This window comes from Eucalyptus grandis, chromosome 8, assembly GCF_016545825.1.
Source record: "Eucalyptus grandis isolate ANBG69807.140 chromosome 8, ASM1654582v1, whole genome shotgun sequence".
NCBI classification, from domain to species: Eukaryota; Viridiplantae; Streptophyta; class Magnoliopsida; order Myrtales; family Myrtaceae; genus Eucalyptus; species Eucalyptus grandis.
Genome location: NC_052619.1, coordinates 62,467,884 through 62,590,125, shown reverse-complemented (window position 1 = coordinate 62,590,125; position 122,242 = coordinate 62,467,884). Strand labels below are relative to the sequence as shown.

The window sequence follows — 122,242 nt, the reverse complement described above, 5'->3', positions numbered from 1 at the left end:
CAGGCAATGTTGATTAATTTTAACTTAAGCTACTAACATGCAAATGGTGGTCATGCGGGTGCACAATCAATAAAGTAACATTCAATAAAAATGCTAATAAAAATGTATGCCCTAAACATGATTTCTAAATGACAAGACACCTAATTTTATTATTATGCAATCTTAATCTAACTTAATATACATGAATTTATTTTAATGACATGCGAGATGCAATTCATATTGTATGACTTAAACTTATCACTGTATGTATGCAATCTAATTTATATAATCCTAAATATGCATATGCGACATGATATGGGATGAATGACATGGTATTTCTACATGCATGCTCTTTTATGATTTTTTTATGATGATTCATTTTTTAATGCATATATGCAACCTATGCTAAATAATGATGATATGAGATTAATTAATTAACCTATTAACTAACCAAGGAAATGACTTTTGTGTTTTCTTCTTCTTTTTAATATGACTTAATAATTCTTATTTTAAAAAAAATAACATGACGATGGAATACTAATCTTTGTTTTTTTATTATTAAAAAAACTACATGATGGGAATATTAAAACATTAATCTATGACCTACTAACTAGAGTGCAACATGTGGTGTGATTTATATGACCTAAATAACATTTTTATTCTTTTTTTTTATTAAAGGAGAGTTAACCTAATCTTATATGAATCTAAAAAAATCAAAATGCGTTGCTTTAAACATGAGATATGTATGGACTTAAATACCTAAGTTCTATAATGCATGATATATAATGAACAAATAACAATGACATGCCAAAAAAATCCATCGATGTAAATCAATGGCATATTATTTTAATGTGAATCAATGATGCAAAGCAGTTCATGAATTTACCATGAAAAGTCAAAAAAATCAAAAATCTAAATTGACGTCTCGCGGCTCAATATTTTTGATTATTATGACTTAATATGACAAATTTCATAATTGGATAATGATAAAAACAAAACAAATCAAGTCATTCCACAAGCTAAAAATCCAAATAATGGCTGAATTTAACCTAAAATTTTACCTAGCTTGGAAAATTATCTCCAAGATGGAAACCAGCAAGGAACAATTCCAAATTCACCCTTCTCAAGCTTCAAATGACCTGCACAAGGAAAATAGTACCAACGGTACTGAACTTGCTGGACAACTTCGGATGAAGGATGGTCAGCGTCGGAGCGGGCGAGGGAGACAACCGGCGTCGGAGCTCCGGTGAGGACTAGGCGGCAGCAGCAGCAGCAGGGAGGCGCGGCGTCGATGACCGGCGAACAGCAGGATCGCGGGTCGCAGCAATGGTGGCTCGGGCTGAGGCGCAATGGCGGAGGCGGTAGCTGCAGCAGCAAAAGGGGCTGTACAGGCGGTGCAGGGTTCCGGCGAAAGGCAGCTGACGCGCGGGCTACTGGCGCGGGCGTCGGGGGTGGAGCGGCGAGGCGTCCGGCGGCTGGGTCGGCGAGGAGGGCTCACGGGCTGGTGCGTCGGAGGCGTCCAGTAGGGCAGATTGAGTGGCACTCCGGCGCGGTGAGCAGAGGCGTCAGGGGTGAGTCCAACGGCGTCGTGGCTGTGGCACGCAGAGATGGCTTTGCGGGCTACAGGCGAGGCTCGGCGTCGTGGTGGCACGGGTCGTCGGGGCTCGCGAGCGGAGACCGGCGGCTACGTCGGCGCGGGGAAGGCGTCGCGAGGGGGTTTCACCGGCGGCGAGCTGAGATGCAGATCATGGGTTGAGTGCGCGGACGGCCGGTGGTGTCTTGACGGGGAGCGGTGGTGGTGCTGGTGCTCGGACTAGGATGGCGTCGGCAGCAGGGCGGCTGGCTGATGAGCGGCGACGCAAGGGGTGGCCTGGTGTGAGAGACCGGCAGAGCAGGAGCCCGGTCTGGGCAGCAGCGAACAGAGGGGTATTGGGTAGCTTCCACGAAGGAGACGATGAACAGTCCCCTTTTCTCTTTCTCTTTCTTCTCTGCCGAACCCTCACACGTCTCCCTCACTCTCACTTTTCTGCTTTGCCTCACGTCATCTCACTCTGTACTTTCTCTTCTCTCCACCTTTTTTCCTTTGACTTTTCTCCTTCGACAAAACTTTATTTTCTTTTGTTAACTTTCAAAAACCGAATGAAGAAGCCCCCCGAACGACAGAATTTTTGCTCTGAATTTTTTCGAATTCCTCCCCCCGTCAACCGAAGCCTCGGCTTCTCTATTTATAGAGGAAAAAAAAACTCCCGTTCATTTTTGCAGGTGAAGATTTCCCAATATACTTGCACATATTTACTCAATCACTCAACAAGAAAATGGCTCCAAAATCATACGATTGTTGAGTTTTTTAAAATTCAAAATGAGGAGATTTGTTCAACAATCAAATGTTTTATTATTCAAAAGAATATTCAAAATTTCCCTCCAAAACCAAATGCTCTATTTTTTTAATTTCTAAAAAAATAAATTAGGTGTCAACAATATAGATCAGAAAAAAAGAAAATGAAACTTATTTATAGCTCATGAACTTGCTATGAAAGAAAAAAAGGAACATGTTGGAGGTTGAACCTGAGGTTCCACACTGAATTTTACAACCTGACATTTTTCCAATCCTTAAAACAATCGATTGTACATGTAAAGTTTGAAACTCCTACATAACTCGACAAACACTTCACGCTATATTTGTTTTGTGGTTATTCATATTTCACACTTACACTAGCTTTCATACCAGAACAGAGGAACAGTTAACAACTAACAAACAAGAAAAGAACAGGCATGCGTGCACAAGTTCAGATCGAGACGCTGTTGGGAATTCCCTTGGCAGTCACTCCGCCTTCGCTGGTAGGGTAAAGCAGCATATAGGGCACCTCGACTGGCCCGACCCGGTTCCTCCACCTCTTGTCCCCATTCATCCTCATAATCCTTTCCTCGACTTCTCCCAACTTCTTCCCGAACCTCTCGAACGCCTCCAAAGGCTCAGCATCTGCTGTCCACTCCGGAGTGTCTCTCTGCCCAAGATACACCTCATCGGTAGAATGCGTCGAAAGGATCTCTATAAGCGAAATTCCTAGAAGTGTCTGAAGCTGGGCTGTTATAGTTTTCAGGAAAGCCTTGTCAGGATTTTGCTTGAGCTCTTCAAATTCAGGAGTACCTTCCTCGGGCATATAGCGACGGCTGAGGGTGGGGCGGTTCGGGAGGTACCCTGCATAAGGGTATTGCCCGAAGTTCACAGCCGCATGGAGAGCAGACGCGATCCAGATGGTGATCGTACATATCTCTGTTAGGTCCTTCACAGTCTGCATTTTAGGCCACCAGGGCTCACCCTTCTTGTCGCCGTGTCCCTCCTCCACGAGTTCCCTCCACCAGGATTGGAGTTCCTCATCCTCCTGTACCGTCTCATCGCTCTTGTAATAAAAGGAGCAGTAGTCCTCAACCCACGTCTTGATCGCGGACCAGATCTCGAGCCCATCTACCGCATAGGGGTAGTCCTCGATCAATAGGCGGAGGCCATGCGGGGAGTTCACATCTTCTACAGCGACTCCCCTGAAGACAAGAAAAGGTAGAATTTTTTCGTCACTCAGTCTATCAGAATAATTCAAGTAAAACAAACGATAGCTGTATTGATATGTATCTCGGCACGGGCCTCAGCTATTCCAAGTTCATTTGCGCAATCTTCATTGGCCTTGATTTTTCTTTCTTTTTGAAGCAATTTTAAATAGAAGTCTTATGGATGATTTATATGTATAGAACAGTGAATTTACCGCTTGATGAGGTCAGTAGGAAGCGCTTGCTCGGGGAAAATCCAGTCCTTGTAGATGGCTGAAGACATCTCCATGGAATACTTTGCTGGGAATACAGTCGTCTCCAGTATTCCACCCGCATTGATCACAATCTGCCTGGCAATTGCATTTATCTCCATCGTGTCGCGGAAATGGGGATGCAAAAGCTTGTAGATTGGGTGAAGCACACTCAATTGTCTATTTGTTGCAATCACAAATGGTTCAATCGCCGCGTGAGTATTCAACCTGCGGTAAGAATAAAGAAAATTATCAATATGCAGGAAATAAATAAATAAAAATTTCCCTTATTTATATAGGTGAATGCTCCTCTGAGATCCTTACCAGTGGCTGCTGAGTTGGTGATAGCCTGCGTCATTAACTGCCACATAAGCTTTAGCCAGTTGCCAGATGGAACCTTCGACGCCTTGATCGGCCGGCGTGTACACCTTGCTTATCGCACCAAACTCGTCTCCCTCAGGATGCGGCAAGCTAAGCTCTATTGCCAGTGGCTTCAAGGTACCGTCATCCTTCAAGAAAAGGAGTGTTCGAGTAGCATATGTTTTAGTGGTAGTTGTGTTTATCCGCCTCAGATATGGCATGATCGAATCATGCTGATCCAATATGAACAATTTGTTCATCTTGATAGCCTGCATTTGTCATGCATCGTTTCAATTTGGATAATATAACTTAAATGAGCTCGCCATCATCTTATAAGCAAGTACATGGACGCTCTTAGTGATGTGAGATGTAATGAAAGGTACCTGTTCGACAGTTAATCCATTCAGTTGCTCCTGAATGAGCTCTTCCCTTATTGAACTGCTCTGGTTGCCATATATATTAGGGTCTAGCTTGCTTGCCGGAGGGAATTCCTGATTTCAACAAAAAATGTTCAATCAACTAGAAAACCGGTGGAACTCCATTCCGCACCTCATTTTAATATTAACTGAATTTGTTCGAGCTGTAACGTGAAAGATATTGTTATTTACCTGGAGACAGCGAATCACGACAGGGTTGACTCCAGCGAGCATTTCTCTACCGAATTCTACATCTGTCCTCCAGGCAGTCTTATCCTCTGCGCAGGATGATTGCTAAACGTTAGGAAAACAGCCTCGAACTAATCAGATGAAAAAGGTCCCATAGATATATGTATCCATTACCTTTGATCACCTGAGGCATGGGGTACTCGAGAAGCCCTTCCCCGTCCGTCCGAAAGAGTATCTTAAGCATCTCCAGGGGAATGTTCTCCTTCAGACTCTCCAGCAAAGGGCAATTGGGAAGCTTAATACCACCCTCATAGAGATTGAGCACATCCTGGAAGGAGTCGAACTCAATGGGCGTGCTGTCGAATATACTCTCTAGCTCGGGCTTCAGAAATTGACCCACGGCTTTTAGAGCATAAGCAAGGAAGTCAGACATCTTTAAGTGGCCAAACCGTTCGTCCCTTGGAACGTATGTGTTTAGGCTCATGAGCAGAGGCAGCCTGCTCTCAGTATTTGGATCTGTCGATAACATAATGAAAATTCAGTAAAATATACTTACAAATGAAGCATCTTTGTCAAAAAAAAAAAAAAAAATGAAGCCATAATAATCTCACATCAAGTTGGAGATTCATGATATGAGTGCATTATCTAACCTGTCTCAGTCGGAGGTCGACCGGTCCTTCCTCTGCGAGGATAGGGGTATTCAGAAGATCCTCCTAGAACAGGGCGGGCATACTTCGAGCCCTTGTCTGGATCGCCCAAATCATTGTAGTAAGCATAGTCGTACACCCTGTCCCACTCCTGAAGCTCTCCCGTTCCGTCTCCTCTCAAGTTAACTAACTCTTCCTCTCGGTACTTCACTAGAGGCGCTGGAGTTTGGCTTGGAAGATACGTCTGCAATAACGTGCTATCTTATTAGAGACAACCTAAGGAACCCCGTCCAATCAAATTGCTATTTCATGTGACAGAATAGAACAGAGTCCGAAACTGAAATGCGTTCAGCCAATATTAAGTGCAATTCCTAAGTGAAATGCCGCACTTCAGCGAAATCGGAAAGCTTACAAGATGCTGAAACTGGCTAAAAGTAGAGCTTAACCTGGAAAATTCCTAGGAGTGAGATTCTACTACCCAAATTATGTTTTCAGGAAGCTAGGACCGCTTGAAAAGTCACTCCTTTCTGACCAATCGGCTAATCCTTTAGGACAACTCTATGTAAAACAAGATTTAAGTCTTCATATCGGAGGCAATGTCTTTTATTTTGTCCTATTGAGACTCTGGAAGCAAATCATACATTGCGGCTATAGCTTAGCTTCATCAATAAAATTATTGTGGTCGAACCTTGTTAGAGAAGAAGACCCGGTCCTTCTTGTACTGGTTGGCAGGGTAGACCCACGAGTTGCAGACGAAGTGGACTCGACCCTCACCGGGCACATCTTCGAGAGTGATCGTCTTGAGGTAAAACTGACTGTGATGGTTGTTTTGTACGATGATCGCCCCAGGAACTCCCACCTCCTTGTCCCAATTGAAAGTGACCTTGAACGCCGAGTCCCCTGCCGTTAAGGGAGTGATGGTAGTGATCCATCCTTCCAGATGTGCAGGCTTTCCCAATTTCCCCCGCAAATAGTTTTCTGCAAAGCACGAAAAAGAAATTAAAGGTTTCAAAGCTTTCGAACTTTTTGTCCCAGCGAATGAGAATGACGTTCATCTTTAACATGGCAAAGGGTCTGGATCTGATCAATGATCCCCGCAAAGTCATTTGCATTTTGTTTCCAATTTTAATTCATTCCCACTGATATTATGTTATCCATAATCTTCTTGCTGTCGCAAGAATGGATCCGTTTCAACAAACAAGAACCTGATCTTGTGCTGAAAACCAAAAGGAAAGAACTAGGACCCGAACTTGTCCTCAATGAAGTGATTTAGAAAGCACATCCTTGCGGAATGCGGCACAAATTTCCAATCATAAGTGACCAATGACAGCTTATGTAATTATATTATTGGCCAAAAACAGAAATTAACTACAATAATTGCTAATGCCATGCACCATTGGTTAATTGGGTGGTGTGGTCCTAGGACATGACGTGAGGAAAATCACCTCGTGTTTTACGATGATGTCTTTTCTCGTTGCAGTGCACGCTAGGCGAAGAGCCATTCTATGGATCACATGGACGATCTGAAAGAGAACTCTTTCAACTAATTTTCTTTTCCGTTTTAACAGTATCTGAGCACTCTTGCATCGTCCTTGATGGCAATGGTCCATCATATTCAATTCATGCTTGATGCAAATGCAAACCTCACCTCTCGATCGAAACCCTTATTAAACCATCCATAAACGAATGCCAAATTTACCCACAGCGAGGTTGTAGCTCCGTTACGTAGTCAAGAAACATAGTCATGCAGGAAAAAAAAAAACACTTTGAATTCAAGAAATGTGTTCGGTCAATAATAGGAAATTCGTTTGGTCAGAAACGATTAAAAAGAAAAAAGAAGACAGAGAACTTGAGCTTTGGATGATATCCTCTCCCGATCTAGGTCTTGGAGTTTAATAAGAGTTTTCGTGTCTCGTTGAATTACGAAGATTTGCTCCTCCACATGTTATACTTGTGTTTGTTTAACCTGTTCTAGTTGTTTCCGTGAGATGATGGGGTAAAGAAAGCCGAACCTAGGTGCACACTTCCAATTAGCAACATCGTAATTAATGGAGAAGAAATTTGCGGCACCAATTTTGTTTGACAAATCCGTTTTTGTGGGACAAGTTTGTGCTTGATTTTTGCTGGTGCTTCATTAATCCTCCTTATTTTTCTGGATTTAGCTTTGTTTTTAAGATTCATGCTATCTTTCGCTTTACTTTATCATGAAAGCTATGTACTTCTCTATCATTTTGGGTAATAAATATAATTTTCTTTCAAAAAAAAAACTTAGAAAGAACTTGAGATTGGGCTATTGACTAGAGGAAACCTTTGATTGATTGTTTAAAATACCCTATTTGTTTTGTGAAAATATAATATTTCTAGAAAATATTTTTCAGGAAATCATTTTCTTGAAAAAATTACAATATTTTTTAATATTTGGCTATAATTTGAAAATTAACTGAAAAATATTTTCCTTCGTTTATTATAGAAATTTTGATTTGATTTTCCTAATTAAATATATATAATTCAAGCACTTGTAACTTGACTGTGGATAGCTAGGAAATTGAGTATGAGCTCTAGAGTCTGGTTCGGCCTGAATGGACCTCGACCTAAGCTCCAAGGATCGGGCATAAGCAAGAGCACCTTGGTCTTGGGCCCAAACTTGAAGGATCGGCATGCAAGCACTCACGTACCAACTCTAGGCTAGATGGACCCAAGCACGAGCACCAAGGTCTTGGGCCTTGGCCTTACGAGCACCAAGGGTCGAGCTTCGAGGACTTAGGATGGTTGAGGACTAGAGCTCGAGCATCGAGAACCTGAGCATGAGCTCCAAGGTCCCGAGCACAGGCACAAGACATGAGCCCGACCTCAATAAAACTAGGCTCGGGCATCGGAAACTTGGTCCCGGATGCTATGGATCTAAGGACGAGCATTGGAGTTTCATGCTCTAACACAGTTTCAAGTCCAAACGCCAACACCTAGTCATATATTTGGAAAATGATTTTGATTTTTGAAAAATAAAATCATTTTCCTGAATTTTAGCATAAATTTTCCGTTAATCGGGAAAATAATTTTTGTTGACTCATTTTCTTAAGCAAACCAAAAGCTGGAAAATGAGGAAAATATTTTCCTAAAAAAAAAAATTTGCGAAATAAAAGGAGCCTAAACGATAAAGAATAAATATATGGCTACGGGATGGGATATCAACCGGAGAGAGAACCGGAAATTGATTTGATCTTTTTCTTAATTAAAAAGTAAATTTAAATAGAATAAAATAAAGCGTGAGTGGAAAATCCAAAACACTCCAAAACAAATAGGAAGACTTTACTTTTGCCTATTTAAAAATTTGGACTGGATTGAGGAAAACCATTGGTGATTCTGATTTATGCTTTGATCATTTCGTGGAAAATCTTTTTCGAATTTTTTTTTCCTAATTTTGCTGCATACAGTTTGCTTAAGAAAATGAGTCAACAAAAAATATTTTCCTAATCAATAAAAAAAAAACTAGGCTTTAATTTAGAAAAATAATTTCCTCTTAGAAAAAGTTAGATAATATTTTCCAAAATATGATTAAGTATCGCGCTTGGACCCAAACTCTACATTTAAACATAGAAACCCAACGCTAGTTCCCAAGTCTCCAATACCCGGGCTAGGTCCATCAAAGCCGAGCATGTGTCCATCGAGGCAAGGACCAAGTCTCTAATGCTTGAGCACGAGTCCATTGAGACTGGACCAATGTCCATTGAGGCTAGGTTCAAGACCCTGTTCCTAGGCCCAGGCCCCTAGCACTCGAGCCCAAACCCCTGTTCTCATGCCTTGTTCCCCGGCACCCGACCCTACATCCATAATGGTCATTCTCGGCCCTCAACGCTTGAGCTCTAGTCCCTACCACTCAAGCTTGGCTCCACAAAGGCCGTGCGTGAGTTGTTGGCGTTCAAGCTTGGGTTCTTGATTAATGAAACGTTCATTCTTATAAAAATATTTTTCTATAATCGAATTGTATATTATTTTAATTTTAAAAATTTTGAATATATAATTTTTTTTTATTTTTCTTTTCTTTTCTTTCCTTGTCTTATTGCTTCTTCCTCAACTGGCCATGACGACGGCTAGCAACCAATCATAAGTGAGGAACAAGCTCGCTGGAGGGCCACGAGCAATATGGCAAGGCCAACCTCAATCCTTGTCGATCGGCAAGACTTGAACTCGGAAACAGTAAGGCTCGAGTTCGACTAAGGCCAATTGTCGTGGCCAACAATTGGCCAAAGAAGAAGGAAAAGAATAAAATAAAAATAATTTTTATTTTTATTTTTCACAGAAGGAAAGAAAAAATATATATATTATTAAAAAGAGTGCAATCCATACCAAACAGTAGAAAATATTTTCTAGCACATTTTCAAGTTTCAACCGAACACTAAAAAATATAATCATTTCAGGGAAATAAACGAAACCTTAATTTCATCCACTTCTACCAAAACATGAAAAAAAAAATACATATTTACTCAAGGTTACAAATGCTGCTATATATATAATTATATGTGTGTGGAGTGTATATTAAGAGAGAAAAAGTAAAAGCGCCCGACGCGGGTGCTAAACTATGACCTAATTAACTTGGGCCCAAATGGTCAACTTTAAAAGTAAGTCAAAATAATTAACCGAGTTTAAACGTTTAAGTTTTTCAATTGGCTTTCGGCTTGAGATTTTCAGAATTAATATAACTTTTTCATTTAAATTATAAGTTTGGTTTAGAAAGTCTCTCATTTATAAGAGAATCCTAATTATAGTGCAAATACCGAAATGTACTCAAATTTCTGTCACGTGAAACTGCAAGATTTAATGATTACTCTAAACTTACTATGATCCATCTATTTAAACTTGAAAAATTGTCGAAAAATATGTGGGTACATACTGTTTATCTATGTCTATAAACGTGTGCATAATAGAGTCGTCCGATCAACAAACATGCGGTAACTAAGTTTGACCCATCATAATTTAGGAAAAAATATATACATTTTTTTTCTAAGTCCATCAAGATTACACATGTTCTCTAAAGTTGCACAGAAAAGATCAAACTTCAGAAGATAAATTCAGTAGGGAATGTGATAGATCAGGTTGACTGTATCGCATGCATGGCCAATTTCCGAATCTTGAATCCAACGCAAGAGTACCGTGCAACAGAACCAAAAAGCTTAAAACACAAATTGCACAACCATACTCTTGTCAATAACACACTGCAAGTAAAGCGAAGATGCATATGTTACACTTTCTTGAAAATCTAAGCAAAAAGTTGAGATATGCAAGTTGTGTGAAATACTTATTATTTCCTATTCTTTGTGGGGAAGAAGATCGCTTGTCATGATGACAACCAGTTTAATTTGTTGTCATTCATCAGATTTTGTCAACAGAAATGTACAGCACAGTCTAGTACTAAGAAAAGCCATTGAAAGAACTTGTTCCAGAAATGAACGACAAGAAGATAGCGTGGAGGAGGGTCATGACTCACCGGGATCACCGTGGACGGCGCTCACGAGTCGCAGAGAGACCTTCTTACCCAACAGCTCGTCGACGTTGTCAAGGACCGACGCGTTGAAGTCGTTGAAGTCCAAGACGTACTTCTTCATCAGCACCACGGTCCCCTTGACCTTCTTGGACCTGCCCGCCTTGCGCCGGTGGCCTGCCTTGTCACCACGGCCGAAGGCGTGCAGCATCCCATGAAACAGCTTATCCATTCCGGAGAATTGATTGAAACCTTTGTTGCGAAAAGAATGAAGAAGCGTATGCGTTGCGATGGAGGGTATTTATAAGGAAAAGTCCGACGCTACGGCATCACCGAGAAGCTTCCCTTCTTTATGGGAGACCTGGAATTTCTTTCCTTTCTCCTCTTTTCCTTTCCCTCGATCTCAACGACGTATTTTCATGTATACTCAATAGGAAATATTTGATCTATAAAGCAAAAGAAAATAGCCTACATTTGGTAGTTGGGATAGGATATATCATATACCAGGTTCAGTTTTTTTTTTTTTTTTTTTGGTAAGATGAGATGTATATTGACTTTTAACCAACGGAACTATACAAAAAGTAATTCTCGGCACCTAAAAACTTGCATTCTCAATGTTGTTGTAGTCCATTTACATTTCTTGTCACTGTTAAACATGTGGCTCTAGAATGCTGCAATGAGCTCTTTTCTTTGTTTAAGATGTAGATCATAATGTAGATGATACAGTAATTATGAATTGATTGATAAAGGTCATCTCCGTTTTTGCACTTGTGATTTCTTTAGTAGTGACTCATGAGAAATTCTTACTATTTTCATTTGTACATTTTCAAATTCATTTATATCGATATGTTGCTCATATCAAACAATGGACAAAATAGGATATAAAAATATCTGGATTTATTACTGCAACTCACTAAACGGTAGATAAAATATAGCAAAATCCCTAAATTATATTGTATTCTATCAAGTCCTATCTTGATAAAATTTTAGACGACCAAATGTAGCCTTATAATTTTGAAAACCTAAGTTTTCTCATCTAATTGAATGATTAGTATCTTAGGCACTCGTTAAATAATACTTTTTTTTATAGATTTTTTACCTTCTTCTTTTCTTAAATGAGGAGAGAAATTGAGTTGGTTTTGGTTGAATTGATAGACCAAATCTTGTGGAGGTGGTGCGTTCATTTACGCGCTGATTCAACGATGGTTATCCAAGACCCATTTAGGGAAGACGACCCGCGAAGATTTGGTGATGATTAAGGGATTAATGAAGTGATTTGCACGCGGCTTGCTTTGAATCTAGGGGCGTTGCCTTAATCCTCGGGCTATCTTGCCTCAATTATTTTCGTTCTTGACACGTCGAGATTATCCGATATGACAAAAGGCTTGAAAGCTTGACAAATGATACCAATGCTCACCTTTGGTAAAAGGTCATCTTATCTTCCGTCTCGAGTTGTCTCTTCTGTCCAGATGTATCCATTTGAACGATAGCCGATTAGACAATTCGTTGATCACATAACGTGATATCATACATCGAGCGACCTCTCGCAAAATTCTTACATTTAACTTACTTTTTTTAGGAAGAGGGATAGAATGCCAAATCATCTATTCCATGTGTTCCTCTCATCTATGTAATTATTTCTTCTTCTTTTTCTTTTCCTAAATACATGCATGCACACAATCTCTAGCACATGCACAGCCAATCTCATGTATTTAATGGATCCATTATGATTCCTTTTTCTCTTCTTTTTTTTTTTTTTTTGGGGTAAGATTTAGATATTATACGATGCCTTGATCAAATGGTTAGACTGGGATCTGACCGGGGTTGAAGGGCGAGAAAATATCATTGTAAGGTAAAGAAAGATTTCATTATCTAATATCATAATGAACTTTTCAACAAATCAAAGTTTTAAGGGAAAATCTCAAAAATGGACTCCAAGTGTTCTCATTTTCTTAAATAAGTGCCCGAAATGGACCTTATTTTAAATAAGGACATGAAGTGTCATCACTTTCTTAAATAAGTGCCTGGAGTGGATCTTGTATCAAATTAGGACCTAAAACGATTATGTCTATTTTAAATAAGGGCATGAAGTAGCTATGTCCATTTCAAATAAGCACTTGAATTTTCGGCAATGAGGAGCATTTTCGTTATTTGCTATTTTCCTTTTTTTATTTCCTTTTTAATTTTTGTTCTTCTTCACCCCCTTTGCCACTAGCCAATCGGCCACCCACTGGCGATGCCCACAGAGGGTTGGGCAAGGGTCGTCCTCGCTGGCAAGGACAGCCCACAGCGGCTACAAGTGAGGGACGGCCTCCCTTGGTCAAGGTGACCCTCACCCTAGGGCCATCTACGAGGTTAGCCCTTGGTAGCCCCAAGTGAGGCCAACCCTCTCCAGATCTGGCAAAGGTGGCCTCGCCCGCAATAAGCAAGGGCTAGGCAACCTCATCGTTCGTCGCCCACTAGCGAGGGTGGTCGTGCCCTCGCCTAGGGCAGGCGAGGTCAACCCTCACCAGATCTCGTGAGGATGGCTTCGCCTACCACCAACAAGGGCTTGTAGGTCCTCGTCGACCGCTGGTCTAGAAAGGATTAGCCTCACCTACCCCAGGTGAGAGCTTGCAGGTCCTCGTTGGCCCTTACCACCAGCTAGCGAAGTTGCCCAACCCTCGCCGACCACAGGTGAGGCCACCCTCACAGATCTAGCGAGGGTTGGTCTCGCTTGGGGCCGCCAAGGGCCGACCTTGCAGATGGCCCTAGGGCGAGGGTTGCCTCGCCCAAGCAAAGCTGTCCCTTGCCTGTGGCCGGCATGGATGGCCTTTGCCAGCGAGGGCAACGTTCGCCCAACCCTTTGTGGGCATCACCAATGGCTAGCTAGCTGCTGGTGAAGAGGAAGAAAAAGAAGAAGAAGAACTAGAAGAAAAAAAAAGTAAAAAAAAAAAAAAAAAAAAAAGGAGAAAGTGAAAAATGACGAAATTACCTTTCACCGTTCGGAAAACTTAGTTGGTTGGCAACCGGCAAGATGATGTCCTTATTTGAAACAACTAAAGTTACTCTATGCTCTTATTTGAAACAACTAATGTCACTTCAAGTCATTATGTGAAATAATATTCACTTCGGGTTCTTATTTGAGAAAATAATGGCACTTCAGGTCTTTTTTTGAAATGTTTCCAAGTTTCAATGCAAGAGTTATATCTCTCGTCTTGTCTTTTTTATCCACATACACAAGTATATATGTATATGTATGAGAAAAAAATCTAATCAAATCTATAAAAGAAAGATAAAAACATCACAGCTAAATCTATTTTAAAATTTAAGGGTAGGTATTTTTTTTTTCTAGAGTCACAATGACAAAAAAAAACAATGAATTATGTTTAGTTTATGATTAAACGTAACGTATATAAGTTAGACAAGTCATGTCGAATTTCTCCACAAATAAGGATCAATAAACGATGCACACGTGCATGCTATTTGTTGACCACGTGATTCGTGACCCTCTACTAATTTAGTTCGCACACCAATCAAATCAATTAATATAGCGTACACGAAACAATAAAGAAAGGAATTCCTTGCAAACATTCTAATTTAATTTTCGGGCAACAAAACATTCTAACCAATCGAATTAGCCCCATATGATTTGAATAAACATATTTTATATAACAACTTTGACCAACGAAGGCGCAATTTAGTCGGTAATCAAAATAGATAATACCAAGTGCAAGGTATCTCATTAGGACAGCTACAGAACTGTACAATAGATTTTTTTTTTTTTGGGTGGGGGCCATTTATGTACTATACATAGATTAAGTTAAATTAAATATTTTTTCAATCAATTTGACTTTAGGTACCATGAAAAATTGATGGTAGCAATAATCTAATGCTGAGCCCCAGAATCGATCGCTTCCTTGGCGTCTCCCACGAGTAGGCATTGTACCAAAGCATCTTCTTTTGTCAGTGCAAGAAAATCGAACTACCAGATTTAATATGAATACATCCGATTCACCCCGCAAAAAAGTAAAAAAAAAAAAAAAAGATAGCAATCTCGCGGATCACACGCATGACCTAAGCTTTTGGGGGACGTTTGAGCTAACTAGCATTTTTTTCAAATTCTTTAGAGGTTTCACCAAAATGTGGATTCCGTAACCTCGACACAAAGCGGGTCGAACTCGAGACTACATCGACACGTGCAACGACTTGATTTGGGGTGTGTTAAATTAATATCTCGAGTTTGGATTCGGATAACGTTTTATTAAACCGAATTTATCAATAAAGTTTTTTCCAAGTGGATTATAAATCGGATGAAAAAGGAAGAAACAATTTCCTTCTTGGATTCTCCATTTCGGATGTGCAAACAAGACTTTGTGCACACTTTATATATATATATATTAAAGGAAATAAGGAGTCTGCACGTAGAGTTTAAAAAGGAATCTGAGGGCCTGAGTCAAAGTGTTGACTCTGGGCGCGCGCGCACACAGACTCCACGTCGAAGAAAGAAGCAGCATCTCTCTCCCACGTGAAGCTAATTTGAGGTGGGCCACAGGTCAAATTTGACCTTTAGGGCACACGTATAAAAAGAAAATATTTGCAGGTCTTCTTTTCTTGCCGTTCAAAGTCCGCCGAAGCCATGGAATGGAGAATAGATTATCCAAATGCTGAAGTTATAGCCTTACCAGCTATTAGCTATGATCATAGTCCGCTCATCTTGTCAACTATACCCACTACAACACATAAACACCGAGAGTTCAAATATGAGCCATTTTTGGCGGAAGACGAAGATCGTAGGAGAATAGTCAAGCAAACATGGGAGGATTCCTATCTGAAAAATTTGGTTGAAAAATTGAAAACTATGGCTACTAAACTAGCGGCGTGGAGTAAAAAACGATTCCCCAACTCATATAAGAAAATCAAAGGGCTGAAAAATGAGTTTCAGTTTCGGATGAACAACCCCACCTTGCAGTATGATCATTACAGGATTCAAAATATCCACAAAGAAATCGAATCCCTATGGCGACAAGAATAAATGTTTTTGGGTATAAGATCGAGAATTAAGTGGCTCAAATGGGGAGACAAGAATACAAAAAATTTTCATGCCACCACTATACAACGAAGAAATAGGAACCGTATTACCATGCTAATGAATGCCGAAGGCAACTGGGTGAGGAATAATGAATCTCTCAAGATCATGCGATGGACTTTTACCAAGCAAGTGGATTAGGTCAGGTTTGGATCAATTCAAAAATAGTTCAACCCAAATTGACCCTTTTTATATACAATACAAATCTAGCAACACATATCCAACCTGATCGGTCCCCATACATGACCCTATCCATATTGTTAAAAATTCAGTAGAACTCATAATTAAATTGAGGTGAGAACATGGAGTGACCGAGTGCAAGATTAAGTAGAGATCAAAGAAAGTGAAGATAGAGCCATAAATGGGGTTGATCTAAGTAATTTATGAACCCATTTAACATCCATATTATTTTGGGTTGTACCATTTTTAACTCATTTATTGAAATAACTAACCCAATACAACTACTGATCCCATCAAACATGAGTTACAAAAAATGAGTTAATGAACCATTTTGACAAGTCTAATACTACATAGACACAAAGGATGCATGTGAGAAAAAAAAAAAAATCTATGTAATGCAAAATTCACCGTCCGCAACTATCACAATCCTTTTTAACGAAAGAAGAGATGCCAAGTTATTAGTAAATTAGAAACAAAAAGAAGTAAATATTAAATCACAGTTACAAAACATTGAACATGTTTTTTACCTCCAACTTGATAATCATTGTTTCTAATAAGTTTTACTTTTTCTTTCATTTTACACAAAAAAAAAAAAAAAGGGCGTCTAGCATCGGCAAACTATAAATGACCCACAGAAGAATGTTTAGTTTAATGCTCCGAATTTAGCGTGCGCACCCCTCTCCACTAGGTGAGCTCCTTATCCGTGCCCCCATTACAATGCATGTGGAAAATTAAAGACCGACGATACGTCTAATTCCAATTGCTGTGCTGTACAGACTAATCAGGGTTAATTACTTGATAGACTTTTCCATGGTTTTCGATTGTGTGCGCTTTTTTCACTAGCCAACTATAGAAGCAACTCCAGCTTGTTCATGCAAGTGACCTAATTTTGACTTCCATTCCCATAAATGGCCAAGATACACCCGGGCATCACGCACTCGCACATGCTCTTGTTGCCATTATAATGAAAATCAGTCTGATCCCACGAGATAAGTTCAAAAAAGAGTTAATAAGCGACCCGTCAAAATGTCGATTCTCCCAATTTTCGTGTTTAAATTATCAAACCCATGGTATGGACCAAGTCAATTTTTTGTTAGGAGCTGGAACCTGAGATCATCTCTTTGAATTTAAAACCTGAATTCATGGACATTTTGGTGGGAACCTCAGTGATTGGGGGGAGTCGAGACGACCTTTTCTTCCCCTTGAATAGAGGGCTTCTTCAGAAGGGGCTGCTAATTGCCAAGGTCTACAAAAATGGAAAAAAGAAAAGGAAAAAGGAAAAGACAACGGGGGAACCCATGAATAAATAAATGAAGATCTTACGTATGTGCATGGTCCTGTCGACGTCTTCGTGTATGCGTGCATATTATACTAAGTGCGTGAAAATTAGATTATTATTATTATTATAATGGAGAGAATAGGTATACCGAATAATAAGTGCTTTGATTCTTCTTCCTACAGAAGCCAAATGTGAGGTGCTGCTATGGGCACCTCGGCGGCCGTTCCTTGAGGTGAGATCATCGACTTGCCGCCGCCACGCGGTTGGTTCATTTACCTTGTGGGGATGGTAACGGGGGAATTTGTCGTTAGCCGATCGAAATCTTTCGAGATAAGATGCACAGACTTTGATTTCCATGTCGTTACCCAGCTTGATACGGCATGTGCATCAAATGTTGACACTTCAAACGAACAGATATGATATCACACTCGGATTCTCCGCCAATGTACAGGAGATTTTTTTTTTTTTAAACAAAGGTCTCAAACCTTATATTTAGATGCCAATTCAATCAAAAATTTTCAATTTGCTACTTTTGTTCTAAACTTTTTGAAAATTTGCCAATGTAGTCCTTCCGGCCAGTTTTGGCTAACAACCACCACTTAGGTGTAGGTGATGTGTGTGCACATGCATGAGAGAGAGAGAGAGAGAATGTTGATTTGTACAATTTTGATTTTGCCTGTTCAATATGACTATTAACGTGACATCACGTAAAGAGATCATATCAGACGCCAATGTGGGAGTTAAAGGCTTTATCGGTGTTAGTATCCATTTTTGCATTTTTTTTTTCTCTACAATTTTAACTATGGTTTCACATTGATCCACATTTGAGAACTTGAGGTACTCGACCGAACAAAAAAGAAGATTTGGATACTCGATTATAAAACAAGCCAAAGTTAAGATGCTCGTGGTATTATTGCCTCTTGACAAAATAATACTAATAATAGTGATAAAGGACACAAATTCCACATCCCACGAAGTAAGGTTTTTGGTTTTTACAATGCCTTCCGTACTAACGTCTTTAATTTGTATCAACATATATATTTGTCCTAAGTAATAACAGACTGTAACTTTGAGATTACATATACATATAGGTGATCACACCATTACTTTCGCAAATGCATTAATTTGGAAATACTAGTCAAAGTAACATTAGCAAACTTCTCCAAAAAGTTTGATTTATTTGTCGCCGCAATGATTCATTGATATATGTATTCAAAGTTTGGTAGTAGCTTATAGGTTTGTGTATCTTTACGGGTTCAACAGGTCACCTCGAGCTAGCATCATTAAAATCGATCCTACGCCAATGAAACATAATTGATCAAAATCAGACATTAAAGACTACGCATGGATTTGGGAGTCTGGTAATCGCGGGCCGGTGAGATTCTGCCTCGACGAAGCTCGTCTGAATTTCGAAAGTCAAGTCAATGAAACTAATTTAACGCCGCGTTTATTGAGTATTCCAAGAACTCCAAACCAAGCAAAGAAGAACAAAGTCCTTCACTAAACGACCAACAAGTGCCTGGCTACAATTATTCTGAATGTCTCTTTTTTTTCGTTTATATTTAAATATCAAATATTAAAAATAAAATATATATTCATATGTTGTTGTCTTGAGAATTTGATTGCGTGGTGATCATTTTGGTGATGTCAAGATACTTGCATTATTTATAGTGTGTTTCTATTATTGATAAAAAGTTATATCTTGGACATAAGGAGGAAGATGGAAAAAAAAATTAAAGCAAAGGGAAGCGAGGTGATTAACCATAAAATATCCACCTGTCAACTCTCCATAAGTCGCTCTATGGAGCACCAAAATAATATAACAATAACAATTGAATTTAGTAATTCAATCCTCTCTGATTGTCGGAGTTGGGGTTTCTCAAGCCTAACAACTAAAAACCCGAGGGTGGTCACCGGTGACTTCGACGTGGGAGGAAAGCCATGTACTCGAGCATGGCCTCCGAAGATCGGAGTATGACCATAGGGATCTCGGACCTCAAGAACCGAGGCCTTGCCTCTATCGACACTCGACACAACTCGAGCCTTGATGGGCTTGTGCCCAGATGCCAATGACTTGACTATGAAAGCTAGGTACCTAAGCATAGCCGGCTATAACCTAGGCATGGACTAGGGTCGCAAGTCCGACCACAAGGAACTCATGCTCAGGCTCTATGAACCTTTGCCAAGTCCTTAAGGATTTGGGCATAGACGTCGGTCCCTGCTCTCAACCACCAAGGTCTAATTATATCTCGAAAAATAATTTCTAATTTTTAAAACATAAAATTATTTTTTTGAATTTGAGTATAGAATTTAGTCAAAGACTTTCTATTAGACTTTTTTCTTAGGCATCCAAAGTCAAAAAATGAAAAAAAAAAATTCGTTAGTAGATTTTTCTGGAAATAAATGGATATGTACCATTTTCTAAGAAGCTTTGGTGGCTTTAATGAAGAAAAACGGGAATAGAAGGGATGTCTTTCCTTTTTACCCATAGTGTAAAAGTTGTTTTTCCCCTAATCAGGAGTTAACACGAGGCATTAAAATTCAAATCGTTGCTTGTTAATTTCTTCACTTAGGGTGTTTTTATTTCCCTAATGATTTGAAAAATATTTTCTTAAAATGATCATGTGTATCATTTATAAAAATGAATGAACGAGAAATATTTTCATTGTTTATAAAAATGTTTAGATATATATAGTTGTCGTCATTGACTAATTATTTCAAGCAACATAATGGGAATATTGAGAAATAATATCATCTTTCATGAAAACAGTTAGACACAAAGAGTTATTGATGATGAAAACATATGTCATCAACTAATTATTTAAACAATACAAGTAAAAGCAATTATTTTTAGAAAAATATTTACAAGTCAATCATTTCCGCAAAACCAATGTAGCATTATTTTTGCTTAAAGTTACATGGTCAAGGATTTGAGATGTTGCATAACTTATTTGGCCTCGCTAAGCCAAAACTCACATTACATGGGAAATTACCGATGCCAATTTAGTCTTAAATATTTTAATTATGCCAATTGAGTCCACTTCAACATATTCTAATCAAAATTGATCGGATGGACTCAATTGGCAAAATATGAAAAGGTTTAACACTTAATTTGCACAATTAAAATGTTTATGACTCAATTAATCAAAGTGCAATAAATTTATGATTTTTTTGGTAATTTTCCCCATATTACATACAGCACAAAAGGCTTTTCATTCACCATAATGTTCCAAAACTTAGGTCTGCTTCGAAGATTGGAAACAAAGGCCGAATTCGACGATTAAAGGGTTCTAGGAGAGGGAGATGACTATAACGATCATCACTTAAATTGTTGTGCCTGCAAAAACCATCAGATTGAGCATATAGCCCAGATGGTTAAGTTATGTGATCGATATAGATCAGAAAAAAGAAGATAAAACTCATTTATAGCTGATGATCTTGCAATTGAAGTAGAAAAGGAACATGTTGAAGGTTGAACCTGGGGTTCCATACTGAATTTTACAACCTGACATTTTTCCAATCCATAAAACAATCGTTTGTACATGTAAAGTTTGAAACTCCTACATAACTCGACAAACACTTCATGCTATATTTGTTTTGTCGTTATTCACATTTCACACGTACACTAGCTTTCGTACGAGAACAGAGGAACAATTAACAACGAACAAACAAGAAAAGAACAGGCATGCGTGCACAAGTTCAGATCGAGACGCTGTTGGGAATTCCCTTGGCAGTCACTCCGCCTTCGCTGGTAGGGTAAAGCAGCATATAGGGCACCTCGACTGGCCCGACCCGGTTCCTCCACCTCTTGTCCCTATTCATCCTCATAATCCTTTCCTCGACTTCTCCCAACTTCTTCCCGAACCTCTCGAACGCCTTCAGTGGCTCAGCATCTGCCGTCCACTCAGGAGTGTCTCTCTTGCCGAGATACACCTCATCGGTAGAATGCATTGACAGGATCTCTATAAGCGAAATTCCTAGAAGTGTCTGAAGCTGGGCTGTTATGGTTTTCAGGAAAGCCTTGTCAGGATTTTGCTTGAGCTCTTCAAATTCGGGAGTACCTTCCTCGGGCATATAGCGACGGCTGAGGGTGGGGCGGTTCGGGAGGTACCCTGCATAAGGGTATTGCCCGAAGTTCACAGCCGCATGGAGAGCAGACGCGATCCAGATGGTGATCGTACATGTCTCTGTTAGGTCCTTCACAGTCTGCATTTTAGGCCACCAGGGCTCACCCTTCTTGTCGCCGTGTCCCTCCTCCACGAGTTCCTTCCACCAGGATTGGAGCTCCTTGTCATTCTGTACCGTCTGGTCGCTCTTGTAATAAAAGGAGCAGTAGTCCTCAACCCACATCTTGATCGCGGACCAGATCTCAAGCCCATCTACCGCGTAGGGGTAGTCCTCAATCAATAGGCGGAGGCCATGCGGGGAGTTTGCATCTTCTACAGCGACTCCCCTGAAGACAAGAAAAGGTAGAATTTTTTTGTCACACTCAGTCTATCAGAATAATTCGAGTAAAACAAACGAGAGCTATATTGATATGTATCTCGGCACGAGCCTCAGCTATTCCAAGTACATTTGCGCTGTCTTCATCAGCCTTTATTCGTCTTGCTTTTTGAAGGAATTTTAAAGAAAGTCTTATGGATGATTTATTTGTACAGAACAGAAAATTTACCGCTTGATGAGGTCAGCAGGAAGCGCTTGCTCGGGGAAAATCCAGTTCTTGTAGATGGCGGAAGACATCTCCATGGAATACTTTGCCGGGAATACAGTCATCTCCAGGATTCCACCTGCATTGATCACAATCTGCCTGGCGATTGCATTTATCTCCATTGTGTCGCGGAAATGGGGATGCAAAAGCTTGTGGATCGGGTGAAGCACACTCAGTTGTCTATTTGTTGCAATCACAAATGGTTCAATCGCCGCGTGAGTATTCAACCTGCAGTAAGAATCAGGAAAATTATCAATATGCAGGAAATAAATAGACTTTCTTCCCCTTCTGTATATAGTTGAATGCTCCTTAGAAATCTTTACCAGTGGCTGATGAGTTGATGATAGCCTGAGTCGTTAACTGCAGCATAAGCTTTAGCCAGCTGCCAAATGGAACCTCTGACGCCTTGATCGGCCGGCGTGTACACCTTGCTTATTGCGCCAAACTCGTCTCCCTCAGGATGCGGCAAGCTAAGCTCTATTGCCAACGGCTTCAGGGTACCATCATCCTTCAAGAAGAGGAGTGTTCGAGTAGCATACGTTTTGGTGGTGGTGGTCGTGTTTATCCGCCTCAAATACGGCATGATGGCGTCATGGTGATCTAATATGAACAATTTTTTCATCTTGATAGCCTGCATTTGTTATGCATCGTTTCAATTTGGATGTTATAACTTAAATGAGCTCTCCATCATCTTTTAAGCAAGTATATGGACGCTCTTAGTGATGTGAGATGCAACGAAGGTACCTGTTCGACAGTTAATCCATTCAGTTGCTCCTGAATGAGCTCTTCCCTTATTGAACTGCTCTGGTTGCCATATATTTTAGGGTCTAGCTTGCTTGCCGGAGGGAATTCCTGAAATCAACAAAAAAGGTTTAATCAACTAGACAACCGGTGGAACTCCATTCCGCACCTCATTTTAATATTAACTGAATTTGTTTGAGCTTTAACATGAAAGATATTGTTATTTACCTGGAGAGAGCGAACCACGACAGGGTTGACTCCAGCGAGCATTTCTCTACCGAATTCTACATCGGTCCTCCAGGCAGTCTTATCCTCTGCACAGGATGATTGCTAAACGTTAGGAAAACAGCCTCGAACTAATCAGATGAAAAAGGTCCCATAGATATATGTATCCATTACCTTTGATCACCTGAGGCATGGGGTACTCGAGAAGCCCTTCCCCATCGGTCCGAAAGAGTATCTTAAGCATCTCGAGGGGAATGTGCTCCTTCAGACTCTCCAGCAAAGGGCCATTGGGAAGCTTAATACCGCCCTCATAGAGATTGAGCACATCCTGGAAGGAGTCAAACTCATTGGGCGTGCTGTCGAATATACTCTCTAGCTCGGGCTTCAGAAATTGACCCACAGCTTTTAGAGCATAAGCAAGGAAGTCAGACATCTTTAAGTGGCCAAACCGTTCGTCCCTTGGAACGTTTGTGTTTAGGCTCATGAGCAGAGGCAGCCTGCTCTCAGTATTCGGATCTGTCGATAACAACGTGAAAATTCAGTAAAATATACTTACAAATGAAGCATCACTGTCAAAAAAAGAAGAAGCTATAATAATCTCACATCGAATTGGAGATTCATGATATGAGTGCATTATCTAACCTGTCTCAGTCGGAGGTCGACCGGTCCTTCCTCTGCGAGGATAGGGATATTCAGAAGATCCTCCTAGAACAGGGCGGGCATACTTCGTGCCCTTGTCTGGATCGCCCAAATCATTGTAGTAAGCATAGTCGTACACCCTGTCCCACTCCTGAAGCTCTCCCGTTCCGTCTCCTCTCAAGTTAACTAACTCTTCCTCTCGGTACCTTACTAGAGGCGCTGGAGTTTGGCTCGGAAGATACGTCTGCAATAACGTGCTATCTTATTAGAGGCAACCTAAGGAACCCTGTCCAATCATATTGCAATTTCATCTGACAGAATAGAATAGAGTCCGAAACTGAATTGCCTTCAGCCAATATAAAGTGCAAATCCTAAGCGAAATGCCCCACTTCAGTGAAATCGGAAAGCTTACAAGATGCTGAAACTGGCTAAAAGTAGGGTATACCCAGAGAATTCCTAGAAGTGAGATTCTAATACGCAAATTAGGTTTTCGGGAAGCTAAGACCGTTTGAAAAGTCACTCCTTTCTGACCAATTTTCTGCATCAGCTTTTTTTTAGAACAACTATATGCAAAACAAGATTTAAGTCTTCATACTCGGAGGCTATGTCTTTTATTTTGTCCTATTGATTTGAGACTCGAGAAGCAAATCATAAATTGCGGCTATAGCTTAGCTTCATCAAAGTATTGTGATCGAACCTTGTTAGAGAAGAAGACCCGGTCCTTCTTGTACCGGTCGGCAGGGTAGACCCACGAGTTGCAGATGAAGTGGACTCGGCCCTCGCCAGGCACATCTTCGAGTGTGATCGTCTTGAGGTAAAACTGACTGTGATGGTTGTTTTGTACGATGATTGCCCCCGGAACTCCCACCTTCTTGTCCCAATTGAAAGTGACCTCGAACGCCGAGTCCCCTGCCGTTAGGGAGTGATGGTAGTGATCCATTTTTCAAGATATGCAGGCTTTCCCAATTTCCCCTGCAAACCGTTCTCTGCAAAGGGCGAAAAAGAAATAAAATGTTTCAAAGCTTTTTATCTTTTCGCCCTGCTGAAAGAGAATGAGTTCATCTTTAATATGGCAAAGGGTCTGAATCTGTTCAATGATTCGCGCAAAGTCATTCGCATTTTGTTTCCACTTTTCAGTTCGTTCCCGCTGAATCACTGATATTATGTTATCTATAATCTTCTTGCCGTCGCAAGCATGGTGCCGTTTCAACAGACAAGGAACCCAGCTTGTGCTCAATGAAGTGATTTAGAAAACACATCCTTGCAGTACGCGGCACAAATTTCCCATCGAAAGTGACAAATGAAAGCTTATATAATTATATTATTGGCCAATAACCCTAAAGTTAACTACAATAATTGCTAATGCCATGCACCATTGGTTGATTAGGCGGTGTGGCACTAGGACGTCACATGAGGAAAATCACCACATGTTTTACGATGAAGTCTTTTGTTGTTGCAGCGCACGCCATGGGTAATTGGTTTTAAAATGCAAATTCCAAAACCAAAACCAAAACCTTGAACCTACCCTGTTATAATCGATTTCTAGTTTTTGGACACTGGAACCTATTCTATTTTGTTGAAAACATCTAGAACCTATCATGTTTTTCTGGTACAATTCCAGGGTCTACCAAGAACTTTTTTTTTTCTTTTTTTTTGTTCTTTTTTTATAGCAAAATCATATGAAGGTTATGAGTAACAAAAAGTTTCAAAGTAAATATGAACAACAAAAATCTATATTTACCAAAAAAAAAAATTAATAAGATGAATATATAGTCATGTACAATTATAAATAATAAAAAGTTCAAACACATAACATAAAACATAAATTATAAAACTCCATTCCCCACTTGTCTATAAAAATTTAAGAGAAGAGGAAAATTGGCGAGAAGTTCAAAGGTAAGACAAATGATGAAAGAGTGTTGAGGTTAAAATTTAGAGAAAAAAGAAATTAGAGTTTTGGGTTTTTAACTATTAAACTAATGCCTACGTAGGTATTCACTCAAAACATTTTCTAGGATTGGTTCCAGTGAAACCTATTCCTACACCAAATTTTTGGGCGGTCCGATCTAATTGTCAGGAAGAACCAATTTAATTGCACATCTCTAGTGCACACAAGGCAAAGAGCCATTCTATGGATAACATGGACGATCGGAAAGAGACAACTCTTTCAGCCAATTCTCTTATATATTATTTTGGAGTGAAAAGACGGTAAGATCTGAGCACTCTTGCGTCGTCCTTCATGGCGATGGCCCATCATATTCAATTCATGCATCATCTTCATGATGTCAATGCAAACCTTAACCACGGTGAGATCTTAGCTCTGTTGCCGGCATGCGTAGAGGAAAATCCATTCGTAGTCAAGAAACATAGTCATGCAGAAAAGAAACTTTAAATTCAAGAAATATGTTCGGTCAATAATGGGAAATTCGTTTGGTCAGAAACGATTAAAAAGAAAAAAGAATATAGAGAACTTGACATTGGGCTATTGGCCGGAGGATATCGTTGACTGTTTGTTTATAATGGTCCGTTTACTTTGCGAAAAATATAATTTTTCTAGAAAATTATTTTTCAAAAATTATTTTCATGAAAAATGACAATGTTTTTTATATTTGGCTGAAATGTGAAAATGAGCTGAAAATATTTTCCAATATTTGATATGAAAATTTTAATTTGATTTTCCTAAATATATATACATTATTTGGGCATGGGCAAAGCCAATTACCCATAGATAGCTGGAGAACCAAGTATGGGCACTAGAGTCCCGATCTAGCCTCAATCAAGTACCTTGGTCTCAAGCCCACAAGAAAGGGTGTGTAAAATAATTAGAAATCGCCCCGACCACCCATAACCAGGCCAAAACCAACAATTGTTATGAGTACTAGTCATGTTCACGGTTCCAAATTGCCCATTGGACCGAACTAGTGTGTATATTAAATTTCATCTCTCTATTTTCTCTATCTTCAATTGGCACAACTCTCTCTCTCTCTCTCCTTTATGCCTTTCAAAACAAAAACAAAAACCTTGTATCAATCGCCAACTCCCCACTTTTCTCTCTCTCCTCATTCAAACTCCTACATTCTCTCTCTTCAATTAATACTACACAATCTCTCTTATTTCTTCCACATCCCTTGCATGATCAACAACATCTCTAGAGTGAGCTACGTTCATGGTAGTTTCTTCACTCTCGCTGAGTTGGGTTTCAAGAACCTTCAAAGAAAGGTATGTCATTACTCTTTGTACTCTGGTCTTGATCTCTGAACTCCATTATCTTTCACAACATTGTTGGATCGATCACTCCATTATCTTTCATTGTTTGTGTCCATTCTCTCTCTAGAGATATGTAGATCTTCTCTCCACCACCTTCACTCCCTCAACCCACCTCTCGCTCCCCTACTCTCCCACTCCACCTCATCATCACCCCCTCGTCTCGCCCTCTCCCATCTCTACTCCACTCCACCTACAACCTGTGCCCGTCCTTTCCTTACTTCTCCACCCCTCCCTACCCCTTCTCCACCTCCCTTGGCTGATTCCATGGACCAACCAAGAAACTAAGGGCCTGTTTGGCAATGTGCCAAATACCAGAATCGGTTTCTAATTTTTGTTCGAGAACAAATTTGTTTATGGGAACAATTTTGACAAGATTTGGAATTCCATTGATTTTGGAACCAACCCTCCGCCGCCGGTGAGGCAATTCTCGATTCGGCGGTTGGGCGAGGTGAGAATCGCGAGCCTCGCCCAGATCATGCTCACCCCTAGGCGAGGCCGGCTTGGCCACCGGCCTAGCCTCTATAGAGGCTCCTAACACAAGCATCGTGGTCATTTCAAGCCTGGCCCGGCGACCGACCGATGATGAAGAAGAAGAATAGGAAAAAGGGGAAAAAAAGAAAAAAAAGGAAAAAAGTAAAGTAAAAAAGTAAAAAGAATTATTTAAAAATTAAAAGAAATTAATTTGGAACATAATCAATTAACACGGTATCAAACGCAATTCTATGGCACTAAAAAATAATAGGGTCTTTAATCTTGAACTTCAAAAATAATCATTGGCTTAGGCACCAAGGACCAGAATCGCTCAAATTGCCCTCGGGGAACCAATAGTCTAATTTCGAGTGGTTTGATTTTCTAGAACCAACCCCTCAATGGACTCAATAGCAAGCATCGGGGATCTAGGCATGGGTAGCCTCAATAGGTCGGCACAAGCATAGGCATTTCGAGCCCGGCCTCAAGACACAAACCCGACCTCGTATCCGAGCCCGGGCACCAAAGACCTAGTCCTCGATGCCAAGGACTCAGGAGCCAGCATTGGGGTTCATGGCTTAGCATAAAGTTTTGAGTCCAAGCACCAAAACTGGTCATATTTTGGAAAATCATCTTTTATTTTTTAAAGAGGAAATCATTATTCTGAATTTTAGCATAGGTTTTTAATAACCAGAAAAATATTTTCCATTAATTCATTTTCTTAAGCAAATCAAACATCAAAAAATGAATAAAATAATTTTTCGAAAAAAAAATTTCCGTGAAGCAAAAAGAGCATAGAAGATAAAGACTAAATCCACGTCTATGGGACAGGATGTGGACTGGAGTGAGAACCCAGAAAAATGATTTGAGCTTTTTCATAATTAAAAAGTAAAAAAATAAATTAAATATAGCGTGAGTGGAAAATTCTAAACAGTCCAAAACAAATATTGCATAAATATTTGTCGATTTTAAAATTTAGACTCGATTGAGGAAAACAATTCATAATTCTGATTTAGTTTCATCCACTTCTTCCAAAACAAGAAAAAAGATGGGACACATGTTTACACATACACAAACATATATGCATGTATTGTATCTAAAAGAGAGAAAAAGTAAAAGCGCCTGACGCGGGTGCTAAAATATGACCTAACTAACTTTAGCCCAAATGGTCAACATTAAAATCAAGTCAAAATACTTAACCTAGTTTGAACGTTTGAGCTTTTCAATTGGCTTTCTTTTTTCTTTCTTTCTTCTTCTTCTTCTTTTTTTTTTTTTTTTTTTTTGCCTCGGCTTGAGGTTTCAGAATTAACATAATTTTTTCCTTTAAATTATAAGTTGGTTTAGAAAGACTCTCATATATAAGAGAATCCTACCCATAGGGCAAACACCTAAATGTACCCAAATTTTCTGTCACACGAAACTGCAATATTTAATGATTATTCTAAATCTACCATGGTCTATCTATTTAAATATGAGAAATTGTCAAAAAATATGTGGGTATGTTCTGTTTATCTATGTCTATAAATGTGTGCAAGGTAGAGTCATCCTATCAACAAAAATGCGGTAACTAAGTTTGATCAATCATAATTCAAAAAAGAGAAAATCTAACTTTCTTCTAAGTCCATCAAGATTACACATGTTCTCTAAGGCAAAGTTAACAGCAAAGCTTCAAACATTGCAAAAGCTGCCAATTATTAATGTGATCTAATGGGTTGATGTGCCTGTATCCCATACATGGGCAATTCACGAATCTTGTACGCAACGCAAGAGTATCGTGCCACAGAACCAAAAAACTTAAAACACAAATTGCACAACTGTACTCTCGTCAATAACGCGCTAAATTAAAGCGAAGATGCACATGTTATGCTTTCTTGAAATCTGAGCAAGAAGTAGTTTGTTTTCTGATAATGGAACATCGAACGCGAGTGATCCACTTCAGACATATGCAAGTCACATGAAATACTTATAATTATTATCTTTTCTTTGTGAGGAAGAAGTCCATGTTACGCTTTCTCGAAATCTAAGCAAGAAATTGCTTTCTTTTTAATTATAGAGCATCGAAACTCCAGCGGTCCACTTCGACATGCGGTGAAATAATTATCATTATTGTCTTTTCTTCGTGGGGAAGAAGATCGCTGGTCATGATGACGAATAGTTTAATTCGTTGCCATTCATCATTTCGCCAACAGAAATGTACAGCACAGTGTAGAACCAAGAAAAGCCATTGAAAGAACTTGTTCCAGAAATGAACGACAAGAAGATAGCGAGGAAGAGGGTCATGACTCACCGGGATCACCGTGGACGGCGCTCACGAGCCGCAGAGAGACCTTCTTACCCAACAGCTCGTGGATGTCGTCGAGGACCGACGCGTTGAAGTCATTGAAGTCCAAGACGTACTTCTTCATCAGTACCACAGTCCCCTTGACCTTTTTCGACCCGCCCGCCTCGCACCGGCGGCATGCCTTGTCGCCGCAGTTGAAGGCGTGCAGCATCCCATGAAACAGCTTATCCATTCCGGAGAATGTGTGGAACCTTTTTGCGAAGTCGATGGAATGAAAGGAAGAGAAGGATGGGTATTGAAATGAATGAAGAAGGGTAAGCGTTGCGATGGAGGGCATTTATAAGGGAAAGTTCGACGCTACGGTATCGCCAAGAAGCTCCAGTTGTTTACGGGAGACTTGGAATTTCTTCCTTTTTCCTCTTTCCGCGGTCTTAAGGACGTATTTGCATGTATACTCAATAGGATGTATTTTACAAAAGAAGTTTTGTTACGTTTCATAGTCAAGATAGGATCTTATATTTTCTCGAGTTTGATTCTTATTCAAAATAAAATAAATTCAGATATAAGGAGAATATAGCATGGATAAAGATATTGTATGAAAGATATGTGATAAAGGTAGATAGAATTTATTATATTCATGGCTTAAGAGGTATTTTTCTCGACTAACAAACTTCTTAAATTTAAAATACATATATTGATTAAAATCAAAATATTTGATTCTAATATAAAAAGAAAAGTCAAGATTAAAAAAAAATAATGGACAATTTTCTTTTTATTTATTCCTATATATATTTGAATTTTTTCTAAACTATAACATTATATATGTGTGAGTATGTATATTTAGTAGTATTTATATTCATTACACATTTTAGGTAATATTAGTAGTTCTTATTATTTAAGAAAATTTATATTAAGGAATGATTGACGAGAATAAACATGAAATAGAAAAAAAAAAAAAAAAAAAAAAAAAGAGAGGAAAATTTATTAACAAATAAATAAATAAAAACGAAGTAGAAGAACCTTGATTTTAAATGAATAAATTCAAAGTTGAGGCGGATCTTTCCAATTCACTTTGCCTCCTTCTTTGTATTTCTAATTCATGTTAAAACTTTACTACTTCTCCGTAGTTTTTAATTCACATTAAAGTTCCGCGAAAATGACGAAAGAGTTGAAACTCTTTTGTTCCAAAACTTTCTAGTTCATGTCAAAAGTTCACAAAAGAAACAAATTCAGTCGAAACTCCTATTTTCTGTTGTTCTTTGATTCATGTTGAAATTTCACGAAAAGTGACAAGATAGGCCAAGCACTATATTTTTCCAAATCAAGAAGACAAAATAATTTTTGTCTCTTTTATTATATTTGACTTTTGTTGGCTGATCTACCTACTCCATGTTGCCGTAGTCCATTTACATTTATTGTCATTATTGAACATTGGTTGAACAGCTTTGTTCCTGTTTAAGATGGCTTGAATTGATTGACAAAGGATATCTTCATTGGTGCATTTGTAATTTCTTTAGCAATAAATCATGATTCCATTTGTACATTTTCATATTTTGTTCATATCTGTCGCGACCAAATTTTTCGGGGTTGAACCACCTAGGGTTTGGCTAATGGATTGTTAAGCCTAAACTTAACTCGGGCTCTCCCAAGCCCATACCAATTCGCGACTTAGGTTCGAATTCTTAACATGCAAATTGATTTTATTTAGGAGTCGCCACTAATCGGTTTATGGTAGGTCGATTAGATACCTAAGTAAAATAATGGGAGAATTACCTTACTCCTACGAACCAGAGACTAAGGGTACGGGGACTTGATTACATTAGATTTCTCTAATGCCCTTTCGGTACCATTCTTTTTATTTTCAAAAATGTTTGGCAATTGAATTAATTTTAAATAAACTTCCTAACATGTGAGGTGATCATACATGTGCGCATACCACCAATTTAACACTCAAGAAAGCAAATGAATAAATGATGCGGAACTTACCTTAAAGCAACGAAAGCATACGCAATGTTAATTTAGAATTCACATCAGCAGTCCTAAATATGATTTCTAATTAACACGCAATTTTTGTCTTGTTTTCACTTAATTAATGAAAATCATGCAATATGCGATGCATGCCACTAATTTAACATGAAATGATATGACATTGCAACATGACTTAGCTATATGACCTAAGCAATATGACATAACTAAGCATGTAATCTATCCTAAGCATGAGATGATTTATTCTAAATAATTTTTTTGTATTTTCTATGAGATTCGAAATTTAAGAAATGCAACATTTAAATATGCAATCTAAATTAATCTAATAACCTAATTCTAATGACGGGCAATTTCTAATTAAATGCACCTAACAAAAATCACTAAATGACGTGCATTGTATGAAACTAATTCTATATGACGTGCACATGATTTTTATTTTCCTAATAAGCATGCAATCTATTTAGGAGAAATTATCTAAACAATAATATGCAATCTTAGTATGCAATGACGTGCAAAGAATGCCCTAATTCTACATGACATATGCATATGACATTTTTTATTAAAAAATGCAATCTATCCTAGAAATTGCAACTAATTTATCCTAAGACAAATTTTATGAAATTTCAAATGATCTAGCTAAATTAAGATTCTATCTAATTTAAACTAGGGATTAAGTCATATTAAATCCTAATTAAAACTAAGACATTATCTAAATCTAAAATGCCATTTATCTTAAAAAAGATGATCTAAATTTAAAATGAAGCATGCAATTCTAATCTAATATGCACAATGATTTTTTATGTGTTTTTTAATTAATTTCGAAATTAAAGTTTTCACATAATTAACATGCAATTCAAATAAAAAACTAACAACCTAAATGATTGCACTTTCTTTTTTGGATTTTTTTATTTAAAAATTCATAATAAGATTGCAATCCTAAATATGCAAGATGACAACAAACCTAATCCTAATTAAGATTTTTTTGATTTTTTATTTTTACGAAAATAAGATTTGACTCAACCAACTTGACGATAGCAAATCAAATAAAAGATAAGATTGATATCCAAAAATTGGCGAACCATATCTCATGAGATCGGGTAGACCAATTTTAATTTTAAATCGCGAATCAAATCTCGGGCTTTGAGATTGGATTGTCGATTTTTATAAGGTATTGCGAGTCGGATTTCGGGCGCGAAAATCGGACTGTCAACCCCTAGCTTGATAGACTATTTCATATTGAGATATCAATAATATATCAAGGAACAATTCCACTAAAACAGAATATTAAAAAAAAAGGTAAAATAAAAGAAAAGAAAAACCACCTAATCAGATTTTCTTTTTCTTTTTCTGTTTTTCTTCTTTTCTTTCAAACTTCACGTCCGTGCGGCTGGCCACCGGCTCCGGTAAGGGCGTCGCGGTCGGGTCTCCGGCGAAGGTCCGGCGAGGGGCAGCAGCGTTGCAGAGGGTCTCCGTGGGTGTTGATCGCGGTGGTCGTCGGGCTGCGGCGTCGATTGGCGGGGCCGCGGGAGCAGACGGTCGCGGCGTCGATTGGGCGTGAAGAAGCTCGGCGTCCAAGGGCGTCGCGGGTCAGTCAGCAGATCGGGCAGTGGCGGAGACGCGGCAGAGGCTCGGTGAGCGTGGCGGACGGACCCTGGCGCTGAACTCGGGCGTCGTGGGCAGAGGTCTCGAGGCCAGCAGACGCAGCAAGTCGCGGCCGATCGCGAATCAAGCAGGAGTAACGACGTCTGGTTGCAGCAGTGGAGCTTCGGGCTGAAGGCAGAGCAGAAACGGCGTCGCGGGCGTCGGTGGTGAACTCGCGGGTGCAGAGACGCAGCGGCGTCAGTTGCTGCAGGGACGGAGTCGCGCTGGCTGAGGCGCGACGAGTGCCGGGCAGTCTGAGACCCGGTTGTTGCGGATCGAGCAGGACCAGCGTTGGGCTCTCGGAACAGCTACACGGGTGCGGTGAACGGCGGTAGTCGCTTGGTGAGGCGGAGTAGCTCCGGGTGGTCACAGATGGAGCAGCAACGCGGGGGCAGCAAACTTAGAGAGATGATGAACAGTAGGGGTCAAATCACTCCCTTTTTCTGCTTTTCCGCTTCTCCTCTGTCTCTTCCTGTCACTCTCCCTCTCTCACGGCAATGCTCTCTCTAACTTTTCCTTTTCCCTGCAGTTTTGTCAGGAAAAGAGAAAAGAGAAAGAAACCCTCTTTTTGCTGAAGATGGACGAGGAAGAAAAACCTTTCTCTCTCGTTTACTTGACTTTTTTTTTTTTACCGAAGAGAAGCCCCCCTGGTGTCATCGTACACGGTTGCTTTTATAGGGGGAAGAGATAAGCTTTCAATTTCCCTTTCAAATCTACATCCGCGATACATTTTCACCAACCGATCACTATTGATAAAGATTTAAGATTATGATGAATATTTTCTCGAAATCCAAATCTCGCAAAGATAAATCGCAATATTTTTTTTCACCCATGTGCTCTTATCCAAAATATTCATATCCCAGAAAAATTTCAAAATATTATATTCTATGAGATAATTTTTAATTATTAAAAACGCGGGCTTGGGCCCTGCGTCGACTTCGTGGAAACTTGATTCATCTAATTCGAATTCATCCGTGGTCAATTGATAAAATGCAAATAACAAAATAAATGGAAATATAAATCTATATGCTATGCAATTAATAAAATTAACCCTAATTTCCTATGTAATAAATAAATAAACTAAATCGTCAAAATTTAGGTGTCAACAATATCAAACAAGGGATTTTATAAGATATAAAAGTATCCAATTTTATTACTATTGTTCACTAAACAATGATAGAATATAATAAAATTCATAAAATACATATTCTATTTTATTAAATTATATCTTGATTAGAAATCTAAACTACCAAACGTAATCTTATAATCTTGAAAACCTAAGTTTTCTCATTTAAATGCTTGATTAGTATCTATGGCACTCGTTAAATAATACTTTTTAATAGATTTTTCCCCTTCTTCTTCTTTTTCAAAATGAGGAGACATTAGGTTGGCTTTGGTTGAATTTATAGACCTAATCCCGGGGCGATGGCACGTTCTTCCACGCGCTGATTCAATGATGGCTACCGAAGACCCATTTAGGGAAAGCCACGAAGACTTGGTGATGATTAAGGAATTGACGAAGTGATTAGCACGCGGCTTTGAATTTACTGGCATATGCCTTAATCCTTGGTTTGTCTGGCGTCAATTATATTCATTCGACACGCGTTGAGATTATCTGAAATGACCAAGCGAGACCCGAACCTACGTTGCTTTGAAGACCGTCCGATGGGGAGTTGAGCATTGGATTGAGAGAGATGGGGGGACGACAAAAGGCTTGAAACTTGACAAATCATACCAATGTTCACTTTTGATAAATCATACTTGGGCATCGCCTCCTGGACCGAGTATGAGCTCCGGGATCTTGAGTTTGGCCTCAGGGAACCTAGATCTAGCCTCTGTGGACCCAACTCCAGTCTCGATGGACCTAGGCCCAGATGCTAGTGACTTGACCGTGGGACCCAGGTCCCCAGACATGGTTGTCGATAACCTAAGCATGGGCACTAGAGTCCCAAGTCCAACCTCAAAGGACTCAAGCTCAGCTTCTATAAAACCTGGACCAAGCCACAAAGGATTTGGGCACATATGTCAAGGTTTAATTGTATTTTGAAATTTAATTTCTGATTTTTGAAAGACAAAATATTTTTTTCAAATTTAAGCATAGGTTTTGGTTGGCCATGACTTTTCGTTAGACCCTTTATCTTCAGCATCAAAAGTCAAAAAATGAATATATATATATATATATATATATATATATATATATATATATATATATTTCGATAGAAAATTTCCGCCAAACAAATGAATTTTTAATGTTTTTTAATGGAGGAAATCAATAACAGAAGGGATGGCTTTCTTCATAACCCATAGCGTAGAAATTGCTTTATTCTTAACCAAGGGTTAACACAAGTCGTTATAATTCGAATCTTTGCTCGTTAAAATTCAATGGTTAAATTGCAGTAGTCATCAGCACCAATCTTCACTTAGGATTGATTTCACGAAAAATGAATAATATATAAAACATTTTCCTAAAATGATTATTTATATTACTTACAAAATGAACAAACGTGAAATATTTTCATTGGTATAAAAATGTCTAGACATAGATAATTGTCGATAATGAAAAATCTATCATCAACTAATTAAATCAAGCGACACATGATTAATTTAAAAAAAATGAGAAATATTTTCATCATTCTCGAAAATATTTAAACACGGAGAATTGTCAATAATTAAAATATATGTCATTGAGTAATTAGTTCAAGTAATAGAAACGATCATTTAAAAAAAAAAATCATTCCTTTTATGCGAGATAAACAGAACCTTATCCTTGCATTAAAATTACATCATCTAGAATTTGAGATGCCGCAAAACTTACTAGGCCCCGTCAAGGTCAATACTCATATTACACACCAGCATGGAAGGCTTTTCTTTCATCTTAATGTACCGAAACTTAAAGGTCTCCTTCGAAGAATGGAAGCGTAGCCAAATTCGACTATTTAAAGGTTCTAGGAGAAAGAGACGAGCAGAACGATCATCAGCTTAATCGTTGAGCCTGCGTAATCAAATCATCAGATCGAGCAGGAAGCCTAGATGATTGAGTTATGTGATTGACGCATATCAGGAAAAATAAAAATTAAAATTAAACTTACTTGTAGTTCATGAACTTGCAATGGAAGAAGAAAAAGGCCAAGTTGATGGGTTAAACCTGGGGTTTCAGGCTGACATTCACAACCGGGCATTTTTCCAATCCTTCAACAATCGATTTTGTCTGTAAAGTTTGAAACTTGTAGATAATGTCTGATTCTTGTAAAAGCAAAGCTCCAGAACAATTAGTTAGCCTAGCAGGTAGATAATTAGCAGACTGAGTCCCAAAACTTGACAAACACTTATTTCATATTTCATATTTACAATAGCTTTCATCCTAGAATAAAAGGAAAGTTAACAACGAACAAACAAGAAAAGAACAGTTGTGCATGCAAAAGTTTAGATCGAGACGCTGTTGGGAATTCCCTTGGCAGTCACTCCGCCTTCGCTGGTCGGGTAAAGCAGCATATAGGGCACCTCAACTGGCCCGACCCGGTTCCTCCACCTCTTGTCCCCATTCATCCTCATAATCCTTTCCTCGACTTCTCCCAACTTCTTCCCGAACCTCTCGAACGCCTCCAAAGGCTCAGCATCTGCTGTCCACTCCGGAGTGTCTCTCTGCCCAAGATACACCTCATCGGTAGAATGCGTCGAAAGGATCTCTATAAGCGAAATTCCTAGAAGCGTCTGAAGCTGGGCTGTTATAGTTTTCAGGAAAGCCTTGTCAGGATTTTGCTTGAGCTCTTCGAATTCGGGAGTACCTTCCTCGGGCATATAGCGACGGCTGAGGGTGGGGCGGTTCGGGAGGTACCCTGCATAAGGGTATTGCCCGAAGTTCACAGCCGCATGGAGAGCAGACGCGATCCAGATGGTGATCGTACATATCTCTGTTAGGTCCTTCACCGTCTGCATTTTAGGCCACCAGGGCTCACCCTTCTTGTCGCCGTGTCCCTCCTCCACGAGTTCCCTCCACCAGGATTGGAGTTCCTCATCCTCCTGTACCGTCTCATCGCTCTTGTAATAAAAGGAGCAGTAGTCCTCAACCCACGTCTTGATCGCGGACCAGATCTCGAGCCCATCTACCGCATAGGGGTAGTCCTCGATCAATAGGCGGAGGCCATGCGGGGAGTTCGCATCTTCTACAGCGACTCCCCTGAAGACAAGAAAAGGTAGAACTTTTTCGTCACTCAGTCTATCAGAATAATTCAAGTAAAACAAACGATAGCTATATTGACATGTATCTCGGCACGGGCCTCGGCTATTCCAAGTACATTTGCGCAATCTTCATCAGCCTTGACTTTTCTTTCTTTTTGAAGCAATTTTAAATAGAAGTCTTATGGATGATTTATATGTATAGAACAGTGAATTTACCGCTTGATGAGGTCAGTAGGAAGCGCTTGCTCCGGGAAAATCCAGTCCTTGTAGATGGCTGAAGACATCTCCATGGAATACTTTGCTGGGAATACAGTCGTCTCCAGTATTCCACCCGCATTGATCACAATCTGCCTGGCAATTGCATTTATCTCCATTGTGTCGCGGAAATGGGGATGCAAAAGCTTGTAGATTGGGTGAAGCACACTCAATTGTCTATTTGCTGCAATCACAAATGGTTCAATCGCCGCGTGAGTATTCAACCTGCGGTAAGAATCAAGAAAATTATCAATATGCAGGAAATAAATAAATAAAAATTTCCCTTCTTTATATAGGTGAATGCTCCTCTGAGATCTTTACCAGTGGCTGCTGAGTTGATGATAGCCTGCGTCGTTAACTGCCACATAAGCTTTAGCCAGTTGCCAGATGGAACCTTCCACGCCTTGATCGGCCGGCATGTACACCTTGCTTATCGCACCAAACTCGTCTCCCTCAGGATGTGGCATGCTAAGCTCTATTGCCAGCGGCTTCAAGGTACCGTCATCCTTCAAGAAGAGGAGTGTTCGAGTAGCATACATTTTTGTGGCAGTCATGTTTATCCGCCTCAGATATGGCATGATCGTGTCATGGTGATCCAATATGAACAATCTGTTCATCTTGATAGCCTGCATTTGTTATGCATCGTTTCAATTTGGATATTTGAACTTAAATGAACTCGCCATCATTTTTAAGCAAGTACATGGACGTTCTTAGTGATGTGAGATGCAATGACAGTACCTGTTCGACTGTCAATCCATTCAATTGCTTCTGAATTAGCTCTTCCCTTAGTGAACTCCTCTGGTTGCCATATATTTTAGGGTCTAGCTTGCTTGCCGGAGGGAATTCCTGAAATCAACAAAAAATGTTTTATCAACTAGACAACTGGTGGAACTCCATTCCGCACTTCATTTTAATATTAACTGAATTTGTTTGAGCTGTAACATGAAAGATATTGTTGTTTACCTCGAGACGGCGAATCACGACAGGGTTGACTCCAGCGAGCATTTCTCTGCCAAATTCTAAATCGGTCCTCCAGGCAGTCTTATCTTCTGCACAGCATGATTGCTAAACGTTAGGAAAACATCCTCAAACTAATCAGATTAAAAAGGCCTCAAGGTTATATATGTATCCATTACCTTTGATCACTTGAGGCATGGGGTACTCGAGAAGCCCTTCCCCGTCAGTCCGGACGAGTTCCTGAAGCATCTCGAGGGGAATGTGCTCCTTCAGACTCTCCAGCAAAGGGCCATCGGGAAGCTTAATACCGCCCTCGTAGAGATTGAGCACATCCTGGAAGTAGTCAAACTCATTGGGCGTGCTGTCGCATATACTCTCTAGCTCAGGCTTCAGAAATTGACCCACGGCTTTTACAGCATAAGCAAGGAAGTCGGACATCTTTAGGTGGCCAAACCGTTCGTCCCTGGGAACGTATGTGTTTAGGCTCATGAGCAGAGGCAGCCTGCTCTCAGTATTTGGATCTGTCGATAACATCGTGCAAATTCAGTAAAATATACTTACAAATGAAGCATCTTTGTCACAAAAAATGAAGCCATAATAATCTCACATCAAGTTGGAGATTCATGATATGAGTGCATTATCTAACCTGTCTCACTCGGCGGTCGACCGGTCCTTCCTCTGCGAGGATAGGGATATTCAGCATATCCTCCTAGAACAGGGCGGGCATACTTGGTGCCCTTGTCTGGATCGCCCAAATCGTTGTAGTAAGCATAGTCGTACACCCTGTCCCACTCCTGAAGCTCTCCCGTTCGGTCTCCTCTCAAGTTAACTAACTCTTCCTCTCGGTACTTCACTAGAGGCGCTGGAGTTTCTCTCGGAAGATACGTCTGCAATAACGTGCTATCTTATTAGAGACAACCTAAGGAACCCTGTCCAATCATATTGCTATTTCGTGTGACAGAGTAGAATAGAATCCGAAACTGAAATGCCTTCAGCCAATATAAAGTGCAATTCCTAAGCGAATTTCCTGCATCAGCTAATTCTTTAGAACTACTATATGAAATACAAGATTTCAATCTTCATACTCGGAGGCAGTGTCTTTTATTTTGTCCTATTGAGACTCTAGAAGCAAATCATAAATTGCAGCTACAGCTTAGCTTCATCAATCAAATTATTGTGATCGAACCTTGTTAGAGAAGAAGACCCGGTCCTTCTTGTACCGGTCGGCAGGGTACACCCACGAGTTGCAGACAAAGTGGACTCGGCCCTCGCCGGGCACATCTTCGAGTGTGATCGTCTTGAGGTAAAACTGACTGTGATGGTTGTTTTGTACGATGATCGCCCCCGGAACTCCCACCTCCTTGTCCCAATCGAAAGTGACCTTGAACGCCGAATCGCCTGCCGTTAAGGGAGTGATGGTAGTGATCCATTTTTCAAGATATGCAGGCTTTCCCAATTTCCCCTGCAAACCGTTTTCTACAGAACGCGAAAAAGAAATAAAAATTTCAAAGCTTTCGATCTTTTCATCCCGGCAAATGAGAATGACGTTCATCTTTAACATGGCAAGGGGTCTGAATCTGATCAATGATCAGCGTAAGGTCATTTGCTTTTTGTTTCCAATTTTTAGTTCATTCCCACTGACATTATGTTATCTATAATCTTCTTGCTGTCGCAAGCATGGTGCCGTTTCAACAAACAATACCTGATCTTGTGCTAAAAACCAAAAGGAAAGAGCAACGACCCGAGCTTGTGCTCAGTGAAGTGATTTAGAAAGCTCATCTTCGCGATACCCCGCATAAATTCCCAACTAAAAATGACAAATGACAGCTTATGTTGGCCAATAGCCACAAATTAACTACAAGAATTGCTAGTGCCATGCACCATTGGTTGATTAGGTGGTGTGGTACTAGGACATGACATGAGGAAAATCACCTCATGTGGACCGGAGAGAGAGAACTGAAAAATAATTTGAGCTTTTTCTTAATTAAATAGAATAAAATAAAGCGTGAGTGGAAAATTCAAAACAGTACAAAACAGATAGGAACACTTTACTTTTGTCGATCTTAAAATTTGGACTCGATAGAGGAAAACAATTTATAATTCTGATTTAGTTTCATCCACTTCTTCAAAAACATGAAAAAAGATGAGACACATATTTACTTGAGTTTAGAAATGTTGTATAAATATAATACATATATATACACGCGCATATACATATATGCATGTATTGTATGTCGAGAGAAAAAGTAAAAGCGCCTGAAGCGGTTGCTAAAATATGACCTAATTAACTTATGCCCAGATGGTCAACATTAAAATCAAGTCAAAATACTTAACCTAGTTTGAACGTTTACGTTTTTCAATTGGCTTTTTTTTTTCCCCTTGGCTTGAGATTTTCGGAATTAACATATTTTTTTCGTTTATATTATAAGAAGAGAATCCTACCCATAGTGCAAACACCTAAATGTACCCAAATTTTCTGCCACATGAAACTGCAAGATTTAATGATTACTCTTAATCTACCATGGTCCATCTATTAAAATATCAAGAATTGTCGAAAAATATGTGGGCACATACTGTTTATCTATGCCTATAAATGCGCGCATAGTGGAGTCATCCTATCAACAAACATGCGGTAACTAAGTTTGACCTGTCATATTTCAGTAAAAAAAAAAATTCTATTTGTTTTTCTAAGTCCATCAAGATTACACATGTTCTCTAAAGTTGCACATAAAAGATCAAACTTCAGAAGATAAATTCAGTAGGGAATGTGACAGATTAGGTTGATTGAATCGGATGCATGGCCAATTTCCGAATCATTGTATTGAACGCGCAAGAGTATCGTGCCACAGAACCAAAAAGCTTAAAACACAAGTCGCCCAACTTTACTCTTGTCAATAACATGCGGCAAGTAAAGCGAAGATGCCTTTCTTGAAATATAAGCAAGAAGTAGTTTTCTTTCTTATAACAGATCTTCGAAACGCAAGCGATCCACTTCGATATATCATTATTTTCTTTGTAAGGAAGAAGCACGTGTTAGGCTTTCTTGAAATCTAAGTAAGAAGATGCTTTCTTTTTTATAATAGGACGTCGAAACGCGAGCGATGCATTTTGACGTTTGCAAATTATGGGAAATACTCGTCATTATTGCGTTTTCTTTATGGGGAAGAAGATCGCTTGTCACGACGACGAACAGCTTAATTTGTTGCCATTCATCAGATCTTGTCAACAGAAATGTACAGCACAGTCTAGTACCAAGAAAAGCCGTTGAAAGAACTTGTTCCAGAAATGAACGACAAGAATATCGTGTGGAAGAGGGTCATCACTCACCGGGATCACTGTGGACGGCGCTCACGAGTCGCAGAGAGACCTTCTCGCCCAACAGCTCGTGGATGGTGTCGAGGACCGACGCGTTGAAGTCGTTGAAGTCCAAGACGTACTTCTTCATCAGCACCACCGTCCCGATGACCTTCTTGGACCCGGCCGCCTTGCGCTGGCGGCCTGCCTTGCTGCCGCAGTCGAAGGCCTGCAGCATCCCGTGAAACAGCTTATCCATTCCGGAGAATGTATGGAACCTTTTTGCGAAGTTAATGGGACGAAAGGAAGAGTAGGATGGGTATTGAAAAGAATGAAGAACGGTGTGCGTCACGATGGTGGTACTTATAAGGAATATTCCGACGCTAAGGCATCACAAAGAAGCTTCCCTTCCTTATTGGAGACTTGAAATTTCTTTCCTCTTTCCTTTTTTCTCTTTCTCCTTTTTCCACGGAAGTGTTTTCATGAATGCTCAACAGGATGTATTTGATTTGTAAAGCGAAAGAAGTTAAAGATACGTCTAGTAATTGGGATAGAATATATCCAATCACATGTCCAGTTCTTGCTCAAGATAAAATAAATTCGACCGTAACGGGACTTTAGTCGGGATAAAAATATCCTATGGAATAAGTGTGATAAATGTTGATAGAATTTCTTATATATATGGCGTAAAATCAATTATTTTTTAATAACAAACTTCCTAAATTAAAAATTAAAATAGAAATAACATTTAAAAAGGAAAAATCAAAATCAAAATAATGGACAATTTTATTATATATTTGAATTTATTTCTATTCTATATATATATGTATATGTGTGTGTGTGTGTGTGTGTATACTCTATATAAATATATATCTATAATTCATGTTGAAATTTCACAAACGTGGCAAGAAAATCAAAATATCATACTTTTCCGAATCACGAAGATGAATAATTATGTTTTCTCTTTTACTAGATTTGACTTTTGCTAGCTAATCTACTTAGTCGATATTGCTATAGTCCGTTTACATTTCTTGTCATTGTCAAACATATGGCTTTAGAACGCTGCAATGAGCTCTTTCCCTATTTAAGATATAGATCATACAATAATTATGAATTGTATGATAAATGTTCTCTCAATTTGTACATTTGTGATTTCTTTAACAATGAATCAAGAGAAATTCTTACTATTTCCATTGGCGCATTTTCAAATTCATTTACATTGGTCTATTGATATCTATTGTTCATATCAAACAATAAATATAATAAGAAATGAAAATATTCCATTTTTATTACTATGATTCATTAAACAGTTGATAGAATATAACAAAATCCTTGAATTATATACCATATTCCATCAAGTTCTATTATAGTTAAAAATTTAGACGATCAAACGTAACCTTATAATTTTGAAAACCTAAGTTTTCCGATTTAATTGCATGATTAGTATCTTGGGCATTGGCTAAATAATACTTTTTTAAAGATTTTCCCCCTCCTCCTTTAAAAAAAAAAAAAAAAAAATGAGGAGAGAAATTGGGTTGCTTTTGGTTGAATTGAGAGACCTAATCATTGTGGAGATGGCACATTACCACGCGTTGATTCGATGATGGCTACCAAAGGGCCCTTTAGGGAAGACGACCCGCGAAGACTTTGGCGATAAATAAGGAATTATTGGAGAGATAAGCACGCGGCTCGCTTTGAATCTTAGTGGCGTTGCCTTAATCCTGGGGTTATCTTGCGTCAATTGTATGCATTGGAGACGCGTCATTATTCGAAATGACAAAAAGGCTTGAAAGCTTGACAAATCACACCAATGTTCGCGTTTGGTAAAGTTCATTCTGTCTCCCGTCTCGAGACAGGAGAAATTTTAAGGCGGTGATGTCTTTTCTGACCAAATGCATCCATTTAGATGAGAGCTGATCAAACAATTCAATGGCGCATGACATTATATCACAACCAAGCGACCTTATCGTGAATTTTAATGTTGATTGAAAAAGTTCTTACACTTAACTTAATTTTTAAGGAAAATAGATAGAATGTCAAATCATCGATTCCACGTATTCTTCCCACAATAATTTTTGTGAGATTACGATCAATTATTCTAAAAACTTAAACTATTAGATAATAATATAATTTATTTTTTATATATTTTAACATTCCCCCTTCATATTTAGCATTTTTTTTTTTAAGTGCATGGAAATATAATTGGGAAGACAAATGGAGTTGAAAAAATTCGAACTCAAAATCTCCAACTCTAATACCATATAAATTTAATCTCTATTAATTATTTTTAAAACTTAAACTATTAGATAATAGCGTAATTTATTATTTAAATATTCTAATATCTCATCTACATAGTTTTCTCATTTATTTTATTTTCCCAAGTATTCGTCCGCTTTGGGTGCACTTCTCGTACTACTAATACAAATTTAATAAGCTACATTATTGTCATCATCGTCATCGTCGTCGTCGTTTCCACAAGGATAGAGCCGTCTAATCGGGGCAGTTTCCTATTTTTAGTGTTTGCATTGAAAGCCTGTCAACCAATTCGAATTTGTGGAAAACACATAAACATCATCATTTAAAGCCCCCTCAAACCCATTTGATGAGTTTCGATTGATAAATCTCTGTGAATTTTTATCCGATATATACGTGATTTCCATGACTCTATGAGTTTCGCCCTAGTGAAGTCACTTGGATCTAGCCTCCAGACCAAGACGCCCTCTACATGTTAAATTTTTTGTTCGACTTGATTGCCTTGCTTTGAGGCGCTCAGTTTTCTCCTTCGCACCTAAATCGGGAACCTCCAATCATGAAACCAGCATGAATTTAGTTCATTTGCATAGATCTCCTTTGCTTTCTCGACATTGTGACATCATCCGACTTATTTTACCGGAACTTAAAGGTCTGCTTCGAAGAATGGAAACGTAGCCAAATTCGACTATTTAAAGGTTCTAGGAGAAAGAGACGAGTATAACGATCATCAGCTCAATTGTCGAGCCTGCTGAATCAAATCATCAGATCGAGCCAGTAGTCTAAATGGTCAAGTTATGCGATGGATGCAGATCGGGAAAAAGGAAGAAAGATAAACTTACTTATAGTTCATGTACTTGTAATGGAAGAGAAAAAGGCCAAGTTGATGGGTTAAACCTGGGATTACATGCTGAATTTCACAACTGACATTTTTCCAATTCTTCAACAGTCGATTGGTGTCTGTAAAGTTCGAAATTGTAGATAATGTCTGATTCTTGTAAAAGTAAAGTTCCAGAACAATCAGTTAGCCTAGCTAGTAGAAATTAGCAGACTGAATCCCAAAACTTGACAAACGCTTATTATGCTTTATTTATTTGTGGTTATTCATATTTGGCGCTTACAATAGCTTTCATCCCATAACAAAAGAATAATTAACAACGAACAAACAAGAAAAGAAACATGTATTCATGCGAAAGTTTAGATCGAGACGCTGTTGGGAATTCCCTTGGCGGTCACTCCGCCTTCGCTGGTCGGGTAAAGCAGCATATAAGGAATCTCGACCGGCCCGACCCGGTTCCTCCACCTCTTGTCCCCATTCATCCTCATAATTGTTTCCTCGACTTCTCCCAGCTTCTTCCCAAACCTCTCAAACGCTTCCAACGGCTCAGCGTCCGCTGTCCACTCGCGAGTGTCTCTCTGCCCAAGATACACCTCGTCAGTAGAATGCATCGACAGGATCTCTATGATTGAAATTCCTAGAAGTGTCTGAAGCTGGGCTGTTATAGTTTTCAGGAAAGCCTTGTCAGGATTTTGCCTGAGCTCTTCGAATTCGGGAGTACCCTCCTCGGGCATATAGCGACGGCTGAGGGTGGGCCTGTTCGGGAGGTACCCTGCGTAAGGGTATTGCCCGAAGTTCACAGCCGCATGGAGAGCAGACGCGATCCAGATGGTGATCGTACATGTCTCTGTTAGGTCCTTCACAGTCTGCATTTTAGGCCACCAGGGCTCGTCCTTCTTGTCGCCATGTCCCTCCTCCACGAGTTCCTTCCACCAGGATTGGAGTTCCTCGTCCTTCTGAACCGTCTCGTCACTCTTGTAATAAAAGGAGCAGTAGTCCTCAACCCACGTCTTGATCGCAGACCAGATCTCGAGCCCATCTACCGCATAGGGGTAGTCCTCGATCAATAGGCGGAGGCCATGCGGCGAGTTTGCATCTTCTACAGCGACTCCCCTGAAGACAAGAAAAGGTTGATTTTTTCCGTCACACTCAAGTCTATCAGAATAATTTGAGTAAAACGAACTATAGCTATATTGATATGTATCTCGGCCCGAGCCTCGGCTAATCCAAGTACATTTGCACAATCTTGGTCGGCCTTGATTTTTTTTTTTTTTTTTGGCTTTTTGAAGGAATTTTAAAGAGAAGTCTTACGGATGATTTATTTGTACAGAACAGAGAACTTACCGCTTGATGAGGTCAGCCGGAAGTGCTTGCTCGGGGAAAATCCAGTTCTTGTAGACGGCAGAAGACATTTCCATGGCATACTTTGCTGGGAAAACAGTTGCCTCCAGGATTCCACCCGCATTGATCAGAATCTGCCTGGCAAATGCGTTTATGTTCATCGTGTCGCGGAAATGTGGATGCAAAAGCTTGTAGATTGGGTGAAGCGCGCTCAGTTGTCTATTTGTTGCAATCACAAATGGTTCAATTGCCGCATGAGTATTCAACCTGCAGTAAGAATCAAGAAAATTATCAATTTGCAGGAAATAAATAGACTTTCTTCCCCTTCTCTATAGTTAAATGCTCCTTAGAAATCTTTACCAATGGCTGACGAGTTGATGATAGCCTGAATCGTTAACTGCAGCATAAGCTTTAGCCAGCTGCCAGATGGAACCTTCGACGCCTTGATCGGCTGGCATGTACACCTTGCTTATTGCGCCAAACTTGTCTCCCTCGGGATGTGGCAAGCTAAGCTCTATTGCCAGCGGCTTCAGGGTACCATCATCCTTCAAGAAGAGGAGTGTTCGAGTAGCATATGTTTTGGTGTTGGTCGTGTTTATCCGCCTCAAATACGGCATGATGGCATCATGGTGATCCAATATGAACAATTTGTTCATCTTGATAGCCTGCATTTGTTGTGCGTCGTTTCAATTTGGATATTCAAACTTAAATGAGCTCTTAGTGATGTGATGTGAGACGCAATGACAGTACCTGTTTGACAGTTAGTCCATTCAATTGCTTCTGAATGAGCTCTTCCCTTATTGTACTGTTCTGGTTGCCATAGATTTTAGGGTCTAGCTTGCTTGCCGGAGGGAATTCCTGAAATCAATAAAAATGTTTAATCGACTGGACAACCAATGGAACTCCATTCCGCACTTCATGTTAATATTAACTGAAATAGTTTGAACTGCAACATAAAAGATGTTTATATCTACCTCGAGACGGCGAATCAAGACAGGGTTGACTCCAGCGAGCATCTCTCTACCGAATTCTACATCGGTCCTCCAGGCAGTCTCATTCTCTGCACAGCATGATTTGCTAAACTTTAGGAAAACTTGAGTCCATTGCCTCAAACTGATCAGATGAAAAAAGGCCTCATAGATATATATCCATTACCTTTGATCACTTGAGGGATGGGGTACTCGAGAAGCCCTTCCCCGTCAGTCCGGACAAGTTCCTTGATCATCTCCAGGGGAATGCTCTCCTCCAGACTCTCGAGCAAAGGGCTGGGAAGCTTGATACCACCTTCGTAGAGCTTGAGCACGTCCTTGAAGGAGTCGAACTCAGTGGGCGTGCTGTCGTATAAACTCTCCAGCTCGGGCTTCAATAATTGAGCCACGGCTTTTAGAGCGTAAGCGAGGAAGTCGGACATCTTTAAGTGGCCAAACCGTTCGTCCCTAGGAACGTATATGTCTAGGCTCATGAGCACAGGCACCCTGCTCTCGGTATTCGGATCTATCAATAACATCATGAAAATTCAGTAAAATATTCTTATAAATGAAGCATCTTAGTCAAAAAAATGAAGCCATAATAATCTCATGTCGAGTTGGAGATTTATGAAATGAGTGCATTATCTAACCTGTCTTAGTCGGTGGTCGACCAGTCCTTCCTCTGCGAGGGTAGGGATATTCAGCAGATCCTCCTAGAACAGGGCGGGCATACTTCGGGTCCTTGTCTGGATTGCCCAAGTCGTTGTAGTAAGCATAGTCGTAAACCCTGTCCCACTCCTTAAGCTCTCCCGTTCCGTCGCCTCTCAAGTTAACTAACTCTTCCTCTCGGTACTTCACTAGAGGCGCTGGAGTTTGGCCAGGAAGATACGTCTGCAATAGCGTGCTATCTTATTAGAGACAACAAAGAATACAGGCCGAAACTCAAATGCCTTGAGCGAATATAAAGTGCAATTAATGAAATTGGGAAGATTTTAGATGCTAAAACTCGCTAAAAGTAGAAGATAACCTGGGAAATTCCTAGACGTGAGATTCTACTAGACAAATTATTTTTCGTGAGGCTAGGACAGTTTGAAAAGTCACTCCTTTCTGACCAACTTTCTGCATCAGCTAATACTTTAGAACTACCATAGGTAAAACAAAATTCTAAGTCTTCATACTCAAAGGCGATGTCTTTTATTTTTTTCCTGTTAAGACTGGAAGCAAATCAAACTATAGCCTAGCTTCATTGATATGATCGAACCTTGTTCGAGAAGAAGACTCGTTCCTTCTTGTACTGGTCTGCAGGGTAGACCCACGAGTTGCAGACGAAGTGGACCTGGCCCTCGCCGGGCACATCTTCGAGTGTGACTGTCTTGAGGTAGAACTGACTGTGATGCTTGTTTTGCACGATGATCGCCCCAGGAACTCCCACCTCCTCATCCCAATCGAAAGTGACCTTGAATGCCGAGTCCCCTGCCGTTAAGGGAGTGATGGTAGTGATCCAATCTTCCAGATACGCAGGCTTTCCCAATTTCCCTCGCAAACCTTTTTCTACAAAAAACATGAAAAAATAATTAAAAGATGTCACCTTCGATCTTTTCGTCCTGGTGAACAACAACTACGTTCATCCTTAACATGGGAAAGGGTCCGAATCTGATCAATGATCAACGCAAAGTCATTTGCATTTTGTTTCCATGCACACTGATATTAAGTTGTTCTATAATCTTCTTGCTGTCACAAGCATGGTGCCGTTTCAACAAACAAGACCTGATCTTGTCCTGAGAACCAAAAGGAGAGAAAACAAGGACCCGATCTTGTGCTCATCGAAGTGATTTAGAAAGCACAAATTCCCAATTAAAAGTGACAGATGATAGCTTATGTTATCAGCCAATTGACAAGAAATCAAGTACAAGAACTGCTAATGCCGTGCGTCATCGGTTGACTAGTTTTTTTTTTTTTTTTTTTTTTTGGGGTTGGGGGAGCTACATGACAATGACCTGAGGAAGATCGCCCTGTGTTTTACGACGATGTCTTTTCATTGTTGCAGTGCGCACTTCAGAAAGAAGACAATTCGTTCAACCAACTCTCTCTTTTTCTATTTCGTTCTACAGTGAAGAGACAACCGGATCCGAGCGCTCTCACACCGTCATTGACGGCGACGGCCCATCATATTCAATTCATGGATCATCTTCGTGATGCAACGCAAATCTAACCATAGGTAAAAATCGATTCACCCATTTTCTTAGGCGAATGCCGAGTTCATCCGATGGCGAGACGTGCCCACAGGAAAATCCAAACGTGGTCAAGAAACATAGTCATGCATGAGGAAAAATAACACTTTAAATTCAATAAATATGTTGGTCAATAATGGGAATTTGTTTGGTCAGAAACAATTAAAAAGGAAAAATAAATAAATAGAGAACTTGAGATGGACCATTGACCGGAGGATGCCGTTGACTGTTTGTTTAAGAATTGAAGAGAGGGTGAGTCTTCCGTCGGTGGTGGGTTTCGCCATTTTCTAGAGATTCTTGCTCGGAAGTGAAAACGACATTATATGATGACGATTAAAGGCTACCCTACGGCCATGGGACCGGGAGGTATGGACCGCAGAGAGAGAGAGAGAGAACCGAAAAACGATTTGAGCTTTGTAAATCGAAAGGTGAAATAATAAATAACAAAGCATGAGTGGAAAAAATTCAAGACAGTCCAAAAGAAAAAGGAAGACTAAGCTTTCGTCGATTTTTTGAATTTGGACTGGATTGAGGAAAATAATTCATAATTCCGATTTAATTTCATCCACTTCTTCCAAAACGTGAAAAGAGATGGACAGATATTTTCTTGAGTTTACGAATGTTGCTTTTATAGAATATATATGTATATTATGTATGTATATAGTGTACTAATTGAAAACAAGACCAATTTTTTTTGTAACTAAAGGAAGAAAGATAATAAGTATAAGCGCCCAACGCGGGTGCTAAAATAAGACCTAATCATCGTGGCCCCAAATGGTCAACATTAAAACTAAGTCAAAATATTTAACCTAGTTGATACGTTCTAGTTTTAAGGTTTGGTTTTTAATTTCCTTCCCGGCTTAATAATTTTCAGAAACTAATATAGTTTCGTTTTGTTTAGAGAACAAAAGTTTGATTAAAAAATCCTAATCAAACCCAGAATGTGAACGCATTGATGCCATTATAGTAAAGTTTGACCGATCGCAATTCAGAAAACAAAAAAATTCTGATCTTCTGTAAGTCCATCAAGATCCCACATTTTCTGCAAAGTTGCACAGAAAAGATCAAACTTCAAAAGATACTTTCAGTATGGAATGTGATGAATTGGGTCCATTGAATCGTACGCATGGTCAATTTCCGAATCTCGTATTCTGCGCAGGAGTATCGTGCCACAGAACCAAAAAGCTTACACAAATTGCACAACTGTTCTCTCGTCAAAAACACGCCTCAAATTAAGCAAAGATGCACATGTGATGCTTCTTCAAAAATCAAAACAAGAAGTTGCTTTCTTTCTTATAATAGAAAGCCGAAACGCTAGCGACCCACTTCGACATGTAAGCGATGTGAAAATACTCATCATATGTTTTCTCTTTGTGGGGAAGTTATCATGACGACGAAGGTTCATCGCCATTCATCGTATTTCGTCCACAGAAATGCACAGCGTAGTACCAAGAAGAGCCGTAAAAAGAACTTGTTTTTCGAAAGGAACGATAGGGAGATCGTGTTTAGAAGAGGGTTCGTGACTCACCAGGATCGCCATGGACGGCGCTCACGAGTTGCAGAGAGATCTTCTGTCCAAACAGCTCATGGACGCGGTCGAGGACCGACGCGTTGAAGTCGTTGAAGTCCAGGACGTTCTTCTTCATCAGCACCACGGTGCCCTTGACCTTCTTGGACCCGCCCGCCTCGTTGCCGCCGTCGAAGGCGTGCCGTATCCCACGAATCACCTTGTCCATTCCGGAGAATTGATCGAAACCTTTTTCTTGCGAAGCTGATCGGATGAAAGGAAGAGAAGGATGAGAAGTGAAAAGAATAGAGGGTGAGCTTTGCGATGGAGGTATTTATAAAGAAAAAAGGTCCTACGCTATGGTGTCACCAAGAAGCTTCCCTTCTTTACGGGGAAGACTTGGAATTTCTTCCCTCTTTCCTTATGCCTTTTGCCTTTTTCCTTTTTCCTTTTTCCCCACGTCCTTGAGGACGTAATTTTATGAGGGTTTACGTGGCGGCTGCCAAAGCGGTTCGCTCCACAAAAAAAAAAATATATATATAAAAAAATATATATATATATATTTGATTGGTAAAAAGCTAAATAAGTCGTTTAGTATCTTGAAAACCCTAAGTTTCCTCATTTGGTTGCATGATTGGTATCTTGGGCACTCGTTAAATAATTCTTTTTGATGGAATTTTTCCCTTCTTCTTTTTTCAAATAAGAAGCGAAATTGAGTTGGTCTTGGTTGAGTAGATAGACAATCTTGTAGAGATGGCACGCTACTCTAAGCGCAATATTATGTATGTGATGCGATTATCGAATTGTCTAATTAGCTCTCAATTGAATAGATGTACACTTTATAGGAAAATTTGGTTTGTAAAGCAGAAGAGGTCGATCAGTTTTTTTGAAAAATCTAAGTTTCCTCGTTTGATTGCATGATTATTATCTGGGGAACTCATTGAATAATGCTTTTCAATAGATTTTTCCCCCTTCTTCTTCTTGATTAAATGAGGAGAGAAATTGGGTTGGTTTTAGTTGAATAGCACGCCACTCCAAGCGCCGATGACTCATGCACGATATAAATGAGCCCTAGCCTTTGGAGTTCTATTATTTAACTTTTAAATGCGCAAAATGAAAGCACGACCTTGAAGATATCAAGATTCAACGGTGGCTACTGCCTAACCAGAGACCGGCTTTAGATAAAGGGATTAATGAAGTGAGTAGCACGCGGATTGCTTTAAATCTTGTGGCATTGGCATTTGCCTTAATCCCTTGGTTTATCTTGCGTCGATTATATCCGTTCGAGTCACGTTGAGATTATCCGAAATGACCAAGCGAAGACCCGAACCTACATTTCTTGGAAGACCGTCGGATGGGGAGATGGTGACAAAAAAGGCTCGAAAGCTTGACAAATGGCACCAATGCCCCACTTTTGGTAGAGCTTATCTTTATCTTTATGAAGAAATTTGAAGGCTGTGATGTATCTTCTAGGTAAATGCATAGTAGAGTCAATCAAATAATTCGATAGATGCGTGATATAATATCGCACGTCAAACAAGCTTATCATGAATTTTAAACCGCTCACATCACATTGACAAATGGTAACAATGTCCGCTTCTGGTAAAGCTCATCTTATCTTCCGAGAAACACAAGACGAAGTTCGACAATGGGCAATGTATCTTCAAGCTAAATGCATCCATTCGAATGAGAGCCAATCAGACTATTCAATGATCGCTCGACATAATATCACGAACCGGACGAGCTTATCACACATTTCAATGTCATCCCATATAGCAAAGTTCTTATAAATTTAACTAATTTTTTTTATAATAAAAGAAGAAGAAGAAGAAGAAGAAGAAGAAGAACCAAAAGACCATGTCCAACTGATTCCTCTTCTCTATGTGGTTATTTCACTTATTTCCTTTTCCTAAGTCTTTATTTCCTCTTTGGGTGCACTTCACCGCCACCGCCACCATCGCCACCACCGCTACCACCACCGTCATTCATTCATGGGCTACCAATCTTTCCGTATACAAGATGATAGGATAAGTCTTACTCGCCTGCATTAGACAGCCCTTTCCAAAAAAAAAGAAAGAAACATTAGACAGCCCTCAATGGATGAACTCGTATTGGACAGAGCCGTCTGATTGGTGCAGTTTTCTGCTTCTAGGATTCGTATGTTGAAATCAAACCTACTTAAATTGTAAAGATGTTTAGACCAAGCCGCTCCCCCCCCCCCTCCCCTCTCGAGTCGTGATTTTTCTATTAATCAAGATAATATGTATATACTAGGGATGATGACCCAAAAATAGACATAAAACTTATTGTATGATACTAATTCAGTTCAAAGTTTTTCAATTTAATTATTTAGTCCTAACATTTAATTAAAATATGCCAATATAGTTTTTTCAGCCATTTTAGCTAACAATCACTAAAGTAGCAAGGTGCGGTCATTAGCCAAAATTGATCGGAATGACTATATTGGCAATTCTTCAAAAATTTAGAACTAAATTAATAAATTGAACAATTTTTTATTGAATTCGCATTCATATATTAGATTTAAGAAATTAAAAAAGAAAAATTCTCATGTACGTTGATGGAGAATCGAAATGTGGTATCATATCTTTTCATTTGAAGTGTCAATTTTTGATACGCATGCTGTATCGAGCTGTACGACGACATGTAAATCAAAGTCTGACCATCATATCTTGAAAGATTTCGATCGGCTAAGGACAAATTCCAAAAAAAAGGACCCCAGTTATCATCCCACGGAAATCCACCAACCACGCGGCGACAAGTCAATGATCTCACCTCAGGTATTGGCCGCCGAGGTGGCCATAGCAGCACCTCACATTTGGCTTTTCTAGAAGAAGAATCAAAGCTCTTTTTCGTTTTTCTTTTTTTAGGTATATCTATTATGATGATGATGATGATGATGAAAACATACCACGAAGACATCTACAGGACCGCGTGCACATACGTAAGGTATTCATTTATTTATTCATGGGTTCCCACGTTGTATTTTCCTTTTTCTCCTTTTCTTTTTGTCATTTTTATATTCCTTAGAAATTAGCAGCCCCTTTAGAAGAAGCCTCTATTCAAGGGGAAGAAAAGGTCGTCTCGGATCACCCATCATTGAGGTTCCACCAAAACGACCATTAATTCAGGTTTTAAATTCAAAGAGATGAACACAGGTACCAACTCCTAACAAAAAAATTAAATTGGTCTATTCCATGGTTTTGATCATTCAAACAGGAATGCTTGTCTAAGGGAGAACCGTCATTTCAACGGGTTGCTTATTAAATTCTCTTTTAAACTTACCGTGAAATCAAATTGAATTTCAAATGATGACAACAAGAGCATGTGCGGATGTGTGGTGCTTGCATGTATCTTTGTGATATATGGGAAATTGGGTCATTTGCATGAAAAAACTGGAGTTGCTTCTTACTTTCTTAGTTTGCTATTGAAAGCACACGGAAATCGAAAACCATGGAAAAGTCTATCAAGTGACTAAACTTGATTAATCTGTAGAGCATGGCACCTGGAGTCAGGGCATCGTTGATCTTGAATTTCAACGGTTGTTTATCAAACTCTCTTTTGAACTTAACGTGGAATCAAACTGAATTTCAGATGATGGCATCAAGAACATGTGCAGGTCGCCATGATTGCGTGTATATTTGCGATTTATGGAAATGGAAATCAAAATCGGGCCACTTGCATGGAAAAAGTTGGTATTGCTTTTTACTTTCTTAGTTGGCTATTGAAAGCACACGGAAATCGAAAATCATGGAGAAGTCTATCAAGTGGTTGACCTTGATTAATCTGTAGAGCACGGCACCTGAGTTAGGCATATCGTCGGTCTTGAATTTTCCATATGCATCGTCACGGGATCACAGATAAGAGGCTTGCCTAGTAGAAAGGGGTGCGCACGCTAAATTTGCAGCATTAAGCTAAAACATTCTCCCGTAGGTAAACTATCGTCTGCTGATGCTAGACGCCCTTCTTTTTTCTTTTTCTTTTTTTGGTGTGAAATTTAAAAAAAAAAAAAAAAAGTAAAACTTATTAGAAACAATGGTTATAAAGTTGGAATGTAGAAATCATGTTCAATGTATTGTTACTGTGATCTAATAGTTGCTTCTTTTCGTTTCTAATTTGCTAATAACTTGACATCCCTTCTATAGTTAAAAAGGATTGTGATAGTTGCGGATGAGGACTTTTGCATTACATTGTTTAGGTTGTTTTTTCACATGCATTGATTGTCGCTATATAGTAATGATCTATTAAAATGAGCCATAAACTTATATCTTAACCCATATTTAATAAGTTGAGTTATTGCATGGATTAGTTATATTTAGTAAATGGATTTAAAATAGTAAAGTCTAAAATAATATGGATATTAAACAAACTCACAGTTTACTTAAACCAATTCACCTCTATGACTCTCTCTCGCCTTTATCGATGTCGCAATCACTCACTTCACGTTCTTACCTCAGTTTGCATATGAGTTTTCCTATATTGGGTAAAACATAAAAGCGCTTTAACCATATGGATCAAGTTAGATAGAAAAACGCGTCGGGTCATTATGAGTCGCTAAATTTGCATAGTCAAAACAACTTAAATTGGCCATTTCACACGTCCCTATAATACTAAGTATTAGGTTTTTATCTCTTGTTTCCAACTATACAATTTTTTTTTCTAAAGTATTAAAGCTCGATGGTCAAAGTTCTAATCCTAACCCCAGCACATACTTTTCTTCACGCGTACTTCGATTTTAGGCATGCCCACATTTGTCTACCTTTTCCATTCTTGTTGTCATGGAATCCTCATCATGTCCTAAATTGAGGAATGGATCAGACTGAAGAAGTAATTTCGTAGGGAAGGCGACTCATGCCGTTTGTTGAGAAGATTGGCTCAAAGTAGATGGATTGATTCGCATGGAGGATATTAATGTGCAATTGTCGGTGCGTTTAACTTTTTTTTTTAAATATCATTTGTATTGAATGACTAAAAGATATTTTTATTTTTCTACACAAATATTTAAAAATAAATGGGTATCGATGAAGAAATTACTTTGTATTGACTAATTATTTCATAAAATAAGCAATTATTTTTAAAAATATATATATTTTAAATTATTTATTTTTCACAAAACAAACGGAGTTTGGGTAATTGTTCAATTGATGCTATTGGTGTTTCTTTTCAATTCAATCGTCACGATAGCAATCTGACTAGATCTTTTCAAAGTCTGCGATTCGTTTGCTTTTACGCTAGGATTTATATTTCCTTAAATGACTTTGAAACCACATAGCTATATCTCTCTTGCATACATGCTCTTGGGACCACTATAGTTAATGCCTAGATGCGAAGTTGCCTTGGTCACCCCTCCCAACCCATTTTAATCTAAAATAAAATATTGACAGAAGGATAATAACTCACTCAGCACATATCCGAACTTTTGTCCATCTTATTATCAAATATCTAAACTTTTTATTTATTTGATCAAGTACCTCAATTATTCAATTTTGACTCAATATAAGATCTCTGGTGAATAAATTGTCATATCATGTGATTTAGCCCATGTGACTCGCTTGATTAGTAAAAGTTAAGCTGTCTCCATTTTGATGTCAGTTCATGAAGAAAGAGAGAAAGAGAGAAAGAGAAGGTTACTCAGACGACGGTAGCAATCTAATATGTCTCTGGCATCATTTCAAAGAATCACATCATATGTGCGATTAAAGTCTGTCTACCGCCTTTATATCCAATTTGCTTCTTTTCTCTTCTTTTTGCGATTTTAACCGATGTCTCACATTGATCCAAACTTGAGAGGCTGGGGTAGTTGATTGACTTCAAAAGAAAAAGAAAAAAAAGATACTCGATTGTAAAACGAGCAAAAATTCAGATAGTTGGCGTGATTATCTTTTTAAGGACTTGCTTGGATTCATAAATTCGAAAGTCAAGTCAACGAAACTAATATAACGCCAAGTGTACCGATATTCAAGAACTCCAGGCCAAGCAACGAATAAAAGTCCTTCCCAGAAAGGACCAACCAGCGTCCGGAGCGCGTAGCAAAAGCGGGGACATGTCGAGAGAAAAAAAATAGAGACGCAACTAAAGCATGCGGTCTCAATCCATGTCCGGACGGACCGATGAGCTTTGGGGTGATCAATTATTGGACGGCAACGTGATAAGGTGGAGATTTCGAACCAACAGCCACCAGAAAAAATAGACATGATTTTTTTTTAATCTAAAAATAGACATGATTAAATGCGATCTCCATACATTTGATTCTTGTACAATACATTTCCGAGATTCGAAAATGTGAGACTGTGATGGGTCACTGCCATTTGCTATAAAAGCATCTCCATATATTCGATTCTTATATATTACATTTCTAATATTCGAAAGTGTGAAATTTTGGGAGGACTATTACCAGTTGTTCTATAAGTATTTTTATACATTAAATCTTGTACAATACATTTCCAAGATTTGAAAGTGTAAGACTTCAGTGGGGCCATTACTGACTACTCTAAAAGCATCTTCATTCATTTGATTCTTCTACAATACATTTTCGAGATTCGAAAGTGCGAGATTTTGGTGCAGTCTACTGCCAACTGTCTTAAAAATTTAAGTTTTTAGATGAATGCATGATTTAATATTTACAAATAGGAGTCCAGAAAGATTTGAAGTCAAGACTTCCCACTCTAATACCTCGTGAGATATTAGTGGGACAACTACCAACTGTTTTAAAAACTTTAGCTTTTAGATGAAGGGTTAGTTTAATATTTAATTACTATAACAAAAAAGTATTATAATATTTAAATGATAAACAATGCATTTATCTAATAATTTGAATTTTTAGAACAGTTAATAGTGATTTTATAGAATCTCATATAAAGTCAAAATATGAAATCCTTAGTTCAAATCTTTCAAAACTCATTTGTCTCTCCAATTAAATATGCGCATGACTTAGTACTAGTCAAAAAGACCAAAACAATCATACAATAGTTTAAGTTTTTAGAACAATCAACAATAATTTTATTTCATTACCGATGAAATTGGAACCGACATCTCAAACCAAGTCGTCACATGTGGGGATGCAATATCGAGTTTGACCCACCTCATGTCAAGATCACAAAAAATCCATGTTTTGGCGAAACCTCTAAAGAATTCGAAATAAAATGCAGTTAGCTCAAACGTCCATACACGTAAATAGTTTAAGCTTTTAGAACGGTTGATAATGATTTTATTTCTTTGCTAATGAAATTAGAACCAACACCCCAAACCAAGTTGTTGCACATGTGGATGCATTATCAAGTTTAACCCACATCATGTTGAGGTCACAAAATCCAGATTGTGGAGAAACCTCTAAAGAATTCGAAATAAAATGCTGGTTAGCTCAAACATCCCCCAAAAGCTTAGGTTATGCCATGTAATAATTTAATCTTTTAGAATAGTTGATAGTGATTTTATTTCTTTGCTAATGAAATTGGAACCAACTCCCTAGACTAAGTCATCGCACGTGTGGATGAAGTATCAAGTTTGACCTACCTCATGTCGAGGTCACGAAATCCACTTTTTGGTGAAACCTCTAAAGAATTCGAAATAAAATGCTAGTTAGTTCATAAGTCCCCAAAAGCTTAGGTCATGCACATATAATAGTTTAAGTTTTTAAATCAATCAAAAATGATTTTATTTCTTTGCTAATGAAATTGGAATCAACGCCCCAAACCAAGTCATCACACATGTGGATGCAGTATCGAGTTTGACCCACCTCATGTCAAGGTCACAAAATCTACGTTTTGGCGAAACCTATAAAGAATCCGAGATAAAATGCTAGTTAGCTCAAAAGTCCCCCAAAAACTTAGGTCATGCACGCATAATAGTTCAAGCTTTTAGATCATTCAATGGTAATTTTATTTTTTTGCTAATGAAATTGAAACGGACACCCTAAGACCAAGTCATCCACTTGTGGATGTAGTACCGAGTATGATCCGCCTCATGTCGAGGTCATGAAATCCATGTTTTGGCAAAACCTCTAAAGAAGGCGAAATAAAATGCTTAGCTCCAATGTCCCCCAAAAGCATAAGTCGTGCATGCTTAATAGTTTAAGCTTTTAGATCCTTCAATAGTTATTTCATTTCTTTGTTAATGAAATTGAAATTGACACCCCGGAGCAAGTGTCAAACATGTAAATGCGGTATCGAGTTTGATCCGCCTCATGTCGAGGTCAAGAAATCCACGTTTTGGCAAAACCTCTAAAGAATCTGAAATAAAATGCTAGTTAGCTCATACGTCCCCCAAAAGACTAGGTCAAGCACGCGATCGCACGAATCGCTAACTTTTATTTACTGCGGAGAAAATCGGATATATTCATATTCAATCGGGAATTTCGATTCTTCCTGCACTGACAAAAGAAGATGCTCCGATGCAATACCTACTCGAGGGAGACGCCAAGGAAGCAGTCGATTCTTGGGTTTAGCATTAGATTATTGCCACCATCAATTTTTCATGGGACCTAAAGTAAAAATGATTGTAAAACGTTCAATTTAACTTAATTAATGTATAGTATGTAAATGGGCCCCACCCAAAAAATTAAAAAAAGAAAGAAATCTATTGTATAATTCTGTAGTTGTTGAGATACCTCGTATTATCTACCTCGATTACCGACGAAATCGCGCATTCGTCGGTCAAATTCGTTATATAAAATATGTTTATGCGTATCATATGGGGTTGATTTGATTGGTTAGAATGTCCAGTTGCCGTTAAATTAAATTTATAAAGTTTGCTAGGAATACCTTTCTTTATTGTTTCGTCTACTATGCTATGTTAATCGATTAAATTAGTGGAGAGGGTCACGAATCACATGGTCAACAATGAGCGCGCATCTGCACGTGTTGTTTATTGATACTTATTTGTAGAGGAATTCGACATGACTTTGTACGTTTAATTATAAAGTAAATATAATTCCTCGTTTTTCTTTCCTTTGACTGGCCTCTAGAAAAAAAAGTGCCTACCCTTAAATTTTATAATAGATTTAGCCAGAATTAGGAAGTTTTATCTTTTCTATATAGATTTGAATCGATCTTTCTTCTTTCACACTAGCGTATGTGGATAAGAAAGACAAGACGAAGGCTATAACTAGCACATTGAAACTTTGATTTGTTGCACAGTTTATTATGATGTTAGAGCAGGAAATCTTTCTTTTAACTCACGAGTATATTTTCTCGTCCTTTAACCCTAGGTCAGATTCCGATCTAACTGTTAAGTGAAGGCTTTGTGCAATATCTAAATGTTTTTAAAAAAAAAAAAGAATCGTACTGGATCCAATATATACATGAGATTGGCTGTACATTTGCTAGAGATGGGTGCATGCATGCAAGTATCGTAGACCAGAGGACGAAGACTATTATTTTTCTAGGAACCTAGAATTTTTCTCGGTTTCTATATGTCGAGTATTTCTCTAAACTCAGTTGGAGAATGATGGGTTACGAGTAATGGAAATTCACTGATCAAAGGCGTGATTGGATGGAGTCCCTTTCAAAGGGGGGATTTGGAAATGTGTATTGAACCAGAAATTGCCCGACCAAGCTGGTTCTAGGCTGTTCCTACAAAAATTGGTCTGACTTCCAATTTCAAGTGTGAAAGCGTCTACCCAAACCAGACTTATATATTTAAATTTTTATGTTTCAAAACCATAATTACCAATTAGAGTACCAAGTTGTTTTTGTATGAGTTAGGATTTAAAACTAAGTGCGCATGGAAACACTTCTGTTTTTTTGTTTTGTTCACGGGAAAAACAAAAAAAGTGTTTTCCGGTAAAAATGGTTTTGAACAAAAGAACGCGTTTGGTAAGTATAAAAAAAAACTTCTTTGGAATAAAAAAATAACAGAAACATGTTTGGTAATCGAGTCAATTTCTGTTCTAGAATAGAAAAAGAATAAAACACGTTTGGTAAACGACAAAAAAATTTCTGTTTTTTTTTTTTAAAAAAAAATTAAAATTTTTTTTTTAATAAAGTTTAAAATTGATATTGAATGCTCATTCTTATGAAATGCTCATTAATTTTCTGTAGTCATCTATTTAATTTATTCTTAATACGACAAAAATTCTTCCCTACGTGCGCCGTAACTTAGTAAGGAAGCAAAAACATTCGATGTTTTCATCCGCTACTGTCTAGTTGGTTTGCCATTCTTAAGTCAAAACAGGGCTAGAGATGCACCAACACCAGTTGACAGGACTTTTGGAGTAGCTTTACTGCCATGCTCCAGAAAACCAGACCCCTCAAATTTGATTGTGCAGATCAGAGTGAACATACACACATTGATGTAAACGGGGGCAATGAGCTTATACACAATACAATACACACTGATATAATTGCATGGTGATAGTTACAAAATGAAGACGAAACCGCGTGAGACAGTAGAAAAAGGAAAGGACGGCGACTTGCCGATCGCTTTTCCTCTCACGTCGGGCCCCAAATGGTCATTATCTACAATCTATACTAGCAAGTCATTTGGGAAACAGAAAAGGAAAATTAGTACACAATAATTACAAGCGATCTGTGTCCGAGCTTCTTTCTATCTTTTTGCTGATCTTTAAATCGTCTATTGCTTTGGTGATTCCTCAGAAGTCGCAAGAAGTTCCCAACCTCTGCTTCGAGCTGTTGCATCTAGCGTTCTCCGTGACCTCGGGCAAGAGCTTCTCGAAGATTTCAAGGAACAGTACCCACTCATCTTCGCTCATATCTCCGAAAGAGATCCCCTCGCCCTCGTTGTCGTGTTGCTGCACTGCACCGTGCATACCTTTGAGGCATAAAAAATGGTAAGTCACTATTACAGATGATTACAGTCGACTCATGACATGGCACGGACGGGGCAACAAAAAGTGAGAGAACGACCCTCGCGGGGCTGGCAATTTGTTGAACTTTCGACCATGAGAATCATCACACGGCCTGATACCTGAGACATTTCGGCTTCCAACTTTGAGATTGGAGAGGAGATACCCATGTCAGATCATGGCATCGGGTTGACGTTCCGGTGATGATGCTTCGTATTCAGGCAAAGTCTTGTACGATTCATGGATCCTCCTCAAAGTAGGGAACTTGGCCTGCAACGAAGAAGAATACGGACTCAGCTAGGCTACTCAAGCATCAAAGTAAAGACAACATGCATGGATGCTCGATCCACGAGTGCGGCACCAATGATGGGTTTCGAGAATCACAAAGCTCCGACGTTAACCATTCCAATACAGAATGTGCATCATTCAAAAGCCCTCATGCAGTGCTATACCATAGAGATGTCCCGGACTCGAGGTGCACCATGAATACATTTTCATATGTTTTTGCTCGCGAGACATATCTATAGTTACGATACATGGCAGCAGGTTCGCATACGATGAACTGTAAATTGAGAAGTAAAGGGCCTCTCATCTGAAGATCTTAATACCCCTATTTGGTAATTGCAATGTGAAAGTTCTCCCAACGAGACAACTATCCCCAAAAAACAAGATCTTCTAAAGAGAAAGCATTATGAACAGGACTATACCAGCACAGTCAGCATCTGAAGAGGCTGTATGCTCGAGCTGATTATACTTGCAGCCTGCCAAAACAAATGACAACGCCAGTTGTTTTTCTACTGAAAACACCCACCAAATTGAACCTAGAGTCTGTTGTGAAGTGACAAAGCAGAGAGGATAGGGAATGAAGAGCACTACAATGGAAGATCTCATCTAATCAGTTTTGATCATGCGTAATTCAGCAAAAACTCAGAAATTTCATGTAAATGATCATCAAAATCTGCGGGAAACTTCAGCTTTAAAGGAATGGAAAGTGCAAAAAAAGAAAAGAAAAAAAGAGACCTGGAGGTTGAGAGCTTTCAATCGAGGATCACGAGGTAACAAAGCCTTCTGAGGATACTTTTCTTCCAAATACTGAACAAAGATAACACGTGCTTTAGCAAAAAATCAAAATCGAAATGCACTCAAACCAATCAAACTGATCAAATCAAGCAAAGGGGCCAGAAACTATGCATTGAGTTGAAAAAGTAGCTAGAGAGCTTCTATTTAAGGCTCCTAAATGATGACCTCATACGTATTGGTATTTTAAGTTACGCGTCCATCCAACTCTTATCTATTGCAAACTCTGCTGCATAGCCTAAATAACACCCACCAGCAAAATTGCATAAGAATCTGAAACCACGAAATCTCCGTCCACTAACGCTGGAACCAAATGCATAGGATTTAACTTGTCAAATTCTGCAAAATCAAGCACACAACTTCGATCAGAGCTAGAGAATACTTCACTAGATTTCACAGACTTGAGGTAATCGTGCCAGCGGGTATTATGCATACAAAATCTTTCCATTGCCATTCCGAGGCCTACCTACTGAAATCTCGAGAACAATTTGATCTATGACTAAAAAGAAGGATCTGAAATTACCAGCAGTATATTGCTTTTCTTTCCTGAGATCCACTGCTTTATACTCATATGAGATCCCTACACACCAACCAAGAATAAAGTTAAAAAACATCACCCTAAAGAAAGGTCTTTTTAACATCGTTTCAGCTGCAAACTTCAAGGGTTACTTTCAGATTGTAAGCTCAACATATTGTTTATCATAATGCCAAAACCAGCTCGAGCGAGCTGCAGCTGCTGGAGCTGCAGCTCGCTCGAGCCTCGCTCGAGATGCTGCAGCTCGAGCTCGCTCTCGAGCGAGCGTTGCTCCCCCCTTCGGCGCGGCAGATCTGGGCGAGCAACGCTCGAGATGCTCGAGCGAGCCGTCCCAGATCTGTCGCGCCGAAGGGGAGCAGTGCTGACCGGAGAAGGAGCGCCGAAGGGGAGCGACGCTGACCGGAGGAAGAGCGCCGAACAGGGAGCAACGCTGACCGGAGAAGGAGGAGCACCAGAAACGTACCTGGAGTCGCCGGAGTGAGGAGTCGCCGGAGAGTCAGCCGAGTGGGTGCCGCCGGAGAGATGGGAGAGACGCCGGAAAAGGAAGAATGAAGCTTCAGCCGACGAGAGGAGCGATGAGCACGCACGAAGGAGAAGAGCTTCGCCTTTGTTCCGATTTTGTTCTTTTGTTCTTTTGGTTTTTGTTCTTTTGTGCCTTCCAAGAAGTGTTTCTTTTCAAAAGAAACAACTTTTTTATGTTTCTTTTTTCTGTTCTTATTTTGTTCTGAAAAAAAACAAAAAAAAGAACAGAAATATTTTCCGTACAATTCCGGAAACACTTTTTTGGAGTGTTACCATGCACGCCCTAAGTTTCTTAAGGCCTTCTTTTCCCCCTCAGAAAGGACACTATGTTTGACGAAATGTCACTTGGAACCAATAATGCGTTAGTTCTTGAAATGTCATGGCCGGTTCCATGAGCACACTTAGGAATTGGACCGAACCGGTGGTATAGCTCCCAGGTGAGTTCAAGAACCAAATGAGCAATTTTCAATTTCAAGATCCAAGGTGGGAACCGGCCCACCCTGAAATTGATCAGCCCTAATTTTCCCGTGAACGGTGGAATGATGATGGACGCAAGGGCTCAATGATAACCTCGGTGCTATGATCAAGGGGGAAAGGCCCGGAAAGCTGCTCTAAATCCGTGGGCCTTACTGGCCCAAATACGAAAGCTGTTGGGCTTGGCTGGAATGGATGTCCCAACTCGTATCTCTAGCGAGGAGGAGAAAACTGGTGCCCGATTCAATTTCTCTTCCGTCGAAAATATTTCCAATTATTCCAATTTTGAGTGCTCAGGAAAACTACATGTGAATTTAAAAAAATAAATAAATGGCTCCAAAAGATTAAGTAATAAAGGCATTGTATTGGAGTAACTTCTCTACCTTAATGTGGTTTGACTCTTGAAGATGGTGCATTTATTTCGCAAAAAATTAATAATTTAAAAAATACTTTCCTAAAAATAATCACTCATATCATTCATAAAAATGAATAAACAAAATATATTTTTATCGTCTGCCAAGATATTTGGACATGAATTATTATCGAAAATGAAAAAGAATTTGTTAACTATTTATTTCTAAAGATATAAATGATTATTTTCAGAAAAATATTTTTAAAGTTATTTATATTTCATAGAATAAACGAAAATTTAAATTCAAATTCTCGTTCGATGTTTGTATTTCGAAATAACAAGGGACAATTACATGAATAATCGTAAATTTACCGAAACTGGGGAGAGTTTTTATCTGTCTATTTTCACGAACTTCGCAAAATATGTAAAGCATATGAAAAGATAGGACTGGTAGCCTAGGTCTTTCTCTCTCTTGGCAAAAAAAAAAAAAAGGCTAACCTCTATAGTTGATTCTGAAACACATTTTGCATGGGAGCTACGAAAAGTGGTGACAATTTACGACATGAAGACTCGTTCCTCGATGGATCATGAGAATTTTCTATACGCCAGGCATTTCATTTTTTATATCATAGATAATTTCCATTCTAAAATCGACTCATGTAAAGATAATTGCATCATGTTGTGTCGAGTTTGAGCTCTTTCTTCACACAATGCTCGAGGGTTCTCCCATGTCCCGGAACCGTGACAAAAATTACCATCCTTAGAGCTACAAATGGATCGTAAAAGGGTCGGACATACTAGGTCTAGAGATATATTTAATCAATTCGTCCACGTTAAATCGGGGCAAAAGGTAAAAACTTTCTCAAAATAATATTTATTCATGATGCAATTTGATTCCTAAAATTTTAATTTATTCAATATAGACTTTAGACTTTTAGTAAACATTCAATTTAGCTTTGGAATATATGAAAAATGTTCAATATTATTATTCCATCAATTCATCATAGAGACAACATTAAATATTTTATATAATAAGAGATTAAAGTCAACATGTATCAAAAGTTTATAAATCACATAAATAAATTAAAATTTTAGGAATCACATTATATACTAAACTAAAATTCAAAAATTATATTGATAAATTAAAAGTTTACGAATCGAATTACACTCGCAGCTAACATTCACTGAATCATTTTGCGTCGTCTTCCAAAAAATGGCAATGACGCGAAAATTACAATGAAGCCGCCCTTCCCAAAAAGACAAAGATCTTGGAAAATCCCCTGCTACACTATCGCTCCCAACGCTCTCTTCTTATCATCTCTCTCTCTCTGAGCTGCGAGAGAGAAGCGATTTTCTCTCTCTTCAACGGCGATGCACTCCCTCCGGTCGCCGGCGCTGCGGCCCCTCCCTCTCTCGCCGGCCTCGAATCCCTCGCGCCCTCTGCGCTTCCGCCTCTTCGCTCTCTCCCTCCCTCTGTTCCCGAGCTCCTGGCGGTCTCCTTCCGAGCGCCTCGCGAGACCGGCCGCCGGACCTCGGTTCCGCGTCGTCCGGAGCTGCGGCTCCGTCACCGCGAAGCCGTCTTCGGAGATCGGGAGGCGCGGGGGCGGCCGGCCGGAGCCCGACGAGAAGCTCCGGGCTCTCCGCGAGCTCTTCACGCGGCCTGGGATCGGCATCGATGCGTACATCGTTCCTTCTCAGGACGCTCACCAGGTTCGGTTCTCTGATTTGCTTTTTCATCGGTCTTCTGCTAGTTCGATCGCGTAAACCTGTTGTTCCGTTCTGGAATTGCTGAGGTACTCTGTTAGTCGGATAAGCCTGTTGTTCCGCTCTGGAAGTTGCTGATGTGATGAGTTAGGTGAATTACGTCGACTTTATACCGTGTTATGGTTGATTATGATGTTTTGTATTGACTATCTTTCAAATGTACATTGCGTGGAATGGATGAGAAGCGGTTATGTCGGAGAGAGTAGAAGAAAACGAGCTTCCAATTTAAGCTCAGGCGTCTCGCATATTGTCTTGATAGTGATGTGGTTGGATTTGATTCGCCGAGCAGCTAGTCTATTGTTTCGGTTTGAAGAAAAGGAAGGTTATCCTATCTAGCAATCTTCCATTGAAAAATTGACGTAGGTGCTTCTTCTTTCCTGTTCATGTGGAACGTATTCGAAGGAATAAGATTATGTCCCCTTCAAGTTTTGTCAATTCTTAGGACCTGGAGATCGTTCTATTATGATAAAGCGAAGGGTTAGGAAGAGTGCACTTAAGGAATTGCCAATGCGTTCTGTCTTGTTGCTCCAGTATAAATTTCTTGTCATTGCTGCGGTGTTAATTTGTTGTTATTTAATTGTGTTGGATTGCAGAGTGAGTTCATTGCTGAATGTTACACAAGGAGGGCCTACATATCAGGTTTTACAGGCAGTGCTGGCACTGCTGTCGTCACCAAGGATAAAGCAGCTTTGTGGACAGATGGACGTTATTTTCTTCAGGTCTGATGGTGAAAATCTACAATTTCAATTTCCTAAAGAGTCTTAATGGAGTAGCTCTTTAGTTTTTGTAGCTCTTTTCTATACCTGAAACTCTTTGGCTATCTATATTGGTTGCTGTACTGATCGCATCTGTCATTCTTCTTGGTAGGCTGAGAATCAGCTAAACTCCAGTTGGATTCTCATGCGGGCTGGTAATCTGGGAGTTCCAACAACTAGTGAATGGCTCAATGACGTTCTGGCTCCCGGATGCAGAATCGGCATTGATCCTGTAATTTTTTCTATGGCTTTCATAGTTCCAAGGACCATATCTTGTCCAGATACATTTTTCTTCAAATAGATCTGGAAATTTGCCAAATTCATGTGTCCCTCCCTATAAGTAGGTCTGCAGCCATTATGTGGCATAGGGGTTACATCACGTACAAAGCCACTTTTGACATCTCTTCATCTGCAAAGAGTTCTTAATTTGATAAATGGTAGTTGATAGTATCTTTCATTATAGTTCTATGATTCATAGTATTGGCTATAAATTCTACAAGAATATTAGGGTGTCCATAATAGTTTGTAATTCTTGTAATAGTAATGTTCAGTTTTTGGGTTTACGTATTTGATGTAATTCTGTTGTGCTTTGGCGCGAAAATTTTTATCTTATATTGACCTTATTCAGACTCTTGATTGTTTTTCCGCATCTTTCACCATTGTTAGTCTCTTATCTTTTTGTCCTGTATTTGCTGGTTCATACACAAACAAAGACACATTTGCTTTAGACTTTTTAATCTCATTCTCTGATGCCACCTGTCTTTCATGGTGTGAAGTGAACAGTTTCTCTTCTCTTCTGATGCTGCGGAGGAATTAAAGGAGGCTATTGCTAAGAAAAATCATGAGCTGGTTCTCCTCTACAATATAAACTTGGTGGATGAAGTATGGAAAGAAAGGCCAAAGCCTCCAAATAAGCCAGTTAGAATTCATGACCTAAAATTCGCTGGCTTAGATGTGGCATCAAAACTCTCTTTCCTGAGGGCCGAATTTGTTGATGCTGGTGCATCTGCCATCATTATATCAATGCTTGATGAGGTGGCATGGCTATTAAACCTGGTAATGATGTGCAACTGAGCAGTCATATCATCTGATACTTGGAAGTGCTTTTCTCAGAGTAGTTGAATTTTTTCATCTTATGCCTATATTCAGGGTCTTACCGTTGTCTAGTAGGATTTTTTTTTTTTTTTTTTCCAATTTTCATCTTCTTTTTTCTTGTAACCCTGTGTTGTTTGCTGTACCCTGATATATGAAATTCCATATTGCAGAGAGGAAATGACGTTCCAAATTCTCCAGTTGTTTATGCCTATTTACTTGTGAAGACTGAGACAGCTGAGTTATTCGTTGATAGTTCCAAAATCACACCAGAAGTGATGGATCATTTGAAAAATGCAGGCGTAGAGTTGAGACCATACGATAAAATTCTGTCTGAAATAGAAAAGTGAGTCCACGAGGTTCTTCTTCCCTCTTTTTTTTGTCATTTTATAGTGTGAGAAAGCTGCTTCCCTATTTCCATTTGAGTTTGCTGGATATGTCTGACCTGATTTGAAGGAGACAGAGAAAATATATGTGGTTTGCTGGCTTATTATCTGGCCATCAGATGAGTGGCTTTACATCTATTGGCACTCGGCTAATAGGCTTGGTTCATTGTTGAGGTTGGTACATGGATTCAAGTCATCTAACAGCTTCTTTGAATTGTGGAACCGAGGCTGGAAAATTACCCTTGCCATACACAGTGGCTTCATTCACCGGGGTGTTCTTTTACTTGGTGCTTTTAGATTTTTAATGTACTTTGGCATCATTGACAGTATATTTTTGTCTGTTGCACCTTTGTTCACCCATTTTATCTCTGCAGTTTGGCAAAACAAGGGAGAAATCTTTGGTTAGACACATCATCAGTAAATGCTGCTATTGTCAACACCTACAAGTCTGCCTGTGATAAGTATCTGAATAAAAAGAATAAGGCAAGGGTGCACGATTATAATGGTCGATCAGCCATGCCATCTGGAGTTTATAGAGCTTCCCCTATCTCTTTGGCCAAGGCAGTGAAAAATGATGCCGAGTTACAGGGAATGCGGAATTCTCATTTAAGGTACTCCCAAGTCCCAACATTAGTTTCATGATCTGTCTCCTTACACAATTTTGCTTAACATTTGAGTTTTCATGGGAATCAGCATTTGATCAACATGTACTGGCATCTTCTAAAATGTATTCTTGCATCTCGCTGAATAGCCTTTTGTCTCCCTTCTTTCTATTTTGGGAAATAAGCTTATCCGTAGACAAATATGTGTAGAAGCATGGCAGTTTGAGTTAGTCAATTCAGGATAATTTAGGCTAATTCTATCACTTTTGTCACCCCCGCCTCACTGCAGTTCATTCAGTATTATATCACAATCTTAATTCCCAGAAGCTGGTTGATTCAAAGACACGTGTTTGAAATTTTATCATGGGTTCGTGGGATGCACTTGTTGGAGCATTTTTTATAGGCAGGCATGCAAATTTTTTGGGCAGAGGGGTATCTACTTGTCTATTGACCTCAGAGTGCATTTTCAAATTAAGAATCCTGATCATATGTTATTGAATGACCTGAGCATTGTGGTCTATGAAGTATGCTTAGTAAATCTTTTTACTGGTACTCTGTCCTCCTGATGAAAACTATATAGACTTCAGTGCATGAATATGTAGATTTAACTGCAGGAGAACTTATTGATCGAAATCAGTATCTCTCTTGAAGTTGTGTTTTGGAAGGAAAAATGCAATAATAGGTTGAATCTGTCAACATGTGCAGAGAGTGATTTCACTGCAATAGATAAAACACTTAGATCTGTAAATGTGAAGCTTGTTGACATATTAAGCCCTGCTGTTTCAGGAAGCTTGTTTGTTTGAGAAAATGTCTCTATCTATATCAAAATGCCTATTGAGGATCCCGTGATCTTAGTGAAATATGTTTAATCTGCAGGGATGCAGCTGCTCTAGCTCATTTCTGGGTCTGGTTGGAAGAAGAAATTAATAGGGGTGCTAAACTTACAGAAGTAGAAGTTGCAGATAAGCTCCTCGAGTTTCGGTCTAAGCAGGACGGTTTCATTGATACAAGCTTTGACACAATAAGTGGTACATTTTATGTTTCAAAATCTTATATAACCCCATTTGCGGTGATTCTCATTATGGAATAAATGAAGAGTCTCTCTCTCTCTCCTGATGTTGTCCCTGAAAAATGAAGATTCTTATTAATTCCTATAAAATTCCTTTTGGTGGATTCTCTTTCTCACTTTTTCTTTTGCAAGTAGAATTGGGTAGGATTTGGTGTTGGATGGTGTGAGTGGAGGTAGACTTTTAGTGATGAGTTTTTCATAAAAGGGTTAGAAATATTTGTGCATCACTTGGGAGGAGTCACTTTTCTGGAGATTTCATCTCTCACGTGTCCAATATTCTGGCTCATTATCCATCTGGATTTGCAGCTTCTGGGGCCAATGGTGCAGTCATACATTACAAACCAGAACCAGGCAGTTGCAGTGTTTTGGATGTCGAGAAGCTGTTCCTGCTAGATAGTGGTGCTCAATATGTTGATGGCACAACTGATATAACCAGAACAGTGCATTTTGGGGAACCCACACCACGGCAAAAAGAATGCTTCACCCGAGTTTTGCAGGTGCTCAGTTCTTTTAATTGTAAATGCTTCACCGGGGCACACTTCATTAATACATTTACTTCCTAGAACATTGAATATGAGCTTTCTCCCAAATATCTGGTGGCATTCTTGTAATTATACATTGGATTTCAGTAAAATGTGCCCCTAGGACACGTGATCAGAAGTATCAATTATGCTTCGTTACTTTTCGTTTTATTCATGACATGCCAGCAAGAAAATATATTTTCAATTTTCAATCTTCAATCTTCAACATTCATTAATGGGCATTGGAAATTGTTTTTTCTATCTTTAGATTGTTGTCGAGCGCTCTTGGGGTGCTTGTTAACAAGACCCTATAAATTTCTACATGAGTTTTACAAACACGAATTTCCAGTTATAAGGATATTGTGCAACTATGCATGATCTCTTTCCCTCCTTTTGGTGGAGCGAAAACTATGAATGTTCTTATTTTGCATATATAGTGCATTGTTTCTTGTTGCACCTTTTTTTTTTCACAATGTCCATCCTAATCTAGTGTTTTAGGCTGACCTAAAGTTTCTAGTAATTGTTTGTCTCCCATTCTTTTGATGAAACGTTTCATTTCAGGGCCACATAGCTCTTGATCAAGCTGTTTTTCCTGAAAATACCCCTGGCTTTGTCCTGGATGCATTTGCTCGCTCGTCTCTATGGAAGATCGGCCTCGACTATCGGCATGGTACATTTCATTCCTTAGCTGCTTGGTTATTCAAAATACCTATGAGAATACATTCAAGTGCGGCCTCTTTTTCTTTCCTTGTAATAGGGACTGGACATGGCGTGGGAGCTGCATTAAATGTTCATGAAGGACCTCAAAGTATTAGTTTCCGTTACGGGAATCTGACCTCCTTACAGAAAGGGATGGTCGTGAGCAACGAACCTGGTTACCATGAAGACCATGCCTTTGGCATTCGTATCGAGGTACGACATCAGTTATCATATGAATAGTTCATTTCCTCAATAAGATTTATGAGAGATATTGGCACCCAAATCCAATTTGGGGAATGGTAAAAAGAGATTTCGTGCCTATTCTGTAAGTTTAAGGTGTGATAGACCACAATTAGCTACGCGGATCTATATAGCGGGTCCCCTGGGATAGGAAGAAGGGGTGGTGGTTTCGCCATATAATCAGATGGGCGTATAAATTTCCTGGACAGTCCACTTCCTGCATAAGCATATTTAATTTTATGGCACTTATTTTATACATTTTAGTAGCTCTTTGGATAAAATAGTTTCAGAGGTGCATTACTGCCGAATGGATGGATAATTCTCGAATTGAGTCTCACCTTGCCACAATTCTGGCCGGCGGCTTCTTGAGATGATATTCGTGGTTTTCGGTTCATGCAGTTGCTTCGTACCCTTGCTGTATTACTTGCCTCACATAGAGATTCTGATTTAATTGGAGTTTGTTATCCTTTGTCTATTGACGTCACAAATCCCTGAAATTTTCTGTGGCGACTCTTGAGATTGTGACCGTCTTTTACTCTGCAGAACCTTCTTTCTGTGGTGGAGATGAACACACCATATCACTTTGAAGGGGTCGGATATCTGGGATTTGAGAAACTCACGTTTGTTCCAATTCAGGTGCGTGGTGCTTTATTTATATACTTTTTTCTCAACAGGATGTGTTGCTTGGTGCTTTTGGCTGTCGGTGCTCGTCCTTATTTCGCGAGTCTCCGTGCAGACTAAAATGGTGGACTCGGCCTTGCTCTCGTCCGCCGAGATCGACTGGCTCAACGACTACCATGCACAAGTCTGGGAAAAGGTCAGGCTCTACCTTCGAGAACAGATTGACTGAAGACCCCACCGATCTATTCTTAACCTTTCTGCTGTCCTCGTTCCACAGGTTTCGCCGCTGCTAGACGGTTCTGCTCGTCAATGGCTTTGGGACAATACACGACCGCTCCCAATTGAGTGATTACCATTAACTTTCTTTCTGTTATAATTTTTTCTCTCTTATTTCAATTTTTTAGAATTTTGGGACTCCGTCCCTCCTCTGTTCTGTGGAAATGCTGTTTTACAAAATGTAATTGTAGGATGATTTGCTGAATCGGCTTAAAAGCCAACAGCGAGTTGCAAAAACATAAATGCTGTGGAGGTATAATACTAAACAAACCCAACCGTAGAACCAATTACAGAGACCTGTCGTTCAGTAGCGTGTACAACGATCAGCTTCTGCCTCGTAGCCCGAGTAATTTCTCAGATTACTTAAGATTTTCACATGTTATTCAGAGACTTACGCATCAGGAGACCTTCTGAGGAGATGGCTCAGATCTAGAAAGCTCGGCGTACATGTCCAATATCACCTTAGCAAAGTGGGCTTTGGCTTGAGACCTCTTGATCTACAAATAAAAGGGACTATACGTTAATTTTCTTGAGTGCTTGGCTATGTTTTCCTAAATGCTATGCCTCTCGACTCTCAAGGTTCATGCGGAGTGGTTATTTGGTGAAGAAGCACAGGCAAACATTGAATCACCTTAAATGTTGGGGTGAGAAGTCCGTTCTCCTCCGTGAATGGTTCGAGCACCAGCGCCACGGCCTTCACATATTCGAAGCCTTGCAACTGAAAAAGGGAAACAACATTATAGAGGAAGTTGAAATGGAAATATGGGAACTAAGTAGAGGCCGTTAATGATCTCTTTAGAGGACATGGTATACCTCCGCTTCTCTGCCAATGTCGTCCATTTCAGCAAGAACAGCTTCCCGTGCCCGCTGGTCATTGCATAGCTGTCGTAAAGCCTCGTACTGCATGGCAAGAACCAAGACTTATCGACCCACCAATAAATGGACAACCCCTGAATTGTGAGTGTATGGTATGACCTACATAAGGTAACTAGGATTTTTACTTGGCGAATGCCCTGAGACCAACGACAGTGCAAGGCTCATGAAACAATCGAATAATCACAACAATCTCTGCAGCACCTCCAGCTTTTCTGGAACTTGAAACAAATGCATGCAAACTAATCGCAACATAGAATGCTAATCATGATCACGGTCATTCCCATTTCAGTGTGCAGAGTTTCCCTTCAGTAACCATAAATCAGTAGGACTCGCATTTGGAAAAAAAAGAAAAGAAAAGAAAAGTGTAGATGACCGCAGACTAAGTTCAATCAGATGAAGATGATGCATGTTACGAATTCTTGCTGAAGTGAAGTGAAGAAGATTGCTTGATATATAAATCAGCCTACTCATAGAGATGCATAGTTTCCCCAAATTACGGTGTTCTGATGGTGAAGAAATAGTATGACAACCAATGACTGAACTTCGATGCTCAAGCTAGAACTTTGGTGGAGAGAAATAAGTTTAAAGAAAACCTCGATGCCTTGCGATGCAGCCCATTCTTTCAGCACCTCCAGGTCCACAGCAACAACCGCCACTAAGCAAGAGTTCAAGCTATCGCCTGAGACAAACAAGCAGTAAGCAGACATGTAGGAACTTTCACATAAAGGTCAGTGCACCAGCCTTCAAAACGACGCATTGGAAGGGATCAAACCCCTGTCCTTGGGGGTCGATGAGGAGAGCAAATCTGTTGCAGCCACTAGGCTGTCAACAGGAAAAATGAAGAAAGTATCATATGCAGGTAAAAACTCCTTCCATACCATACACAAAACACTGTGAGATGAACTTGCACTTGGAATACACGTTCTCAATCTTTTCTGGTGCTATATATTCACCTTGTGCCAACTTGAAAATATTCTTCTTCCTGCCATAGCATGGTTTAGGATTTTAAACAGAGAAGTCAAAATTATCAGATAAATCTCATGAGAAGACATGAATGAAGAAATGAACTTCCATGCTTAAGTCACACTCAGAAGTTTCGCAACCAGCACTTGCAGTCATGATAAAGGTAAATTTCAACCTGTGACCCCTTCCTCGGGTCACAAGTGGCCTAGCCGTTATGGTTAGGAGAGGGAAAAAAAGTAATTTTCGACTCACCTATCAATAATCTTAAGGCGGCCTCCTGGTAACCACAACCCAATGTCTCCCGTATGCAACCAAGAGTCATCATCAATTACCTCTCTCCTGCTCATTTGAGATGATGTTTAGATTTGCAGTTAAAACCAAATAGATTTAAAAATATTAGTTGAAGAGGTTAAACACGTTTGAACTTCATCATTGTAGTATCCTTGGAAGACAATGGGCCCCCTGACACAGATTTCTCCACGAGGATAAGGTTGATCTTCTGATGTATAGTTCATTTCAGGAACGTCCACGAGCTTTATTTCTGGACAAGTGTTGGATAAAGACAGACACGAGAAAGTCTCAACATCTTAATTACTGGCCATTATTCAATAACAACTCTCTCTCTTAATTTGATCATATTGATAAAATCAAAGGAGAGACACTTCGAGTATATAAAAGTACACATAATATGTTGAACTCACCGCAGGCAGGATTCGGAGATCCAACATGACCAGATAAGGTGTCGCCCTCATCCATGCAGCTTATTACACAAGATGTCTCAGTCATACCATACCCTTCAAGTACTTGACAGCCAAAGCACCTGTGGCATGGTATAATTAGAAGCTAAGAAAAGCAGCAAATAGACTCCTGTTCATGAGAGATAAATGAATGGATCAGTTGCTCAAATAAGTGTCGCATTACAAGCACACTTACACCCTTAAAAAGTCCGCAACATCAGAAGATAATGGCGAAGCACCAGATACCATGAAACGGACTCGCCCTCCAAGCTTTTCCTTTATTCTATTGAACACTAGTGTGTCCCACATAGGTGATGGATTCCGGCCTAACACATAACCATTCAGGTCAACGGAGGTAAAATACTAAAAGTTAACAGCCAATCAAAAACTGCACGGCTCATATTATCCCGCAAGAAACTTCCAAGCATCAATACCTGTCAATATAGCATGCTTCTTCGAATTGAAGGCAACTCTAAATAGTCTCTCCTTTAGCATCCCTGAAGACTTCACAGCATTTGTTATTCTGCCATAGTTGAAATAAACTAGAAATCAGCACTTCTCCGTATCAAGAAAAGGATTTGACAAAAAGTTGGCGGTCTCTTCACCCTGCATATATCCGGTTGTACAGTCGAGGAACGCTGCAAAAAATAGTCGGTCTCAAAGCAGCCAAATCATCCATCAGTTTCATGTTGTCCTGAAAAGTAGGACATTATTGCTTAGTAATAGATGTAGAATTAAAGCCTCAGGGTTAGTACATGAAATCAAGTGATATAAAATGTTGTAATTGATTTTCTTACATTAATGCAGGCACATTACCCTTGAACCCAAATATAGAAGAATGACATCTAGGCATGTATCTCGGACAAGAGTCGTGGCTTTTAAGTGATAGGGACGAATACTATAATAAATGGAAAAGGATGCTGATACATTTGAGTTTAGGTTAAGTATTTTAAAGGATTAACTTATGGAGAATGTCAATCATTCTCCTCATTTTCATAGGGATCTGTACTGACAAGCCAAAGAATCAAATGGGGACATAGTTGGACAAATAGTTTTCCAGATAAGCAACATACCCCTTGGTAAAAACCGACAGCAACCCCATAATATGCTCCAATGATCTGATTCATTCTTTCATATATATGTGCCAGAGGGAGGTAGGATAGATAGCTGTCAAGAAAAAAATATATCAAGAAAATGACAGTACGATAAGCTGCCAATTGTTAATATAATAGTTATTTTCATTTTCACATGTTGCTGATTTGGTTTTTCAGTTACTAGAGTTAGTGGAGTCATGTGTGTTGGTTATCCTAGTTTTTAGTTTTTAGGTGTTAGTGGGGCAAGTGTTTTATGGAGAACATGGGTAGTTATGGTGTGTTTTACGTTATGTATTTTGTCTTTTGTAAAAGACTTGGTTGCTTTGTACGTAAGATGAAGTTTTCAGCCTCATCTCTCCTCCCTTTAGCAATTTAACAGTGGTATCAGAGCCTGAGAGAAACGTGTGAGAATTTAAAAAAAAAAAAAAAAAAGCTTTCGTGAGAGAATTGCAGTAGCAATATTTCCAATAGCCACCGACAATTTTGTTCAACCAGCAATTCCACGCTTTGATGGTCATTATGACCATTGGAGTATGCTGATGGAGAATTTTACGATCAAAGGAGTATTGGTCGGTTGTCAAATCTGGAATTCAAGAGCCACCAGCAGGCATGGCTTTGACAGATCCCCAGAAAGCAGAATTGGAAGCTCGAAAGTTGAAGGACCTGAAGGCAAAAAATTATTTTTTTCAGGCTATCGATCGTTCCATCTTGGAGACTATTCTTTGCAAAGAAACTTCCAAGGATATTTGGGATTCTATGAAGAAGAAATATCAAGGCTCTGTTAGGGTGAAGCGTGCACAGCTTCAAGCCTTGAGAAAAGATTTTGAGACATTAGCGATGAAAGATGGAGAATCTGTCACTAGTTATTGTGCCAGAACAATGGAGATCAGCAACAAGATGCAATTCCATGGTGAGAAGATGGACGATGTCACCATTGTGGAGAAGATTTTGCGTTCCTCGACACCAAAGTTTAATTATGTTGTCTGCTCAATTGAAGAGTTGAAAGACATAGATGCGCTCTCTCTTGATGAATTGCAAAGCTCCTTATTGGTCCATGAACAAAAGATGAACAAAAGTTCAACAGTAGAGGAGCAAGCGTTGAAGGCTTCTACCAATACTCATTCCAATAATTTCAGAGGAATGGGTAGAGGTAGAGGTAGAGGAAGGGGAGATCGAGGAAATAGAGATGTTGGCAGGAATTTTAAAGCCAATAATGACCAATTTCAAGGCAAAGGCAAAGGACGGGATCCTAACAAATTCAAGGTAGAGTGTTTTAGATGTCATAAATTTGATCATTATGCATCTGAATGTTATACTAGGCTGCCTAATAATAAAGAAAATGCAGAGAGTTCAAATTTTGTTGAAGAAAAAGAAGCAGAAATGTTGTTGATGGCTGTTCAAGAAGAAAAGAAGCGCGAGTCAGATATTTGGTATGTGGATACAGGCTACAGTAACCACATGAGTGGAAGCAAGTCTTCTTTTTCTCATCTAAATGAAGATTTTCATTCCACTGTGAGTTTTAGGGATCATTCTACTGTGAAAGTGATGGGAAAATGTGATATTAAGATAAGAACCAAGAATGGTTTTGTGGAAACAATCTCTAATGTGTTGTATGTTCCTGACTTGAAAAGTAACCTATTGAGTGCTGGCCAATTACAAGAAAAGGGTTATGTAATCACCATTCGAGGGGTGTCTCGTGAAATTTATGATTCCGTTAGAGGTGCTATTGCAGTTGTTCCTATGAATTCAAATAGATTGTTTCCATCAAATATTGAAAATATTCAGTCTTGTTTGATGGCTGAAAAGAAAGATCCGTCATGGTTTTGGCACTTTCGCTATGGTCACTTGAGTTTTGGTGGATTGAAAACCCTCCAACAGAAAAACATGGTGACGGGTCTTCCTCAAATTACTGTTCCTTCCCAAGTCTGTGAAGAATGTGTTGTTAGCAAACAACATCGTTCTCAATTTTCAAAAGAAAAGTCATGGAGAGCAAATGATGTTTTGCAGCTGGTGCATTCAGACATTTGCGGTCCCATAAATCCATCTTCTAATGGAGGTAAAAGATACTTAATTACCTTCATTGATGATTTTTCCAGAAAAACTTGGGTTTATTTTTTACAGGAAAAATCAGAAGCTTTCTCCACATTTAAAAGCTTCAAAGCTTGTGTTGAAAATAAAGCAGGAAAGACCATTAAGACTTTTCGAACAGATCGTGGTGGTGAATATTGCTCAAAAGAATTTGAAGTTTTTTGTGCAGAGTATGGCATTCGAAAAGAGCTTACTGCTGCATATACACCACAGCAGAATGGTGTATCTGAGAGGAAAAATAGAACAATTCTCAACATAGTGAGAAGTTTATTGGCAAGAGGAAGAGTTCCAAAGACTTTCTGGCCAGAAGTAGTAAATTGGAGTATTCATGTTTTGAACAAAAGTCCAACTTTTGCTGTTCAAAATATGACACCCGAAGAGGCTTGAAGTGGGAGAAGACCGGCTGTAGATCACTTCAGAATTTTTGGATGCATCGCATATGCCCATGTCCCGGATGTGAAAATGAAGAAACTTGATGACAAGGTTGAAAAATGTGTTTTTCTTGGTGTAAGTGAAGCATCCAAAGCATATAAATTATTCAATCCACTAACAAAGAAAATTGTGACTAGCGGGGATGTTGTTTCGATGAAGAAAACACTTGGGATTGGAATAGGCAGCAGCCTACCCAAGTTCTTTATGACAATGATGCTGAACATGAGCAAATTTTAGCACCTTATATGCCCCAAAATTCATCAAATACCACTTCTACAGCTGCTGGAATTTCACCAACAGGTGCTGAAATAAATGAAGAAGAAGCCCAATCTCTTCGTCGGGTTAGAAGAAAGCCTGCTTGGATGGAAGATTATGAGGTAACTGGAATTAGAGATTCAATTACTCACTTTGCCTTATTTTCAAACTATGACCCTACAACTTTTGAGAGTGCTGTCAAAGAAGAAAAATGGCGAAAAGCGATTGATGATGAAATCAATGCCATCGAAAGAAATGATACTTGGAAGCTATTCGATCTTCTGGATGGACAAAAAAACCATTGGTGTAAAGTGGGTCTTTAAAACAAAACTGAAAGAAAATGGTGAAGTTGACAAATACAAAGCACGTTTGGTAGCCAAGGGATACAAGCAGCAATATGGAATCGACTATACAGAGGTTTTTTCTCTAGTTGCGAGATTGGCGGCACAGAACTCTTGGCCTATTTTCCAGCTAGATGTCAAATCGGCATTCTTGCATGGATACTTGGAGGAACAGGTATTTGTTGAGCAACCCCCTGGTTATGTCAAGATTGGAAATGAGCATAAAGTTTATAAATTGAATAAAGCTCTTTATGGGCTAAAACAAGCCCCTCAGGCTTGGTATAGTCGTATTGAAACTTATTTTCTTAAAGTTGGTTTTTCAAAATGTCCTTATGAGCATACGCTTTTTTGTCAAGATTGGAGATAAAGGGAAAATGCTTATTGTCTGTTTGTATGTTGATGATCTTATATTTTGGAAGTTGTGATGGCATGTTTGAAGAATTCAAGAAATCTACGATGGATGAGTTTGAAATGTCTGATCTTGGTATGATGCATTACTTTCTTGGCATAAAAGTGGTACAATCGGATGATGTGATCTTTATTTCTCAAAAGAAATATGTGGGAGAAATTTTGGACAGGTTTCAGATGAAGGATTGTAATCCTGTAAACACTCCCGTTGAGTTTGGCTTAAAGTTATATAAAGATCGTGAAGGAAGGAAGGTTGACAACACATTTTATAAACAAATTGTGGGCAGTTTGATGTATTTAACTGCAACAAGACCAGACATAATGTATTCTGTGAGTTTAATCAGTAGATACATGGAGAATCCTACACAAATGCATTTGTTAGCTGCCAAGAGAATCTTTCGTTACTTGCAAGGAACTAGAGACTTTGGGCTATTTTACAAGAAGGGTGAAAAGTCCGATTTGTTGGAATTTACTAATAGCGACTATGCAGGAGATCAAGATGATAGGAGGAGCACTTCAGGTTATGCTTTTATGTTTGGAACAGGTGCTATTTCGTGGTCATCCAAGAAGCAACCAATTGTCACATTGTCAAGTACAAAAGCTGAATTTGTTGCTGCAATAGCTAGTGCTTGTCAAGCTATTTGGCTAAGGAGAATTCTTGAGGAGCTACAATTCAAGCAACCAGGACCTACTAAAATTTTTTGTGACAATAACTCGGCAATAAAACTCTCCAAGAATCTGGTGTTACATGGAAGAAACAAGCACATTGATGTGAAGTTTTATTTCTTGAGAGATCTTAGCAATGATGGAACAATTGATCTAATCTATTGCAGGAGTGAAGATCAAGTTGCTGATATATTCACCAAGGCCCTCAAGATGGAGTCATTTGTGAAGCTCAGAAGGTTACTAGGTGTTTGCACGGTGAAAAAAGTCAAGGCTTTAAACTAAATGTTAGCAAACATCAGTTTAAGGGAGGGATTGTTAATATAATAGTTATTTTCTTTTTCACATGTTGCTGATTTGGTTTTTAATTACTAGAGTTAGTGGAGTCATGTGTGTTGGTTATCCTAGTTTTTAGGTGTTAGTGGGGCAAGTGCTTCATGGGTAGTTATGGTGTGTTTTACGTTATGTATTTTGTCTTTTGTAAAAGACTTGGTTGCTTTGCACGTAAGATGAAGTTTTCAGCCTCATCTCTCCTCCCTTTAGCAATTTAACACCAATTATGTGATTAAAAAACCTTGAAAGGCTGGTCGTACTTATTTAAAGAAACAACAAATGATAAAGGACTCACATATCTGATGAGAAAAATTTGGTCGTTTCACTATACCCAGCAGCATTTGCAATCTAAGTTTCCATGAGTCAAGACAACCCCCTTTAATGTGAAACAAGGAGCCAATAAAATTCCACATGTTCAGTAATGTCATAAAACCCACATGTGCACCATAAAAGAAACCGTACTGAAAAAATCCAGACTACTACCTTTGGTGTTCCGGTTGTTCCACTTGTGTAGCATATGGTTGCAATATTTTCTGGCTTTGGGGGGCAACAAGGCTGGATATTGCTACGGCCCTAAAGGAAAACATCTTTAACTTGACAATCACTAAAAACCCAAACACTAGAGAGAATTTGTGATCAGATAATTTGGATAAATTAATTACAGACATCCACATCATTATGTCCCTCACAAACTTATGGAATAAAATAACGCAGAAGGCACTTGATGCCAATAAGTTCAGAGTCTCAATAGTATCAGGAGAGAAGTACTCAGCTGATGCAATCTATACCTAAGAAGCACCTATAGCCCAAAACATTTTTGTCCAAAATTAAAGAGTCTACAGCATGCAATTCTTCTCGAGTGATAATTTTTAACAATTTAAAGCCAAAAAATTAGCCTCCACAGCTCTTTATGCGCAAAAAAGACCCAGTCACTTCATTTCATTTTGAAGTCAAGTGTCATTAATAGAAAATTTAACGTTATGACAGAATGAGAAGGGGAAAAATCTATGTAGTATAAGAGATTGGTGCCAGGATTTTTTATCTAATAATCCAAGATGACTAAACAGTCAGCAGGACAAGCTCCTAAAATTGAAATTGTTTTTTAAAAAACAGGATTGTTATAAAACTCCATCTTTATTCCGAAAATTTCTCAAACAATGAGGAATTGAGTGTTTCAGCAAAGGCACGCTAAAGTCACAAATGAAGATGCATCCTACCTGACTCAGAAGTTTCAAGTATGAAATCAGCTTAACTCTTGATGTTGGCGGAAGGGTGGGCAAGTGTATATCTATTCCTCCAACTACCTATTTTTCCAGAGCAGCAAGTCTAGTGTGAGCAAAAGGGAAACATCAACAATTAGTTGCCCATCTTACAACTTCAATCTTCATACGCACCACAATAAGACGAACAGATGGAATCTCAGACAAGAAGCTCAATAACTGCGAAAACAGCAGACAAAGTTTGAGATATAATCGGTGGGTCAGAATAATGAAAATCTGAATGGATGAAATACGAAATAAGACACACATGTTTTGTCATATAGCTTATCAGAAAGACAGACCCAAACTTTTTTGGACCTGAAAGACAGACTAACGACCACTGTAATTTTTATGGAAAACGCGGTGCTAACACTTGTTCTAGTGCAGCTCCATCAGCAAGAGTCATCATGCTACATGGCCATTTACAGGTCAGAAACAATGAGACTGAAACTTTCTAACAGATGAATTCCTTGGCAATAATCATAAATAATACAAGAAGAAATTACTGTACTTTTCTATAAGCGAATATAAAACATTGAAAATAGAGAATTGTGAATGTAAAGCTATGCATGGTCTACTTTTTGTCAGAAGATCATGTAATTCCTCCATTACAAGAATCAATATAAAGAGATTCCTTAACTCACTCTGTTCAGTGTTTGAGGAGCACAAAAGATAGACTGCAAAGCTGCATGATTCACAACATACTTGACAGCATCGGGACCTTCAAAACACAAAAATTTAAACTAAGAAGAGGCTTGATGGAGAGAATACAAAACGGTAATTGCATTTACACACCAAGGATGTCATATAGAGGGACCGAGATATAAGAATATGCTGAACAAGCATGATCCACAATCAGCCACTCTGGCCTGTTAATAAAGTAGAGTCCAACACAATGTCCTGCAACAAAGAGACCAATAATTCCATCCTTATTGTGAATACTATATGTTTAACAACTTCAAATTGACTTAAGGAGCGACTACTCAGAAAATGTTCTGCTTCTCACTTGCGGTAACCCATGATAGCGAAGTCCAGAACCTATAGCTTCTCGAGCACTCTCAGCTTCGCCATATGTCATTCATTTGTACCTTAGATTTCAAAAGAATGCAGGAAATTATATCAGGTAAACAGTTTGAATATGAAAGCTGCAAAAGTTGCACGCTCTACAATCAACTTACTCTCCTACTGTCCCATCAGCACAAACTCGAGTACCTAAGTACTTGCAATCCCGAAAAGTTTCAATGGCATGTCTGCACCCAAAAGAGAACATAAGCACGCACAGATGCAGATCCAGCTGCATATGGATGCAATGAATTTCACAATAAAGGAAACCAAAGGAGATATATTCTAATCACTAAAAGCTGTCTCTGAGAATGCTCTGAATCAATTAATCAGTTAAAAGAAACTATGATCAAGTAAGGAGAGAGCCTGACCCGAAATTGTCATGCAACGTTCCAATATCGGGGTGATCAGTAAATCTGCTGACAAGCTTGAAGAAGGAGCGTGCAGATTAGGGGTGATCGGTTCCTGATTCGGTCCGGTTCCAAGGTGGAACCGGGAACCGGACCGGGAGAATCGGTTCCCAATTTTGGGAACCGTGGACCGGACCGTTGGTCTTAGGACTGAGAACCGGACCGGACCATTGGTTCGGTCGGTCGGTCAGTCCAAAAGAATTGGCACTTTATTTTTCACTAAAGAATGACCATTCACTAAAGAATAATCATGCTCCGGACCGATCAATCAAATTTGATTTCCGAGCAATCTAATAAAACTACTCACACATGTTTTTTTTTTGGGTAAAGGTAAGAAGTTACTCACACATGTTTCCACGTGCAAAATATTCAAACTTCACTTGTGTGAATATCAATCATAGTTATGTGTTTCATGCTTAATTTTAAGCATAAAACCCATGAACAACGTGATTAAAGGTTGTGCTTGGCTTAGGTTTTATAGACAATCTCTTTTCTATACTTTGAATGTTTAGTCAATATGAGACTTTTTAAGACTTGAAGTGCCTTGTCGTTTGCAAGTGAGGGGAGCAAGAGAGAGAGTGTGAGCATGAGGAGAGTTTTTTCTATAAATAAAGAGTAACAACAAGAGTTTTGGTGGTCTCTTGGTTGTTACCTAAATTGCAATTCCGATTGCAATAAGTTTCATATATAATATTAATATATTATATGTGTTTATATATTATATGAATATAAATTATATATAAAAAAATTCGGTCCGGTCCGGTCGGTCCGGTCGGATCGGTTCCCTCCTTGGAACCGGGAACCGGACCAACTGGCCGCCGGTTCCAAGATTAGGAACCGGGAACCGGACCGCCGACCATGGGAACCGCCCAAAACCGGCCGGTCCGGTCCGGTTCAGTCCGGTTCCGATTCGGGTGGTTTCCGTTGCACACCCCTAGTGCAGATCTGCCAAGAGAAGAGAGCTTATAGACACATAGCTCCAAGTCCAAGGTACTGCCACAATAGATAACTTCACTGTGATGAAAATAAGTACCTATAAACATTCCATTTTCCCGTACGCAGGTCCTCGGGAAGAACTACACTGTAACCCCTTTCTACGCAGAAAACAGAGCGAATAACTAAATGCAGGCTGAGCATGTACACACAATCATAATCAGACAGGTCTAATACCATTTAAATTTAGTCTATTCTTTTTAAGTGCATGGAAATATAATTGAGAAGAGAAATGGGATCTGAAAAAATTCGAACTCAAAATTTCCAACTCTAATACCATTTAAATTTAATCTCTATCAATTATTCTAAAAACTTAAACTATTAGATAATAGCATAATTTATTATTTTAATATTCTAATATCTCATCTACATAGTTATCTCATTTATTTCCTTTCCTAAGTATTCGTTTCCACTTTGGGTGCACTTCTCGTACTACTAATACAAATTTAATAAGCTGCATCTATTGTCGTCGTCGTTTCCACAAGGATAGAGCCATCTAATCGGGGCAGTTTCCTACTTTTAGTGTTTGCGTTGAAAGCCTGTCAACCAATTCGAATTTGTAGAAAACACGTAAACATCATCATTTAAAGTCCCCTCAAACCCATTCGTAATTCTTCTACAGATTAAGATAGGATGTATACATTGCAGATAATTACTAAAAATTCCTACACTTTTTGTACACTTCTTAATTTGATTGATTTACTCCTCAACTTTTTGATGATCTGTTAAAATAATTCTTTTGATCAATTTTGGCAGAAAATCGTTGCCATATACAGCCCGCAATGGAAATAAACTAATTTAACCCCACATGTATTGATATTTCAAGAAGGAAAAATAATATAAATGGTCCATGAATTTTAGCAAAAAAAATGTGCAATAAAGTTTTTGAACTTTTAATTTATTTAACGTAATTCATGAAATTTAACTTAATGTGCAATGTGGTCTCTTAGTACATGTTCAATTTAGTCTACTCAATATTATCTTTAAAACCATTGGGGTTTGCCACCCTTCCAACTTGGAAGGGGGAGATGGGAGGTTCGAATCCCCACCTTCTCAAGAGGGTTGAGGTGGGGACGATTTAGTTTTAGGAGTGAATTTCAACTCGCACACCCTGCAATGAGGCAAGGCAAAATTCTGAGAGTGAGAGTTAGAGTAGCAATAGAATAGGACTGACCAAAAAAAAAAAAAAAATTGTTATCTTTAAAATTGAATTAATTGAATGATAACATTGTATATTTTCATATAAATAGAGGGATTAGATTGAATACTTATCAAAAGTTCAGGACCGCATTAAGGAATCATATTGCATATTTGGCCAAAGTTTGGGGATCTCTAGGAAGCCGCAGTGCAGTTCCCAGTTCCATATTTGTCGGAACCTATAATTTCCTATTCGGTCCCCAATTCCCGAGGGAACCGAACTGGAAACCTAGAAAACCCTAAAATAGAAATTGAGAGTTCAGTGGTGAGGCTTGGCCACATCTTTTCAGTTCTTGAGTGAACAAAAGACGGCCACATCGTTCTTGGGAAAAAATTCCTTCCTCAGTTCCTCTCCGACCACAACGGCCACATCTTCTTCTAGTCCTCCTCCTGCTTTCCTCAGTTCCTCTCTGAGATCGCTAGTCGCACGACCCCACGTCCACCGGCTCCATTGCTGGCGACCGTCCCTCTCCGGCAAAGCTCTCTCCTTTTCTCGTTCTAGCACCTTCAACTCCTGCCTCGTACTCTGTTCAGAGCTCCCTCTCGGTTCTATTCAATCTAAGGTAGAGCTCTCTATTTAGTCGTGATTTGATTTTCTTGCCGAGTACTCTGAGCCAGCCGTAGTTGAAAGTCGAGGTAGCACCTCGATCTATGGCATTAAACTCCCGGAGATGGCACTTCGAAATGCATTAATACTCGCAGCTTGATTCTTTTTGCCGAACTTTCTTGTATGCTATTGAACCATCTCCGTGTCATCTTCGAATTAGCTAGTGGATCCATCAATGGCCGAGAGACTATTAAAAATTGCATGTTTGAAGTTTGCTCTATATGCTCCGAATTTGATGAGTTTCGTTTGATAAATCTCTGTGAATTTTTATCCGATATATATTTGTGATTTCCATGACTCTATGAGTTTCGCACTAGTGAAGTCACTTAGATCTAGCCTCCAGACCAAGACGCCCTCTACATGTTAAATTTTTTGTGCGACTTGATTGCCTTGCTTTGAGGCGCTCAGTTTTCTCCTTCCTTCGCACCTAAATCGGGAACCTCCAATCATGAAACCAGCATGAATTTAGTTCATTTGCATAGATCCCCTTTGCTTTCTCGACATTGTGACGTCATCCGACTTATTGTACCGGAACTTAAAGGTCTGCTTCAAAGAATGGAAACGTAGCCAAATTTGACTATTTAAAGGTTCTAGGAGAAAGAGACAAGTATAACGATCATCAGCTCAATTGTTGAGCCTGCAGAATCAAATCATCAGATCGAGCCAGTAATCTAAATGGTCAAGTTATGCCATGGATGCAGATCGGGAAAAAGGAAGAAAGATAAACTTACTTATAGTTCATGTACTTGTAATGGAAGAGAAAAAGGCCAAGTTGATGGGTTAAACCTGGGGTTACATGCTGAATTTCACAACTGACATTTTTCCAATTCTTCAACAGTCGATTGGTGTCTGTAAATTTCGAAATTGTAGATAATGTCTGATTCTTGTAAAAGTAAAGTTCCAGAACAATCAGTTAGCCTAGCTTGTAGCAATTAGCAGACTGAATCCCAAAACTTGACAAACGCTTATTATGCTCTATTTGTTTTGTGGTTTTTCATATTTCGCACTTACAATAGCTTTCATGCCATAACAAAAGAAAAGTAAACAACGAACAAACAAGAAAAGAAATAGGGAAAAGTGCCAAAAAATCCTAAACATTTTCTCTTTGTGCCGATTTAGTCATAAATCTTTTTTTGGTGCCGATTTACTCCTAAACCTTTTTACATTATGCCAATTCAATCATTTCCGGCCAATTTTGACCAGATTTTGCTAACTAAACGCCGGCCGGCTGATGTGGCATGATGATCGATGCGACATAGACAACTTCTAATAATATTTTAATATTTGTGAATTCTTTTTCTTTTTTTCTCTTTATTTTTTTCTTTTTCTTTTTCTTTTTCTTTTTCTTTTATTTTTATTTTTTTTCTTCCCTCTTCTTCCTCCCGCCGTCGTCGGACCTCGGCGACCGGCCGCAGGCAACGGCCGACCAGGTCAACCTCGACCTCGCCGGCCACCTTGCTAGTGGCCGCGAGGATGGCCTCACACTAGGCGGCGAGGCTCGCCCTCACCGGATCTAGCGAGGTCGAGCCTCACCCATGGCCGGCAAGGGTGACCCCACCAACTTGGCACGAGGCCAGCTCTCCCCACTCCATTCCCCAATCCCAATCTTGCCCTAGAAATTTCCTCCCTCCGCTCATCGTCGTCGTCTCTAGGGTTTTACGGGTGCTCAAGGGTGTCCTCGGTCGCGTGGCTCCGGCCCCGGATTTTTGCCCGGTATCCCCCGCGGCAATTCGTCGGGCGAGGCTCAACCTCGCCAAATCCGGCGAGGGCGAGCCCTGCCGCCCGGCCGCGAGGCCGCCCTTGCGGCCACCGGCGAGGTGGCCAACGAGACCTCGACCTCGCCGGCCGTCGCCTCTAGCCGGTTGCCAAGGTCCCGCGACCGGGCTGGAGGAAGAAGAGAGAAGAAAAAATAAAAATAACATCAAAATAAAAAATATTAAAATATTATTAAAAGTTGTCCACGTCGGCGCCCATCAAGCCACGTCAGCCACTTAGGGCACGTTTGGGCTGCGTTTGGTTGTGTTCTTTTATTTTGTTTTTAAACAATTTTTCTGTTTTTTTTTTTGTTCTTTTGTTCCCGGGAACAAAAAAGAAGAAACGAGAAACACAAATTTTGTGTTTCTCGTTTCTGGAACACAAATCAGAAACAAAAAGGAACAAAATTGTGTTCCTTTTTCATTTCTTGGATAGTGCTCGAACAGATCCTCCTCTCCCCCCCGCGACGAGCTTCCTCCTGCGACCTGCGACGAGCGACGAGCGACGAGCTTCTCCTCCGGCGACCTGCGACGAGCTTCTCCTCCTGCGACGAGCGTCTCCTGTGACGAGCGTCTCCTCCCCGCGAGAGAATTCCATCGTCTTCTCCGGCGCCGACAGCGGCCTCTCGTCTCGACAGCCGCTGCTCCTTCACCAGGTAAACGTGGTCTTTGCTCCTCCTTCCGATTGTCTTCACTTCGGCGAGAGCTCGAGTGTTAGGGCTCGCTCGAGCCAGCGCTTGCCCGGATCTGCGAGCCGCTTGCTCGGCGAGTCTCGCAGATGCGGGCGAGCGTTGCTCACCAGATCTGCGACGGCGGCTCGTGCGCTCGCTCGAGATCCGGGCGGCGAGCGAGCAGCGAGCGTCTGCTCGTTCGGCTGCTGCTCGGGCTCGAGCGAGCAGAGCAGCGAGATCATTCATACTCACGGTGCGTTTGATTGTCCTTACAATAGGGTAGAAACTTTTCTTGATGAACTAGTTTGCGTGATGAGTTCGAGCCTTTGTCGAACACTATCGACAAGTTCGAAGATTGATCACGCACCGATGATGTTTGCTATTTGCTAATACTTTCTGTAATGACACTTCCAGTATGTTTTGTTATAATGTTGTGTTATTTGCTAATTACAATTGTTGTGACACTTTCTAACATAAGTTCTTTAAAAATTATCAGTGGAAACCAATCATACCACAAAACTCGAACTCCATGGAAGAGTCGGTATGGTCAGCCATGCGATTCTGGACACTCAGCACAATCCGGGTGCGGTACCATCCAACGGTGAGGATCGGTATCAAATGTTTGAGTAAGAACTTCAATCGATCTTTTCCTTTAAAAAATTAGATGACATTCCTTTTTTGGGAAATTGGGGTTCTAAATATGTATCGTGCAGCAATATAGTCCTGTCTTTCTTGCTTCCATTTCAGTTTTGCAAGAAAAGCATACAGAATGTGAAGGATTTTCTGCAGCAATACCGTGAGGGAAGGAGGCTGGCTGGCTACATCATGTACCAGGACACGCTCGCCATGTTCTATGAAGCTGTGTGCGTCGGAATAGATTTCAATGGCAATGTAAATGCCGATTATTTTCAACTACCTCTCGCCTCCGATTTGTTTCGGGTGATGCATAGCCATTCTCACTTCTCCATGTCACAACATTATAAGCTTCACATAGAGAATCAGATTCAAGAGCCCGTCGATCTTTTGAATAGCTGGAAGCGGTAGAATGCTTTTTGTTTATTGTTTTGTATTTTCGTTGCTTGAAGCAGAGAATCCCAAGCAAACGGACAACAAGCCAAAACCTAAGAAACGACAGGTGAAGTCTCTTAAAACTGGGCTTGCGGCACAGGTTACTGCTTTTCTAGAATTATTAACTGTGTATGTGTGTCCTGTACAGCCTTTTATGCTACGATAAACAATCATATTTTCTTATCTCTTATGACTGTTATAAATGGAAGCGATATCCGGAGTTCTGTTTTTCACCAAATTATCATCGCAAACAGTTTCTGTGTGGATTCTGTTGAAATATAGATTACTCCGTCAGTCTTTATCCTCTAGGACTTGGCCTTTAGAATAATGATCTGGTTCAACGGACGTCAATTGTATTGCACTCATTTTTTCTTCCATTATTCTGAAACGGCTGTATTTATGTGCTGAGATTAGTGCAGAGGGAGAGAGCAGTGACAGTTATAGCATTGTCAATGTTCCCCTTTTCAACTATTCTTTTTGATTGGTGGACACTCTTCTCTAATGTCCCAACTGTGATTGACAGTGCCAAGGAGGTGAATGGTTCCATTACTCGTGCGTTGGGCTGACACCAGAGACAAGATTCAAGGGGAAGTGGTATTGTCCAACCTGCAGGCAACTTCCACAGTGACAAAAATGGCATGCATACACTTACAGTACATGTGATGGTGGAGGCATGGAGGGATGATCGTTTGTTTTGCCTTGATTAGGTCATTCTAGAGTTTAAGATTATGCATCCGTCTCTTTCTTCCCAAAATAAAGAGAAGAAAGAACCCTTGAGCGGAAGAACAGTCGAATTTTGTAAAATGCTTGGAGCTACTCCTCCTCCTTCCGTGGATGTGAATTTAGCAAGGACAGTTTATAGTTGGCAGTGTAATGGAATGGAAGAAACACCAATGAGTCCTGGAAGAACTTTGGCTGTCTTCTTATCCACCGTTACTTCATTCATGTTTTTTTATCAAATTGGACTTTGCGTTCGATCATCATGTGTCTTCTGTTTTCTTCGGCTCAAGAATGATGGTCTTGTGTATTCGATTAATATTTATGATTGGCAAAAGTGGTAAAGCTCCATCATTAGCTCAGCAATATCGATCGGTTTCCAATGCAGGAATGCCCAGTCAATTAACAAAACGAAATCCACTTGGGTGTATCTTTCCAACGTTTACCCATTATCCTCATAAATGCTTAACCTCACACTTTATTGATTAAAGGGCTATACACTCATCTTATGTTGTGTTATCGACTCATCTTATGTTGTGTGTTATCGAATCAAGATTAACAACAATTCGTGACACCTCTCAAAATCTAGAGAAACTTGCACAATTTCTTTGTTACGCAACACATCTAAAGTTGAATTATGACTCATACAAATCTAATGAAGTAGATATCAATAATTACTTTAAAGTTAGATCAAACTCATTCAGTAATCTAGACAATCATCTAGACCTTTCTTTCCAAAACGACGGTAATCTTAAATCCTATTTTTCACTTGGATCATCATCAATGTCCGAATCATGTGCAAAATTCTTCTCCCCCCTTTTGGCCAGAAGTCTTATCTAAAAGTCAATAGTATCTATTCCTCGCATATAATTTTTGTATAGAAGAATTTTTATGAGGCCAATCATGTTCTACCAAGTATGCCATATGATCATGTTTAAAATGTTTGTCTTCACTCACCATGGACAAAATAAAATTAATGAGCATTTCATGAGAATGACAATTCAATATCAAGTTTAAACTTTATTTAAAAATATATATATATTTTTAAAAAATTTAAAAACAGAAATTTTGTACGGTTTACCAAACGTGTTTCTGTTCTTTTTTTTTTTATTCTAGGAACAGAAATTCACTGCAGTTACCAAACGTGTTTCTGTTCTTTTTTATTTCAAGAACAGTTTTTTTTACACTTACCAAACGCATTTTTTGTTCAAAACTTAGGAACAGAAACACTTTTTTTATTTCTCATTCAGAACAATTTTGAACAGAAACGTTACCAAACGCGCCCTTGGCTGCCACTTGTTCGTTCCCAGGAACAAAAATTTCTGTTTTTTTGTTCTGGGAACAAAAAAAACAGTAAACACGTTTGTGTGCGTTTTGTTCCAAAACTATTTTTTTGTTCCCAAAAAACATATTTGGAATGAAACAAGAAAAAAAAAAAAGTTGTTTCTTATTTGGAACAAAATCTAGAAACACTTTTCTTTTTTCTTCTTCTTTTTCTTTGGCGGCGGCCTCGCGGATCGGGCGAGCTCGAGCTCGCCCAGCCAAGGTGAGGCCGAGCCTCGTCGGCCGGGCGAGCTCGAGCCTCGCCGGGGGCCGGCCGCTCGGCCTCGGGGGCCGTTGGCCTGGCCCCGATCGGCCCGGTCGCCGAAGGCTGGCGACCGGCCAAAAGAAGAAAAAAAGAAAAAAAATATTAAAAAATTAAAAGAAACAAAAAAAAAATTGTTTAGGAACAAGTTTACCAAACGCGTGTTTACGGGTCAAAAATTGTTCCCGGAACAGAAACACTTTTTTTTTACGTTCCCTGGAACAATTTTTAAACAAACGTTACCAAACGCGCCCTTAGTGTTCGTTAGCAAAATCCGGCCAAAATTGACTAGAAATGACTAAATTGGCACAACATAAAAAGGTTTAGAACTAAATCGGCACAAAGACAAAAGGTTTAGGACTTTTTTGGCACTTTTCCCAAAACAAACATGTATGCATGCGAAAGTTTAGATCGAGACACTGTTGGGAATTCCCTTGGCGGTCACTCCGCCTTCGCTGGTCGGGTAAAGCAGCATATAAGGAATCTCGACCGGCCCGACCCGGTTCCTCCACCTCTTGTCCCCATTCATCCTCATAATCCTTTCCTCGACTTCTCCCAGCTTCTTCTGAAACCTCTCAAACGCCTCCAACGGCTCAGCGTCCGCTGTCCACTCGTGAGTGTCTCTCTGCCCAAGATACACCTCGTCAGTCGAATGCATCGACAGGATCTCTATGATTGAAATTCCTAGAAGTGTCTGAAGCTGGGCTGTTATAGTTTTCAGGAAAGTCTTGTCAGGATTTTGCTTGAGCTCTTCGAATTCGGGAGTACCCTCCTCGGGCATATAGCGACGGCTGAGGGTGGGCCTGTTCGGGAGGTACCCTGCATAAGGGTATTGCCCGAAGTTCACAGCCGCATGGAGAGCAGACGCGATCCAGATGGTGATCGTACATGTCTCTGTTAGGTCCTTCACAGTCTGCATTTTAGGCCACCAGGGCTCGTCCTTCTTGTCGCCGTGCCCCTCCTCCACGAGTTCCTTCCACCAGGATTGGAGTTCCTCGTCCTTCTGAACCGTCTCGTCGCTCTTGTAATAAAAGGAGCAGTAGTCCTCAACCCACGTCTTGATCGCAGACCAGATCTCGAGCCCATCTACCGCGTAGGGGTAGTCCTCGATCAATAGGCGGAGGCCATGCGGGGAGTTTGCATCTTCTACAGCGACTCCCCTGAAGACAAGAAAAGGTAGATTTTTTCCGTCACACTCAAGTCTATCAAAATAATTCGAGTAAAACGAACTATAGCTATATTGATATGTATCTCGGCCCGAGCCTCGGCTAATCCAAGTACATTTGCACAATCTCGGTGGGCCTTGATTTTTTTTTTTTTTTTTTTTTTTGCTTTTTGAAGCAATTTTAAAGAGAAGTCTTACGGATGATTTATTTGTACAGAACAGAGAATTTACCGCTTGATGAGGTCAGCCGGAAGTGCTTGCTCGGGGAAAATCCAGTTCTTGTAGATGGCGGAAGACATTTCCATGGCATACTTTGCTGGGAAAACAGTCGCCTCCAGGATTCCACCCGCATTGATCAAAATCTGCCTGGCAAATGCGTTTATGGTCATCGTGTCGCGGAAATGTGGATGCAAAAGCTTGTAGATTGGGTGAAGCGCGCTTAGTTGTCTATTTGTTGCAATCACAAATGGTTCAATCGCCGCATGAGTATTCAACCTGCAGTAAGAATCAAGAAACTTATCGATATGCAGGAAATAACTAGACTTTCTTCCCCTTCTGTATATAGTTGAATGCTCCTTAGAAATCTTTACCAATGGCTGATGAGTTGATGATAGCCTGAATCGTTAACTGCAGCATAAGCTTTAGCCAGCTGCCAGATGGAACCTTCGACGCCTTGATCAGCCGGCATGTACACCTTGCTTATTGCGCCAAACTCGTCTCCCTCAGGATGTGGCAAGCTAAGCTCTATTGCCAGCGGCTTCAGGGTACCATCATCCTTCAAGAAGAGGAGTGTTCGAGTAGCATACGTTTTGGTGGTGGTTGTGTTTATCCGCCTCAAATACGGCATGATGGCATCATGGTGATCCAATATGAACAATTTGTTCTTCTTGATAACCTGCATTTGTTGTGCGTCGTTTCAATTTGGATATTCTAACTTAAATGAGCTTGCCATCATCTTTTAAGGGAGTACATGGACGCTCTTAGTGATGTGAGACGCAATGACGGTACCTGTTTGACAGTTAATCCATTCAGTTGCTTCTGAATGAGCTCTTCCCTTATTGTACTGCTCTGGTTGCCATATATTTTAGGGTCTAGCTTGCTTGCTGGAGGGAATTCCTGAAATCAATAAAAATGTTTAATCAACTGGACAGCCAATGGAACTCCATTCCGCACTTCATGTTAATATTAACTGAAATAGTTTGAGCTGCAACATAAAAGATGTTTTTATTTACCTCGAGACGGCGAATCAAGACAGGGTTGACTCCAGCGAGCATCTCTCTACCGAATTCTACATCGGTCCTCCAGGCAGTCTTATTCTCTGCAAGGCATGATTTGCTAAACTTTAGGAAAACTTGAGTCCTTAGCCTTGAACTGATCAGATGAAAAAAGGCCTCATAGATATATATATCCAGCACCTTTGATCACTTGAGGCATGGGGTACTTGAGAAGGCGAATCAGGGCAGGGGTGACTCCAGCGAGCATTTTTCTGCTGAATTCGACAACGGTCCTCCAGGCAGTCTTATTCTCTGCACAGCATGGTTCCTTGATCATCTCCAGAGGAATGCTCTCCTCCAGACTCTCGAGCAAAGGGCTGGCAAGCTTGATACTGCCTTTGTAAAGCTTGAGCACGTCCTCGAAGGAGTCGAATTCATTGGGCGTTTTGGCGCATACACTCTCCAGCTTACGCTTCAATAATTGAGCCACGGCTTTTAGAGCATAAGCGAGGAAGTCGGACATCTTTAAGTGGCCGAACCATTCGTCCCTAGGAACATATATGTCTAGGCTCATGAGCGCGGGCACCCTTCTCTCGGTATTCGGATCTATCAAGAACATCATGAGAATTCAGTAAAATATACTTATAAATGAAGCATCTTAGTAAAAAAAAATGAAGCCATAATAATCTCATGTCGAGTTGGAGATTTATGAAATGAGTGCATTATCTAACCTGTCTTAGTTGGTGGTCGACCGGTCCTTCCTCTGCGAGGATAGGGATATTCAGCAGATCCTCCTAGAACAGGGCGGGCATACTTCGCGTCCTTATCTGGATTGCCCAAATCGTTGTAGTAAGCATAGTCGTACACCCTGTCCCACTCCTGAAGCTCTCCCGTTCCGTCGCCTCTCAAGTTAACTAACTCTTCCTCTCGGTACTTCACTAGAGGCGCTGGAGTTTGGCCAGGAAGATACGTCTGCAATAGCGTGCTATCTTATTAGAGACAACAAAGAATACAGTCCGAAACTGAAATGCCTTGAGCGAATATGAAGTGCAATTCAATGAAATCGGGAAGCTTACAAGATGCTAAAACTGGCTAAAAGTAGAAGATAACCTGGGGAATTCCTAGAAGTGAGATTCTACTAGACAAATTATTTTTCGGGAGGCTAGGACAGTTTGAAAAGTCACTCTTTTCTGACCTACTTTCTGCATCAGCTAATACTTTAGAACTACTATATGTAAAAGAAAATTTTAAGTCTTCATACTCGAAGGCAATGTCTTTTATATTTTTCCTGTTAAGACTGGAAACAAATCAAAAATCGCGACTATAGCTTAGCTTCATTGATATGATCGAACCTTGTTCGAGAAGAAGACTCGTTCCTTCTTGTACCGGTCTGCAGGGTAGACCCACGAGTTGCAGACGAAGTGGACCCGGCCCTCACCAGGCACATCTTCGAGTGTGACCGTCTTGAGGTAGAACTGTCTGTGATGCTTGTTTTGCACGATGATCGCCCCAGGAACTCCCACCTCCTCATCCCATTCGAAAGTGACCATGAATGCCGAGTCCCCTGCCTTTAAAAGAGTGCTGGTAGTGATCCAATCTTCCAGATACGCAGGCTTTCCCAATTTCCCTCGCAAACCTTTTTCTACAAAAAACACAAAAAAAGAATTAAATGATGTCGAACCCTTCGATCTTTTCGTCCTGGCGAACAACAACTACGTTCATCCTTAACACGGGAAAGGGTCCGAATCTGATCGATGATCAATGCAAAGTCATTTGCATTTTGTTTCCAAATTTTTAGTTCATGCACGCTGATATTAAGCTGTTCTATAATCTTCTTGCTGTCACAAGCATGATGCCGTTTCAACAAACAAGACCTGATCTTGTCCTGAGAACCGAAAGGAGAGAACAAGGACCCGATCTCGTGCTCATCGAAGTGATTTAGAAAGCACAAATTCCCAATTAAAAGTGACAAATGACAGCTTATGTTATCAATCAATTGACCAGAAATCAAGTGCAAGAACGGCTAATGTCGTGCGTCATCGGTTGACTACTTTTTCTTTTTCTTTTTCTTTTTCTTTTTCTTTTCTTTTTCTTTTTTTTTTTGGGGGGAGAGGGTTGGGGGTACGGGGAGCTACATGACAATGACCTGACGAAGATCGCCTCGTGTTCTACCACGATGTCTTTTCATTGTTGCAGTGCGCACTTCAGAAAGGAGACAATTCGTTCAACCAACTCTCTCTTTTTCTATTTCGTTCTACAGTGAAGAGACGATCGGATCCGAGCGCTTAAAAAATTCTAATCAAACCCAGAATGTGAACGCATTGATGCCATTATAGTAAAGTTTGATCGATTGCAATTCAGAAAAAAAAAAAAAAAAAATTTCTGATCTTCTGTAAGTCCATCAAGATCCCACATCTTCTCCAAAGTTGCACAGAACACGCCACAACTCAAGCAAAGATGCCCATGCGATGCTTCTTTAAAAATCAAAACAAGAAGTTGCTTTCTTTCAATCTTTCTTATAATAGAAAGCCGAAACGCTAGTGACCCACTTCGACATGTAAGCGATGTGAAGTACTCATCATCATGTTTTCTCTTTGTGGGGAAGTTATCACGACGACGAAGGTTCAGCGCCATTCACCGTATTTCGTCCACAGAAATGCACAGCGTAGTAGCAAGAAGAGCCATCGAAAGAACTTGTTTTTCGAAAGGAACGGTAGGGAGATAGTGTTTAGAAGAGGGTTCGTGACTCACCAGGATCGCCGTGGACGGCGCTCACGAGTTGCAGAGAGACCTTCTGTCCAAACAGCTCAAAAACGAGGTCGAGGACCGACGCGTTGAAGTCGTTGAAGTCCAGGACGTTCTTCTTCATCAGCACCACGGTGCCCTTGACCTTCTTAGACCCGCCCGCCTCATTGCCGCCGTCGAAGGCGGGGAGTATCCCATGAGACACCTTGTCCATTCCGGAGAATTGATCGAAACCTTTTTCTTGCGAAGCTATCGGATGAAAGGAAGAGAAGGATGAGAATTGAAAAAGAACGGAGAGTGTGCGTTGCGATGGAGATATTTATAAGGAAAAAAGGTCCTGCGCTATGGCGTCACCAAGATCTCAGGAAGCTTCCCTTCTTTACGGGGAAGACTTGCAATTTATTTCCTCTGTCCTTATGCCTTTTGCCTTTTTCCTTTTTCCTTTTTCTCCACGTTCTTGCGGACGTACTTTCATGTATATTTGATAGGAAATATTTAATTGGTAAAGCTATATAAGTCGTTTAGTATCTTGAAAACCCTAAGTTTCCTCGACCATAAACTTATATCTTAACCCATATTTGATAAGTTGAGTTATTGCATGGGTTAGTTATATTTAGTAAATTGATTTAAAATAGTAAAGTCCAAAATGATATGGATATTAAACAAACTCACAGTTTACTTAAACCAATTCACCTCTATGACTCTCTTGTCCCTTACCGATCTCACAATCACTCACTCCATGTTCTCACCTCAGTTTGCATATGAGTTTTCCTATATTGGGTAGAACATGAAAGCGCTTTAACCATATGGATCAGGTCAGATAAAGGAACACGTCAGGTCATTATGAGTCACTAAATTTGTATTGCATAAAAATGAGTCAAAACAACTTAAATTGGCCAAATTAGGTCAAACTATTTTTCGCTCAACCCAAACCCAACCTAATCCACCCATTTCACGAGTCTCTATAATACTAAGTATTAGGTTTTTATCTCTTGTTTCCAACTATGCAATTTTTTTTTCTGAAGTATTAAAGCTCGATGGTCAGAGTTCTAATCCTAACCCCAACACATACTTTTCTTCACGCGTACTTCGATTTTTGGCATGCCCACATTTGTCTATCTTTTCCATTCTTGTTGTCATAGAATCCTCACCATGTCCTAAATTGAGGAATGGATTAGACTGAAGAAGTAATTTCGTAGGGAAGTCGACTCATGCCGTTTTTTGAGAAGATCGCCTCAAAGTAAATGGATTGATTCGCTTGGAGGAAATTAATGTGCAGTTGTCGGTGCGTTTAACATTTTTTTTTTTAAATATCATTTGTATTGAATGACTGAAAGATATTTTTATTTTTCTATGCAAATATTTAAAAATAATTGGTTATCGATAAAGAAATTACTTTGTATTGACTAATTATTTCATAAAATAAGCAATTATTTTAAAATATATATATATATATTTTCAGATTATTTATTTTTCATGAAACAAACGCAATTTGCGTGAATGTTCGATTGATGCTATTGGTGTTTCTTTTCAATTCAATCGTCACAATAACAATCTGATTAGATCTTTTCAAAGTCTACGATTCGTTTGCTTTTACGCTAGGATTTATATTTCCTTAAAAGACTTTGAAACCACATAGCTATATCTCTCTCGCATACATGCTCTTGGGACCACTATAGTTAATGCCTAGATGTGAAGTTGCTTTGGTCACCCCTCCCGACCCATTTTAATCTAAAATAGAATATTGACATAAAGATAATAACTCACTCAGCAAATATCCGAACTTTTGTCCATCTTATTATCAAATATCTAAACTTTTTATTTATTTGATCAAGTACCTCAATTATTCAAATTTGACTCAATATAAGATCTCTAGTGAATAAATTGTCATATCATCTTATTTAGCGCATGCGACTCGCTTAATTAGTAAAAGTTAAGATGTCTCCATTTTGATGTCAGTTCATGAGGAAAGAGAGAGAGAGAATGTTACTCGGACGACGGTAGCAATCCAATATGTCTCTAGCATCATGTATGCAATCAAAGTCTGTCTACCGCTTTTATACCCAATTTGCTTCTTTTCTCTTCTTTTTGCGATTTTGACCGATGTCTCACGTCGATCCAAACTTGAGAGGCTGGGGTAGTTGATTGAATTCAAAAAAAAAAAAAATGGATACTCGATTGTAAAACGAGCAAAAATTCAGATAGTTGGTGTGATTATCTTTTAAGGACTTGCTTATAATTTCGAAAGTCAAGTCAACGAAACTAATATAACGCCAAGTGTACCGATATTCAAGAACTCCAGACCAAGCAACGAATAAAAGTCCTTCACAGAAAGGACCAACCAGCGTCCGGAAAGCGTAGCAAAAGCGGGGGCATGTCGAGAAAAAAAATTAAAAAATAGAGACGCAACTAAAGCATGCGGTCTCAATCCATGTCCGGACCCGATGAGCGTTGGGGAGGTCAATTATTGGACGGTCTCGTGATAAGATAGAGATTTCGAACCAAAAGCCACCAGAAAAAATAGACATGATTTTTCTTTTTTTGATCTAAAAATAGACATGATTTCGAAAATGTGAGGCTGTGATGGGCCACCGCCATTTGCTATAAAGGCACCGCCATTTGCTATAAAAGCACCTCCATATATTCGATTTTTATATATTACATTTCCGAGATTCGAAAGTGTGAGATTTTGGTAAGACTATCACTAATTGCTCTAAAAGTATTTCTATACATTAAATCTTGTGCAATACATTTCCAAGATTCAAAAGTGTAAGACTTTGGTGGGGCCATCACTGACTACTCTAAAAGCGTCTTCATACATTTGATTCTTCTACAATACATTTCCGAGATTCGAAAGTGCGAGATTTTGGTACAGTCCACTACTAACTGTCCTAAAAATTTAAGTTTTTAGATGAATCCATGGTTTAATATTTACAAATAGGAGTCCGGAAAGATTTGAAGTCAAGGCTGTAACATCCTGATTTTTCGCTCAATAAAATAGCGAGCTCTCTATCGGACTACGCCGTTTGCATCCTTATCGCGACATCACCGAATCGCCGCCGCTACCTCGTCGTCAATAAACTACGTTGATCCAAACATCCTAACCCCAAGAACTTCCAAAGCATTGGCCTTTAAAGAAATAGCTTAGAAAGAAATAAAATACCAAGACTCTTGAATTGTCTCCAAGGTGCTCCACGTTCCAGTTGGCATGAGTCAACAAGTGTTGCCCAAATTGATCAAGTACGGCGGTGGAGAAAAATAATAAATAAGAGAGAGAAAGAGGGAAGCTCTTCCTTGGTCACTAAACTCCCTGGCCCACCTCCTGCCCTTCATTTCCCCGTCCATTTCAGCCAGCAAAGTGCCAAGAAGTCAGCAACGTAGGGCCTCTCCTCAACATAAGAAGGTTGGATTTTTCTCTCTTTTTGACCCTTGCATTGTCGCCGCTAGCTTGTCTCCATTCCGCCAAGCCGCCACCGCAACTCATAAAGACCCGAGACAAGTAGATATCCTATGTTCTATCCTATATTAATCATTTGTCGTGTGTGACAAGAATAGTTTCGTAAAAACCCAAGAATGTTGTTGAGATTTTCGTTTAATCGAAGTTTCGACTGCATTGTTCGTTTAGTCGGAAGTTCCAACTACGTTACTTAGCTTTGGTGTCGAGTTCGAAATAGTTAAACTTATAATTAGGTCGTAGAGGCATGGATAGTCAATATTTGGCACATGCGAAGGCCGGAACGACAGAAAGCTTGAAGGAAATTCGTGACTGGGCTGAGGGCGGGTTCGGATCTAGCCCGACCCAGAAGTTTGCTAATTTTGTACCAACTTATGTGATGCAAATTTCATGGGGTGTTCTTCATGAGAGTTGTCCCTTATTGACTGTTCTACGACATAATTTAATTTCAGAATTTTTGGGTTTCATATGACAAAATATATTTAAAAAACTTCAGGATTCAAAATCTGTTTTTGGGTCGCTGGGCCGACCTCTTTATGCTTTTCATTTTCTACAGATTTCTAGGTCCAGAATTCTAAAATATGTTCTTCACAAAAGTTGTAGAGCACATCCCATGCTACCACATACTAAATTTTCATAATTTTTCGATCTCAATAGGATAGTGAAATATTTATTTTTCTACTCAATTTTGTCCTGGAGATTTTGACTGTTTTGAGCCCGGATTGCAAAAATTATTTAGAATTGTATGAACTGAACTGGATTTTGAGTTATTCACAAAAGATATTCCTTTAGATCTTGTCCACCTCATACTAAAGTTTCAAAAAAATTAAGATCGATTACCTAGACAATAGCCATCAACTTTAGAGGCGTGCAAGACGCCTTATGAGGCTAGTTTAGGCCTAGAATGTGGGACCTTTCCCACGGTTCACTTAATATATATATAGATGAGTTTGTATTAGTCTAAGGGATGAAAATGAATGATGATTCATGTTGACACCTAAATTTTGGCGACCCATTTAAACATTTATCATATTAAAAAATTAGGAGTTAATTTTATCCTTGAAAAAATAAAATCACATGACATATAGTTTATAAACATTTTACTTTTATTTTGTTTTATTTTATTTTAGGCCGCCGGTGAAACGAGGATTTTTCATATATTAAGATTCGGATTTTTCACATATTCAAGTAATATACACTGGGGGGTGTATTTTGCCTGAAAATGGAATATTTTTGGATTGAATATGCGGAAAATGCAAAAGAGAATATTGCACGAGCAAAATTGGAAACGAAATATGCAATAAAGATTCAATTTTTTACCCTATAAAAGATGTGATGGGGTACAGAAAAAAAGAGGCCACGCAATTGGGACATTCGGCCACATTGAGAGGGGGCGATTTTCGAAAAATGGAGAGAAAAATTTGAGAAGAAAATTCGTGCAAGAAAAGAAAGCCTTCGTCCGTCGTGGTCCTTGACTCCTTGGTCAGAGAAAGCATTTCTCTTTTCTTTCTCTGACCAAAAAAAGCGAAAACTCAAGAAAAGATAGAGAGAGAACGTGTGAATAGACAAGAGGAAAAAAAAAAAAAGGAAAAAGGAAATAGAGGGACTGTTTGTCTTCTTCACGGACTCCCTTCTGTCCGAGCTTCGTACCAGTCAGAGGCACCGGCACTTTCTCCGCCAGCTCGACGCCGGTGCGCCCGACGCCATAGCCGCGCCGCTTCTGCCGTCGACCCAGCAGCCCAGACCACCTCCACTGGTCGTCGCTCCTCCGTGCCCCAGCCCTCGCGACGCCGCCCCCACTGCTGCTGTCCCGATCTCACCGCTTGGGTGCCTCGACGCCGGCAGATCTAAACCTGCCGCCGACCAGACGCCGTAGCGGTCCGCGAGTTCGCCTGTCCGCGACGCCGTCCGCCCCGACACCGCGCCGCCGAAGCCCGCGGCCTGCTCGCCTCCGCCTGTCCCTTCCGCTCTCAGCCCCCACGCCGCGCCTCCGCACGACGCGACCAGCAGCTGCCTCTGCGATCCGGCACCCCACTCACCGTCTCCTCCCGAGCATCAGCAGCATCGTTGCCACGCCGCTCCCACAGCTCACATCCCTGCTTGTCGCAGAGTCCGGCCCATTGGTCCACCACGTCCGCACCGCCCCGACGCCTCCAGCAGCCACCTTCGCGATCCACCCCTCACCGGAGCTCCACCCCTCACCGAGCCACCTCCGGTGACCCTTCGCCTCGGTGACCCGCCGAACCTCCGATTCCGGCATCCCTGGAGACCCACGAGCACGAATCGTGCTTGGGAAGGGAAAGAAAAACAAAAAAATAATTTTTTTAGGTAGTTCTTTATCTTTTTTTACTTATTTACCTATTTGCCTTATTTTGTTATTTTTGTTATTTTATTGCTTTATTTTATTTGTTCTCTTGTAGTTTAATTATCCTTTAATGTGAAATTGAAATTCCATGATATGAAATTGCGCTTGAAATTAGTGATTGTCAGTCCGATTTTCGATTCGAAATCCGACTTGTAATTACTTTAAAAATCTAATCCGATCTCCCGCTCGAGATCCGATTCATGATTTATGTGAAATTGGCTAATCCGATCTCACGCGCAAGATATGGTTCGTCAATTTGGGTATCAATATGGTTTGATTTCTGTGGTGTTACTTAAATTAGTTTTCTTTAAAAAAATCAGAAAAAAATGTAGTTTTAGGGTTTGCATGTTCATAATAGGTATTTTATTTCGAATTTTCGAAATTTAAAAAAAAAAAAAAAAATCAAATCAATTAATTTAGGTTGCTAGTTTTTTTAAAACTTGGATTGCATGTTTAATTATTTGACAATTATTAATTTCGAAATTTAAAAAAAGGGAAAAAAGGAAAAACACAAAAAAAGTCATTATGCATATGTCATGTAGATTATGGCATTATTTGCACGTCATTGCATGTTAAGATTGCATATTATAGGTTTAGATAATTTCTCCTAAATAGATTGCATGCTTATTAGGAAAATAAAAATCATGTGCATGTCATATAGAATTAGTTTCATACAATGCACGTCATTTAGTGATTTTTGTTAGATCCATTTAATTAGAAATTGCCCGTCATTAGAATTAGGTCATTAGATTAGTTTAGATTGCATATTTAAGTATTGCATTTCTTTAATTTCGAATCTCATGGAAAATACAAAAATTATTTTTAGAATAAATCAATCTCATGCTTCAGGATAGACTACATGCTTATTTATGTCATATTGCTTAGGCCATATAGCTAAGTCATGTTGTCATGTCATATCATTTCATGTTAAATTAGTGGCATGCATTGCATATTGCATGATTTTCATTAATTAAGCAAAAACAAAATAAAAATTGCGTGTTGATTAGAAACCATATCTAGGGTTGTTGATGTGGATTTTAATTTAACATTGCAGATACTTTCGTTGTTTTGAGGTAAGTCCTGCAATTTATTTTCTGCTTTACTTGAGTGTTAAATTGGTGGTTTGCGCACCTGCATGAACACCTCACATGTTAGGGAAATAAATTTAAAATCAATCCAAACTGCTTGCCAAACATTTTTCAAAATAAAAAGAAAGGTACCGAAAGGGCGTTAGCGAAATCTAGCTTAATCAAGTCCCTGAACTCATAAATCTCTGGTTCGTAGGAGTAAAGTGAATCTCCTATTACTTTACTTGGGTTTCTAATCGACCCACCAAAAATAGATTAGTGGCGACTCTTAATTGAAAATCAATTGCATGTTAAGAACTTGAACCGAAAGTCGCGAATTGGTATAAGCTTGGGAGAGTCCGAGTTAAGTCTAGGCTTAACAATCCATTAGCCAAACTCTAGGTGGTCCACACCCGAAAAATTTGGGTCGCGACAATTCATTAGATGCATGCTTGAATCCCTAAATGGTAGTGGTGTTAACGTGCTTTTAATTGAAATATGGAATTGTTGCATCATGGTTTGAATGTGTGATTGAGAATGCCGTCAGTCCTTGGGACGACGATGCCCTGGGTTGTGGTAGGGATGCCTGGAGAGTAACTGGGTTCATCCAGATGCCTAGGTGTGTAACGCGGTTCCCCCGGATGACTCGCGATGCCGGACGGGTGCGAGATGCTCGGGGGGTAACGAGGTTCCCTAGAAGATTATGGCAGCATGTACTTGTATTGATTGTGACTTTGGTATTCCTCAATCGAACTATTGGTCATTTGTTAAGGAAAATTATTCCTTATGTTGATCAACCGTGTATTTTGAAAGATTCTCAAGGAAGCTATTGTGTATATGATTTACGAAACTTTCTATTGAGACTTTCTTTGTCATCACAAAGGCTTCCTACTCTAATACCACGTGAGATATTAGTGGGGCAACAATCAACTCTTCTAAAAAATTTAGCTTTTAGATGAAGGCTTGGTTTAATATATAATTACTCTAACATAAAGTATTAAAATATTTAAATGATAAACGACGCATATATCTAATAATTTAAGCTTTTAGAATAGTTGATAGTGATCTTATAGAATCTCACATAAAATTAGAGTATGAAATCCTTAGCTCAAATCTTTCAAAACTCATTTGTCTCTCCAATTAAATATGTACACGCCTTAGTACTAGTCAAGAAGACCAGAACAAGTGTATAATAATTTAAGTTTTTAGAACAATCAACAGTGATTTTATTTCTTTGCCAAAGAAATTGGAACCGACATCCCAAACCAAGTCGTCACACATGTGGACATAGTATCGAGTTTGACCCGCCTCATGTTGAGATCACGAAATCCACATTTTGGCAAAACCTCTAAAGAATTCGAAATAAAATGCAGTTAGCTCAAATGTCCATGCACGTAAATAGTTTAAACTTTTAAAACACTCGACAGTAATTTTATTTCTTTGCTAATGAAATTAGAACCGACACCCTGAACCAAGTCATTGCACGTGTGGATGCAGTATCAAGTTTGACCCACCTCATGTCAAGGTCACAAAATCCACATTTTGGAGAAACCTCGAAAGAATCCGAAATAAAATGCTGGTTAGCTCAAACGTGCCCCAAAAGCTTAGGTTATGCACGTGTAATAATTTAAGCTTGTAGAATAGTTAATAGTGATTTTATTTCTTTGATAATGAAATTGGAACCAACTCCCCGGACTAAGTCGTCATGCGTGTGGATGCAGTATCGAGTTTGACCCGCCTCATGTCGAGGTCACGAAATCCACTTTTTGGCGATACCTCTAAAGAATCTAAAATAAAATGCTAGTTAGCTCATACGTCCCCCAAAAGCTTAGGTCATGCACGCGATCGCATGAATCGCTAACTTTTATTGACCGCGGAGAAAATCGGATATATTCATATTCAATCGGCTAGTTCAATTCTTCCTGCACTGACAAAAGAAGATGCTCCGATGCAATACCTACTCGAGGGAGACGCCAAGGAAGCAGACGATTCTTGGGTTTAGCATTAGATTATTGCCACCATCAATTTTTCATGGTACCTAAAGTAAAAATGATAACCACTGGGATTCGCCTCAGTGGCCACTCTTCCAAAATAGAAGAGATAGAAGAGGGAGGTGAAGGGTTCAAATCTCCACCTTCTCATGGGGATGGGATGGGGACACGTAAGTTTCGGGGAGTGGGTTTTCTCACGTCCCGCAAAGAGGCGTAGCACGGATCGAGAGTGAGTATAGTGTAGAAATAGAAATAGAGTAGAACTGACAAAAAAAAAGTAAAAATGATTGAAAAACGTTTAATTTAAGTTAATTAATGTATAGTATGTAAATGGGCCCCACCCAAAAAATAAAAATAAAAAGAAGGAAATCTGTTTTATAATTCTGAAGTTGTTGAGATACCTCGTATTATCTATCTCGATTACCGACGAAATCGCGCATTCGTCGGTCAAAGTCGTTGTATAAAATATGTTTATTCGTATCATACGGGGTTGATTTGATTGGGTAGAATGTCTAGTTGCCCTTACATTAAATTTATAAAGTTTGCTAGGAATACCTTTCTTTATTGTTTCGTCTACTATGCTATGTTAATCGATCAAATTAGTGGAGAGGGTCACGAATCACATGGTCAACAATGAGCGCGCATCTGCACGTGTTGTTTATTGATACTTATTTGTAGAGGAATTCGACATGACTTTGTACGTTTAATTATAAACTAAATATAATTCATCGTTTTTCTTTCTTTTGACTGGCCTCTAGAAAAAAAGTGCCTACCCTTAAATTTTATAATAGATTTAGCCAGAATTGGGATGTTTTATCTTTTCTATATAGATTTGATTCGATCTTTCTTCTCTCACACTAGCACATTGAAACTTTGATTTGTTGCACAGTTTATTATAATATTAGAGCAGGAAATCCTTCTTTTAACTCGTGAGTATATTTTCTCGTCCTTTAACCCTAGGTCAGATTCGGATCTAACTGTTAAGTGAAGGCTTCGTGCAATATCTAAATGTTGTAAAAAAAAAAAAAAAAAAACAGAATCATACTGGATCCATTATATACATGAGATTGGCTGTACATTTGCTATAGATTGGATGCATGCATGCACGTATCGTAGACCAGAGGACGAAGACTATTATTTTTCTAGGAACCTAGAATTTTTCTCGGTTTGTATATATCGAGCATTTCTCTAAACTCAGTTGGAGAATGATGGGTTACGAGTAATGGAAATTCACTGATCAATGGCGTGATTGGATGGAGTCCCTTTCAAAGGGGGATTTGGAAATGTGTATTGGACCAGAAATTGCCCGACCAAGCTGGTTCTAGGCTGTTCCTACGAAAATTGGTCCGGCTTCCAATTCCAAGTGTGGAACCGTCTATCCAAACTGAACCTATATATATATATATATATATAAATTTTTATGTTTCAAAACCCTAATTACCGATTAGAGTACCAAGTTGTTTTTGTCTGAGTTAGGATTTAAAACTAAGTTTCTTAAGGCCTTCTTCTCCCCCTCAGAAAGGACACTATGTTTGATGAAATGTCACTTCAAACCAATAATGCGTTAGTTCTTGAAATGTCATGGCCGGTTCCATGAGCACACTTAGGAACTAGACCGAACCGATGGTATGGCTCCCAGGTGAGTTCAAGAACTAATGAGCAGTTTTCGATTTAAAGATCAGGTGGGAACCGGCCCACTCTGAAATTGATTACTCCTAATTTTCCCGTGAACGGTGGAATGATGATGGACGCAAGGGCTCAATGATAACCTCGCTGCTATGATCAAGGGGGGAAAGGCCCGGAAAGCTGCTCTAAATCCGTGGGCCTTACTGGCCCAAATACGAAAGCTGTTGGGCTAGGATTGAATGGATGTCCCGACTCGTATCTCTAGCGGGGAGGAGAAAACTGGTGCCCGTTTCAATTTCTCTTCCGTCGAAAGTATTTCAAATTATTCCAATTTTGAGTACTCAGGAAAACGACATGTGAATTTTAAAAAAAAAAAAAAGAAAAAAAAAATGGCTTCTAAAGATTAAGTAATAAAGGCATTGTATTGGAGTAACTTCTCTATCTTAATGTGGTTTGACTCTTGAAGATGGTGCATTTATTTCACAAAAAATTAATAATTTAAGAAATACTTTCTTAAAAATAATCACTCATATCATTTATAAAAATGAATAAAAATATATATTTTTATCATTTGCCAAGATATTTAGACATGAATTATTATCGAAAATGATAAAAAAAAAATCATTAACTATTTATTTCAAAAGATAAAAATATTATTTTCAGAAAAATGTTTTTAAAGTTATTTATATTTCATAGAATAAACGAAAATTTAAATTCTCGTTTGATGTTTGTATTTCGAAATAACAAGGGACAATTACATGAATAGTCGTGAATTTACCGAAACCGGGGAGAGTTTTTATCTGTCTATTTTCACGATCTTCGCAAATTATGTAAAGCATATGAAAAGATTAGACTGGTAGCCTAGGTCTTTCTCTCTCTTGCCAAAAAAAAGGAAAAAACTTTCTCAAAAAAAAAAAAAATTATCCATTGTGCAATATGATTTCTAAAATTTTGATTTGTCTGATGCGGGCTCTAGACATTTGGTAAACATTCAATTTAGCTTTTGGAGCATATGAAAAATGTTCAATGTAATTATTCCATCAATTCAAGTTTAAAGACAACATTAAATATTTTATATAGTTAAGAGATTGAATTCAACATGTATCAAAAATTTATGAATCACATAAATAAATTAAAATTTTAGGAATCACATTATATACTAAACTAAAATTCAAAAATTATATTAAGTAAATTAAAAGTTTTCGAATCGAATTGCACCTACAGCTAACATTCACTGAATCATTTTGCGACGTCTTCCAAAAAATGGCAATGACGCGAAAATTACAATGAAGCCACCCTTCCCAAAAAGACAAAGATCTTGGAAAATCCCCTGCTACACTCTCGCTCCCAACGCTCTCTTCTTATCATCTCTCTCTCTGAGCTGCGAGAGAGAAGCGATTTTCTCTCTCTTCAACGGCGATTGTTGGGATTAACGGATCCCCAAAAACCGGATTCGATACTAAATCAAACCCCTAAAATGAATGTAGAAGACAAGCCCGGGAAAATCACGTATCACTGATCCTAAAGCACACCACGGATTCGAGCGTACCTTATTAGCCACAGATTAAACACCGACGCCGACGTGAGGAAGAGAATTTGGCCATGTTTGATCCGATGACGCCAAATCGTGGTTGAAGGGAAGAAAAACGTTGCCGGAGCCTTACTGTTTTTTGTTTTGTTGGGAGAGAGAGAGGGGGGAGGGGAGGGAGACGTACGTACGTTCTAATTTCCAAAAGGTGCGTTCTCCCTCTCTCTCATCCCTTTTATACGTCCCTCCATCCACGGGCCCTATTCCTGTGGGCCGGGCTTTTAGGCCCAACATGGGCGGACGGGCCTTAAGCCCATCATTAATAAAACCATCATCTCCCACTCGCATGGTGGTGGGCTGAACAGGATTCTCTTTACCTCTCTTCAACATTCATACAGGTGAATAATCCGTGCGACCAGCATACTTTGAGAGCTCGTTGCTATACATCTGTTAGAAATATATAGCAGCTCATAATGGGCGTCACAATTTGAGTAGATTTAGTATGCAGTATCCTAGATCGATCGATCACATTTATATCTCTCTTGATCTCTTTCAAACAATGATATATATATATATATATATATATATATATTGTATTCACAATTATAATTATCACAAAGACAGTCATAATTGGTCGACTAGTGAATACAAAAGTACAGTGTGATTCTCCAAAGTCGATCTTCCTCTTTCCTTCAAATTCTCAATTTCAGTTCAGCTTGCTTTTCTAGAAATGTCCCATTAGATCGAATTAACTCATGACCATTGGTAACATCCTAAGATAGCAAACACTAAATAGAAATCTTGAGAATAAGTAAAAGTCATGAGGGCACTAAAATTGAGGAACTCTTTTCCTCAAGAGTCTCACACGACATAAAAGTTGAGATCAAAACTTTTGCCACTCTTATTGGTCGTTTCATGCATACGTAATATGAAATACGTATTATGGTATTAACTCCTTTCCCATGGAGCGTATGTCTACACCTTCAATACCGTACAGATGATAGTTCGGACATACTCAATGTCTAACTTGAGTTCACGTATCTACTCATTCACAAAAATTCATCGAACTCACATCGGCATCATAGACGAGATAAAGTAAAATATGTGGGTTATTTTACTTTCGGACATAGTAAGTATTATGTCCTCATCTTAACACTCAGTTAAGGCGACATACATATTTTAAGCTTGAGCTCTCGATTATCACCTAGATAATAAGTTTAAAAACAGTCTCATCTCTATTTATCACACAGTAAATAGAAGCGATTACCCGTGTGAGTGGGCTAATCTTTTATCGGTCCGACATACTTTCTCAACTTAAAGTAATGCACTGAGCATTAGGATACATAAAGATCAAACAAAGATTCATAGGCATTAATAATGAAAAAACACAAGTTCATAAATGTGAACAACTCAGGGAAATTACAATCCAGTACATCAGACTCTACATAATCCTAGAGATTTTACATAACCACAAAACACATCTCTAGGTATTGGCTTTGTCATAGGATCTGCTATCATTCTGTGCGTAGATATGTACTGTAAGTTCACATCCTTTCGTGGAATCATATCTTTGACAAAGTTATACTTGGTATCTATATGTTTGGTCTTGCCATGATACTTTGGATCTTTGGTGTACGCTATAACTGCTAGGCTATCACAGTTAACCAATAATGGATTTGCAGTTTTCTCAATAACACCTAAATGATCCAAAAATCTCTTAAGCCAAACTCCTTCTTGTACGGCTGCTGATAATGTCACGAACTCAGCTTCCATCGTGGATCAGGCTATACACATTTGCTTCTTACTACTTCAAGATATGGCGCCATTGTTCAGTAAGAAAGCAAATCCTAAGGTAGATTTTCTTTCATCTAAATCTCATCCGCAATCAGCATCTGAATAGCCTTCAAGTCGCAGATCCTTTCCTTGGTAATTCAACTTGTAATCAGCAGTTCCCTTTAGATACTTCAGTATTCTCTTAACGGCTTTCCAATGTGCTGGACCTGGATTGGATTGGTATCTACTTACCATTCCAACTGCAAAACATATGCTGGGTCTTGTACACATCATAGCGTACATCAAGCTCCCAACAGCACTAGCATAAGGAACATGTTTCATTTGTTCCTTCTCTTGTGGAGTCATTGGACACAGTTTATGGCTCAATCATTCACCTTTTGCAATAGGAGTGTCTATGGGTTTATAATCTTGCATACGAAATCGTTCAAGAATCTTGTTTATATATGTTTCTTGAAAGAGATAACGATCTCTTGAACGATCTCTTGAAATCTTAACTCCAAGAATGTATGCAGCCTCACCCATATCTTTCATCTCAAAGTTGGAAGATAACCAACTCTTGACAGTATGAACAAACTCCATATTACTTCCGGCAATTAGTATATCAACAACATATAATGATATGATCACAAAATGATCCTTGGATCTTTTGATATATACACAATGATCCTCATCAATCATTGTAAAATCATATGTCATTACGGCATTATGAAAACGTATATACCATTGTCTCGATGAGATCGCTTAAGGCCATATATCGATCTCATAAGTCGACATACATTTTCTTCTTGACATTTTACTATGAAACCAGCAGGTTGTTCCATATATATTTATTCTTCTAATTCTCCATTGAGGAAAGCAGTCTTTACATCCATCTAATGTAACTCAAGATCCTTACCAGCCACTATTACAAGAATAATGCGAATCGAGATAAATCTCACTACAGGAGAAAACGTATCATCATAATCAATTCCTTCCTGTTGATTATACCCATTCGCCACAAGGCGAGCCTTATGCATTTCTATCGAGCCATCAGCCTTTCGCTTTATTTTGAGAATTTATTTGTTCCCAATAGCTCTGCGTCCTTTTGGAAGATCAACCAGTTCCCAGACTTGGTTTGATTTCATTGACTCCATTTCCTCTTCCATTGCATGAATCCATTTTTCCTTACTAGGGCAATTCAGAGCCTCATTAATATTTATTGGTTCATCCTCATCTTGTGGAGCAACCATAAAAGTTTCCCCTTCAATGTCAAAACGTCGACGGGGAATACTTTGGCGACTTGTTTGCCGTATGGGAGATTGTACACTTTGCACATCATTCCCCATTATGCTCCCACTTGGATTAGATAATGATGATGTCGTCTCATTATGTGGTTGTACTTAAGAATGAGTTGAATTCAATTCATCACTTCTCATATTACTCCCACTTGGATGAACTCCACTAATATCATTATCTTAATCCAAGGTTTCAAATAGAGAGTGATCTTCCCCTATTTCGCTCTTCTTAGGAAATTCATCCTCTAAGAATGTGACATCCCGTAATTCAATTTCAGTTATACTCCTACTTTCCTACTCACCTATGAACACATATCCTTTCGAGTGTTCTGAGTACCTTATGAAAATACTCTTCTTTCCTTTGGGACCTAATTTCCTAAACTTGTGAGAGGACTCATGTGTCAGCACAACCCCATGGCTTAAGAAAACTTAAGTCCAGTTTTCTACCTGTCCATAACTCATATGAAGTGGAAGTAACTGATTTAGAAGGCACACGGTTAAGTATATAGGCAGCAGTTAACAACGCATCACTTCAAAAAGTAATAGGTAAGTTAGCATGCGCCATCATGGACCTAACCATTTCTAGTAGGGTTCTGTTTCTTCTCTCCGCAACACCATTTTGTTGAGGAGTATATGGAATAGACAACTGTCTTTTTATTCATTTTTCATCATATAATTTTCTGAACTCATCAGATAAATATTCTCGACCTCGATCGGATCTCAATGCTTTTATTTTATTGTCTAAATGATTCTCTACCAGGTTCATAAACATTTTGAAACAACTTATTGCTTCAGATTTATGAGAAATCAAATAGACATATCTGAATCGAGTATAATCATCTATAAAAGTGATGAAATAAACAATCCCATACCTTCCTCTCACATTCATTGGACCACAAACATCATAATGGATTAAATGCAGAGGAAATTCAGCTCTTTTACCTTTTTCAAATGATTTCCTTGTCGTTTTCCCTTCTAGGCAATGCTTACATATGGGCAAATCGACTTTTTTAATGTTGCCCAACAAGCCCTCTTTAGCTAGTCTATTCATACGCTGTTAGCCAATGTGACCAAATCTAGCATGCCACACATTCACATCATTATCATATGTATTAGGAGACATGAGAAGGGAATAACAAACATTTGCATTAACATAATCAATATCTAATACAATGAAACTATCCAGAAAATAACCACAATCATAGTAATCTGTATTCAAAAACAAATCCCCACCTCTATTATAGAAGTTCATATTAAAACCTAATTTAACCAATACTAAAACAGACACTAAATTCCGACGAATCTCCGGAGCATACAACACATCATGTAGGAACAAAGTGCGTCCATCACGCATATTCAATTGGCATGTGCCAATTCCTTTCACTTCAGCTCTGGAGTTGTTTCCCACATAAATCCACTTAGTTCCAGTTGGTACTCGTCGGAATTCCACGAAGGATCCTCTATCATTCGCTACATGGTCTGTCGCTCCTGAATCCACAGTCCACAAAGAATTAGACTCAGTTAAGAACACAGAACTCGACACAAAAGCAAATTTCTGAAAAGTACAAGGGGTGCATATCTTCTTTGGCTCACGACAATCGCGAGCATAGTGACCCTTTTTGTCACAATTGTAGCATTTCACCCTTGCAAGCTTTTTCATGCGAGGACGCTTTCCTCTTTCATGTTGGTTAAACTTGGGTTTCTTCCCTGAATGACCTGCTTCCTTGCATTTCCCTTTATCAAGCCAGTTAAGACGTTTGCGCTTAGTGCTCGAAGCTCCATTGTGAGCTAGAACTAGCATGATAGAGTTCAACATCCGGCTTAGCCGCCAAAAAGCGGTCCTCTTCCAGCTCAAGATGGCACACTACATCCTCAAAAGTTTTGATATTTTCATTATGGGTCAGGTGCACCTTCATATGCTCCCAACTCTGAGGCAAGAAACGAATCACTGCTTGCACTTGTTGCTCATTTGTGAGGACATGGCCAGCATATTTCAGCTCATTTATCATGTTTGACATCTTTCTAAGATGTTGCTTCATGGTCTGACCATGAGGCTTCTTGTAAAAGTCAAACCTAATAGTGAGCTGTCTCAGTCTAATCACCGAAGTATGACCAAATCTAGCTGCCAATGCCTCCCACATTTCTTTGGCATTGTCAAAACGCCTAAACTCTCGCATGACGTCATTTTCCATCGCTCGCAACGTGATACGAGCAAGAGAGTCCTTTCTTTTCCATGCAGCAAAAGCTTCCTTATCTCTCTTGTCTTTGTGCAATGTTTCCTTCTTCGGGTTTTACCATGGTCGGTTAAGAGCTTCAAGTGCCTCTTGCTCTTCCAGCACATATTGGATTTTCATGTGCCATATCTCATAGTTGTCACCATTGAGCTTTTCACCTTTGTTCAGCTCGACAACTATGCTCTTCATGGCTGAAGCCATTAATCTTAACACATCAGACATATATGCACGAATTATTAATGCCTATCATTTATGCATCCCTTTTGCACAAACCCATCATATTAATAAACAATTTCAAGTAAGGTTTCAAAATCAAAAGGTCACTAAGTTTCCAATCATCCTCCAAAAATCCTAACTTAAAACTATCATTAATATAATTATCTTATGCAAAATAAATTCTATAAAGTTACAAAAAACTTATATAACTACCCACAGCTAACTACCCATAGCAACCAGCAATAACAGAAAGCAACAGATAATTGACATCCAATAAAACAATAATGGCTTCACATAATACAACTAACATATCGGTTGCTACATCAACAACAATCAGGTAGTAAACATTACATAAGATGTCCACAAAGCACACTTAGCAAAAATCAGCCAATACATCTAACACCAAGTTAGCACACAAATTAGGAAAGATTCTCTTTTGTTTAATTTCTTGATATTTTCCCTTGTAACAATCCTATAATAATCATCTACAAAATCCATCACAATTTTCTTATAAGAAGCAGCTATGTTGACATCTCATATGCGATTAAACACTCCTTGCCATTCAAGTGGAAGGGTGTTCATGAAAAATCGCACCATCTCTGACTATGGCATGGACGACCATTCCATATGACCTTTTGAATTTTTTTTATTGACCTCAAGGACATGATCAATTAAGCCACCATTCTCCTATCGATGATCAGTCAGCTCAGCTATCAACTTAGAAAGCCTTTCCTTTTGTTCATCGGTAATTGCGCGAATAGGTGTGCGCAACTTGAGGGGAGGCATTTTTCCTACAACAAATGCAGAACCATCCCTGCAATAAATGCAGAACAAATAAGGGATTACAAATAATCCACATAGACTTAATTGAAAAGGAAACACATTCTTTTCCTCTTTTTTTTTTTTTTTTTTGGTCAACGGTCAACGGTCGTCGGTCAACGGTCAGGTCGTCGGTCGTCAGACCGGTCGGGCCGGGTCGGAAAAACCGACCACGTGCCGCGCACGTGCGCGGGCTGACGTCACGCGACGTCACCCGGCACGTGCCGCACGCGTGCCGAGCATCCACGGGTCGGGTCGCCGGTCGAGTCGCCGGCCGGTAACCGCCCGGCCAACCGTTGTCGGCACTGACGTCAGCCCGCATCGGTTCGCCGACCAGCGTGTGCCGGTTCGCCGCCGGCGTCGCGCACGTGCCGGTTCGCCGACCGGCGTCGCGCACATGCCAGTTCGCCGACCGGCGCGTGGCGCCCACGCGCAGCGGCTTCTGGCCGCGCGTGTGGGCGCGTGCGGCGTCGCCCAACGGCGCACGACATGTCACCGGACTCGTCTCGACTAGCCCTTTCACCCTATGCTTTCAAAAATTGATTTCGACTTATAGAAACTCGAAAAAACGGATGAACAGTGCTCAGGTGTCGAGATTTCTCGCCCTGATCCGTGTCAGCCGTATTTCTTTGCGAAAAATCAATCAAAAAACATGAAAAGGGTCGGGAAAACATGAACTAGGGCTCTGATACCTATATTAGGATTAACGGATCCCAAAACCGGATTCGACACTAAATCGAACCTCTAAAACGAATGCGAAAGACAAACCTGGGAAAATCACGTATCATCGATCCTAAAACACACCACGGATTCGAGCGTACCTTATTAGCCACAGATTAAACACCGACGCCGACGTGAGGAAAAGAATTTGGCCATGTTCGATCCGATGACGCCAAATCGTGGTTGAAGGGAAGAAAAACATTGCCGGAGCCTTACCGTTTTTTTGTTTTGTTGGGAGAGAGAGGGGGGAGAGGGAGATGTACGTACGTTGTAATTTCCAAAAGGTGCGTTCTCCCTCTCTCTCTCATCCCTTTTATATGTCCCTCCATCTACGGGCCATATTCCTGTGAGCCGAGCTTTTAAGCCTAACGTGGGTGAACGGGCCTTAAGCCCATCATTAATAAAACCATCAGCGATGCACTCCCTCCAGTTGCCGGCGCTGCGGCCCCTCCCTGTCTCGCCGGCCTCGAATCCCTCGCGCTCTCTGCGCTTTCGCCTCTTCGCTCTCTCCCTCCCTCTCGTCCCGAGCTCCCGGCAGTCTCCTTCCGAGCGCCTCGCGAGACCGGCCGCCGGACCTCGGTTCCGCGTCGTCCGGAGCTGCGGCTCCGTCACCGCGAAGCCGTCGTCGGAGATCAGGAGGCGCGGGGGAGGCCGGCCGGAGCCCGACGAGAAGCTCCGGGCTCTCCGCAAGCTCTTCACGAGGCCTGGGATCGGCATCGATGCGTACGTCGTTCCTTCTCAGGACGCGCACCAGGTTCGGTCCTCTAATTTGTTTTTTTATCAGTCTTCTGCTAGTTCGATCTCGTAAACCTGTTGTTCCGTTCTCGAATCGCTGAGGTGCTTTGTTGATCGCGTAAGCCTGTTGTTCCGCTCTGGAAGTCGCTGATGTGATGCGTTAGGTGAATTACGTCGACGTTATACCGTGTTATGGTTGATTATGATGTTTTGTATTGACTATCTTTCAAGTGTACATTGCTTGAAATGGATGGGAAGGCGGTTACCATGTCGGAAAGAGTAGAAGACAACGACCTTCCGGTTTGAGCTCATGCGTCTCCCATATTGTCTGGATAGTGATGTGGTTGGGTTTGATTCGCTCAGCAGTTAGTCTATTGTTCCATTTTGAAGAAAACGAAGGTTATCCTATCTAGCAATCTTCCATCGAAAAATTGACGTAGGCGCTTCTACTTTCCTGTTCATGTGGAACGTATTCAAAGGAACAAGATTATGTCCCCTTCAAGTTTTGTCAATTCTTAGGACCTGGAGATCGTTCTATTATGATAAAGCGAAGGGTTAGGAAGAGTGCACTTAAGGAATTGCCAACGCGTTCTGTCTTGTTGCTCCAGTATTAATTTCTTGTCATTGCTGTGGTGTTAATTTTTTGTTATTTAATTGTGTTGGATTGCAGAGTGAGTTCATTGCTGAATGTTACACAAGGAGGGCCTACATATCAGGTTTTACGGGCAGTGCTGGCACTGCTGTCGTCACCAAGGATAAAGCAGCTCTGTGGACAGATGGACGTTATTTTCTTCAGGTCTGATGGTGAAAATCTACAATCTCAATTTCCTAAAGAGTCTTAATGGAGTAGCTCTTTAGTTTTTGTAGCGCTTTCCTATGCCTGAAACTCTTTGGCTATCTAAATTGGTTGGTGTACTGATCGCATCTGTCATTCTTCTTGGTAGGCTGAGAATCAGCTAAACTCCAGTTGGATTCTCATGCGGGCTGGTAATCTGGGAGTTTCAGAGGTGCATTACTGCCGAATGGATGGATAATTCTCGAATTGAGTCTCACCTTGCCACAATTCTGGCCGGCGGCTTCTTGAGATGATATTCGTGGTTTTCGGTTCATGCAGTTGGTTTGTACCCTCGCTGTATTACTTGCCTCATATAGTGATTCTGATTCAACCGGAGTTCGTTGTCCTTTGTCTATAGACTTCATAAATCCCTAGAATTTTCTGGGGCGAGTCTTGAGATCGACCGTCTTTTATTCTTGCAGAACCTTCTTTCTGGTGGAGATGAACACGCCAAATCGCTTTGGAGGGGTCGGATATCTGGGATTTGAGAAACTCACGTTCGTTCCAATTCAGGTGCGTGGCGCTTTCTTTTTTCTCAACATGATACGCGTTTCTCAGTGCTTTTGGCCGTCGGTGCTCGTCCTTATTTCGCGAGTCTCCGTGCAGACTAAAATGGTGGACTCGGCCTTGCTCTCGTCCGCCGAGATCGACTGGCTCAACGACTACCATGCACAAGTCTGGGAAAAGGTCAGGCTCTACCTTCGAGAACAGATTGACTGAAGACCCCACCGATCTATTCTTAACCTTTCTGCTGTCCTCGTTCCACAGGTTTCGCCGCTGCTAGACGGTTCTGCTCGTCAATGGCTTTGGGACAATACACGACCGCTCCCAATTGAGTGATTACCATTAACTTTCTTTCTGTTATAATTTTTTCTCTCTTATTTCAATTTTTAAGAATTTTGGGACTCCGTCCCTCCTCTGTTCTGCGGAAATGCTGTTTTACAAAATGTAATTGTAGGATGATTTGCTCAATCGGCTTTAAAAGCCAACAGCGAGTTGCAAAACCATAAATGCTGCGAAGGTATAATACTAAACAAACCCAACCATAGAACCAATTACAGAGACCTGCCGTTCAGTAGCGTGTACAACGATCAGCTTCTGCCTCGTAGCCCGAGTAATTTCTCAGATTCCTTAAGATTTCACATGTTATTCGCAGACTTACGCATCAGGAGACCTTCTGAGGGGATGGATCAGATGTAGAAAGCTCGGCGTACATGTCCAATATCACCTTAGCAAAGTGGGCTTTCGCTTGAGACCTCTTGATCTACAAATAAAAGAGACTAGACGTTAATTTTCTTGAGTGCTTTGCTACGTACGTCCGAAATGCGATGCCTCTCGACTCTCTAGGTTCATGCAGAGTGGTTATTTGGTGAAGAAGCACAGGCAAACATTGAATCACCTTAAATGTTGGGGTGAGAAGTCCGTTCTCCTCCGTGAATGGTTCGAGCACCAGCGCCACGGCCTTCACATATTCGAAGCCTTGCAACTGAAAAAGGGAAACAACATGGTAGAGGAAGTTTAAATGGAAATATGGGAACTAAGTAGAGGCCGTTAATGATCTCTTTAGAGGACGTGGTATACCTCCGCTTCTCTGCCAATGTCATCCATTTCAGCAAGAACAGCTTCCCGTGCCCGCTGGTCATTGCATAGCTGTTCTAAAGCCTCGTACTGCATGGCAAGAACCAAGACTTATCGACCCACCAATAAATGGACAACCCCTGAATAAATGGACCTACATAAGGTAACTAGGATTTTTACTTTGGCAAATGCCCTGAGACCAACGACAGTGCAAGGCTCACGAAACATTTGAATAATTACAACAATCTCTGCAGCACCTCCAGTTTCTCTGGAACTTGAAACAAATGCATGCAAACTAATCGCAACATAAAACGCTAATCATGATCACGGTCATTCCCATTTCAGTGTGCAGAGTTTCCCTTCAGTAGCCATCAATCAGTAGGACTTGCATTCAGACAAAAAAAAAAAAAAAAAAAAGTGTAGATGACTGCAGACAAAGTTCAATCCATGAAGATGATGCATGTTACGAATTCTTGCTTAAGTGAAATGAAGAAGATCGCTTGATATATAAATCAGCCTACTCATAAAGATGCATAGTTTCCCCAAATTACGGTGTTCTGATGGTGAAGAAATAGTATGACAACCAATGACTGAACTTTGATGCTCAAGCTAGAACTTTGGTGGAGAGAAATAAGTTTAAAGAAAACCTCGATGCCTTGCGATGCGGCCCATTCTTTCAGCACCTCCAGGTCCACAGCAACAACCGCCACTAAGCAAGAGTTCAAGCTATCGCCTGAGACAAACAAGCAGTAAGCAGACATGTAGGAATTTTCACATAAAGGTCAGTGCACCAGCCTTCAAAACGACGCATTGGAAGGGATCAAACTCCTGTCCTTGGGGGTCAATGAGGAGAGCAAATCTGTTGCAGCCACTAGGCTGTCAACAGGAAAAATGAAGAAAGTATCATATGCAGGTAAAAACTCCTTCCATACCATACACAAAACACTGTGAGATGAACTTGCACTTTGAATACACGTTCTCAATCTTTTCTGGTGCTATATATTCACCTTGTGCCAACTTGAAAATATTCTTCTTCCTGCCATGGCATGGTTTAGGATTTAAATAGAGAAGTCAAAATTATCAGATAAATCTCATGAGAAGACATGAATGAAGAAATGAACTTCCGTGCTTAAGTCACACTCAGAAGTTTCGCAACCAGCACTTGCAGTCATGATAAAGGTAAATTTCAACCTGTGACCCCTTCCTCAGGTTATAAGGGGCCTAGCCGTTATGGTTAGGAGAGGGAAAAAAAGTAATTTTCAACTCACCTATCAATAATCTTAAGGCGGCCTCCTGGTAACCACAATCCAATGTCTCCCGTATGCAACCAAGAGTCATCATCAATTACCTCTCTCCTGCTCATTTGAGATGATGGTTAGATTTGCAGTTAAACCAATAAATTTAAAAATATTAGTTGAAGAGGTTAAACACGTTTGAACTTCATCATTGTAGTATCCTTGGAAAACAATGGGCCCCCTGACACAGATTTCTCCACGAGGATAGGGTTGATCTTCTGATGTATAGTTCATTTCAGGAACGTCCACGAGCTTTATTTCTGGACAAGTGTTGGATAAAGACAGACATGAGAAAGTCTCAACATCTTAATTACTGGCCATTATTCAATAACAACTCTCTCTCTTAATTTGATCATATTGATAAAATCAAAGGAGACACACTTTGAGTATATAAAAGTACACATAATATGTTGAACTCACCGCAGGCAGGATTCGGAGATCCAACATGACCAGATAAGGTGTCGCCCTCATCCGTGCAGCTTATTACACAAGATGTCTCAGTCATACCATACCCTTCAAGTACTTGACAGCCAAAGCACCTGTGGCATAGTATAAATAGAAGCTAAGAAAAGCAGCAAATAGACTCCTGTTCATGAGAGATAAATGAATGGAGATCAGTTGCTCAAATAAGTGTCACATTACAAGCACACTTACACCCTTAAAAAGTCCGCAACATCAGAAGATAATGGCGAAGCACCAGATACCATGAAACGGACTCGCCCTCCAAGCTTTTCCTTTATTCTATTGAACACTAGTCTATCCCACATAGGTGATGGATTCCGGCCTAACATATAACCATTCAGGTCAACAGAGGTAAAATACTAAAAGTTAACAGCCAATCAAAAACTGCACGGCTCATATTATCCCGCAAGAAACTTCCAAGGATCAATACCTGTCAATATAGCATGCTTCTTCGAATTGAAGGCAACTCTAAATAGTCTCTCCTTTAGCATCCCTGAAGACTTCACAGCATTTGTTATTCTGCCATAGTTGAAATAAACTAGACATCAGCACTTCTCCGTATCAAGAAAAGGATTTGACAAAAAGTTGGCTATCTCTTCACCCTGCATATATCCGGTTATACAGTCGAGGAACGCTGCAAAAAA

At 39.7% G+C, this 122,242-nt stretch overlaps 8 protein-coding genes, 3 long non-coding RNA genes and 1 pseudogene across 15 annotated transcripts in view; 3 read left to right on the top strand and 9 right to left on the bottom strand.

Annotated features, from left to right (window-relative positions):
- Nucleotides 1-2,534: 2,534 nt before the first annotated feature.
- Nucleotides 2,535-11,202, bottom strand: LOC104415562 (probable linoleate 9S-lipoxygenase 5). The gene is made up of 9 exons (XM_010026892.3): nucleotides 10,868-11,202; nucleotides 6,074-6,363; nucleotides 5,389-5,629; nucleotides 4,913-5,254; nucleotides 4,742-4,827; nucleotides 4,517-4,624; nucleotides 4,098-4,402; nucleotides 3,738-4,001; nucleotides 2,535-3,519 (listed from the first exon to the last, which is right to left on the bottom strand). Exons 1-9 carry the CDS (start codon nucleotides 11,091-11,093, stop codon nucleotides 2,766-2,768), a joined length of 2,616 nt encoding a protein of 871 aa, XP_010025194.2. The 5' UTR covers nucleotides 11,094-11,202; the 3' UTR covers nucleotides 2,535-2,765.
- A 9,651-nt stretch (nucleotides 11,203-20,853) lies between these two features.
- On the bottom strand, nucleotides 20,854-30,093 carry LOC120286869 (annotated as a pseudogene).
- A 6,498-nt stretch (nucleotides 30,094-36,591) lies between these two features.
- LOC104415563 (probable linoleate 9S-lipoxygenase 5) lies at nucleotides 36,592-42,485 on the bottom strand. 2 transcript variants are annotated; one of them, XM_039299448.1, is made up of 9 exons: nucleotides 42,063-42,485; nucleotides 39,922-40,133; nucleotides 39,382-39,622; nucleotides 38,915-39,256; nucleotides 38,742-38,827; nucleotides 38,517-38,624; nucleotides 38,100-38,404; nucleotides 37,740-38,003; nucleotides 36,592-37,521 (listed from the first exon to the last, which is right to left on the bottom strand). In XM_039299448.1, exons 1-9 carry the CDS (start codon nucleotides 42,286-42,288, stop codon nucleotides 36,768-36,770), a joined length of 2,538 nt encoding a protein of 845 aa, XP_039155382.1. In that variant the 5' UTR covers nucleotides 42,289-42,485; the 3' UTR covers nucleotides 36,592-36,767. The 2 variants fall into 2 exon arrangements, with proteins under 2 accessions (XP_039155382.1, XP_010025195.2); XM_010026893.3 differs by having other exon boundaries at nucleotides 39,922-40,211; nucleotides 42,063-42,484.
- Nucleotides 42,486-45,331: 2,846 nt separating this feature from the next.
- LOC104415564 (probable linoleate 9S-lipoxygenase 5) lies at nucleotides 45,332-51,482 on the bottom strand. Its single transcript, XM_010026894.3, has 9 exons — nucleotides 51,186-51,482; nucleotides 48,688-48,977; nucleotides 48,077-48,317; nucleotides 47,614-47,952; nucleotides 47,433-47,518; nucleotides 47,209-47,316; nucleotides 46,819-47,123; nucleotides 46,462-46,725; nucleotides 45,332-46,230 (listed from the first exon to the last, which is right to left on the bottom strand). The coding sequence occupies exons 1-9, from the start codon at nucleotides 51,391-51,393 to the stop codon at nucleotides 45,477-45,479; spliced, it is 2,595 nt and encodes an 864-aa protein (XP_010025196.2). The 5' UTR covers nucleotides 51,394-51,482; the 3' UTR covers nucleotides 45,332-45,476.
- Nucleotides 51,483-61,486: 10,004 nt separating this feature from the next.
- Nucleotides 61,487-64,138, bottom strand: LOC120286870 (glutathione S-transferase zeta class-like). The gene is made up of 7 exons (XM_039299452.1): nucleotides 64,059-64,138; nucleotides 63,584-63,640; nucleotides 63,314-63,399; nucleotides 63,004-63,075; nucleotides 62,691-62,744; nucleotides 62,106-62,253; nucleotides 61,487-61,949 (listed from the first exon to the last, which is right to left on the bottom strand). The coding sequence occupies exons 3-6, from the start codon at nucleotides 63,377-63,379 to the stop codon at nucleotides 62,155-62,157; spliced, it is 291 nt and encodes a 96-aa protein (XP_039155386.1). The 5' UTR covers nucleotides 63,380-63,399; nucleotides 63,584-63,640; nucleotides 64,059-64,138; the 3' UTR covers nucleotides 61,487-61,949; nucleotides 62,106-62,154.
- Nucleotides 64,139-66,227: 2,089 nt separating this feature from the next.
- LOC104415557 (aminopeptidase P2) lies at nucleotides 66,228-119,274 on the top strand. Of its 3 annotated transcripts, none has more exons than XR_005545586.1 (12): nucleotides 66,228-66,653; nucleotides 67,301-67,426; nucleotides 67,575-67,694; nucleotides 68,246-68,518; nucleotides 68,728-68,900; nucleotides 69,315-69,551; nucleotides 70,419-70,570; nucleotides 70,918-71,108; nucleotides 71,694-72,044; nucleotides 118,686-118,776; nucleotides 118,870-118,950; nucleotides 119,032-119,274. XR_005545586.1 is itself a non-coding variant. In XM_039299449.1 (12 exons), the coding sequence occupies exons 1-12, from the start codon at nucleotides 66,315-66,317 to the stop codon at nucleotides 73,039-73,041; spliced, it is 2,208 nt and encodes a 735-aa protein (XP_039155383.1). In that variant the 5' UTR covers nucleotides 66,228-66,314; the 3' UTR covers nucleotides 73,042-73,173. The 3 variants fall into 3 exon arrangements, 2 of the variants coding, with proteins under 2 accessions (XP_039155383.1, XP_039155384.1); XM_039299449.1 differs by lacking the exons at nucleotides 118,686-118,776; nucleotides 118,870-118,950; nucleotides 119,032-119,274 and adding exons at nucleotides 72,615-72,707; nucleotides 72,808-72,888; nucleotides 72,970-73,173; XM_039299450.1 differs by lacking the exons at nucleotides 66,228-66,653; nucleotides 118,686-118,776; nucleotides 118,870-118,950; nucleotides 119,032-119,274 and adding exons at nucleotides 67,101-67,184; nucleotides 72,615-72,707; nucleotides 72,808-72,888; nucleotides 72,970-73,173.
- On the bottom strand, nucleotides 73,367-82,484 carry LOC104417699 (long chain acyl-CoA synthetase 7, peroxisomal-like). The gene is made up of 15 exons (XM_018861321.2): nucleotides 82,376-82,484; nucleotides 81,642-81,723; nucleotides 81,454-81,534; nucleotides 76,618-76,711; nucleotides 76,150-76,238; nucleotides 75,979-76,067; nucleotides 75,741-75,870; nucleotides 75,509-75,627; nucleotides 75,225-75,348; nucleotides 75,060-75,146; nucleotides 74,723-74,826; nucleotides 74,438-74,523; nucleotides 73,782-73,868; nucleotides 73,600-73,686; nucleotides 73,367-73,465 (listed from the first exon to the last, which is right to left on the bottom strand). The coding sequence occupies exons 4-15, from the start codon at nucleotides 76,669-76,671 to the stop codon at nucleotides 73,367-73,369; spliced, it is 1,155 nt and encodes a 384-aa protein (XP_018716866.2). The 5' UTR covers nucleotides 76,672-76,711; nucleotides 81,454-81,534; nucleotides 81,642-81,723; nucleotides 82,376-82,484.
- On the bottom strand, nucleotides 83,396-83,931 carry LOC120286871. The gene is made up of 3 exons (XR_005545587.1): nucleotides 83,851-83,931; nucleotides 83,596-83,667; nucleotides 83,396-83,505 (listed from the first exon to the last, which is right to left on the bottom strand). It is a non-coding gene; the product is annotated as an uncharacterized LOC120286871 (long non-coding RNA).
- LOC104429569 (probable linoleate 9S-lipoxygenase 5) lies at nucleotides 87,605-97,888 on the bottom strand. The gene is made up of 10 exons (XM_039299445.1): nucleotides 97,612-97,888; nucleotides 96,213-96,502; nucleotides 95,592-95,832; nucleotides 95,062-95,466; nucleotides 94,879-94,964; nucleotides 94,655-94,762; nucleotides 94,237-94,541; nucleotides 93,878-94,141; nucleotides 92,868-93,641; nucleotides 87,605-87,753 (listed from the first exon to the last, which is right to left on the bottom strand). The coding sequence occupies exons 1-9, from the start codon at nucleotides 97,817-97,819 to the stop codon at nucleotides 92,888-92,890; spliced, it is 2,661 nt and encodes an 886-aa protein (XP_039155379.1). The 5' UTR covers nucleotides 97,820-97,888; the 3' UTR covers nucleotides 87,605-87,753; nucleotides 92,868-92,887.
- LOC120286873 lies at nucleotides 90,056-91,209 on the top strand. Its single transcript, XR_005545589.1, has 2 exons — nucleotides 90,056-90,246; nucleotides 90,703-91,209. It is a non-coding gene; the product is annotated as an uncharacterized LOC120286873 (long non-coding RNA).
- LOC120286872 lies at nucleotides 117,484-118,636 on the top strand. The gene is made up of 3 exons (XR_005545588.1): nucleotides 117,484-117,864; nucleotides 118,099-118,224; nucleotides 118,373-118,636. It is a non-coding gene; the product is annotated as an uncharacterized LOC120286872 (long non-coding RNA).
- LOC104415559 (long chain acyl-CoA synthetase 7, peroxisomal) overlaps nucleotides 119,201-122,242 on the bottom strand; it is a 7,365-nt gene continuing 4,323 nt past the window's right edge. For both annotated transcript variants that reach the window (XM_010026887.3, XM_039299451.1), the window contains 11 exons: nucleotides 122,200-122,242; nucleotides 122,029-122,117; nucleotides 121,791-121,920; nucleotides 121,557-121,675; nucleotides 121,273-121,396; nucleotides 121,110-121,196; nucleotides 120,774-120,877; nucleotides 120,489-120,574; nucleotides 119,845-119,931; nucleotides 119,663-119,749; nucleotides 119,201-119,527 (listed from right to left, as the gene is read on the bottom strand). The exon at nucleotides 122,200-122,242 is cut by the window's right edge and continues 46 nt beyond it. In XM_010026887.3, coding sequence (XP_010025189.2) covers nucleotides 119,429-119,527; nucleotides 119,663-119,749; nucleotides 119,845-119,931; nucleotides 120,489-120,574; nucleotides 120,774-120,877; nucleotides 121,110-121,196; nucleotides 121,273-121,396; nucleotides 121,557-121,675; nucleotides 121,791-121,920; nucleotides 122,029-122,117; nucleotides 122,200-122,242 — 1,055 coding nt within the window. In that variant the 3' untranslated portion in view covers nucleotides 119,201-119,428. The remainder of the gene's footprint in view (nucleotides 119,528-119,662; nucleotides 119,750-119,844; nucleotides 119,932-120,488; nucleotides 120,575-120,773; nucleotides 120,878-121,109; nucleotides 121,197-121,272; nucleotides 121,397-121,556; nucleotides 121,676-121,790; nucleotides 121,921-122,028; nucleotides 122,118-122,199) is intronic.

Excerpts from the sequence above, each read along its gene's own strand:
- LOC104417699 (XM_018861321.2), bottom strand. The coding sequence starts at position 76,671 with ATGAATCAGATCATTGGAGCATATTATGGGGTTGCTGTCGGTTTTTAC. Across the intron at positions 76,068-76,149 it reads TACAACCGGATATATGCAGG|AATAACAAATGCTGTGAAGT; the intron begins GTGAAGAGACCG and ends CAACTATGGCAG. Across the intron at positions 73,466-73,599 it reads TTCTCACCCCAACATTTAAG|ATCAAGAGGTCTCAAGCCAA; the intron begins GTGATTCAATGT and ends TTTTATTTGTAG.
- LOC104415562 (XM_010026892.3), bottom strand. The coding sequence starts at position 11,093 with ATGGATAAGCTGTTTCATGGGATGCTGCACGCCTTCGGCCGTGGTGAC. Across the intron at positions 5,255-5,388 it reads TCGACCTCCGACTGAGACAG|ATCCAAATACTGAGAGCAGG; the intron begins GTTAGATAATGC and ends TGTTATCGACAG. Across the intron at positions 4,828-4,912 it reads CATGCCTCAGGTGATCAAAG|AGGATAAGACTGCCTGGAGG; the intron begins GTAATGGATACA and ends CATCCTGCGCAG.
- LOC120286870 (XM_039299452.1), bottom strand. The coding sequence starts at position 63,379 with ATGCATTTGGTTCCAGCGTTAGTGGACGGAGATTTCGTGGTTTCAGAT. Across the intron at positions 62,745-63,003 it reads TGAAAGCTCTCAACCTCCAG|GCTGCAAGTATAATCAGCTC; the intron begins GTCTCTTTTTTT and ends TTGTTTTGGCAG. Across the intron at positions 62,254-62,690 it reads TTCAGATGCTGACTGTGCTG|GCCAAGTTCCCTACTTTGAG; the intron begins GTATAGTCCTGT and ends TCTTCGTTGCAG.
- LOC104415564 (XM_010026894.3), bottom strand. The coding sequence starts at position 51,393 with ATGGACAAGGTGATTCGTGGGATACGGCACGCCTTCGACGGCGGCAAC. Across the intron at positions 47,953-48,076 it reads TCGACCACCGACTAAGACAG|ATCCGAATACCGAGAGCAGG; the intron begins GTTAGATAATGC and ends TGTTATTGATAG. Across the intron at positions 46,726-46,818 it reads CATCAACTCGTCAGCCATTG|GTTGAATACTCATGCGGCAA; the intron begins GTAAAGATTTCT and ends TTCTTACTGCAG.
- LOC104415563 (XM_010026893.3), bottom strand. The coding sequence starts at position 42,288 with ATGGATAAGCTGTTTCACGGGATGCTGCAGGCCTTCGACTGCGGCAGC. Across the intron at positions 38,004-38,099 it reads CATCAACTCAGCAGCCACTG|GTTGAATACTCACGCGGCGA; the intron begins GTAAAGATCTCA and ends TTCTTACCGCAG. Across the intron at positions 37,522-37,739 it reads CCTACTGACCTCATCAAGCG|GGGAGTCGCTGTAGAAGATG; the intron begins GTAAATTCACTG and ends TCTTGTCTTCAG.
- LOC104429569 (XM_039299445.1), bottom strand. The coding sequence starts at position 97,819 with ATGGACAAGGTGTCTCATGGGATACTCCCCGCCTTCGACGGCGGCAAT. Across the intron at positions 96,503-97,611 it reads CGCCGTCCACGGCGATCCTG|AAAAAGGTTTGCGAGGGAAA; the intron begins GTGAGTCACGAA and ends TGTTTTTTGTAG. Across the intron at positions 94,142-94,236 it reads CATCAACTCATCAGCCATTG|GTTGAATACTCATGCGGCGA; the intron begins GTAAAGATTTCT and ends TTCTTACTGCAG.
- LOC104415557 (XM_039299449.1), top strand. The coding sequence starts at position 66,315 with ATGCACTCCCTCCGGTCGCCGGCGCTGCGGCCCCTCCCTCTCTCGCCG. Across the intron at positions 67,427-67,574 it reads ATGGACGTTATTTTCTTCAG|GCTGAGAATCAGCTAAACTC; the intron begins GTCTGATGGTGA and ends TCTTCTTGGTAG. Across the intron at positions 68,519-68,727 it reads TGGCATGGCTATTAAACCTG|AGAGGAAATGACGTTCCAAA; the intron begins GTAATGATGTGC and ends TCCATATTGCAG.